General features: G+C 37.8%; 3 protein-coding genes, 1 long non-coding RNA gene and 1 pseudogene across 6 annotated transcripts; 2 read left to right on the top strand and 3 right to left on the bottom strand.

Moving 5' to 3' along the window:
• The first annotated feature begins 1096 nt into the window (after positions 1–1096).
• On the top strand, positions 1097–5568 carry LOC104586030 (GDSL esterase/lipase 7-like). 2 transcript variants are annotated; one of them, XM_088902760.1, is made up of 5 exons: positions 1097–1453; positions 3547–3677; positions 3872–4059; positions 4674–4846; positions 4968–5568. In XM_088902760.1, the coding sequence occupies exons 1-5, from the start codon at positions 1219–1221 to the stop codon at positions 5177–5179; spliced, it is 939 nt and encodes a 312-aa protein (XP_088758886.1). In that variant the 5' UTR covers positions 1097–1218; the 3' UTR covers positions 5180–5568. The 2 variants fall into 2 exon arrangements, with proteins under 2 accessions (XP_088758886.1, XP_088758883.1); XM_088902757.1 differs by having other exon boundaries at positions 3872–4117; positions 4594–4846.
• Positions 5569–16293: 10725 nt separating this feature from the next.
• LOC104586033 (xyloglucan endotransglucosylase/hydrolase protein 2-like) lies at positions 16294–20237 on the top strand. The gene is made up of 4 exons (XM_010243123.2): positions 16294–16616; positions 18485–18585; positions 19010–19203; positions 19699–20237. Exons 1-4 carry the CDS (start codon positions 16439–16441, stop codon positions 20081–20083), a joined length of 858 nt encoding a protein of 285 aa, XP_010241425.1. The 5' UTR covers positions 16294–16438; the 3' UTR covers positions 20084–20237.
• Positions 20238–55336: 35099 nt separating this feature from the next.
• On the bottom strand, positions 55337–96814 carry LOC104586020 (ubiquitin-associated (UBA)/TS-N domain-containing protein). Of its 2 annotated transcripts, none has more exons than XM_088896814.1 (12): positions 96330–96814; positions 96059–96206; positions 94693–94788; positions 93540–93616; positions 73671–73759; positions 72516–72576; positions 66217–66284; positions 65987–66068; positions 63434–63517; positions 63261–63338; positions 56822–56941; positions 55337–55847 (listed from the first exon to the last, which is right to left on the bottom strand). In XM_088896814.1, exons 1-12 carry the CDS (start codon positions 96495–96497, stop codon positions 55671–55673), a joined length of 1248 nt encoding a protein of 415 aa, XP_088752940.1. In that variant the 5' UTR covers positions 96498–96814; the 3' UTR covers positions 55337–55670. The 2 variants fall into 2 exon arrangements, with proteins under 2 accessions (XP_088752940.1, XP_010241415.1); XM_010243113.3 differs by having other exon boundaries at positions 73671–73750.
• Positions 96815–102547: 5733 nt separating this feature from the next.
• Positions 102548–108703, bottom strand: LOC148803285 (uncharacterized). Its single transcript, XR_016074622.1, has 3 exons — positions 108189–108703; positions 106644–106757; positions 102548–102911 (listed from the first exon to the last, which is right to left on the bottom strand). It is a non-coding gene; the product is annotated as an uncharacterized LOC148803285 (long non-coding RNA).
• LOC148803286 (G-type lectin S-receptor-like serine/threonine-protein kinase SD3-1 pseudogene) lies at positions 102918–105718 on the bottom strand (annotated as a pseudogene).
• Positions 108704–144179: the final 35476 nt, after the last annotated feature.

Raw genomic sequence — 144179 nt, 5'->3', positions numbered from 1 at the left:
CTTAACATTACCTCTTTTCAACTCAATTAATATCAATAACCGATTACCCTATCTGTCCTTATTTTTTATCAATAAATTTAAATATGGAGGGGTAACTTTTGTCCTTAAAAAATTGTAGAAATATTCTTGAGGCTATTCGTGTTTTTTAAAGTAGTATAGATAATATACATATAAATATAGATATAGATATATACATAGGTATATAGAGATTAATAAAATCAAGTATATAGAGATTAATAAAATCAAATAAAATATATTTTCATTATCCTACATTTTTATTATATATCATTAGGAAAATAATATTTAACTAACTTCTCACAAGATCCATAGACAAAACACTCAACCCAACCTGACCCTAGCCAAGTTGCACCCTTATCAAACGTATAGCAATTTTCTTGTTTATCTTATACAGGTAACACTACAACAATGAATGTTAATGTTTATATTAAATATATGTCAATTATCCATGCCTACACATGGAAGTGTTATTTGAGGTCCAGTTCACATCTTCTTAATCAGATTAAAATCCCAAATTGGACCACTATCCAATCAATTTTGTGAATGCTTCAAAACTCCACAACCTGGTGGAATATTTCCACTGCATTAATTGCATTAATGTATGGGCGATTTCCTACGTGCATTTCTAAATTTATATTCATAATGAAGCCATATAATTTAATAAAAGTTCTTTCAAATGGTGTATTTTGAAAACTTGAAAGAAAATGAAGGACAAAATAGTCACAAATGCTTATTAGAGAAAAAGACTATCAAACCTCCAATATAAAATAACTGCTTAATTAAAAAAAAAAACACTTGAAAAGTTGGGTGCCAAATACAAATAAGTGATTATTCGAATAAACACTTGTTTTTAAGCACTTATTTTTAACTTAAGCACTCCCTAACATGGCCTTAGACATATTGAAGCCACTAGCTAGCTTTCCAATAATTAGCTACAAAAGAATTAAAATTCATTCCATCTGTATGGTCAAAATTATCCCGCGAAAGGCTTCCACAAGACTTAAAAAAAAAAGATAAATACTAAATATAGTGAATTAGTTAAAAGTTAATTCAAGAACGAGAGAACACGGTGAGAGAAGCAGAGAGCAATAGATCTATGTCCTTACAAAGACAGAAAGCAGAAACTATCTACACAACTCCTCTATATATCCAACTCGATCGGAGGCATATCTCTTTAAGGCAATTGATCTCTTGCAGAAGATGAAGCCTTGCATTTATCTTCACATATTTTGTTTTCTGCTTCAATTCATCCATGCCAAATCCAATCAACCACTTGTTGCCGCCATTTACGTGTTTGGAGACTCCCTGATCGACAGTGGCAACAATAATTATCTACCTACCAAAGCCAAAGCAAATTATCCACCTTATGGAGTAAATTTTCCTACGGGACCCACTGGCCGGTTTACCAATGGCAGAACTTCCGTTGATTTCATTGGTGAGCCATAAAAGTTTATCATCATGATTATTGTAGCTCTGCATGCGTTTTTTGCAACAAAAGGCCCCATGAACCAAGGAGTGGGGCCTGTTTGGTTTGCAGGAATAGGGGTCTCGAATCATAATTAGAATGAATTATTTCGATTCTAATTGTTTGGTTGAGCAGAATCGAAATCTCATTTGTTAGAATGTTATTCCCCCATTTGACGGAATGGTCATTCCCTGCCCTTCCTTCGAGAATGAAATCTCATTCTTACTGATTTTAATTCTTATTTTTATTCATATCTAAATCAAACACCGGAAATGGACCATTCCGATACCAAATCTGACTGCGAACCAGACAGACCCTGAGATCTCTATTTACTTATTAGACCCATTTTATGATTCCCATTTTATTAGTCCATCTGGTCCCAACAAAGGAAAGATGTTCCTGATGTGAGACTGTAGTGGCTTATTTCCTTAATGGAAACAGATCCAAACTCATTGGTCGAATGTGGTTTACGGGAGTTTGGATGAGATGACACGTATTAACTAATAATAATGTCCCAAGTCGGCCATATGCTCCACGTAACTCCAATCGCCCATTTCATGTGCATGGCTAACGTGGGGGCATTATTATTGGTTAAACAACACGCTGATCAAGTGCAGCTCATCTGATCTTGATTTAAGGGTCTTTTTGTGGCCAAATAATTTTGGGAGAATGATGGTTCAGTCCAGGGCTAAAACTTTTAGGCCTAAAGTACAGTTGGGGTGAATGAACATTGATGTATAAAGTGAGGGTTTTGACATTTTGAATGTTTATTGCTCTACAGTGAAATTTAAAAATTTGCATTGAGCCTGTCCATATTTTTTTTTGAATAATTTTCACTTTGTGAAGATCCTTTTGAGCACTCTATTGATGGATAGGTAATCAATATTTCACTACGTGTCCGTCAATGAAATGTTTGGAAGGACACTGGATCTTTCATTGTTCAAACCCTTTTCTTGAGGCATTTTCTTTTTTAGTTTTCTTTTTTTTTTCCTTTTTATTTTTGAAGGTTGTACATTCTTCAAAATTCAGTAGAGAAAATTGGTCTCTCTTAATTTTCATGTTTAGGGGCTATTCATAGAATTATGGTTTTGAAAACCGGATCAGAGCAGATGGTTGGACGGGTTGACCTGAGAACCAGTTAGGGAATTGTTTTCATTTTACCCTAAAACCGTTTCTGGGCCAAAAACTGTTGATTCATTGGTCAATGATCTATTGACCCAAGTGATCAAATCATCAACCCATTGACCCAATAAATGATTTTTGGCTTTTTATTTTTTTATTTTTAATCAGAATTGGCGGTCCGTTCAAACTGGATAATTGGACCATTTGACCTGAAAACTGATAGTCAAAATGGATCTGTGTCCAATCTGGTTTTTAAAACCTTGCTCAAAACCGAGATAGCTTTTGAAATTCTGGGGTTGTTATTGAAGTGATTTCTAGAGAGATAGTTACATGGTTTTGTAGTCCTTTTTAACTTTTCTTATTCTAGAGGCTGCACATTCGGAAAATGCTTGGCTCCTATCCTGTCTGATGACATGCATCCAACTAAAGGCATTTTTATACAATAAATTTAAGGTTTAGAGTTAGGATTTAGGGGTTTAGAGATTTAGGCTTTAAAATTATTAAAGGTTTCTTTAGAATTTAGATTTTAGAGTTTAAGGTTTAGGGTTTAGGGTTTAGTCATTTTTAAATTTAAACTTTAAGGTTATTTATGGGTTTAGATTTTAGATTATTGGGTTTAAGGTTTAGAGTTAGGGCTTTTAAACCAGATTTAAAGGTTCAGAGCTTAGATTTTAGGGTTTGGGGTTTAAGTCTGAAGAAGTGGTAGAGAGTTCACATCTGCGCCCCACAAGGAACACCCCACAATGCCCCCACAGCACATCTCCACCTTGTATTGGAACATCTCCCGATAACAATTACGGGATACAAGGTGGAGGAGATGTACTGTGGGGCGCAGATGTGAACTCGTGGTAAGATGCATGTCCTCCAACGGGTAGAAGAAAGTATTGCTCCATTTTTTTTTTCACTACACGACCTTGATTACCTATTGATTTTGGTTGCAGCCGAAGCCCTGGGGCTTCCACTGGTCCCTCCATATCTGGGTCTTTCAGAGAAAGAGCGGCAAGAGATTCGAACTGGCATTAATTATGGATCGGGGTCAGCAGGCATTCTCCCAGAAACAGGAACAATTTTGGTAAGAAACATTCTTTGTTATTTGTATCTGCATTAAAAGATAGCCTGAAAGAAGTTGAATTTGATTCAGTGACTTAGACAAACTACGTACAATGACAATTGTGAATTGTTCTAATCAAATCAAACTACAAACTTGTCAACTATGGTACGTGATTGGATGTAATATTGACCATTTTGTGGTCGATCGTTGTACAGGGACCCAACTTGAGCCTGGACACACAGCTCAAATTGTTCACAGAAACTGTGCAAAAGTACTTGAGTAACACTTTTAAGGGTCCAAATGAGCTTTCTGATCACTTCTCCAAGTCTATTTTCTACATTAACATTGGGAGCAATGACTTCATCTATACCTACTTAAATGAACCTGATCTCTCCAATCCCAGGTACAAGCCTACAGTCCTCTCTAACGATCTCACAGAAAGATTATCACAAAATTTGCAGGTAATAATCATTTTCAGCTTCTCAAAACTACTTTCTGATTTATTTTACCATGTCTGTTTTTTTATTGGTTTTTGTTGCTTAGGCTGTGTTTGGTTGCAATGCAAATTTATTTGTATTAATGCAAATTAATTTATTTTTATTTCAATTTTTACTTTATTTTGTTTGATTACAGTAAAAATGAAGTAAAAATAAGACCTGAAGCAGAATAGAGAAAAACCCAAAACAAAATTAAACCAGAATTTTCAATCTTTTTATTTATACTCCCATGCATTTGTACAAGTGCAAATAAAATTGCACTGCAGCCTTACCCTCAGTTTGGAAAGAATACAAATGCATGCAAAATACAAGGTTTTGCACTTACTCATTCCAAAACTAATTAAGCCAATAGTGACATTATCAGAGCCAAATTAGGTTTGGTAATTGAAATGTAGGAGTACTTAGATGAACTGTTCTGATTAGGGTTTTGTCTTTGGTAGGCACTGTATATGCTTGGGGCTAGGAAGTTCGTAGTAGCTAATCTCGGTCTAATTGGGTGCATTCCTTATATCGTTAACAGAAGAAAGCCCAAAGGAGTATGTGTTGAAGAACTGAATCAGTTTGTGGAAGTTTATAACAGTAAGCTTATTGAGCTACTGAAAGGGCAGAGTTCCACCCTCCCTGGTTCAACCTTCGTGACTCTAAAATCTTATGAATTGTCTACATTAATGGCATCGGAGGTGACAAAAAGTGGTGAGATATATATATATATATATATATATAGTAGTACAAGAATCGACCCATTTGATCAGGAATTCAGGATTTCATTTTGTACTAATCTATCAATATATATCATGAATGTTTTCCCTGACAGGAATCAATGACCCAAGGCCCTGTTGTGTTGATGCTGGCAATGGATCCTTGCCATGCACCCCCAACGTAGCACCCTGCAAAACCCCAAACACACACTACTTTTTTGATATATATCATCCAACAGAAGGGATCAATTCTATAGCGGCGAGACATTTCTTCAGCGACTCCTCTGTATCAGTTCCATTAACAATTGAACAGCTTGCTCAAGCATAACTTTAGTGATGTGATATATCCCATCTCAAAATCAGTGGATGTTTCATTCATATATAGGATGGAGCAAATCCTTGGCTTTGGCATACCCTTGGACGTTTTTAAAACTCTTACACCTGTGTTCAAATAGTGAATGCAGAAACAGGAAATATAATTCTGAATAGTTGACATCAGGATGGGTGGTGATGATTGATGACCTCCATTGACGATCATCAATGCAGAGCAGAACAAGTATAACCAGTTTATTAATTTTGTATCATATTTATGTATACATGTGACCCTCACATAGGTCACAACCTTTTAATTTATTTTCTTGGACGATACACTCATGTAACTTATTGGTTGAAATAAAGAATCACAAGAAAATATAAGGCCTTATTTATCCGGGTAAATGTAGTTATCTGGGTAAGTGCATTTACCCATGTTCTTTTATTTCTCATGTAAATAAGGCAACAACTATTTTAACCATAAAAATCCATTATTAAAACGGGTATTTCAGTTTCATTCAAGTGTTGACAATTTTCACTCTATGCGGAAAAGTTATTTATGCACCTATAGGAGATAGTTATTACTTACTCGGGTAAATAAACTTTCCCTAGTCCCCACATTAATCTGAGAAAAGAACATAGGATTTTTGGTCAATGAAACTAAAATCCCATTGACCAACTTTCCCCCCTCTCAAAATCCAAAAACAGAAGGCCCACTAAGGTTTTATGTTGGCAAAATGAACCCGACCCCAACCACTTTGTTCTTGAATCTTCTCATCCATCTGAAGCTACTGTTATGAGGCTTTTACAAGTCAATTAGTTGTTTAAGTATAATTTAGCGCTAATAGGTGTGAAACTAGGGGTGATCATGGGCCGGGCCGGGCTTTGCACTTATGATAAGGGCTATAGTTTAGGCCCGGGCCTGGCCCGGCCCAGGGTTCCAGGCCTGAAACATAAGCCCTAACCTAGGTCTATACGGGCCCGAGCCAGGCCGAGCCTGATTCCGGGCCAATGTCACTTATATATAAAACATTACATATCTATATATTAAATGTCATAACATGCATATAAACTTATTTTATACATTATATTATATAAAATATTACATATATATATAATATGAATTATGCATGCCATGTTATAATATTTATATATAAAATATATAATATAATGTAAAATAACATATATGCATATTTATACATTATACACAAAATGTGTAAGTTTAAATATATTCAGGTCAAGCCGGGCTTGAAGTATTAAACCCAAGCCCAGACCTAAAATTTACGGGCCTGATGTGGGCCCGGGCCTGAGTTGGGCCTGAACACAAAACCCAGGCCCAAGCCCAGAATTTCTGGACCAGGCCGAAATGATCACCCCTATGTGAAACCCTAGAGAAGATAATGCCTAGTTTTTTTTTAGGCTACAGAGATCATACGATCTTCCTGCAAAATGGAGGATGAGAAGGAGTAGGCTGTCAATAAGCCACGGACATGGCGACGATTGCGCAAGAAATGTTTGAGACTTTGAGTAATGAATCCAGATCCGGGGGCTCCATTGCAGCGATATTCGACCGAAGGAGTAGTCTGTATGCATCGTTTACACTCGCAGAGAACAATGCACAGACGTCGCGGGAGAGTTTTTAATTTCTTGATTTCGAAATGGCCATTCCCTCCGAAGCTTTTACGAGATCGATGTTCTTGAGCTTATGGTCATTATGGAGAGACGAGAAGGATCATCATGCAGCAGGGAAGTTCTTTAATTCCTTCTACTCCTGTAGTGTTTTTTGTTTAATTTGCTAGCTTTTTGTTTTTTAAATTGTCTTTTCCTTCATATTTCTTTCTTCGTGACTACCTTTGATTACTAACTCTGTTAAAGTCTGACTCTGTGGTTTATGTTCTTGCGCTTTGTTGTGAGCCCCAGCACCATTTATGGGAATCAAAGGTTTGAAAAAAAAAAAAAGAAAACTTCTGAAAGAAAAGATAAGAGCCGGCCACCCACAAAAATGGAGAGATTAATCGGAAATCATTCTCTCCGGTGGCTTAAAGAAGCTGGTATGGGGGGAAGTGTTGCATGACAAAACAGCCTGGCAGCCACGTCAGCAGCCACATAGAGGAATCGGCGAACATTCTCGAGATCATTAGGATTATTATCAATGATGGTTGCAACCGCCTTCCAATCATTATAAATGTACAGCCTATCATTCATTTTGTCTGGTTTTTCTCTTCGAGAGAATACCCCCTCCCGGCCTCCCCTATGAGCGGTGACCATTCACTATAGCTCGGAGAAATCCTTCACTCTCTTCTCGCAACCAGACTACGAGAGGATGTGCGCAACATATTGGTATCAGAGCCTACATTATGTCTCCCAGTTGCAATCGTATGGTGCAGGTGGTGACGTCAGTATTGCACTGTTCAGTGAGACTAGGTCGACTAGTGCAAAGCCAACCTGCGTGGGCACTAGGGTTGCGGAGCATGGTAGAATGTTACGATCCATTTGTCCCATATTGATAGTATAGGATGTTAATACAAAGTATCTTACATTGATAGTATGGGATGCTGTTGTGGGGTATATATGTGCTTGGGTTCCCTCCCTCTAATAGCTAGCTTTTAGGGGTGAGTTCTCCTGAGACACATAAAATATGGTATCAGAGCAGGAAGACTCCTCGGAAAAGATGGCGGAGATGGAGGAGAAGATGGGTAACATAGAGAGGCCCCAGGAGGTGATCCAGGCTCGGCTGATAGAAATACTGGAGTGACTCAATCGGCTTTTGCCCTAAAGATCTCCATGGGCCGAAGGTAGTCGAAAGGGCCCAGCTTTCAGGGCGAGTCCACAGGTGATGGAATTGGCGATGACATCCGATGGTATGGCAGGAGGAATACGAAGGTATGCCAAGCTGGATCTTCCCCGATTCAACAGTAACAATCTTAACGATTGGTTACTATTGATTAAGCAATTCTTCGATCTTCACGAAGCTCCCAGGGAAAACTGGGTGGCAACGACAAGTTTGGGATTCGACGTTTGGGTGGTTGAGTGGTATAGTTGGTTCCGTGAGTACCAACCTCGACCCTCATGGGAGTAGTTTGTGGAGGCCCTCGAATGCATAGATACATAGTAGTTCATATATATGCATATAATAGTTTAATATGTACTATACAATGTTTATAATATACTAGTAAATGTGCACGTTTTTGCATGTGGCAATTCTAGATGATGATAATGACAGTGATAATGTATCCAAAATTTTCTACAAACTTTATGTATTTTATATATTTTATGTTTTTTCCTTATTAATCGAATGCAGATTGCAAAATCCAAACTTGCTTACATAAACATCTCATCCAAATATGTGATAATCAGATCAAGTTGTGAAGTTTCAAGTATCATTGACAGGCCTACATACTTGTCCAGACTCTTTTTTATAATGTTTTATCTTTTTTTATTCATTTTTCAAAAAAAAAATGTAAGATTTAAATAGAGAGAATTGAATGAGGTGAAAGGTAGAAGTTCAATTTATGATTTAGACCTCACAATTAAATAGGGACTAAATTTAAAAATGAGTATTTTAGTAAAAAAAGAGTTCCATAATCTTGTCCATGCTATCAATATTAGTGTAAGTATAGAATTATAGATGTATTCAATTTTTCTATAATTTGTTTTGTATTTCTGTGCGCAAAAATAATTTAGATATATCACACTTACTTTTTGTTTAATATGATAAATATATGACATTATACATGTGCCTAAATGTTTTTTTTTGCAAAATTTATGTATTTTTTTATTTTTGTACTTCTATATTTTATTAAGTTTTATTATTTATTTATGGCATTTAAGGTTAACAAATTTGACCCAAAAGTTGAACTATTGATCTTTCTCAAACAGTAAAATAATTTCATTCTTGGTCAGTTATAAATTATATATTTCATTTTTATTATCAATAAAAATATTCTTGTTTACTACACTTATTTTTTTTAATTTGATTAATAAAAATATCATAAATGTGTCTATTTTTTCTAAATTTTGGTAATTTTCTATATTTATTTATATTTTAAAAATTTTATTACCTAATTATGATTTCATAGGTTGATCAATTTGATTCAGATGGTTGAATTGCTTAGCCACCACTTGGATAAAGAATGGTTTTCTTTTTGAGTTAGTTTTAAAATATATGGGTTTACATTGTTAAAAATAATGGCATATATCTAATTAATAATACTTATTAGTGAAAAATAACTTAAATATATGATTTAATAAGAGAAAATGAGATTTAATACCTTAAGTATAAGACTTAATGAGAGGGGATTCAATGAGGTGGAAAGTAATAACTGAAGTTACATTCTCAACCCTTACAATTAAAAATGGACTAATTACACAAATATGAACATTTTAGATTTTTTGTAGTCATTAAAGCTGGAATTAAAGATATTATACAATGACTTTTATACCCTTTCTCAAATAAAGAAATAGAGAGTAATTTTAGTCCAAAAAAAAAAACTTTCACTCTGCATCCATACTTCTATATATAGTATAGATAATGTATGAAATATGCATAAATATTGTAGTATATAATAGTTACAAAGTAGTTTATATTATATATTAATATAATAAAGGGAAAATCTATGGTTCTAGATAAACCTTGACCTACCAAAACCAATTAGTAGTTATGTATGATATCTACATTCATTTGCTCATTCAGTTTAGGTTTTTAATATCTAAACTCATTTCTACTATTCTACTTTTCTAATTCAAGCTTCATACAACCTAATTCAAAGCAAATTTTCAAATTTTATATGATCAATACAAACCCATAAGTTGTATTTGTCACACTTAAAACAACTGAAAAAGGGTTAACTTTGCCATCAAATCTTAGTTTCCAAGCAAATGACAGTTAATTATGCTCAAATTAACTAATCCACTATTGCGTAGGACAACACCCATGTTTAGCAATTATGGTTATTGGGGTGTGACTAAGCCGGTTAGGGCCCATGTCACAATTCCACCAACCCAACCAACTAGTCCAGTCCAGTTTTCTAAATACTAGTCCTACATTCTTCTAACTCTGTCTTGTCCAATTCTATTATTGACTATCTTATGTTACCTTCTATTGGGCCTAAATCTTTAATCCTAAAATTATTTAAAAAAGAACAAAAGTCAAGAAGTAGAGGTAAGGATTGAGGCTTAATTGCCTATACCTTTAAGTTGATTTGGTACCAACCAACAATCCAAGCAAAACATTAAACATGTGGTATAGAGGTAAGGATTGAGGCTTAATTGCCTATACCTTTAAGTTGGTTTGGTACCAACCAAACCTTGAAAATAAAGCCACTAAATCAAGCAAAACATTAAACATGTGGTATAGTGGGCAGTTGAAGATAATAGTTTTGAAGCAAATTTCATACGGGCTCTGATCTGCTACCCACTACCCACGGGACATAATAGCTGTGCATTGGGAATATCTCCTTTTTCATTCATGGGGAGATGTTCCAATACACGGCGGTAGTGTTCCATGGTTATAGATGTGGGAACAAGTAGTTGGTAGCAGATCCAAAGGCTTTACATACATTTTCAATGATCTAATGGGTGTGCAACCTACAAAAAATCAAGAGTTTTCTTGCTCACCTTTCAGACTACTTAGTTACCTACACACCTAGACTTTGCAATTTGGGTGGCGTTCAATAAAGTGTATGTATCGTGGACGGGACCGTTTTGGTCCTGTCCATGGTATGATCTAGCGTTCTGCTACGTGTGGATGGTCCCTGTCCACAAAATAGCGTTGAAAGGGACAGGCCACGCCCTAATTTATCGTCTACAATATTTTCTCGTGGATGGTCCATACTATGGTGTGGACAATTTGTGGGAAGGTTTTAGTGTAACACACATGCATTACATTAATCTAACTACTCTCATTTTATTTAATCTTTTAATAATTTTTAAATTTTAAATTTTTAATATTTTATCAATAAAATAATAATTTTTAATGTTAATTCTAGAACAAGTCCGATAGTTCTCCTTCTCAATTCTTTTTTCATTATTTAAATATTTTCTTTAATTTTTATCAATAAAATATTATTTTTTATTTTTAATATTTACAATAATATGTTTTAATTATTTAAAAAATGCAATTGTTGTCTACATATTTATGCATTTTTTTTAATTTATTTATCATATAAAATGCAAAAATTAGACATTTATGATAGACTGTGTAGATCTCCCATAAAATGTATATGAGATACATGGTATCAAAAAGTGTGGTACAAAACGCCACCGTGGGTGTGGACTGGTCCGATCTACACAATCTATCCACAATTCAGAACAACTGTGGACTATGGTGTGGTGTGGATTGGTCCCTGCCATAGGGTGTGGTGTGGACCAATCCACACCCACCAATTTCTCATCCACACTACAGAACACCCCCTTGGTGGCTAACCGAACTACTAAACCTGCTCTTTCTTCATTCACACCTTATATTTGGTCCTTACCACCTAATTTCTTGATTCTTGTTTTGGAATCCGATGTAAGTGAGTAATTGTTGAATGGATTAGCCTAAGGGATTTCTTAAAAAACAAAGTAATAATAATAATAATAATAATAATAATAATAATAATAATAATAATAATAATAATAATAATAATAATAAGAAGAAGAAGAAGAAGAAGAAGAAGAAGAAGAAGAAGAAGAAAAGTAAAATGCTTTTTGTACATAGAAATCAATTCCTAAAATCGGTTACATGCAAGTTCTATAGTCTCTTAACAATGCAAGTAGTTTATGAGTTATCTATCTTTTATTTGTCCATCTTAGTTGTGAAATATTAAAATTATTATGTCATTGTTTTCTAGTCTAAGTGATGATTTCAACATTTAGCATGATAGTTGAATTCCTATTTCCTTCTATAATTATTGGTAGATTTTGTCAATGGGTCGGGTCTATTAGACATAACACATTAAACTAATGTGTTCCACGTCAAAGGGCTTATTTCCTATTTCCTTCTATAAAGCAACGTGGTTCACGTCAAAGGGCCTCTCCTTGCTCCAAAGTCCCTTCCTAATTTCTAGTTTTTATGAATTTTTTATTTTTTAATTCCACCTAATTGCCCATTAAACTAATACGGAAACAACTTAGGCAATAATCCCCTTGTCTTATTCTTAAAATCTCTCTCTCTCTCTCTCTCTCTCTCTCTCACACACACACACACACACACACACACACACACACTCCTTCCCAGTCAACTAAATCATCTCCTCTCCTAAATTATCTCTCCCACCTAAAACACCTCCTAACCTATCTCACAATAAACAACCTAATTCCAATGCCTCTTTCCCAACCCCTTATTTTTCTTTCTCTATCTAAACTACTAATAAGATGAGTAAAAAATATCTAAAATACTAATAAGAATAAAATAAATAATACAATAAGGCAAATAATAAAAGTAATAAAATTTAATAATTAAAAAATTATTATAATTATGCATAATATTTTCCATATCATCATTGAAAATTTAATAATTAATTATAATAATTTATATCAAACAGTAACAATTTTAATTTAAAAATGATTAATGTAATAAAAATTTAAAATAAATTACTATTTTTTATTTTTAACAGTAATAATTATTAAAATTAATTACAATAATATTATACTTAATTTATAACAACAAATTCTAATATGAATAAAAAAATTATACAGTAATATATTGAGCATAATATCATAACTAGGGGTGAGCAAAAAAACCGAAAAACCGAACTGAATGAAACCGGTTTCGGTTCGATGTTTTTAAAAAACTGAAGGTACCGGTACAGTTTTGATTAACCAATATAAAAAACCGGTGATTAACCGAACCGACTGGCATACATAAATTTTATATATTTTATATATATTTATGTATATTATATATATTTATATATTTTATAAATTAATAAATATGCACTATATAGATAAATATATATTTATAATATATGATACCTTATTTATTATTTAAAATATAATATCTTATATATATTTACATTTTTTATATATTTTTATAATATATATTATAAAAATTAAAAAACCAAAAAATTGACGAACTAAATCGACAGTTAACTGATTGACTTTGGTTTGGTTTTGGTTACCGGCTTTCCAAAAACCATTAGTACTAGTTCGATTACAAAAAAAAGGCCCACAGTTTGGTTAACTGAACCGTGAGCACCCCTAATCATAACTTAAATTACACATCAATAACAATTTAGTAAATAAATTAAAATTTAATAAAATTAAAAATTATTAATTTAAACTCTACTTAAATTTAATTTTATAATAATGAAAAATGAGCACAACAAGCTGAGTTCAATACGGGCTTACCTTCACCCTTCTCAGGCCCCTCATTTTGCCACATCATCCGGTTCTTAGCCTCTCGCCATGTCACCCTACCTCCCATTTGAACACTATAACAAAGTTGGAAATTTCTCAAACATTAAACATATAAGATAATTAAAATAATGAAAATATCAATTTATTTTGATATTTCAGTAATTAATTATTCATAAAATACATAAATGTTTGAAAATTAATTTATTCATATCAATAATCAAACTTTAATATTTAAATATGAATTTATTATTATATGAAATTAATTATATATTAGTATTATCAGAAATTGATAATTATTACATGAAATTTTCAGTAATTTACAGATAAGTATTTATTTTTATAATTTAAAAAAAAAGTAATTTTCAGAAATTTTCAGGTAATTTCAGAATAATGTTTAATTTAGAAATTAATTTTTGTAATAAATTTATTTATTGAATTTTCAACAATTATATTGGTTTTTGGCAATTGTAAAATATCAAATTGGAAAACTATTGCGAAATCTTAACTATATTTATAATTTTCATAACTATTTAGAAACTTTAATATTTCGTGAAAATTATTAAATTGGAAATGTTAATAATTTCCATAATTAATTATTAGTAATTTACATTGGTTTTTGGTAATTATTAAATTGAAAAATTATTAGGGAATTTAAATATTGATAATTTATATTTGGTAATTATTAATGATTTCTAAAATTATCATAATTGACATTTATTTTTGGTATTTATTGGGAATTTTTAATTTAGTTATTTTGATAAACTAAATTTATTGTTTTTGGTATTTTAATTTAGTGAAAGTTAATTTAAAAAAAATCTAAATTACTGAAATTTTTATACTTTCAATAATTAATTATTCATAAATTCAAATTTTTTTGACAATTAATTTATTCATATCAATTTGGAAATTTATTCATAAGTTTTTGAAAAGTAATTTATTTATATCAATATCTGTATTAAGGATTTTTAAGATTTTCAAATTTTTCTTTCTATATTTTATTTTCTTATGTACAAACAACAATAAATTATAAATAGATATTTGTATTAATTTAGTTTTGACATCCAATGCCAAAATTGGTTAGTGAGAATGGTCTCGTATTTGTTGTAGCAGAGACTTTCAAACAAATCCAGCTTGCACTAGAATTGGGTGGTTTAATGTGTTTGGGGATGATCCCCCCCCCCGGTTGTGTAGCTCCATGGAGAAACAATTCTTAAGCCTTCCCTATATTTTAACCTCTCCCAAAAATGAAAAATCCCTTGTATCTTTCAAATTATATGATTTTCCCGTGCGTCGTATGTGCCCCTATTAATAGTAATTAATAATATGTCTAAAAGGGTAAATGTCATAGAGGATAATTTTGGTTAAAATCACTTGTTTTATCAACATATAAATAATTTTCTATTTTACTGTCATTTTTATTAAGGTCAGGTCTGAATACTATCTCGATTAATAATTGGTTTGGTTCTCAGTCTATCTTATGAAACTGATTAATAATTAGGGAAAATTCCCAATTAGTATCATGTACTTTGTGCCTAGTATAACTTTGGCCCCCCGAACTTTAAAATGCGATAATTCAGTATCTGAACTTTCAAAATGTAGCAATCTAGTACTTGTTGTTAATTAGCTGTTAATTAGCCGTTAAGTGACATTTTAAAAGGACACAAATGCCCTTTGAGTGTCATTTATTTTTCTTCATCAACCATCTAAACATTGACAAAATATTAAAAGTGTCAAATCCTTGCTTCTTCCATTCAAGAAAGCTGGGGTAATGCTTGAGTGGGCATTCTGGTGATCCCAACTTTTTTGAATGGAAGAAGCAAAGATTTGGGATTATTATTTTTTTTTTTTGTCAATGTTTACATAATTGATAAAGAAAATTAGGTGACACTCAAAGGGCATTTGTGCCTTTTTAAAATATCACTTCACGGCTGATTAACAGCTAGTTAACGATAGATACTGGATTGTCATATTTTGAAAGTCCAATGCTGAATTGTAGCATTTTAAAGTTCGGGGACCAAAGTGACACTAGACCCAAAGTAAAGGGTACTAATCGAGAATTTTCCCTAATAATTAGTTAAGGACTAGTAGTCCACCATGTCCCAAACCATACCTGACCCATTATTAACAGCTCGATATGTTAGTTTCATGAATTACTCGTCTTAATTTTCTAAATAATAAGATGTTTTGTTATAGGTTTCTCTCAAGCCTGCCTGTCATAATTTGTACTAAGTTTAATAGCTTGTAATGGATTAATCGTCATTTCCTTAGAAGCTCATATCTATAGAAAAAACTTGTTTGATGCACGTTCTTCAAAAGGTATATATGTTACTCAAATTTTCATGCTGGTGATGATATAGGAAGCCAGGTTAATTAGTATATAGTCACAAGTATTGATATCATTGTTTTCCCCAAGGAGAAATCTATTTTTTTTTTTCTTTTTGACCAAGTTATCAGTGGTTTGTGGCTAAACAGTTAGACCTCAACTATTATATGAATGGCAAATGCTAAAATTTAGGAACTTCAGCTTTGAGTGCTCAACTGTTCAAAGAATTGTTGAAACTTCAAGTTCAGATCCAAGACTGGTTAGTGGAAGAGATCCGGTTCTAAGGGGTTGATAAACAACTAACCCAAATAGAGTTTGAAGCGCTCACAACTTCTATATCATTTGTCATCTAAGTGTCCCTACTATAGATATATGTTTTTAACCTACCAGGAAAGCAAGTACTTGCTTGCATCCTAAGTTTAAGGAGACAATACATAAACTCCTTGCCAAGTGCGTAGAGGAATGGTAGAGGGAGTTATGGTCACAGAATAGTTGCATGTTCTTGAGTCTTCTTAACTGATCAGAAAGTCTGATGATGCACGCTTTATTAAGAGACAGTTACTAGGGATAAGCCTACACTACTTTCTCTTTGTGAATTCAACTTTTCATACAATGAGGTCTTTCTTGTTGGGCTTGTCTGTATTCCTCTTGGTTGGTGGGGCACTTGCTGGAAAAAAGATAGCCATTCCCTCCAGCTTTGATAAGAATTACTACGTTGCATGGGCACAAGATCATGTCCAGTTCCTACACCAAGGAAAAGAAGTCCAGATCTCCATGGACAAAGCCTCTGGTTAAATCCTCTACATTTCACCTTTCTTTTTGTTTCTTATTTCTACTTTATTTGAAGTTGTTAGATAGATACAGATAGTCATTGATTAGTTCTGAGTTCTGTATATTTCTGCTTCAAATTTCTATACTTTTTCCTCATGCATGCTTTGTTTTATATAACTTATCTCTGAGTTGGAATATTACCAGGCATCCTACCGCCATTTATTTGAGGAATAGAGTAAACCCATTTAAAGATTTGATTTGAAATCACACCTTTGAAGCTTAGTGCTTAATCAGACCTCATGAAAATACTGCATGTAAAAGTCACCTAGCACACAAGGTCCTACTACAGTATTTTCTGCAAGTACTTGAGATGTCCTTCTTAGGCCTCTTTCATGGAGGTTTCTGTATATTCTCTTTCTCCTTCTTCTTTCTTTAATAAAATTTTATTTATTTTTCAAAAAAAAGAACTTTTGAGATACCCACAAGGAGATCAAAGCTTCACATCATTAATAAAGTTTTTTGTTTTGTTATTGATAAGAAAAAAGTATGAGAAAAAGGGTTCTAGCCTGAGAATAGCCACTTTGTGCAAAAATATAATACCAAAGGTTAGGTCTGTATCCAATTACCCCTCCCAAGACCCCAGATAGCTGGGACCAACCGGCCGGACATCCAATATTTGGCTTTATTTTTTTCTTTTAATTTGATTGTATCAAGTGTCCAAACTGTAGTTTTCATCTCTGCCTTCTCTCTTGCCTTCAATTCCGAGACCAGAGGTTGGTTTTTTATTATTTTGGGTTTCTTTGTTCTGTATGCTTTTGTAGGTTCTATTCACTCACAAAAGTTGTCTTATGTGGTTTCACAGTATATATGGGTAGTAATGATAAACCCGATTAGGTCATTGGCCCAACCAATCGAGTAATTTTTTTTTCTGTTTTGAAGCCTCAAATAATCTTTTCTTACTTTTGGCCTTTTGGGTTGGTTTCTTAGCCTCACAAACTCTTATTCTTGCCTTAGTTGTTTACTAACCCCTTAGAACTGGTTTCCTCTCAACTACCCAGTCTTGGATCTAAACTTGAAGTTTCCACAATTCTTGGTTCAACTGTTGAGCAGTCAAAGCTGAAATTTCTAATTTTTAGCAATTACAATTAATTAATAATTTAAATTAGTAGTTAGACTCTGTCTAGCCACAAACCACCAATAACTTAGTCAAAGAAGAGATTTCTTTAGGGCAAACAATGAGTGGCTTATGAAATTATAACTACTAACCTACATATATCACCATCCACCAGTATGAAGATTTCTCTTGGTTGGTGGGTTACTTGCTGGAACACCGAACGAATACCTCCCGATTTGATGAAAACTATTATATTCCATGGACACAACACCATGTTCAGTTTCTATACAAAGAAAGAGAGGTCCAGTTCTCCATGAATGAATCCTCTCGTAAATTAAATACCCTTATATTTCATTCTTTACTTTGTTTCTTATTTCTACTTCCCTTCCATGTAGCCACGTGGCAGCCCTTTCTTCTACACTAGAGTGCCACTTCAATTATCTCTTTCATGTTCTAAATCATTTAGCCAACTCCCTCCTAAAATTCTTTCTAAAACACCTCTTAATCTATATTTCCACGTGACAGCCCTCTCTTCTTCACTAAGTACCTTGTTATGTTAAGTATTACCATTTAGAGACGATGGACAAACTTGAAATTGTGTTGATTCCTAGCTTAGAACAGAGTTTGGTGAACTAATTAATTTTCTGTGGTCAAATTGTAATAGTTCTTGAAACTGAATGATTACCATAGGAAAGACTAATATTAACTTCATTATTAAGGATTTGGGCTGTAATTGAAAATTTCTTCTATCCATTTCTTTTTATTGAATATAGGATCTGCTATAGCATCAAAAATGGTCTATGCATCTGGGTTCTTTAATATGAGGATCAAGGTACCAGTTGGGGACTCTGCCGGCGTTGTTACAGCATTCTATGTAAGAAGCTTTGCTCATTATTTCTTAATATAATGGTTGGAAAGACCTCCATTGATTCATGCTTAAACCTCCACTATATTTTGACCTCCATGAAAACCTCCCTTAATGTTTCAGCACATGAAAACTTTATTGTGATTAAGATTTTATTAGTGCATGCATTTGCATATTTAGTTTAAATGTAAAAGGATGTTTTTGCAGAGGCCAAAGTACAGGGGTGATTTAAGTATTTGTTAGGATACACATTGGAAAGTTGAAGTGATTTCCCCTTGTTCTCTTTTGGTAGTAATTCTGCTTGGATATCCTATAATTTTCTTAAATCCTAGTAGATGTGAAGAACTGAATGAGAGAAGTATCAGAGCTGTTCTTAATTTTTAGTCCATGTTTAGTTTAGGAATGAAAAGTTATTGACTCTAAAGATGTGCAGCTGACCTCACACTCGGATATTCATGATGAGCTGGATTTTGAGTTCCTGGGAAACAAAGAAGGGAAGCCTCACTACCTCCAAACAAATGTCTATACAAATGGTGTAGGGAATAGAGAGCAGAGATTTCTTCTATGGTTTGATCCCTCTGCACGTTTCCATACTTACAGAGTACTCTGGAACACACATCAAATAGTGTAAGTAGAATTGGAGAAAGTAGAAATATAACTCTCTCTCTCTCTCTACCATAAAAATATTATATAAAATCCGGAAATTTATGATGCGGGAAAGACATGGTATCCGAAGAGTTCTGATCAATCAAAACCCACCCATGAATTTTGATAAATAACACTTGATTGATTATCACATGTATGATTCCAATCGATTGGTCAGAAGTTTTTTGGATATCATATCTTTTCTATGTCATAGTTGAACCCAAAATAAGAAAATCTACTCAGTTCATCATACATATACAGTGTCTATTTGGAATCCAAAGTCTCATATGGTAACATTAAGAGTGCCTGTTTGGGAGGGCTAAAGTACATTGGCTTCTAGTTTTTTGAGGTCAGCCCCACATGAACACCCTATAAGCTATGTTTGGTGAAAAATCCATAGAGCTCAAATCAAATGGGCTATCCATCAATCATTTTAAGGGCCGTCTCTGTCCTATTCTCATTGTGGGCATTGTGCAGGTTTTTCGTGGACGATACTCCCATTAGGGTTTTCAGGAACAAAGCAAAGATAGGAGTCCATTACCCATCACAACCAATGCAAGTAGTAGGAAGCATATGGGATGGAGACAGTTGGGCAACAGATGGAGGTCAAACAAAGGTTAACTGGACTGTAGCACCATTCAAGACCTACTTTCGGAATTTTGATATTGATGCTTGCCCTTCTTCTAAATTGCCTCAGCTTTGCTATTCTCCCAAGTTTTGGTGGAACAGAGACAAGTATTCGAATCTAAACTCCACTCAGCAGAAACGATATCTCTATGTCAGGAAGAATTACATGGTCTATGACTACTGTTCCGACAAAACTAGGTACCCCGTGCCCCCTCCAGAATGTGATGCAACATGAATCAACTCGGCCTTCATCCAGGACTACTGCCATCATCAACAATTAATAAAAATCTCGAACTCTTGTCATAAGGGATTAATTAGAATATGTATGACTACCCTGTTAGTCTTATTTTTCTAAATTCCTGCTGCAATTTAATCAAAATTTTGCCAAATACTCATCAAGATCATCACAAATTCCAGTTTACCTCGTTTACAACTGTGAAAACAAATATTCACTTTCCCAAGCATAATTATCACATTTTGTTGAGAATTGTAAGGAAGTGCTGTAACCATGGTTGCAGTAGGGTTTGAGGGGGAGTGGATACAGACATAATCTTTTCCATTTTTTTTTTTTGTTGTAAAATAGCTGCTTTCAGATTCAAACCAATCATGGCTTATATATAATAGGGGATGGATTTCAATGCTCTTAGGGATACCTGTACGGCTGTACCACCCCACCAGATATTAGATTATCTACGGTACGATTCTGGATCTCATTATCTACACTACGATTCCGGATCTCCTACCCATGAGAATTCTGTTCACGTCTACCCACAACACAACACCTCGTGAATTGGAAACATCTTTTCTTGCATAATACTATGTAGGAGGATGAGATGTTCTCCTTGTATGACTACAATGTTATGTGGGTAGACGTGAACAGAGATTTTGTGAGTAGGAGATCTAGACTCATACATACACTTCATTAATAATCACAACTTGCTGGGCCTTGACTTTCAAGGCCCTTTCTCACATGGACAGTGGACAGATAATCAGCAAGGCCTTGCTAATGTTAGAGAACAATTTGATAGAGCCATCTCTAATCTCCAATCAAGGTTTTTAAAACCGACCCAGACAATGAACCAGTTAGGGGTCCGGTTCCCGGGTCGAATGGTCGGCCCTTCTAACAAAAAAAAACGGTCAAAACCGCTGAATGGTTTGAACGGTTCAACTGTCTGAGTCAGCAGTTTGCTGACCAAATCAACGTTTTTTAACAAAAATCTGGTTTTGGGGAAAAACAAAACCGGTCACCTGACCAGTTTCCGGTTCTTCCGGTCCGATCCAATTTGAAAAACCATGCCTCCAATGGCTATACATCTTCCCAAACACCAAGATTTCCCCTACTTCCTCAATCAACTCGGATCACTGCATGCCCCATTTTACTTGACACCTAACCACCTCACTCATTCCATAGGAGTCATTTTCACTTCCTCTCCTTTGGGGGGGAGGATGAGGACTGTCATTATCTCATTTCCACACCTTGGGACACTAATATCCATGACCTTGCAGATGGTTGTATAGTATCTAAGTTACTAACCCTAAGCCTATGTTTGGTTTGAAGGAAAAGGTAGGGAAAGGAAAGGAAAGGCCGCAGGCCAGGAAACCTGTGTAGACCTTATATGGGTTTCCCTATCTTTCCCTTCCTTTTCCTACCTTTTCTTTCAAACCAAACACAGCTGAAGAAGAAGCCTATCCCGTTGGAATAAAAAACATTTTGGAGACATCAAGTGTAGGTTACAGCAAATTGAAACCTAGCTCAATTCTCTGAAATTGCACGAGGATAACCCTAATTATATGGTGAGGATCAAGAAGCTTGAGATAAAATATAGCATTTGGCTAGATAGGGAAGAGTAGCTGTGGTAGCTCAGATCTGGGGAACTATGGAGGTCTCAATACAAAGTTCTTCAATAATATAATTCAATAAGGCTTTGAAGATGAAGAAATTCTACAAATTGGCTCCTATTTGAGGATGGTCGGGAACTATAGCACGAGGAGCAAATCAGCAAGGAGCTCAAAACGGAATATAATTGTTGAAAGCAAGTGGCAAAGATGAAATGGATGAATGTCTTCTTAGTGATTTATCCTTACCCACACTAAGGGAGGAGAGGATGTGATCGCTCTACTTGCTGAACCTATAATGAAGAAGTAAAGCAAGCAATGTTTCAAATGCATCTACATAAAACCCCGGGTAAGGATGGTTTCACTAGTTTTTTCTATCAAAGGTACTGGGATGTGGTAGGCTCCGATATCTTAAGGATTGTCAAAGACCTACCCATTACAGACCCATTAATCTTTGTAATGTTTCTTACAAAATTGTGTCAAAGGTGTTTGCAAACCAGCTCCAGCTCCTGATGCCAAAGTTAATTGTGCCAAACCAAGCAAGTTTTGTGAAGGGCAGGTAGATATCTGATAATATCATCTTGGCATGTGAAATTCTCAAGTACATGAGAAAAAAAAATGAAAGAAGTGATGGTTATCTATAAAAGTTGATATGTTTAATGCCTTTGATCGCATGGGTGACTTTCTTAACCTCTGTTATGAGGAAAATGAATTTCCCTCCGATTTGGTATGACATGATACACCAATGCATTTTAATTTTTTCAAACTCATTCTCAATGACTTTAAATGGAGGGTATTTTGGTAATTTTATCATAAAATGTGGACACAGGCAAGGCGAACCGCTATCACCTTACCTTTTCATTATTGGGATGCAAGCACTCTCACAGTTATTAGAAATTGAACTATAGCACAAGAAACTCTAAAAGAAATTAAAATAGTTAGGCGAGCTCCAGCTATTTCTCACCAATTTTTGTTGATGACTGTTTTATCTTTTGTCGGGCTAAGACAAACCAATTGCAGAGGCTGCATGATGTACTAGGCATTAACCTAGTGAACGTGAATGACAAACACTTTGGGAGCTAGGCTTTGGGTTGGGAGAAACAAAATTGTTGTCGCCAATGAAATTTTGGACAAGGTGAAAGCTAATTAAACTAGAATTGGAAAGCACAACTTTTATTACAAGCAGGTTGAGTTACCCTTGTACAAGTCGCTGCACATGCTTATGAGCACACTTCTATTATTGCATGGATAGATTGCTAAAATGGAAAGATTATATTAACATGGAGTTTCATATGGAAACAAGATTCTAATAAGTGCACCCTAGTCCCCCTTGCTTACGAGAAAAGTAATTAGCCCAAACAATTTGGAGGCCTAGGTTTGCGGAGACTAAAGGAAATGAACAGCACTTTTTTCTCTAAGCAAATCTGGAGGCTACTAAAGGTCTTGTTCGTTTACTGGTTAGGAAAGTTGGTCAATGGGTATCTTTTTCCCATTCACCCATTTTATAATGTGTTTTTTTGCATTTACGAATTGGTCCCATAATAAAATAAGCTCCACTTTCCTTGATAAAATTTACCCATCTTGAGGAAACTTTTATAAAGCATAATAAGATAAATTTACCCATTTTTTATGAGTAAAAATGTCATTATGTTACTTGAGAATCCTGTAAATCAAAAAAACATGAGTAAATGCACTTACCCAGATAAATGTTGCCCAGGAAACATTTACCTGGATAAATACACTTACATGGATAAGTTACAAAGATGCAAACTAGCGAGGCTAAAAGATAGGAATTCACTTTGTGCTAGAGTTATCCAAGCAAAATATTATGATGGTAGGAGCCTTTGGCAGGTAAAAGTCAATAATGGTGCCTCTTATCGGTGGAAGCAAGTTATCATAATCCATGGCTCTCTCAAGCCTAATATTTTGTAGCTTATTAAAGATGGCAGGAATGATTTTAGCTTGGGGTTTTTAGACTGCACTCCACCTCAGAAGTCCTATATCCACCGTACAGTTGGAGGTAGGTGCCAGCTCGGAATTGATGCCAATTCACGGGTTGGTATGAGTGCTATAGGTGGAGCTGTTTAAAATTTTGAATTGTTGTAGGTCTGCAGTTCAAATCAGATTTCTAAGGTGGAGTGCAGTCTAAAAATCCCTTTTAACTTTCCATGACCCTTGGGTTCTGTCAATCATTGGAGGGTCCCCTCAGACTCTCTCCTTTCTACTTATGACATGGATTGAACTAGAATATATGACTTGATGGATTTGAATGGCTCATGGAGACAAGACATGGTTTTCATTCTATTCAATAGCCCCGAGGTGTCCCTACCATGTCAATAGCGGTGAAAACGAACCGAGCTTTTCACGAGCCTAGCCGAGCCTATGTGTAAATGAGAATATATATATATTTATATTTGTGTGTGTATAATATTTATTATACATATTATGCCTCTAGAAAAAATCTTATTGGTGGGGAATACAGATGTATGGTGGCCCCATTCACACTCTAAAGAAAGCAATTACCAAACAAAAAAAAAGAGGGAAAATGAAAAATCAATCAAACAAGCAAGCATTGAGCGAAGAAAACCCTTATTTCAACTTTCAACCCTCCCTCTCCCTACGCTGCGAGCTGCGAGCTGCGAGTCTGCGACTGCAAGGCTGCAACTCTGCAACTGTGAACTGGCAGTACTCTTCATTAGCTGATTCCTGACGGACCGGCGGTACTCACAGCTCTCAGTCAAATCTCATCTCTTACCTTCTCAGTCTCTCACTGCCGACGCTTGACGGTATTATCACCTCTCACTCTCTTAGTCTTAGTCTCTCTTCTTCTTCTTCTTCTTCTTCTTCTTCTTCTTTTTGATTTTGGGTTTTTCTTTGTCCTTTGTACAGCTCTGAGAGTTTGAAGTTAGAACTTGGAAGGACTGATTGGCTCCTATCAACAACAATGTAACCAGTCATCCAACATTCAAAGGTAACAATCAATCAATTCAATCCCAAAACCACAAAGACCACCGCACCATCCAATCGTCCATGCTAACTCTTGTTGCAATATTTGTAAATCCACAGAACTCAATAAAATGGCAGATCATGTTCATATGATGCTTCCAACCTAAATAAGGGGTTGGCATGTCCATGATTAATTGTGGGGTTGTAGCTAATGGTTTCCAATATTTTTTTATGAATAGCTAATGGTTTCCAGTTCGGTGAATTTAAATCTAAATCAATTTAATTTTTACTATAGCATACCAAGATCTATGAGGAAAAGAACCGTAGAAAGAGAAAAGCTTAATTGTTTTGATGTATTACTAGAGTAAAAAATTTCATTACCTACTATTACTAGAGTAAAAAAACTAGATTATATCCTCTTGCTACTCAAATTTTTTATTGCTTCTCCTTACACACTAATACTATGACACTAACCTTATAATATCTATCAACCATACATTGGGAATTTATAATTCAGTTAAGAGTACCAAGGAGATTAGGACTGCATTTGCTTTGTGAATATATTATTTTATGGGATTATTGTCTTTTGCTTGGACAAGTTTGTTAATTTGTGATTTGGTTAGGACTTAGGAGAAAACAATTTCTTGTGTCACAGCTGTAGGATCAGAATTTTCTATGCACTGCAATCCTTGATTTAATTCTTCATTAGCTGAAGAAGAGAAGATAAGTTTAAGGGTTTTCATTTTGAGGGGTGAGAGGTAAATATTGGGTCCATTGTTAACTTAAGGGTTTTCATTTTGACTAGTTTGTAAATTATTTTTTCCCATTTTGGTCAACACTTTGCACTTGTCATTAAACTTCTCATGGCTTTTCAATGATGCACTGAGTTGATCCAAAAGAAGTTATTGGCCTGTACACATTATAAGATTTCACTAGGATTTAGGAAGGATATGTCCTATTATTTTTATTCTTTCTTTTTTCAATTTGTTAATTATTTATGTAATTAGGTATAACTTATAACTGTTGATTGATTTATATATGTAATTAGGTATAACTTATATGTCCTAGTCTACTCCTTATCCAAGCATGTTGATTGATTTATATTAACGATCAAAATGATCAAGTGGTAACTAACCAATTTGAAATGTAGGAATGCCATCATCCCCCATTCATGATCACAATCTTTCAACAAATATTCTCTCAACCTCTATAGGACTCTCACTCTCTCATTCTGTGCCTAGTCCATCCCCTGTCACCATGATTGACACTATCGATGATTCCTCACCAAATGAGACAAGTTAGATAGCAAATAATGCAAACAATCCCATTGCAAGTGCTCCTTTAGGTGGTATTCAAACTAGATGTCAGAGTCCTATTGAAGTTGATAAAGATGGTCCAATATCGAAGTAAAAAATGCAGAAAACTTCAGGTGTATGGTTGGAGTTCAAAGAGGTAAAAATTGCTGATGGAACAAAGAATGCCTAGTGTATCCATTGCAAGAGTAAATTACCTATACAATCTACGGGAGCTACAAGTCATATGGGCCGGCATTCGAAGTCATGGATACCAATAAAAGTGGCTTTGAAAGCTGAGAAACAATGTAAGCAGCAAATGACCTTGAATTTTCAACCAATAGATTCCAATGTTGATGTAGAAATTGTGGGTCCTCCTCTCTTAGATCCTACTGTTGCCACAAAGTATGACATTCCAAAATGAGAGAGGCAATTGCTCATTGAGTTCTTATGCATGAGCATCCATTTACTATAATGGAAGATGAAGGTTTTATTTTCATGATGAAGATGTGTAATCCATCTTTTGAGAAGATTTCTCAGAAGACACTAAAGAACGACTGTATAGTTGTGTATAAGGATCAAAAGAATAAGTTGAAAAATATTTTAAAGGGTATTTCGAAGATTAGCATAACCACAGACCTTTGGAAGTCACAAAACCAATGGATTGAGTACATGGTGATAATTGGTCATTTCATAGATGCCAATTGGAGGTTACAGAAGCGTATTCTCAGCTTTGTTCATGTTCCTCCGCCTCGTCGAGGTGTCGGTATTGTAGATGCAATTTACAAGTGTTTAAAGGAGTGGGGCCTCAAGAATAAGGTGTTTACAGTTTCTATTAATAATGCATCATATAATGATTCATGTTTGAGGTTTTTGAGAGAAATCTTCTCTAGGAATAGGAAATTGCTTTGTGATAGAAAATTGTTTCATGTGCGATGTTGTGCACATATTTTGAATTTGTTGGTTCAAGATGGTTTTAGTGAAATTGGTCACATCATAGAAAATGTGTGTGAGAGTGTCAAATACATTAACCAGTCTAAGGGTAGAAAACAAAATTTTTCTAAAATTGTACAACAGTTACAACTAAGTACAAAGAAGTTGGTTATTTATTGTCCTACCCATTGGAATTCAACTTTTGATATGTTATCATGTGCTTTGAAATTCAGATATGTGTTTCCAAGATTTCAAGAAAGGGAGCCCAATTATGATTACTTGCCAACTCTTGAAGAATGGGAAAAAGTGGAGAAAGTATGTGAGGTATTTGAAGTGTTCAGGGTAGTTATCAACATTATTTCTGGTAGTGACTATCCTACTTCTAATTTGTAAGTCAGTGAAATCTGTAGGGTAAAAGAAATTTTGAACTTAAAGTCAATGGATGAAAATGATTTCATTCGAAGGATGGTTGGGAAGATGAAAGAGAAGTTGGATAAGTATTGGGGTGAATGTAATCTATTAATGGCAGTGGCTTCCATCTTGGATCCGAGGTGCTGGTTGAGATGTGTTCCGGAAATATATTCAGAAGTTGAAGCTAGAAGAAACATTGAGCAGGTCCGAGGGGCTTTATACCAACTTTATGATGAATATGTAGCTACTTATAATGCTTCTAGCAGTGACCAATCATCCACTAAAGGGAATAGTAGCAATAAGTCTTCTGCAAGTTCTAATTCTAGCTCTTAGACATCAACAAATTCGGGATGGACAAAATTGATGAGTTATGTAAAGAGAGTTGAGACCATTCCCTCACCAAAATCAGAGTTGGATATGTACCTTGAGGAGGGTGTTTATATTTGTGAGGAAGAAATGTCACGTTATGAGTTTAATGCTTTGGAATGGTGGAGGGCAAACAATTTGAAATATCGGGTATTGTCAAAGATGGAAGCTGAGATTCTTGCTATTCCAATATCCACAGTAGCTTCAGAAGCTACATTCAGTGCTAGTGGTAGGGTAATTGATTCTTATCGTGCATCTTTGGCTGTAGAGACTGTTCAAGCTTTGATTTGTGGAGGGGAATGGATGGGGTGAAGAAAAAACAAAATGTATTTTATACTTAATTTATACTTTTTATTGCTTATTGGCACATTATTTATTTATTTTTTTCTTTGGTTTATTGTTCATCAATTATTAAACTTGTCATTTTTCATGTTTGTAGGTGGACAAGAAACCTATTGAGATAGTTCTACCTGTTTCTTAATGATGCCTTCAACATTGAATAAATTGTTTGGATGCTCTAGGATTAGGACTCAGGAGATGTGACCATGTCAATCAGTGGCTATTTAACTTTTGGATTTTTCTAGTTGCTTTATGGTTATGGACCTTATGGTTAGAAAATTATAATAGATATTTAACATTTGAGCAAAAATAAATGGCACAAGTAATTTATATTTGATGGTTTTGTTTAACTCTTAATGGCACTAGCATCTTACATCTGAACAAAGCTTACTAATTTTGTTAAACCTATTTTTTTTTTCTATTCACCTTCTCTAAATTGGAAACAAGGCATACTGGTGTTGCTTTGACAGAATTGTTAAACTTGGGAAAATTGGGGTTATTGGCCCTGCTGAATACTGATCAGACTGTAGTGGTTAGTAGTTAGCACTGCTAATGGGGTAAAGTTCACACAGTCCAAGATTGATTACCACTCAAAGGAGATTGCAGACATGGCTTACAGTTGTAGTTATGCTAACCCACGTTTGGTCCCTGATTTCTTTTTGTTGGTATTAATTTCCTTTATTCTCTTTGCTGCTGCCTTGGTTAGATGCATGCTCTTTCCATTGAATCAGTCAGACTAACCTCTTGACCTGCTCCTTATGCAGTACGCTTTTAATGTGTTCTCACACAATGCACTTCTCTCAAATGGATAGATACTAATGAAGAGGAAATGAAAATGGTGAAGGAGATGAGAAAAAATTGGGTAAGCATTGGGTTGAATCTTCTCATTCTTCTGATTTGGTCATCTATATAACTCTTCCTTGGAGTTCCATTGATGATAGAAGCCGTAAACCATCGAATCTACTTTTCACTGCTGCTAGCTTGCATGAAAATAAGAATAAAGAGTTTCATGAATGCTTGATTTTTGCTTAGAAAGAGTGTAGTCCCCTGTTTAGGAAATAATGAACTCAGTATTGCATGGACATTTTCACTCTTGTTGTGACATGATTTACAGATAAGACAATCACTATATTAATACGTGTGAGTAGTTACTCTAACACGCAAGTCACTAATTTGTATATGCACATCAAGATTTGAAACTCAGTGTTTTTTGTTTGGAAAAGAGGAAATAAAAGATCCTTTTGTTTGTAAAAAAGGGAAATAGAAGACGGAAAAGACAGAAACTTCAAGGGAATAATAACAACTTCTGGGTAGCCTTCACTCTCTGTCTTTGTCTTCCTGGAAGCCTCCTATGCATATCTTAACCTCAGATTTGGATCAAAGTTTGGGACAAGAGTTGTTACAATCCAAGGTCTCTAGGGTGAATTATTGAAATCCTTCTTGAGTTGGCTGTTGTAGCTGTTTAAGATAATTCATATTCTAATTCTCCCTTGGATTTTTAGTAATTTTTTAGGAAATAATAGTAAGGAAGGCTTTAGAGGGAGTGGGTAGACACTCAGGTGGCCAGAAATCTTTTCTGAAGAAAGAAATTTTCAAATCCTGGGGTCAGAATGTTTAGGAAAAATTTTGTTGACAATCTTGAGTTCGGCCGACCTTCCTCTCAACTGTTATGGTTGATTGTGAAGTGGGTCCCTCTAAGGAAGGTCAGTTAAGACACTGGCTCGTAGCTGGTTGCCTCTCTTGACTTAAGGTGCTGCCCTTGGATAGTTCAAAATCGGTAGATAAGATCCTTAATTAATTGCAAATTTGTCTAACAAGGGTAGTCCAAAATAAGGCATGAGAGATTTGTGGTTTTCCCAATTACTGAGCTTGACCATTTCGTAGGGTGTGTTACCTAGCATGTTCTATGCCAGATAGCTAGGGTTAATTGACCATATTTCTCTGCAACAACAAAACCACAACCTCTCAGGATTCACCTTGCATATCTCTGTGTCTTGCTATAAGTCATGACAGACCCGGTATTTGAAGCCTTTCTAACCTAATATCAGGTTTTTGCTGTCCATAAGATCTTTATTGGGTATTTTATCTGTAGTGTAGCAACTAGCAAGTAACAAGATGGGACTGGAATCGTGTAAGCCTAGTTTGAAAGTCTAGGATTAATGACAAAATCTGTTTTACTTTTATCCATGGGAATTAGGTTGATCTCTACTAGGAAGACAAATGGCAAATTGAAATTCGGTGAAGCTAGCAGAGCTAAGATCTATTTCGAGACACATCTTGCAGAAACTACTATTAGTTACCCAATTGACCTTAAGTTTTTGTACTAGGCATGACTTCCCAATAATGCGTGTAGCTGAAACTTGTGTCATGTGTGGCCCACTTGCCTCTTTAGAGCTTCATTAGCTAGGCTTGTCTTAGCTATTGCATTTGATTTGCATAATTCAGTTCACGGTTAAGGGTTTCCTTCGGTAATAATACACCAACCTCGGCTAGAGTGAACCTCCAAAAGCTGAGATGGAGTATTGGGATGGACCACCATTTTGGGTTTAGTTCATATGTGTGATCCCTTTTAGAGTTGGCATTCAGTTTGGGTAAGTTACAGGGTTACAGTTGGGCCTAGTTGGGCCTAGCTTGCCACTTTGCCAGGAGTTGTCCAGACCAACTGTCTCCAATTCTGAGATGCCACAAGTTGCAGCAGTCTTATTTTTTTTTCTTAAATAGAGCTTGAACTGTGCGTCTTGCCATCTTCTACAGATTCATTAAAGTTCGAGCTCAAGCTCAAATAGGCTCAGATCATTATTGAGTTCGAGTCGAATCAAGCTCGAATATATAGTTTTTTCATTCGAGCTTGTATTTTCAGTTCGAACTGAATTCGAGCCCGAGGTCGAGACTTGTAATTTTATACCAAGTTGAGCTTGAATATCTAAATATTTGGTTCAGATCGGCTCGAATCCACCCCTACATGTCAACCAAGTTCTTGTTCTGACTAGTGACACACTGCAGGTAACGTTATCTTCTTTGTTCACTCTACCTACATGTCCTTTTGTAATACTCTCCTGGAGTAAGGTTCTAAAAATCGATCGGCTTGTATTGATGCTTTTTTAATATTTTATTTATTTTTTTCAAAACTGGTTCAAAGAGGTCGGTTTAAGTCCCAGTTACCCTCTGAATTATGGCCTGACCCGATACAATCCCTGTAGGAACATATTGGAAAGGCCCCAATGCGATACATATCGACCAATACAAGCCGATATATAACGAAATTTTGATCCTTAGACTCTCTCTTCAGTTCAAGCATGAACAAGGTGTGGAGTGGATATGGAAGCAATGCATACCCCCATCGGGTGCAATTTTTTTTGGGGGGGTTTTATGATTCAGTCCACCCTAGGTGGAGCTAAGATTTCCTAGGGGTGGACTGAATCCTGCCTGTGGATTGATGCCAAATTCATGGACAGGATATAGTTTATAGGGGGGCTACTAATAGATTAGGAGGGGACTGCAAGATTTCTGAAGGGGATTGCAGTCTAAAAATTCCTTTTTACTTTATGGAAATTCCAATCGAAAGCTCTCCCCACCAGATCCAAGCTCCCTACTAAAAGAATTACCACAAAAACGGCATGCCCTCATGTTCAACCCAGGATGAGAATCTCGTACATATTCTTCAAGTGCAGTTTCATGAGAACCATATATGGCTCCATCAACAAATGGGCATCAAGCCAGATCATCTCAACCAGTGCTCAATCCCTCACACACCTTATAGAAGATTGGTGGCCAGAATACACTCCATGAGGTGGATAGCTGCAAAAGGTTGATCTTTTGCCCAGTTAGCGGGTACCTTATACAGCATTTGGTATGAGAGGAATATGGTGGTCTTTGAGCACAAAGCTTCCTAGATTCTCAGTTTCTTAATGAGGAAGCAAAGCCTAGTCCATTTAACACTTTCAACCCAATACGCACCACATGCAACATGCACGTCCGCATGAACTCTTGCATGATTTACATTACGTGTTCGTTGATGGCTCCAATCGGAACATGTATGATGCTTCTTTCGGTTATGGTTTTCCTAACTTAAACAAAGCCTTTGTTGCAGCAATAGGAGAGCCTTGTATGGCTTAGCAGCCAATCCAAGGAAAATGGACAACAATCTTGAAAAGCCTTGGAACAGGCTACTAATAATGTAGTACGCGATTCGGCTCAACTTACTAAACAATTACTAAGGCCCCATTTGGCATGTCTTTTCATGTAGGATGTTGGTTGTTTAGAAGCTTAGTAGCCCGTATTTTCGTTTTTTTTTTTTTTTTCCATTTGGTTGGGGGAAGATCTAACCACCAAAATATGCAAGAACCCTGTTTTTTTTTCATCTCATCTTTGCATGGAAAGATGTGCAGAAAAACGCACCTCCAACCAAATGGTCTATGGGTTGTCAAGATCTTTATGTAAAAGCTCACTATGTCTTTTGACTGTTAGGTCTTCTAAAAGATCTTTCAAAAAAAATTTGTCAAATGTCACCTAAGTTGGCTTAGACAACCCATCTTAGTTCATTTTTACAAGTTAGTGCCACTACAGAATTTCTATCTTGGTTCGTTTTTATCAAGTTAGTGTTACAGTAGGATTTCCGAATTTGTATTCAATTAGGATTTTCTATTTTAAAGAGATATGTTAGGATTATAATAAGGATTGTTTTATTAGATTAGAAAACTTCCTTGTAGGAGGCATAAAGACGTAAAGAAATTTATATAAAGAGTAGATAAGGCAAAGTTAGGGGAGTTTTTATTGATTTTCTCTTAAGTATTTAGTAAAAATTTGTTCCTTTTCTTGTTTTTCAGCTTTGGTTCTTTTCTTTGAAGCTTCTATGAACATGATTTGTTTCTAAATTGCACTATTTAATATTAGTGTTCAAGTTTGATCCTTCTTTGGATTATGGCTCCTAAGAAGAAACAAGTGGCTCACATCATGGAGCAAGAACTCAATAACAGAACACAAGAAGAGATAACAAAATTGGGAAGACATTTCGATGCACTTGGTTAGGAGTTGAAATTGCTGCATTTTCATTTGGAAACAAGGGACAACGACTCTGATGCAAGTATCTCCACTCATTCATTTCATCATCAAGGCAAGCATTTAGCTTAGTTGTAGTTGTGGGTGGTGACCAGAAATAATGGGAAATGAGTTCCAACATTGAGATCCAAACGTTTCATGGAAATTTTTCTACTCAACAATTAAGCCACTAAATTGGTTGTAGTTGCTAGTGGTGAACAGAAGCAATGGGAAACAGATCTCTAGTTTGAGTTCCAGAGTTTCATGGAGGTATAGCCCAAATAAATTTTTGGAATGGAGTTCCATGGAGGAGATATCAAGTTCAAAGTTTGAAGGTAAAATTAAATTTTATGGCTTTGTTGATTTCTTTAATATTGTTAAGAATTGTAACAAAAATATTGTGTGGGCATTCTCTATAATATCTATTGAAAAGAAACTTGTTGATTAGAACAAACCTCTAATCTTTGATGAAGAACCAATTGCTAAGGAGGAATCTTCCATCATTCACAATGAATTCCAAAATGATGGAGATGATACTTATTATCTTGGGGATTATGATCACATTGTTTATATACATGTCCAACAAAGATCCTTATTCACAATAATTTTTGCAATGTCAAACAAGGTCAATAAAGGAAAAATTAAGTTATTTGAAGATCAAGAAAATGTTTCAGAAGTTAAGAGATATAATGAAGATATTTCAATTTATATTGGAGGATTACACCACTAATTACCCATGAGAAAGATAGAGAAGCACAATAAAAGTGCAACACCATATATTAGGGGCCTCTCAAATGGAAACATGAATCTAGGGTCAGATTCTCTCTAACCCAGGGAGGATGGTGCAGTAAGGGATTCGACCCAATTGAGTAAACAATTACTAAGTTGGCTTCGACATACCAATTCTCTATTTATATTAATATTTATATAGAAAAGTTTCATAAAAATGGTAACCAATGAGCAAAATTCACTAGGGGCCCAGGGAGGGAGGTGTGAGTGGTCAAAGTTGCATCCAATTCAATTTTGAATCTCTTTAATTGTAACTGTTATTTTCACTCCTACCTAATACAAAATTTGTATTTTTTTATCTCATCTATACGTGCTATCAATGTAAATTTTGCATCTCAAAACTTATGCAAAATGTGTATCACCTTCCTCCTGCCTTAACTTCTGTCATAAAGTGAGAACTGCATCATCTAAGCTTCCAACCTCACTCTCAAACAAATAAACCCCTCCCATATATCTTCATTCTCTTGTATTTATTTCCTATTTTACTTCTCACAAACAAATAAGAGAGTCAAATTTAAAGCAAAAACAAATCAGAATTTACCCTCAACCTTTTGCACTTAGGCTCATTCATTTATGCTAATACGAATGAAATTTGCACTGCAACCAAACTGAACCTTTTGGCTCAATTTGAAAAGTGTATAAATATAAATATGTACGGTGCAAATACAAGATTTAGAAATACAATCAATTTACAAGGTTTTACACTTACATATTAGTATTTGTACTCTTCCCTTGGTATAAATTGCTAAAATTAATGACATCAAAGCAAACCAAAACATAAAAACAACAATACTACTTTCTATACTTGAGAAATTTTGATATAATTGTGCTTTAGATGCAATATATGTTTTTCTTTAGTCGGTAGACTCGGTACAAGAAGTGAAGAATAGGGATTTTCAGATTTCCAACATAAATATATGGAGTACACTAATGTTTGAACCTTTACTGATCTCAAAACCTGTAAATATAGTCTAACAGGATTAGTGTAGAAATTAACATACAATTCCCTCATGCCCAGCCAAGATCATGTACTTATCTTTCCTACACTAAGTTTGGTGCATTCAAACTCTAAAGCCTCTCCGATGATCTCTTTCTGGACTTGATTCCCCACTTTAAAACTCAACTTTTGACCAATTCCGTAGGTGTGTGCCCCTAGTATCTTGTAGCCAAGAAAGCACTGCAGCTAGGATAAGAATTCAAGAGGAAGAAAGTTCGGTCTGACCATTTAAACCCACTTGTTGTTGCTCCAAAGTAAAGAGTTCAAGAAAATTGAATATAATATGCACTAGGTTAGTCGGCCTAGGCTCCAAGTATTTATGAATCATCATACAATGAAAACTTTACATTTTGAGAAACCAAGATTAAAGAAAATAGAATAAATAAATAGAAATAATAACAAAGGAAATAAAAGACAAAACAAGAAATAATTTCAACTAAGAAACATGTTGAAGGTTGAGTGTAATTTCCTTGTTAGATGCTGTTACATTTAATGTGATAAAAAGTTAAATTATTTTATGTTTATTTTGTCTTCTTCTATAGCATGTAAAAGGTAACTTTAGTTGGGTCCTTTCTCACTTTCTGTTAGCCTAGGTTATTTGTAAGAAGTGTATAGAAGAAGCTTCTATTTGACTTGCTCAAAAAGCCATCTTCTTGTATTACTCTTTGTAAGAAACCAAAATGCGTAAGAAGAAGAAGATTTCAGCCTTTCTCTTACTCTGTTTTGCTCTCTATCTTAATTTAATCTGCTACATGTAAATCCTCTATTCTAGAATATATTCTCCACTTTGCATGCACCCACAGTTAGCTAAAACTACAACCAATACCTAACAAGTGGTATCAAGAGCTGCAATGTCCGTTGGAACAAGTTTAGGTGCAACAAAAGTTAAAGAAAATTGATTGTGGAGAAAACAAATCATGGCCAAAATTTTAATTAGTTTGCTTGAGAAATTTGATCCTATTGCAGTTGTCATTAAAGAAACAAAAGATTTTACTAAATTAAGTGTTTGAGAATTGTTGGCGTCACTAAAATCATATGAGCAAAGATTGGCACATCACTCAAAAATTCAATAGAGAGTGCATTCCAATTCAAGTTCAATGTTAGTTCCAAAAGTTATGATGGGACATCCTCGACTCATGAATATGGAAAAGGAGACTCTTATAGATGAGGTAGATATGCAAGAGACAGAGGAAGAGATAGAAACCAAGAGAAAGAGGCAAAGGTAATTTTAATAGAAAATCTAGTGATGAAGGGTCATCATAACAGTATTCTTTTTTTTTTTTTTTGCAAAAGAAGTAGCCATGTTGACAAAGATTGTTGGTTTAAAGAAAACCACAATGTCATTATTGCAAAAAGTTTGGGCACCTACAAAAAGGATTGTAGACTAAAAATAATCGATCAACAAGCAAACTTTTCAGAAGAAAAGGAAGACGAAGGAAATTTATTTTATGCATGTCAAAGTGCCAATAAGGAAAATAATGATGTGTGGTTCTTGTACCACGGGTGTACCAATCATATGACAGGGCGCCCAAATTTGTTGGCATTGAGACATCATTTAGCTCAAAAGTAAAATTGGAAAATGGAGAAACTGTTGAAGTAAAAGGAAAAGGCACAATTGGTGTTGAAACAAAGAAAGAAATAAAGTTTATACATGATGTGTTATTTGTACCTGAGTTGAATGAGAATCTTCTCAGTGTTGAATAGCTTTTGGTATAGGTTATTCACTCCATTTTGAAGATCTTGGTTGTATTATTTATGATCATGAGAAACATATGATGAAAATGTGAAAATGAAGACAAATAGAAATTTTTCGCACTAGTGTTTAATTGTGCAAAAAATGTTGCTATAAATGTCAAGGAGGTTGATGAATCATGGCCATGGCATAGAAAATTTGGCTACCTAAATTTCAAGGGGCTGAAATTGTTATCACAAAAGGAGATGGTTCAAGGGCTTTCCAAACATTGAAGAAAAGCATGAAGTTTGTGAAGGTTGTGTGTTTGGAAAAGCATCACCGATAACCATTTCTAAAAGGAATTGCATGGAGAGCCAACAAAGTGTTGGAATTAGTTCATACCAATGTGTATGGACCCATGAGGACTCCCTCTTATTCCCAAAACATATACTTCATTCTTTTTATTGATGATTATACTCACATGACTTGGGTTTATTTTATGAGGGTAAAATCTAATGTGCTTACTATTTTTAAGAAATTTAATGTCTTGTTAAGAAAGAAAGGGGTTGTTACATTAAAAATTTAAGAAGTGATCATGGCAAAGAGTACACTTTAAATGAATTTGATAAATTTTGTGAATATGAAGGCATAGAAAGGCAACTTACAGTCCATTATACTCCTCAACAAAATAAAGTATCGGAGAGAAGGAATCAAACTATGATGGAGATGGCTAAATCCATGCTATATGAGAAGAAACTTCCTAAAAGTTTTTTGGATTGAGGCTGTTAACACAGTTGTGTATTTTATGAATCAATGTTCCACTGTTGCTATTAAAATAATGGCTCCATTAGAAGCTTTGAGTGGAAAGAAACCAACGACTAGACATTGGAAAGTGTTTGGTAGTGTATGTTATGCCCAAATTCCAAAAGAAAAGAGATCAAAACTTGATGAAACAAGTGAAAATGTATTTTTGTTGGCTATAACTCTATGTCAAAAGGTTATATTTTGTACATTTTGAAAAGAAACAAAATGATTATTAGTAGAAATGTATTATTTGATGAGAAAGTTGTTTGAAATTGAGAGTAAGAAAAAATTGAAGAATATGTTTTCATGTCTAGTTTGGAAGATAATACAACTCAAAATGGTGAAAGAACTTCTCAATCATCTCCAATTTCAAACTCATCTTCATCTATCTCAACTCCAAGAAAAATGAAAAGTTTGAGTGATGTTTATGCAATGTGTAATTTTTGTGTTATGGAACCAGAAAGTTTTGAAGAAACTATTAAGGAAGAAGCTTGGAAAAAAGTATAGAAGAGGAAATTTTCATCATAGAAAAGAATAAAACTTAAGAATCGGTTGATAGACTAATCAACAAAAAAGTGATTAGTGTTAAATGGGTCTATAAAGTGAAGCATAATTCTGATGGTTTTGTGCAAAGAAACAAAGAAATGTTGGTTGCTAAGGGTTATGCACAATAGCCCAATGTTGATTACTTTGAAACCTTTGCTCCCATAGCATTATTGTATACTATTAGAGATCTCGTTGCACTTGATGCTCACAAGGGTTGGTTATTTTGGCAACTTGATCTTAAATTATGCTTCCTTGAATGGAGAATTAAAAGAATATGTGTATATAGAACAACCACAAGGCTTTGTGATTCAAAGCAAGGTATACAAGTTGAAGAAGGCCCTATATGGGTTAAAACAAGCACCAAGAGTTGATGCCTATTTTTTTGAGAAAGGATTCATGAAAAGCAAGAGTTAGCTTACTTTGTATGTGAAGAAACAAGGTATGCATGATATTCTCGTTGTTGCTCTTTATGTTGATGATTTGGTTTTACTAGAAATAATATGAAAATGATTGAAGATTTCATAAATGAAATGATGGGAATATATGAAATGAGTGAAATGGGGCTGTTACATCACTTTCTTGGTATTGAAATTTCTCAAGGTTATGATGGTGTATTCATTTGTCAAAGTAAATACATTGAAAAAGTTCTCAAAAAATTCAGAATATTTAGATTCAAATCTATAACTATTCCACTGGTTACCAATGAAAAATTAATGAAAGAAAATGGAGGTAAGAAGGTGGATGAAACCTTGTATAAAAGCTTGGCTGGAAACTTGTTCTATCTAACTACTACTAGAAAGTTAAACTATTTTATGTTTATTTTGTCTTCTTCTACAGCATGTAAAAGGTAACTTTAGTTGGGCCCTTTTTCACTTTTTATTAACCTGGGTTAGTTGTAAGAAGTGTATAGAAGAAGCTTCTATTTGGCTTGCTCAAGAAGCCATCTTCTTGTATTAATCTTTGCAAAAGACCAAAATATGTAAGATAAAGAAGATTTCTGCCCTTCTCTTGCTCTATTTTTCTCTCTACCTTACTTTAATCTACTACATGTAAATCCTCTATTCTAGAATACTTTTTCCACTTTGCATGCACCCATAGTTAGCTGAAACTATAGCCAACACTTAATAGATGCAATCAAAGATTCTGGAGAAGTGGAAAGTTGACTAGCGAGGGAACCTTCCTTGTTTTGGTGGTAGCTAGTCGAACAAGAGAGTTCTCCAATAGCCCCCCCTCAAATGGACTAGGTCAAAGACCAAGTTCATTTTGGCTTTCAAGAAGAAAAACTAATCAAGGGAAAGGGGTTTAGTAAAAATGTCAACAATCTAATCCCGAGAGGAGAAAAATTGAACAAGAGAGATTTTTTGGACACTTGTTCATGGATAATGTGAAAATCAATTTCAATGTTCTTTGTTCATGCATAAAAAACCAGGTTGGTGGTGAGCTAAGTGGCGCCCAAATTATCACACCATAAGATAGTCAGTTTCGGTAGTAAGAAACCTATCTCAGAGAAAAGAGAGTATAGCCAAATTTCAGTATATGCCATGGAGATACTCCTATTTTCCCTTTTAGTGTTGGACAGAGAGACGGTAGTCTGCTTCTTAGAGGACCAAGATTTTATTATTTCCAAGAAAAATGCAATAACCACCCTGATAGCAATGGTCAGAAAATGAGAAAACTTGGAATTTCAATTTAAGAAAGAAATAAAGCACAAGCCCATAATCAATGGTGGGATTCAAATAGTGCAAGATGCATTTGACAACCATCCAATGTTAAGTGGTAGGGCAATGAATTAACCCACCATCACACACGAGCTTTGCACAATAAATCCACAATATATATTGAAAGAGAAAGAGAGTTGGGTCAGTATGATGAGCCTTAATGCCATGAAAATAATGAAAATAGCCTAGATTTTTAACAACAAAATGGCATTTCATATCAGTGATAAGATTATGAACCACAAAAGCATGAGAACCTGTAACAATAATATATCATCAACATAAATTAAATTAAAAAGAGAAGAGCCATTCTTTATGCAAATAAAGAGAGAGGAATCACTTTTGGTGGCATGAAAATCTTGATCTAACAAGAATGGAATATGTTTCTCATGCCATGCACAGAGAGTTTATGCTTAAATCCATAAATAGACTTCTTGAGATGACATACATGATCTAAATATACATAATGCGCAAATCCCAATGGTTGGTGCACGTGAACTGTTTCTATCAAAGAACCATTAAGAAAGTCATTCTATATGTCATGCTGAATAACCTAATCATGAGAAATAGCAATAATGAGAAGCATCAATGGGGTATCTGGTTTAACAACCAAACTGAATGTTTTAGCATAATCAACACCTAGGTGTTGATGAAACCCCTTAGCAACAAATTGCGTCTTGTAACGATTAATAGAACCATAGGGCTTGAATTTTAGTTGAAAACCAACTTATAGCCCACCAAATTCATGGATTTGTCAAAAGGAACTAATTCTCTCAAGTGTTGTTGTAAAGGAGAGCATTCATCTAAATATGATGACCCTTCATTGCTTCAGAATAGCAACTCGGTTCAATATGATCAAGAGGGTGAGTGGATGCGGTGCAGGTTTAAGGTTTGAAAATACCACTCTTATATTTTGTAATCATAGGTAAGTATAGGTGGAAGGAGGGGGTAAGGGTTGCGTTCATGGAGAAGAAGGAGAGGATGATGTTATAGTAGGAGAACTAGGGGGAGAGAGAGAGAGAGAGAGAGAGAGTATAGAAGTGGTTGTGGGACTTGGAGAGAGAGGTGGTGAAGAGGGTAGAGGGCAAGGTGAACTCAAACCTGGAAAGGAAGCCATTTGCAACTAACCAACAAGGGTGGTAATAGAAGATATGTGGGTGGCAATAATGACAGAGACAAATGGAAAATCATGCTCATTGAATTGAACATGGCAACATATGTAAACTTGACTAATTGCATGGTGAAGACAATTGTAGCCCTCGAAATCATTAAGATAACCAATAAAAACACATTTAAGAGACCAAAATTGCAATTTGTTAGTGCTTGATGAACATACAATTTATCTATAATTTATGAGTTCTTTGCATGAATTTTTATGCTGTTTTTATTTAATTTTGCCCTAATTTAACTTAATGCTAAGAAAAAATTTCAGGGGTAATTAATCCAAGAAATTAATCCAAGAAAAAGAATGCAAAAGGTAAGAAAAGAATGTCCAAAAAGACCAAATTCAGCCCAGCCCAGTTATGGAAGCAAGAGAGCACACTTCGGCCCAAGAAGTATAAGTTGATTCCTTGAGAAAACCCAAGAAAATAAAGCCTAACAAAAAGTAAATTTGGCCTAGCAAAGAAGGCCCATTCTCAACCCAAAAGAGTAGCCTAGAGTGTACCTATCATGTGTTAAGAGGGAGCCTAAGTGCAACCCAAATAGCAGCCCAAAGAGCTAAGAGTGGCAACCCTTAGAAGGCTTTCAAGAGAACTCTAGAAAGTTCAAGAAGGGTGTAATACACCTCATTCTAGAGGCTTCAAGAAGGGGCAAGAGCCTCCTTAAAAATCTATATAAGGAGGCCTCTAGAAGGGGGGAAGGTGTTCAATTGCTTGAGTTCAAGGCTCTCCCATCCCTTGGGGTTCGAACACTTTAAAGAGAAGAAGAGAGAAAAAGAGCTAGGCGCAAGAAGGAGAAGGAGAAGGGCTGAAGGAGTTCAAGCTAGCAAGAAGAGAAGAATGTGAGTTTGAATTTGGGGAATTTTGATTCAGAGATCTTATATAATAATTCCTTTTAGTTTCATCTTTCTTTGGTTCGAATTCAGCTTCTTTTGATGTAAATTTTTCTCTCTCCCTCTTCCATTCTTTCTTATTGAATTTAAGGCTGTAAAATTTTAGATTAAGTAATCAATTTCTTTCTCATTCGAATGGATCTGATTTGTTCTTGATGTTTCTTGAATAGAGGGTGATTCTAGATCAAATTAGCCAATTTATCTTTCAAAACTCAGATCTGAAATCTCAGATCTGAGATTTGTAAGATCTGAAATCTCAGATCTGAGATTTGTAAGATCTGAATTGCTTGAAAGAGAATTCAGATCTTCAATTTTCAGGTTGGCCAATTTGATCTAATGCTTGGAATTCTTAGAGTGCTTGAGAAAGACTCTAGGAATTCAGACAGCTGGTGATCAATTCAGATTTGAATTGATGCCTTAGATGTGTTTGAAAAAATGCATGCATGAATGATTAGATTCTTGCTAGAGATAGAAGAAACGTCACTCATGCATAGGATGAATATGCACTTGAGAGAGGCTGTTCATGACCTTGGGGTTATACCAAACCAAGGCTTAATCATGGCCTATTCGAATGATTCAAGTTGATTGGTTGCTGAATCTTAAAATTGGGTTTTATTGCTTACTCTTCTAACCTGATTGAAGGCAATTGGGCCAATAATTTAGATAGATTTTAGTTTAGGATTTTTAACTTTTGAATAAAGTTTTGATTTATTGTTGATAAGATAAGAAGTGCCCAATTTAGTACTGGTAATTGTTTCCTAAATTCTCATGGGAACGATACTTTATTCACTACTTTACTACTTGAACGGCTATTGCATTTGCTAGTGTTACAATGAGCCACATCAGTATTGTACAGCCTCAAGAAGGGATAGCAAGAACATCCAAAGACTTTCAATTGCTCATACTAGGGCTTTGTTTGATATAATACTTACCAAGGTGACTTCATGTTGAGAACTTGGGAAGGTAGCCTATTAGAAAGATAGGAAATAGCGCAAAACGCCTCCCACCAATAGGAAGGAAGTATAGAGGAAGTAGCCAAGAGAGTGAGCCCAGTCTCAAGAATTTATCTATGGTGCCTTTCTGCAGCTTCATTCTACTCTTATCTGTGAGGATAGGAGAAATTTTGATAAATACAATTAGGTTCTAAATAGTACTTGAAAGTCTTGTATTCTCCTCCATCAAACCGAAAATTTTTAATTTTATGTCCAAGAGAGTTCTGACATAAGTCTTAAATTTATAGGTTGGCAAAGCATCAAACTTGTGAAACAAAGGATAAATCTATTGAAATTTAGAGAAAGCATCAACAAATATTATATAATAACAAAATCCATTAACAGAAATCTCAGGGCAAGTCTCCAAATATTAGAAAACACATACAAGGTGCAAAGGATAGTCATAAACTGTAGTGCTATCATTAAAAGGTAACTAACTTGTGTGACTTGCCCATTAGGCTATTATGACAAAAGTAAGACATCTATTATAAGATAAAGGTAAATTTCAAGAAAAAACAATTACACAAACAATCTTGGGTGTTGGATGACCAAGTTGTTCATGCCATTTGTCAATGGACACCCATTCTCCATTGTAAGCTAAATGAGACAAAAATGTAGAGGATTTAGGTTTATTGCTTTCCTGAAACTTGAAGTGATAATGCCCTCCCTTATTCACACCCTAAAGTAGAATTTCATTTGTCTATGAAAGATTTTTGTGAATATGAGATACATGGAGCAAATCATTGAGAAACAATTTATGAGAATTACTAATAAAAGAAGAAGATCCAATGTGTTTAATGTGTAGACCCACACCATTGTCAATGGTGTGATTGTGACCCTAATGTATATTCGGACTGTTAGACAGTGTATGCCCTTATCTCCAATCATATTGATGTATATTAGACATTTATTGTAAATGAATAAAAGTACATAATTGATTCATATTATACTTGGTGTGTTTCTGTGTAATTACCCTTAAATTAGACACTTATGATACTCATGTTAGTTTAGAATGTCCACAGCCGCTGGATAGACTTGGGGAAATTTATTTTGCCAACGCTGACACTAATATGCTGCCAAGTCGGTTGGGGTAACTTGTCTCAGCTGATAGGGTGAGACCCGAAGCACATGTACTATGTGTTTACTTGAAATACCAAACCCGGACCATTTTCCAGTTACACCCTAGACCTTGGAGACAGGTGGGCAAAACTGGAAAGTTACACCTAACCCCTAGACTCGATTATGGTACTACATTGGGTGTTAGATTGGACTGTCTTTGATATGCCAATCAATGAGATCCTTAGCGGGGGTCAAAACTTGGGTATGTTGGGGTAGTCTGAGAATTCACTCGAGTGGGTAATCATAATGACAGGATCAGTCCCTTTGTCAGATAAAGTGAATGATCAGGGACTACGCTCTCTCTGATAGAAACCAAAACTACCAGCAATCGATTTCAACTATGTTTGAAATTTGTTTTGCAAAAATATATTTAAATGAAAATATATATATATATTATGTTTTATGAAAAGGTTTGCAAAAGGTTTTAATTCCTAGGATTCATCCGAGTAGAGAGTGCAACACTGTACCTTGCAGCCGAGGGAGAGGTCCTCTCTTGTCGGGCAGTGTTTGATCATTATGGCCTGAGAGGTTACGTGCAAGACCATTTAGGGCTTTTATACATGATGGGATAAATTCACTTAAGAACCATAGTCCTTGGACCTTCATAAGGTGGTTGGACTTAAGAACCATTTAGTGTAAATGTTAGGCCCATTAAGAGCCCATACTGATGGACTCAAGGGTTCACTGTGTACAACAGCAAATTCGACCAGGCCTTGTAACAGAGGCTAGGCTGAACCCATATGGCTTTTGTGAGATCAATGTTAGGGCCCCACACCATACAAAGAGAGCCAAGTTAACTAACAATTAAAAGGGGAGGTGAACCCACTTACTTAATGGGCCTAGGGCCCAAGATTAATATGATTAATCAATGTGTCACATAACAGCTTAAACAGTCATGTGACATGGGGTGAATATGGGTATGGATCAGTAGATAAGATAAGGGATAAGCCTTATCACTTAAGGAGTCCAGATTCAAATAAAGATTTGGATTAGGAGAAGCTAATCCTTAAGGCTTATAAATAAAGGGGGCAGATTGCTTCAGTTTCACCTTTTTTTCTGCTCTAAGTTCTCTCCCTCTGTTCTTGCCGCCTTACCCTATTCGATCTCCAATTTCTTGGACTGATCAAGATTGGATCTTGATTCTGATTTTTGCAAGAAAAAATAGATTTAATTCATGCTCACCATCCCTTGCTTGATCCTTACTGAAGGATTGCAATTCTTGCTAAAGGACTACATTGTTGAACCTGCTTTATCTCAAATTGTGCCATCTTTAGTGGAAGCGGGTTTTGGTACCCTCTTTGGGCGTGAGCACAAATGTTGGGAGCTACACGTGTGGATTCCATATCAAGTATTGCTCCCATTCTTTTGGTTTCAGATCTGGTTCAGTTTGTTTCAAGAATGATCCTTGAAAAATGCAGTTTTTCTAAAACTGGGAATACGATTCCCGGGAGGGAGAAGAAATTTTTGAAATTTTGCTCAGCCACCTTGGATGGTTCGGCCATCCATATGATGGATCTCCCTTCCCTTCATAGACTGTATCTACAAGTTCTGAATAATAGGCATCATGTGATGGCTGGCTCCAGAATTCCATTACAAGCTATTACCGACAATGTATGACCTTGCAGTGGCTGAATATGCTATAGGAGATTGTCTTTAGCTTAAAACAGGTTGGGTTTCTTGCCTTTATTCATTTCTTGTGATTTGCTTTTAGTGTTTCTACTGTCAAATTTAACACTCTTGTTCTTCATCTTACTATGAAAAGCCATGTTAGAAATAGTTTGGAATCCATCAAAAAGAAGCTTAGTATGTTCAGCTCTGATTTCATGATTCACAAGCAAAGGTGTAATCTTTTGGTTAAACAACAATCATTGTGACCAATGATTCACAATCAGGTCCAAGACCACTATGAACATACTGTGTAAGTTCATAATCAGAAATAATTTCACAAATAGCTGCTAAGTTATCACAAATTAACCTATATTTTTGAATTTAATCAACCATATCTTTGTTTTCTTTCTTCAAGTGAATAATTCAAACCTTAGTTGCATGATTCTAGGACATGGCTTGGAAGCAAAAAGCTAAGCCAATGTGTCCCATGCGGATTTGGAGGTGTGACACCTTATGACCTGTGAGCACTCCTTTAGTAAGAGAAGAAAGTATCTATAAAATCGCAGAGTTGCGATGAGAAAAGAAGACACAGCTCAGCGTAATCTACGATGAAGCAATAGTGGGTGAGCAATGCTCACAGCAACTTGTGATGAAGTGATGGTAGTTTGTGATAAGGCGACAAAATGACAATAACCTCAGGAGATAAAGGGAAACCTTTTTCATTTAGCTTCTTAGTGGTATGCAATGGTATTTATAAATACAATTTGATGGTTGTCAGTTTGCCAAGCAAGTGGCAAGAAACCAAGATCATGAAGGCGCTAGTTGGAATGCCAGTTGGGGAAGTTGAGTAGCACATGTAGCACGTGTTCTTGATGTCTTGATGTCGTAATACTCCCCCTCAAGTTTGAACAGGAGGTTGAATGCCCAACTTGGATAAGAGAAACGCAAACTGGTCATGCCCCAAAGCTTTGGTAAACAGATCAACTGGTTGCGACTTAGAGGGAATGTGGATTATCGCAATGGTGTGGGCTTGAAGATGGGAACGGACAAAATGACAATCAATTTCTATATGTTTTGTCCATTCATGAAAAACTGGATTGGCAACAACGTGTAAAGCAGCTTGATTGTCACAAAAGAGCTGCATGGGTTGTGGATGTTGCAGCCCAAGATCAGCAAATAGGAGTTTAAGCCAGAGTAACTCACCTGTAGCTGCCGCCATTGATCTGTGTTCAGCTTCAACAGAAGAGTGAGAAACGGTTGGTTGTTTCTTAGATTTCCATGATAGAGGGGAGGAACCCAAAGTAGTAAGGTAAACAATTGTTGACCGTCTTGTTGATGGGCAACTTGCCCAATCTAAATCACAGTATCCATGTATGACGAGATCAGATTTAGAAGAGAGAAACATCCCATGCTCAGGCGAAGACTTGAGATATCAAAGAACATGCATAGCAGCACCCAGGTGTTGTTGTCGTGGGTCACTCATGAACTGACTAAGGATATGTACTGCATAGGTGATTTCTGGTCTAGTGATGGTGAGGTATATTTGGCGCCCAATCAATCGTCTATATTGATCAAGGTGTGGTATGGGGGGACTAGAATCTGGGCCAAGATGGTGTTGCTACTCCATAGGAAAAGCACTTGGACGACATCCAAGCATTCATGTTTCCTTGAGAATGTTGAGCGTGTATTTACGTTGGTTCAGAAAGATGCCAGAAGGAGACCGAGAGATCTCAATGCCCAGAAAGTATCGGAGTAGACCCAAGTCTTTGATGGGAAAGCAGTGACTAAGGTACCTTTCAAGTGACTCAATGCTGGCTGGATCATCCCCAGCTATGATAAAACATCCACATAAGCTAACACAATCAAAGTCCCTCCAGTTTTGTGAAGTGCAAGTAGAGTATAATCTACAGAAGACTGAGAGAACCCTCTTTGCTTGAGTGCCTGGGTTAGAGTTTCAAACCAATTTCTAGATGCTTGCTTCAGCCCGTAAATTGACTTGTTCAGTTTACAAACACAGTTGTCACCTGGAGGAAGGAGGCCCGGAGGGGGCTGCATATATACTTCTTCATGTAGAGTATCGTGAAGGAAAGCATTGTTCACATCCATCTGATGTAAGTGCCAATCCTGTGCAACTGTTAAGGCTAATAGACAATGGACAGTGATGAGCTTAGCAAGTGGTGCATAGGTTTCTGTGTAGTCCATGCCCTTAGTTTGGGTGTAGCCCTTGGCTACAAAACGCGCTTTGTAGTGCTCTATACCACCATCAGGATTGATCTTAATTTTGTAGACCCATTTACAGCCAATAGGCTTTTTTCTAGGAGGAAGATATATTAGGGACCAGGTTTTGGTGGTTTCAAGAGCTTTAAGTTCAGCTGCCATGGCATTGGGTCAACATGGATGTTGGTTGGCTTGTTGATAGGTGGTGGGTTCAGGGGGTATGCCAAATGGTGTAAAGCTTGAATTAAGATTGGTAAGAAAGTTACAGATTTGATGACTTGTGCTACATGTTGTTGGTCCATGTTTGATAGTGGGGCAAATGAAGTCCTTCAGTTTGGTGGCTGCTTGACGCATTCTGATGGGCCTAGAGTTGGATTGGGTATTCTCATTGGTATGAGTAGATCCAACAGGTCCATCACATGGTTGTGATTGTGATGGCTCTGCAACCTCGATCTAATTTGTGGGGTCTGCATACAGTTCTTGTGATGGGATCATGCTTATACCACCAACTTGATGAAGTGGGCTTTGAGATGAATCTAGATTGAGCCCATCCCCATTGATTGTTCCCAATGAAGAGACGACATACATCACATGGTTGTTATTGTGATGGCTCTGATGGCTCTGCAACCTCAATCTAATTTGTAGGGTTTGCATACAGTTCTTGTGATGGGATCGTGCTTGTACCACCAACTTGATGAAGTGGGCTTTGAGAAGAATCCAGATTGAGCCCATCCCCATTGATTGTTCCCAATGAAGAGACGGCATCCTCAGCGATTGGAACAGGAACCACTGTAGTAAGGGAAGTACCAACATTGCTGCGATCCGTGGTCTTGAATGGAAATTGGTCTTCATAGAACTTTACATCCCAAGAGACTAATACTTGCTTCGTTTCAAGATTAAAAACACGGTAACCTTTCTAGCCATGAGGGTACCCAATGAATATGCATTGTTGTGATCATGGACTGAATTTATCCCTACCACGTTTAAGTGTTGTGGCATAGAAAAGGCATCCAAATGTGCAGAGATGATCATAGGCAGGTGACTTCTAAAACAACATTTCATACGGGGTTTTACCAAATAGGTTCGAGGTGGGTAAATAATTGATCAGATATGCAACTGTAAGAACACACTCCCCAAAACTAGATTAGCAAACCTGCTTGGAACCATAGCGCTCTAGCTACCTCAAGAATGTGACCGTGTTTTCGTTCCACCACTCCATTTTGTTGTGGAGTTTCAACACATAAACGTTGATGGAGTATGCCATTCTCATTAAAGTATGTCTGCATAGGGCCCGACAGGAATTCCAACCCATTATCGGATCGGACACATTTTACCCATATGCTAAGTTGAGTTTGAACCATGACATAAGCAAGTAATAATAAGCATCAGATTTGCCTTGCATCAAAAAAACCCATGTAGCTTGCGAATAATCATCCACAATAGTAAGAAAATATCTAGCCCTTGTAAGTGATGGAGTGTGGTATCCACCCCAGATATCTATATGTATCAAATCAAAACATTTTGTAGAATGCGTATTACTAATGGAAAAACAATGACGAGCCTGTTTTGCCTTCATACAAATGTCACAGCAAGTGTTATTAGGTACAGAGACATATAAATCAGGAATCAATGCAATGTTTTGATAGGAAGCATGTCCAAGTCTCGAATGCCATAGTCTCAATTCAGCATCATGTACAACGTGAAGGGCCATTAATGGTGTGCTAGGCAGAAGATAATACAGGCCACCATGCATCAGACCAAGTCCAATCACCTTCTTGGAGCTCAGTACTATATCACACAGAAATTTGAAAAAAATAGGACAACACAATTAAGCTTTGAGGTCAGTTTACTGATGGATAGTAACTTGCATTTGAACTCTAGAACGAATAAAACATCCCGTAGGAACATATCCAGGGATAGTGCCAAATTGGCCTGTGATTGCACTGGCATTACAAATCCGTTTGGCAAATGGATAGGCTTGTCATGTGTAGAGACAATAACATTATCTAAACTCATGGTTGAGGGTGCCATGTGGTCTAATGCACCATTGTCCAGTAACCAAGGTCCTGACTCAAATAGCCAATGAAAGCTAGAGGCCTTACTAGCAAAATTTGAGGAAATTACTAGGTTATCAGTCTTGAGAAGATTTAGCAGTTGCTGGTACTGTTCCATTATAAGACTTGCTACCGATGTAGAATCTGAAGCATTTGAAGCATGTGAGCTTGGCCTCAGAGTATAGGTGTTATCCTTTTCTTGATAACGGGTTTTCTTCATGCCCGATTTTCCTTTCACATCCCAACCAAGAGGATAACCAACAAGTTCATAATAGCGATCTTTGCTTTGTCCTGTCTTTTTGCAGTGATCACAACGAAGCTTTGGCCAATCTTTGGCATTCTTGGAACTATCCTTGGCTTGATCAGTCACATGGAAAGTTGTTGCTTCAATCATAAGATTTCATTGCCAATAACCAACTAATGTTTCTCCTCTTGTGTAATTAAGGCATATGCCTTGCTCACAGATGGAAGTGGCTCCATTCCAAGAATGTTGGAGCGAATAGTGCTAAAGCGGTCATTAAGACCCATGAGAAACTAGTAGACGCAATCTTTCTTGTGTTCTGCTACTAGACCTTTCATCACACCACATGTACAGCAAGTGCACACAGGCACTGGGATATAATTTGAGAGTTCATCCCAGATTGCCTTCATCTTCATGTAATACATTGAAGTAGAGAGGTTGTCTTGTCTGAGCAGAGCTAATTCTTGTTTCAAGTGAAATACGTGGGGAACATTTCCCTGTGAGAATCTTTCTTCAAGATCCAACCAGATTGTGCAGGAACCATCCAGGTAAGCAACGCTGTCATGTAACTCTCTGGCCAAGGCATTGTAAATCTAAGATATGACCATTGAATTACATTTCTTCCAAGCAAAGAGCTCTACTGGTCTTGTCTGATCCGGATTCAATATTGTGCTATCAACAAAACTGATCTTGCTCTTTGCCCATAGAGCATTGGTCATTGCTCTTTTCCAAGTCGGATAGTTGTCACCGTTCAAAAGAGTGGTGACTAGCACCATGTCGGGGTTGTCTAAGGTGCCAAGATAGTATGGAGATGTAGGACCAGAGAAGTTTGTGTCTCTAATGTCAACGTCTCTACACCCGCTACTTCTAACCACCATTTTCTTGTGATCTGATGAAGAACAGAGTTGTCGGCGTCACTGAGGAACCCAAGATGCAGCGATTGATCAGACTATTTGCTCTGATACCATGTAAAATCGTAGAGTTGCGATGGGGAAAGAAGATGCAGCTTAGCATAACTTGTGATGAAGCGACAGCAAGTGAGCAATGGTCACAACAACTTGTGATGAAGCGACGGTAGTTTGCGATAAGGCGACAAAATGATAGTAACCTTAGGAGATAAAGGGAAACCTTTTTCATTCAGCTTCTTAGTGGTACGCAATGGTATTTATAAATACAATTTGATGGCTATCAGATTGTCGAGCAAGTGGCAAGAAACCAAGATCAAGGAGGCGCCAGCTGGAATGCTAGTTGGGGAAGTTGAGTAGCACATGTAGCACATGCTCTTGATGTCTTGATATCATAATAGTATCCAACTCAATATGAATTGGTCTTATTCCCAGAGAGCAAATTCTAGGTTAACAGATTATCCAGTATCACCTTTAGCAATATGGTCTTGATTGGTCGACCAGTTGTGCCATCAATGAAACCTATGGCACAAAACCCTCCAAAATGAGTATAAATTGTGATCTCCACATCAAATAGTTGTGGTGATCAAGTTAGACATTGATCAAACCGGCAATGGTAGTAGGAAGATTAAGATTGGGTATAGTAACAACTCCATTAATTATTGTTGCTACTGCAAGAGAGCTTTGAGTTTAAGAGGAAGCAGAGGAAGTCCAAATGATGAAAAACTCAGTTCTCTACCTTTGGCTAACGGGTTGTGCGCCCGTGCAAAGTGTGGGTTGTGTCATGCTGGCCCATGGGCCATCCTGTGCCGTGTCGTGGGCCTGGGCCATGCCGCCAGGCTTTGGCCATGGGCCGAATTGGGTCAAACTGGTTATTTTTAACATTTTTTATTTTTTTATTTCTTTGTTAAGTAAAACTAAAACATTTAACTTTCCTTTGGGAACTATTTGAAAAAATAATAAATCTAACAAAGAAATGAAAAAAAAAATACTTAACCAAATAAGAAGTCAAAGAGACAAAGACTTAAAGTGAATAACAAGTTAGAAGAAAAATGGGAATTTTATTTCATTTAAATTTGAATGATATAAAGCATATAATGGTTGGATGAATGAAATATGAAAATTGGAAAATAGAATAAATTAATAAAATATAAACAAATACAATATAGTTACAAATTGAAAATAAAAAATCATGTTATTAAAAATATCTAATAAATTAAATAAAATTAAAATTAAATTTACAATAATTTGAAAAAATGCTATACAACTATTGAGTATAAAAAATATTGACTTCATTATTTTCTCCTATTATTCTTGACTTTGATCATTATAGGAATTGAAAATGGTAGAGGATAGGACCATTTATAGGAATTGTTGAATTGGTGTGATGAGAATGGTAGAGGATATGGCCATTTATATGAATTGAAAATAATTCAATTGCCCAAAATACCCTAAAAACTAGCCATTTTTTAGTTGTTTGGAGGGGTATTTTGGTCATTATAAAGTTATTTATCACTTTACCAAAATTTGCTCTCCCCTCAAAGTAGTTGTTATATAGTTGTTGGGGGGAATTTGTGTCATTCTTTCTCCCTCCCCCAAAAAAAAAACCAAAATACATAAATACCCCCCTATATAGTTGTTTATAGCTGCTAGGAGGGTTTTTCTATAAAAAAAACCAAAAAGCTGAAATTAGCCATTGGGGATCCCCAATGGCTAGTTCATCGAGTGGGCTGAGCGCGGCTCGTAGGCCATTGCATGCTGGCCTATGACAGGTCGTGCCAGCCTATGGACCTGGAACCCCAGGCCCAACACGGCCCAAACCATCATGTCAGGCCTGACATGACCCACATGCCATCATAACGATCGATCCAAATTCAGGTCATAGGTGGCATGGCCTGATTTACACCTCTAGACTAATATTATAGAGTTCAAGAAAATTGAATAAGATGCACTAGGTCAATCGGCCTAGGCTCCAATTATTAATTAAGAGAGTGAATCATACAATGAAAACTTTACATTTTCATATAACAAATCTAAAGAAAAATAAAAGGAAAAAAAAGCCAAAACAATAAGTAATATCGACTAGGAAACATGTTGAAGATTGTGTGGAACCTTCCTTGTTTTGATGACAGCCGGTTGAGTGAGAGAATTCTCCAATACAAAGAACAAGCTAACACACACGTCAATGGCCACAAGAACAAATAGGGAGAATGACGGTTCAGCCCAGGGTCAGAATTTTTAGGCCAAAGTACAGCTGCGGTAGGTGCCAGTTCGGAATTGATGCCAATTCAAGGGTGGGCATTGATGTATAGAGTGAGGATTTTTGACATTTTGAATGTTTATAGGTCTGCAGTGGAATTCAGAGATCTGCATTGGGCCTGTCCGTAAGAAAATATGGCTCTCTATATGGGTAATCCCTTCAGGACAAACAATAACCTTGACTCAATAGCATATCCATCATCTCTTCATCTTTCTCTCTGTCTCTCTGTCTCTCTTTAGTTGGGCAGTTCTAATTTGTGCAAAATAGCTCAATTGCTTTACTAATGCTATATGTGACAGCAGTGACAAGTCTGTTAAGGACAAGAGAAACATAGAGTGGGTCAAGAAGAGTCCTATGGTTGGATACCTAGAGGACCCCCTTTGGCTTTCTTGGCTTGTGACATTTTTTCAATTTGAGGCAGTAGTGCTATGCAGGATTTGGGTTTTAATAGCCTGGTTCCCATCTAGAGGTGTAAATCAGGCCATGTCAAGCCTGGCACAATGGTTCGTGCCGTGCTGGGCCAGGGGTTCGTAGTCCATGGGTTGGCACAACCCAGCTCATGGCAGGGCCTATAGCGGGCCGAGCGCGGCCTGTCAAAAAACTAGTCGTTGCCCCCCCCCCCCCCCCCCAAGCCCCAAGTCCCCCCAACGGCTAGATGGCTAGTTTTAGCTTTTTGGGGGGTTTTTTACATAAATACCCCCTAACAGTTGTAAACAGCTATATAGTGGGGTATTTATGTATTTTGCTTATAGAGGGGAGGAAAATGAAACAAATGCCCCCAGCAACTATATTACAACTAGTTTAGGGGAGCTACCACTATACCAGGGTTGGTTAGATGTAGTCATGCAGAATATAGATCACAACTTTACAATTACAAGATAAATGAGGGCATGATACTACTATATACATCGGATATTTCACTTGAAGCAAATGATGAAAGTCATGATTCATGAACAATAGTTGAATAGTTGTATAGAATTTTTTATTTTTTCAAATTATTATAAATTTTGTTTTAATATATTTACTATTATTGTAATTTTATATTTTCAATTTGTAACTATATTGTATTTTTTATATTTTATTAATTTATTCCATTTTCATATTTCATTCATCCAAGTATGAAGTATGAAGTATCCAACCATTGTATATTTCAAAATTTGTATGCTTTGTAATTTGTTATTTGTATCATTATTCATTCAAATTAAATGAAATAAAATTCCTATTTGAAATGTTATTTGTTTTATTTATTTATTTTTTGGGTAATCGCAGTCCATTCAGTCTAGCCCGGTTCAGCCCAGGCCCAAGGCCCGCCCTGTGACCCAGTCCGGCATGGCCTGCAGCCCTGCTCAGCCCAGATTTGAATTCAAATTCAATCCGATTATGGATGATCCAAATGTTGTATAATTGTATCTATTAGTAAAATTGATTTGAATATTGTGTTTTTACTAAATTTTTCATATGTTCAAGTTTCATATAAATAATTTTCAATTAATCTTGTTCAGAAAATATAAACGGTCATTTTTAATTCATTTTATTAATACTATACAATATTTTGTTCATAAAACACACAGCCAATCAATTGGCATGAGATGACCAATTAAGTGGTATTAATCAAATTTCACAGGTACTTTGATTAGTCAAAACTCTTCCCATGTCTTTTGGTTATTTGATTTTCCCTCTTTATAATATTCAATATCTGGTTATAATCTGAATCTAACCCAAGCCACTAGCTATTCCATGTCGTTGATTACGACACTGTTGTACCAAAAGTGAACTCTTTGACACGTGGCAGTCAACAGGGACTCTATTTGGAACACCATTAGACATCCATGATCCAACCATGCATGCAGCACAGACATTTTTTTTCGAAGTATGAATTTGCCCAATGCAGATTTCTAATTTACACTGCAGAGTATAAACATTCAAAATGATCACAACCCACATTCCATGCACCAACGCCCGCCCGTGAATTGACATCAATTCCGATCTGACACCTACCCCAATAGTACTTTGAGCCTACAAATTCTGATCCTGGGCTGATCGGTCATTCTTCCTCTATTTTTTTTTTTTTTGTATATAATGTTAGAATTCACAAGTTACAACTCACATGGCAGTGTCCATGCAATACAAATGTGAACCAAGCGTCATGCCAGGTGAGTCTTGCAGACAGCCCGGGCAGTCAAACTAGGACAGCCAAAATCTTCCACAATTTTAACATATGGCAAAATGGATGATGGAAGAACTTTGCAAATCGCAATCCACGCAAAATATCCGGAAGCAAACCTGACAGTTTATGCTGGTTGATGACAGTGAATTCTAAAAATAAACAGGCTGGCATGGACGTTATCTGAGTAGGTTTTGAAAAAGCAAAACCAGAAACCTGTCAATAGATTACAGCATCAACCCTTTTCAAATTCAGCTAGAAAGCCAGACAGAGAGAGAGATCAACTTGAAGTGCCAAGAGTAGGCAACTGTCTATAATCAAAGGCAACGACCAAATGCAACATGAACTAATTTCAAAAAAAAAAACATGAACTAATTTAAGTTTCTGGCATTTTTTTGATAGGTCCATTTTTCTAATACCCACCCATCCATCCATTCACAACAGTTGCTTTAGAATTTTCTTGCTGGAGTTCATTATGCCAATACAACACAAGAACCCTCTATAAATAATTATGCTACCTTATTATTCAGAGAACTCCAAAAAAGGGATTTACTATAGCAGAGTTCAGCTCAGAGCCAGCAGAGTTCAGCACTGCCATGTCAACCTTGTCCCTTGCAAGGAACAAAAACTCGCCCCCTTCAATTTTCTCGAATCCGCACAGCTCGAGAAACTCAATGCCTCCTTTCAAACTACCAACTCTATCCTGTTAACCATACACAGAACAGTTGAAGGTTACAGAGTCCATGAATAAAAGAGAGAAAAAGATAATGTGTTTGTGTGAATCTGAGAGGATTAACTGGGGGAACTTCAATCAATATCACCCTTTGGAGCAGTCAATAGACCTGATATGTAACACCATCAACTCAAAAGAGCACAATTATTCAGACAAAACAGTCCAATCAGTGTTTTCAACCCACCATTGACCCAACCACTCAAACTGTCACCCGGCCACGATTCCTAGTCTATTTTGGTCAAAACCCAGGATTTGCTTAAAAGCTGCTGAACTTGGTCAAAAACCAGTCAGCCCAGATGGTTGAACCGTTGACCCATTCGACTTGGTCACTGGGTCACAGGTTGCACACTCAATGCATGTGCAAGCTTCGGGATGCCATAACTTTGTGCTCTGATGTCTGATTAGCGTGATTTTTTTTTATTTTGAGTAACTTTTCAAGATCTGTGTCCAAAGGTGCCTTGCCTCGTTATTTTTGCCAAAATAAAACCTTCTTTGGCCTCATATTGCAATTTTTAGCATTTTTTACAAATAAAAAATTAAAAAATATATAAATTAAATATAAAATTATGCATATATGCATGTATGTATGTATGTTTGTGTGTATTAAATTTGCTGATGTGGCACGGTCTGACCCATTTGACCCGGAGGCAAAAACAGTTAGACCTCTAGGTCAGTTTTTAAAACATTGGGTCCAATCAGTGCAGTTTTAAGGCAACAACCAATACAAGAGTTCCCCATCAACTGGCACATTGGATCATTGAGATACTGATACTAATTACAAGAACCCGAATAAAATCATTCTCCACTCATCTATAAGTATTAATACATTTAAACTAATAAAAACCATTTAAATGTTTATAATTTACAAAGAGGATTATAAAGAAAAAAAAAAGACTTGAGTTAAAGGGCTTAAACATGACATATTATGTAAGGGAAGTTCTTACCTGGAAGGACGGGTTACTAAGTCGAATCTTCCTGAATTTCTCCTCATTGGGATTCTTTGCAACATTCCCTACATATGTCATTAGAGTTTGGAATGCCCTCTTCACTTTGGCATCATCATCCTTCCCAAGCAGAACATAAACTAGGGTGAGATTAATGAATGCAACAATTCTATGGAAAACCCAGAATTTTAACATATATAGAAGAAGTACTAGTTCTCATACTAAAAACGGAAAATGCATCCTTCTTCTCATAGATGCATTTGATAAATGAAGGAACAGTGTCCATAAATTTATCTTAGCTCTGCTCTGTAAAGCCAGACTCTTCTACACATTCTTAAGTTTGGAACATAACAGGTTTACAGAACCAGAAGAATTGAACCTTGCAATCTTGAACTTATCTCTTCAGACCATATCAAAAGTTATGGATATGTACCTAGTGTATGGAACATGTATAATATTGTATCGGCAATTTCTTATCCATAATATAACTGCACATTTTAAACATACTACAGGAAGGTTGAGTTATATAAGATGAGAATATTTATCATATATGCATACACTAGCATCAAATATTCTTGTACAATGCAAAATTTAAACAACAAAATTAGGCCCTTGTTTGGTGGTACCTTCGAAAGTGCTTTTCATACTTTCAAAAGTATGAAAGTATGAAAAGTATCGGAACGTGTTTGTTTGGGGTGTTTTTTACTTTTAAAAAACACAAAGTAAAAGCACAAAAAAACACGAAAATCACGAAGCCAGCTTTTGATACTTCGTGCTTTTTGGCTCTTTAACATACTTTATACTTTCTAAAATGTGTGCATCAACCACACTTGTAATACTTATACACCCCACCACGTAGTAGCATATATAAATGCTATGTGGAATTATGGAAACATTAACGTATTCAATGACACGTGGCATACAGTGTTGTTGACTTACCTTCAGGTGCCACATGCCATTCATCTATTTTGCCCCATGGCATCATGTCATTAATCCAACATTTAGATGCCACGTGGCATCCATATATATTGCCATGTGACACTTATGGATGCCACAAGTCATCTGAACATAATTCGTGACGATTATATGCCACATGGCATTCATCTATGCTGCCACATAACATGTAATATCTAGTGTTTTAAAAGGCGTGGGAGGCGTACGCCTGGAGGCACTAGGGCACCCCCCCTCCAAATGCCCAAAGGCATATGCCAGAGGCATTGACACCTATGAGGCGTGGCCTCAAGTGCAAGAGGCATACGCCTCGCTTTTTTCATGGGGCATATGCCTCATGCACACCTCATATAAAAAGGACAAAAAAGAAAAAAGTAAAGGAAAAGAAAGAAAGAAGGAAAAAAAAAGAGAAAAAGAAAGAAAAGAAAAGGAAAGGAAAGGGAAGGGAATAAAAGAAAAGGGAAAGAAAGTGGGCCAAGGGCTCTACCCCGAACCCCCATGGTTAGGGGGGTTCATATTGGACAATTTTGTATGCCCTTAGCTTCAATCAGAATGATGTACTTTATGAGTTTATTGTAAATGAATAAAAGTGCATATTTGATTCATGTTCCCTTGGTATATTTCTATGTAATACCCTTAAACTGGACACTTAATGAGACTCGTGTTAGTTTAGAATGTTCACAGCCAGTGGGTCGGTCTGGGGAGACCTATCCTGATAAGGCTGACACTGTTGTGCCACCAAGTCGGTTGGGGTGGCCTGTCTCAGCTGTCAGGGTGAGACCCTAGGCACATACAGTGTAGGATTAATTGAATCTTTGAACTGGACCAGATTTCCAATATTGCCCAGGACCTTGGAGATTGATGGGCAAAACTGGAAAGTTACACCCGACCCCTAGACTCGATTATGATACTGCACTAGGTGTCGGATTGGGCTGTCTTTGATGTACCAATCAGTGAGATCCTTAGCGGGGGTCAAAACCTGGGTATGTTGGGACAGTCTGAGAATTCATCTGAGTGGGTGATCATAGTGACAAGATCAGCCCCTTTGTCAGACAAAGGAAATGATCGGAGATGCACTCTCACTGATGGAAACCAAGACTACCGACAGCCAATTTCAATCGTTGAGATTTGTTTTGCAAAGTATATTTTATATGAAATATAAAAGCATATATATTATGGTTTCTAAAATGTTTGCAAAAAGGTTTTAATTCCCGGGATCCATATAAGTAGAGAGTGCAACACTGTTCCTTGCAGCCGAAGGAGAGGTCCTCTCTTGTCGGGCAATGTATGATCATTATGAGTTGAGAGGTTAAGTATAAGACCATTGAGGGTAATACCTGATGGGCTAATCTTGCGTCTGCCCACAGTCCCTAGGTATTACAAGGTGGCTTGGCCCAGGGACCACTTAGGGTAAGTGTTGGGCCCATAGAGCCCATTTGATGAGTTTCAGGGGGTGCACTGTCCATAGCAGTGTATTCGACCAGGCCTTGTGACAAAGGCTGGGCTGAACCCATGTGGCTGATGTGTAGATCAATGCTTGGGTCCCACGCCATACAAGGAAGCCCAACTGGGCAGCAGTTAAGAAGGTTAAGTGAGCACATAAGCTTAATGGGCCTAAAGCCCACTTCGAACTAGACTTATTTAATAAATTAAATATGGGCGAATTCTGAGATGGATCAAGCAGATAGGATAGGGCCTTAACCCTATCCACTCAGAGAGTCCAGATCTAAATGTGATTTGGATCTGAAAACCTCCTAATAAGATTAGGAGAATGTTGATCCAATTTGCAGATAAGGGTTTATCCTTATCACCTAAAGAGATGTTTTGATCCAAATAAGATTTGGATCAGCAACTCCTAATTGGATTAGGAGCTGATCCTTTGGGGTTACAAGGAAGGAAGGGGGCGGCAGCCTTTAGAGAAGATATACTCACACCCTCTTCAGAGCTGAAAACACAGAAGAAAGATTTCTGCAATCCCTGCAAAGATCTTTCTTGCCGCCTCCTTCATGCAACCGCCAGACATCCAGTTCGATCTCCAGTTGTGGGGGAAGTCAAGATTCGATCTTGACATCAGTTCTTTGAGAAAGAATTGATAGGAAGCTGTACTCACGTGACATCCTGTTGTTTCTTGCGAAGGACAGAATTCTTGGAGAATAATACTGTTGATTCTGCTCCATCCTGCACTACGTCATCTTCAGTGGGAGCAGTCTTTGGATCCTTCCTTGGGCGTGAACACCTTCGTTAGGAGATACTTTTTCTCCGTATCAAGTATAATCCTCTCCTACTTTTTTGTTCAGATCTGGTTCAGTTTATGGTTTAAGATTGATCCTTGAAAATATGATTTTCTAAATAGGGAATACAATTCCCAGTTGAAAGGGAGAAAAAAATTTTTGAAATTCGCCCCTTTATTCCACAAGATTTTAGCATCCATACGATGGATCTCTCATCCCTTCAGTTCACCCCCCCTAGCCCCCCTTTTTAATGCAACTCAATTTGGTTATTTTGTGTTAGGGGGGGTTGGGGGGCTTCGCCAAGACCCCCCTTTCAACTAGTATTATGCATCTTCATTCTTCTTAATATAAAAGATTTTTATTAAAAATAAAGAAAAATGAGATCCTCCCTCTTCTTCCTCCTCCCCTTCCTTCTCCTTCCTCTTCATCCCACCCCCCCTCCTCTTAAGGAGGCTTACGCCTCTTACGTTCTAAACTACACCTCAAGCCTCTAGGTAGTGGAACATCTCGCGTCACACCTCCGTGTTTAAAAAAACATTGGTAATATCATTGACTTACTTTCAAATGCCACATAGCATTCATATATGATGCCACATGACATCCACATATTATTGACTTACATTTAAATGCCACATACATATCATTGACTTACATTCAAATGCCATATGGCATCCATAGATGATGCCACATGGCAAACGTAAGTATAAAACATTTTGTTGTATCCAAACACCATCATTTACTTTTACTTTGAAAAACATTTTTTTGAAAAATTTCCATCAAAACGGTTTTTGAAATAAAAGTACAAAATCAAAACTATACCACATACTTTGTACTTTTGTGCTATTGAAAGTACAAAAGCACGAAGTACCACCAAACAAGGCCTTAGTTTTGTATCTTATGATAATTTTATGTTCTTATATGGTACAAATAGTCCAAACACTAGCAGACAAATGACCTGCTTAGTGGGTCCTACCTTTCCTAGTATTACATTTGGCATGCACTTATCGCATTGGATAAAATATAAAAACCTCCCCTATAGTTTCACTTTAGCAAAAACCTCCCCTCTATTTTTGAAAAATTCAACAAATACCTCCATTCCATCAATGACCTTAACGAAAAACGTTAAAGATATGATATTTTTTAAAAATACCTATTTTACCCTTTATGAATTAATGTACATCTACTATAAAAATAGTCGTCTCAGCAACTCCATAATCTACTTGCACTGTTCATCTTCTTCCTCATGACGCACAGCGCAGAATGTCCGAAACCGAGATTCCAAAAATATCACGTTTCACCAACATTTAAGACCATACATCGGAGACGTCACCTTTTAAAAGAGAAATATTCAAATAATAGTTCCTCCTCAAATTTGCGTTCGTTTTGTCGTGAAGGAGCACGATGTTTTTACACAGAGATTTCCGTTCTACATCTCTGCAAGACTGTAACCGAAGCCACAAAAAGTTGTCTATTACGTCTTTTAGTCGGAAAAGGAGAACCCTGGAAGTCTGTAACTCATTGAAATCCTTCTTTGATAAGCCTTCGATAGGGAGGTATTTCGCCTGAGGGCCTTCAGTCTTTTTAGGGTTTTTTATTTTTGTTCTTATGTTAAAAGGATGACCTCAAGAAAAAAGTTCTAGGTCCTATGAAATAATATTTCCTCGTTCGCAGGTCTATAGGTACAGACAAAAGGAAAAAACATAGAAAGAACAGAAAATAAGCCATGGGCATTGCGGAAGAGAAACTAAACAGAGATGATAACATCACCATTAGTGGAAAAAGTGAGGAAAGACATTTTGAGGGAGAAACTAGTGAAGAACCATATTTGGAACATGGGACCGAAAGTGTATGTAGTGCAAGCAATGAGATAAAGCAGTCAGGTATTCGTGGTTTATAGTATGGACTATAGAACTCTATATGTACTTGTGTTAGAAATTTTGGTTTATTAGATTTAGGGAGAGGGTTCTCGCGCTGAAAGTCAGCCCTCCGATGCATGGCCTTAATGGAGAGGTCTATCGATGCAACCTTCTGGAGGGAGAGTGCACTGCCACCGTTGTGCATCGGGAGGAAGAAGATGAACATTAGAGCAGATTATGGAGTTGCTGAGACAAAGTTATTTTAATAGATATACATTAATTTGTAAAAGGGTAAAATAGGTATTTTTAAAAAAAAAATATCATCTATTTAACATTTTCCATCTTGGTCATTGATGAAAGGGAGGTATTTGTTGAATTTTTCAAAAATAGAGGGGAAGTTTTTGCTAAAATAAAACTATAGGGGAGGTTTTTATGATTGTCAGAAACTTTAGGGGAGGTTTTTGTATTTTACCCTATTGCATTCCCTCTCAGCTTCTTGCTACACATTTGTTTCACTAACAATAATCAAGAGGATTTATTTACAAGGAAAAATAATAGAAACCCTACATTGAAAATTGGCCCAAATGGAGGGAATACTCAACATGAAGCCATCACAACTAAGTATAACAAAATGTAAGTACAGCAAAAGGAAGAAAAACTAAAGTCAGTGTTTTAAAAGCACAAGGTGCAAAAGAAAAATGCACAAGAAGCATTTTGTGCCCAAGGCACAAGGCAAGTGCACACCTTTTCAAAGCAAGGAACAAAAATACAAAAAAAAATCAAAAATTAATAAATAATAAAAAATAAAAATAATAAACATAATATTAATTAAAAGTATACTTTAAATTTCAATATAAATGTTTAAAAAAAAGCTATTATCTAAAACCAAAACACATAAACATAACATGTAAAACAAATTCAAATGAAAATTTAAAAATAAAATCAAACATACAAAACATATTCAAGCATGTAAAACCCCCAATCTCTTTTTTTTTTTATCAATAACCATTTTTTATCAATTGCATTACTTCAAATAGCTATTGTGATGTAAAACATTTTGCATTCCTGATTCTACAAGCCACCTTTGTACCAAGCCCCTTGAGGCAAGCCCAAACAAGTCCATGTTAGGGTCTTAAATTCTTAATTCCTACACACAAAGAAATGATTTTATAATTTTATTTGCCTTCTAAGAAAATATTTTATCATGAAAAAACAATAAAAACATGGAATTTATTGATGAAATTTTATAAATTGTTAAGGGGTCTTTGGTTCACTACAGATAAGTAACTTTTAGTGACCATCAATAGAAGACTAAAATAGTAGATATTGATTCCCATCCCAAGTTCATTTTCAATAATGTGATTCAAAAAAAAAAGTTCATTTTCAATATTTAGTATTTACCTTGTGATTCTGCTTCAGAGATCGTAGACAGTCTCTCATTCGCTCTGCTTTTGTAGCAGGCTTAACAGGTAAGAAACTCTGTCATTTAAATACAATAGTTTGTGTCAAAACAAATGTCAAGCTAAATATTGCATAATAAGGAAGAATATTTAATTGATGGAAATTATTCAGACCTTTTTTTCCTCCACAACAGGTGTTGCAGGTTTAGCATCTACTGGGTCTTCTGGTGGCAATCCAAGCTTACGCCTTCTTTCTGCCTGTAAATGCATAGAAATACAATTAGATAAAAACTGCAATCAAAGTCCTAACAAATCAAAAAAAAAATGTATCTGAACTCAAAAAGGTGAAACTGAATTCCAACTAAAAATTATACCTATACACAAGAAAATGCAAAAAGATGTAAAAGAAAAACAACTCTTCTTGTTTAAAAAGTTAACTACATATGAGCATATGAATTTACCTTTCCCAAAAGGAAAACAACAAAATATTAGGGACTTGAAAAAGATACAATTAAATCTTTGCATAAGCTATAAAAGCTCGGAAATATCAAAGAATTTGAGGGATATTACTACTCCCCATGGATACCATATCAAACCCAGCCATGCAGAAAGGTAAATTTAAAATTGACTGGATTGTTGAGCATCCTGATATTTTGAAAAAAAAAAAAAAACATTTTAAAATGAAGTTCCTTGACAAAAGCTTCAAGGCTTCAAGTGTAACTAATCTATTTGTGTTCTAGTGGTTTTTTATTGGAAATGGTAACTTTAATTAATAAAATAGAAGTAGAACCAGCCACCCCAACAGGAAGGCAATTTTTTGTACACTCCCTAAATTCCTTAGGTTTGTAAGGTATGATGTATGCTCTATAAATTCAGTCCTCTTTTGGGAAGATGTTTGGGTGGGCACTCAACCTCTAAAAGAATGATTCCCTTCGCTTTATTCTATTTCCCTCTTTAAAAAGAAATTTCTCAAGGTTCCTCTCCCCCCCCCCACCCAGCTCTCCCATTGACTTTAAATTGGGACTTTGGGTTTTATAGAGGTTTAAGGGATGATGAATCTGCTTGTGTTTTTGAGCTTTTGCTTCTTTTAGACTCTATGTGTTTGGACCCCACCTAGACCTGATAAAAGGATTTGGACTTTGACTCAGAGTGGCTCCTTCACTTGTGCCTCTTTTTTTAAATCCTTATGTTCCACCCCTTCCTCTTAGGTGTTCCCTATTAAAGAAATCTGGTCAAGGCCAATTCCTCCTAAAATATTTGTTTTCTGTTGGTAACCCTATTATGGTAAGATCAATACTTTGGAAAACATGCAAAAGAGGAAACCTTATTTGTGTTTGTCCCCAAACTGGTGTATCTTGTGTAAAGTGAAGGGTGAAGACTGTCATCATTTGCTGATATCTTGTTCTTTTGCTGCCAATATTTAGAATTGGGTTTTAATGTTATTTGGGTGTAGGTGGAACTTTCCTTCTGAAGTACAGCTGCTTTTTGAGCCATTTGCCTTTGGAGTTTGGGCAGCTGACAAAAGGAGGGAATTTAATGTGGAAGTGTATTAGGGTAACTAGTTTGTGGACAATTTGGGAGGAGAGGAATGCTAGAATATTCCAAGAAAAGGAAAGAAGCCTTGATGAGGTAAAAGAGTGTATCATGACAAGGACAACCTTTTGGTTGAAAACTTCAGACCTGTTTGTGAATAATTCTTTTGATGATTTAAGGAGAAATTGGGCAGCAATGGCATCTGCACCCTCCACAAAGAACAGTCTACAAGCAGAATGGAAGCCTCCTCTGGAAAGAGTGGTAAAACTGAATTTTGAGAGATAAAGATAGCAACATCATATCTTTATTCTTAGGACCAGTGGAAATTGGTGACCCTACAAGGGATGAGATACTAGCAGTGTACAAGGAATACAAGTTGCTAATCAAATTGGAGTGGAGAACTTGTTAGTTGAAGGGGACTCCAAGGTGGTAGTGGGCTGGCTGTCGAACACAGAAACAGTCTTTTGGGGTACAGGGATCTTCTGAAGAAAGTTAATTGGCTTACAAGGAATATGTCAGTTTTTATTGGGTCAGCAGATCAACAAATGCCATGGCTGATTCTTTGGCTAAACAAGGGGTATCAAGGGGTGATCTGTTTGGGCTACCTTATAATTGTAATTCAGGCAAGAGTGTGCTTATTTCCTTAATTCTAAGGGGAGGTAACATTGTGTGCCTCCTCTGAGGCTGATTATACACTTCTTCTATGCTTAACAAAATATTACTCATTTATCAAAAAAAGGGTGTTGGCCATGTACTCAGAACCTACGGGAGTGGGACTCTCTGAAAGCTGAATTGATGGCCCTACTACAAGGTGTAAGACTAGAAAAGCACTCTGGTTTCAATTTCTTTGAAGTAGACAGGGACTCAAAGCTGATAACACTTGGGCAAAAGGCTTGTGCAAAGTCCCTTGGATTTATAGGCATGTTTGCAGGGAAATAGAATGTCTCAAGGGAGTTGAATACCTCCTATAATTAGGTTAGAAGAACAGCTAATGGGGTCATGGATTCTTTAGCAAAACAAGGGGTTAATAGATATCAACTTTTTTAAGCTTAGTGTAAAGCTATTGTACTAAACTTTCCTCGTATTTTAACAAACTTTTCTTTTTCTGATAAAAAAAGCTACTACCAATCAAAATGCATATCATTTGATGACTGCAATTTCAACATAGAATTGGTGGAAAAATTAAATAGTGACCTTATCTTCCTCAAGCTTCTGACGGATTTTCTCCCTTGCTCTCTTCTCTTCCTCTTTCTCTGCTTTTCGCAAGGCCAACATGCTACAAGAGCAAAGGATGAATATTCCATTCAAAGGGAGAAGTTTGCAAACTAAAATAACAGGGTTACAGGAGTAAATGTTGAAACTGAAAACAAGGAATGGGAAAGATCAAAAAGTAATGCAAATAAAAGTATCTTCCAAAGGCAAACCGTTTTCTTTCATTTTCTTCCTCAATTCTCTTTGCCTCGAGGAGCTCCTTACCAACTCGAATCCTCTCCTATGACAATGCAACAACTAGGTTACACAGGTATATGAATGAATGCTTAGCCAAATTCATGATATAGATACAGGATATCATTATATACAGAAAATTACTGTATCTGCATTTAACCATAAAACCAGAGTAGGTAAAGAAAAGTATATCTGATAGAATCTCCTCAAATAAAGACCATGTAAAGAACAATGTTAAACTTTGAAGTGTTAACTTCTCAATAGGTAAAACCAAGATAGCAAGTTGTTTTATCTGTGTTTATCTATCACTATTCCATTCTTTTAACTTCAATGCATCATGAAAAATTAGCATTAGGTTAAAAGGTATCAAAGCTATTCATTATTAGACATATTTAAGGTGGCAAAGATAAAGCTTCAGGCTGGGAGTTTTTAAGATGTTAATAAGGGAAGAAAAGGAAAAAGAAAGAACAACCTATTATCTACTCCTGGTCAACTTTCAAGGTCTAGGAGTTTTTAAGTTGTTAATATTAGTTGTCAAGTCTTTCATATGCAAAATGTGTATAATTATCAAGAATAGTTGGACCAATAAGAAAATGTCATGGGAAATTTTATGAAAACTTTCAAAATAGCATAAAAATTTTTCAGTAAAAGAAGATTCCGTAAATGCAAAAGATTAAAAAAAAAGGTTTCCCTTTGTTTCGAATGCAGCTACAGTAACCCGAACCAGGAGAGAAGGAAGAAGAAGATGAAGAAGAAAAAAAGAGAAAGAGAGAACAGGAGGGTTTAGTCGAAACTGATTAATTCACTATTCATTCGACCCCCTAATGTATATTAGGTTCTAATAACATTTACAAAGACTAAACTGCCCTTACTTAAGTGTGGGGCAGAGTATCTCTAATAAAACTACCACATAAGCAAGGTACTTAACAAACATGAGATGACTAAACTACCCCTATTTGGCTCACTTTAACACTCCCCCTCAAGCTAGAGAACATATGTCATATAATCCCAGCTTATTACATAGATAGTTCACTTTCCCTGAGCTTAGAGCTTCTGTAAACAAATCTGCCCATTGATCATTCGAGCCCACATGTTTTGTGTTTATCTCTCCAGCAAGGACCTTCTCCCTCACAAAGTGGCAATCAACCTCTATGTGCTTTATTCTCTCATGAAATACAGGATTGGATGAGATATGGAGTGCAGCTTGGTTGTCACAATACAGTCTCATAGGTTTATCCATGTGAAACCCAATTTCTTGGAGAAGATTCCTCAACCACACTAACTCACAGGTAGTATGTGCCATGGCCCTATACTCAGCTTCAGCACTACTTCTAGCCACAACTATCTGCTTTTTACTCTTCCACGTCACAAGATTTCCTCCAAGGAATGTGCAATAGCCTGTAGTAGATCTTCTATCATTCACTGAGCCTGCCCAGTCTGCATCTGTATACCCCACTAGTTCAAGTTTTCCTCCTGGTTTATACAATAGTCCGTGGCCTGGAGCTCCTTTCAGATACCTTACAATTCTAAGAACTGCATCCCAATGAGGTATACGAGGGTTCTGCATGAATTGGCTCACCACACTGACTGCAAAGGATATGTCAGGTCTCGTGATAGTCAGATAGTTCAGCTTCCCCACTAGTCGTCTATATCTTCCAGGATCTTCAAATACTTCTCCTGTATCACTGCTCAACTTAACATTTGGTTCCATAGGGGTCTCAGCCGATTTTGCACCTAACAATCTTGTTTCTTCCAATAGATCAAGAACATATTTTCTTTGGCACAGATTTACACCTTGTTTTGACCTGGCAACTTCAATTCCCAAGAAATACTTTAATGTTCCAAGATCTTTTGTTTGGAAATGATTTTGCAGAAATACCTTTAGTTTGCCAATCCCCAATTTATCACTGCCAGTAATGACAATATCATCCACATAGACCACTAATAGGATCTTCCCAGCTTCTGAGTCATAGTTGAACACTGAGTGATCAACCTGGCATTGCTTCATTCCAAAACTCTTCACCACTTCACTGAACTTCCCGAACCAAGCACGCGGTGATTGTTTCAACCCATAAATTGCCTTATTCAATCTGGCATACCTTACCATCCCCCCCCTGAGTAGCAAACCCAGGTGGTTGCTCCATATATACCTCCTCCACAAGATCACCATGGAAGAAGGCATTCTTTATATCAAGCTAAAATAGAGGCCAATCATACATAACTGCTAGGGAAATTAGTACACGAACAGAACCAATCTTAGCCACCGGAGAGAATGTCTCCATGTAGTCCACTCTATACAACTGTGAGTAACCTTTAGCAACAAGTCTGGCCTTCAAACGCTCCACATTACCATCTGGCAAGTATTTCACAGTATACACCCATTTATAGCCCACAGCATGCTTACCAGGTGGGAGAGTAGTAAGTTCCCACGTTTGAGTATGTTGAAGAGCAGAAAGTTCCTCCTCCATTGCCCGCCGCCACCCAGGTGAACTAAGAGCTTCTTGAACATTGTTAGGTATGGAAATAGAGAACAAAAGTGAAACAAACTGGCGATGTGAGGTAGAAAGACGAGATAATGAAACAAAATTGGAAATGGAATGGAGGGTAGAACTGCGTTTACCTTTCCGTAAGGCAATGGGCAGGTCAAGGTCTGAAGGTTCAACAATAGGAGCCATGAGAGGATCCGCAAATGAGGTAGAAGCTGAAGGAGGGGCTGGTGTCGTTCGACGTGTATACACTTGCCGGATCGGTGGTCGTTCGGTGGTGATCTGCACTGGATGAGGTGATGAGTCTACTCCAACAATAGCATCTGGAACAGGATCACTGACAAGAAGAGGAAGAGGAAGTACGGGTGGAGACGAAGGTGCTTCAAGACTTGAGAAGAAGGGGACATACTCAAAAAAGGTGACATCAGGGCAATAGCACTTTCGGGTAATGGGATTATAACACTTGTACCCTTTTTGAGTCCGTGAGTAGCCAAGGAAGATACATTTAATTGAGCGTGCATCTAGCTTGTCTATTCCAGGACTCAGATTGTGGACAAAGCACACACAACCAAAAACACGAGTTAATGGGAATGGAGATAAAGTGGGAAACAAGATAGAGAAGGGGGACCGACCATGAAGGATGAAAGAGGGCATTCGATTAATGAGAAAACATGCAATGAGTACAGCATCACTCCAAAACCGTTTAGGAACATTCATGTGATGAAGAATAGACCGAGCAGTTTCAAGAAGCTGACAGTTCTTCCGTTCAGCTACCCCATTTTGTTGAGGGGTGAATGCACATGAGGTCTGATGAATAATGCCATGCTGTTCTAAATACTGTTGAAATGAAGTAAGAAAGTATTCACGACCATTATCTGAAAGTAGAATTTTGATTGGAACACCAAATTGTGTGCGTATTTCAGCATGTAATTTTTGAAAATTTGAAAACAATTCACTTCTTTCTTTCATTAAGTAAATCCATGTCATTCTTAGACAATCATCAATAAAGGAGACAAAATACTTGTACCCATTATAAGACTCTATTTTGACTAGACTCTAAACATCTGAATGAACCAAAAAAATAGGACTCAACATACGACTCTCAACTCTTGGACTGAAGGACACACGACGATGTTTCCCAAACTGACATGACTCACATTGCAAAACTGGCAAATGACTCAATGACGGGACCAAAATCTTGAGAGCCTTGAGAGATGGATGTCCCATTCGGCAATGCCATTGTAGAGGAGAGTGAAGTCTGAAGAGCAATTGAAGATCCACCATCGTCAAGATAATAAAATCCACCAACTTCATGCCCCCCACCAATCTTCTTCCCCGTCTTGAGATCCTGAAAAACACAAGTGGAAGGAAAGAAGGTAACAGAATAGTTAAGAGCTTTGGTTATTTTACTAGCAGACATAAGATTGAATGGAAACTTAGGTACATATAAAACAGATGATAAGGGCACAGAAGCCATGTCAACATTACCAACACCACAGATGGGAGATGAGGATCCATTGGCAAGTGTAACAGTTTGTGATGTGGAGGTTTCAGAAGGAGAAGAGAACACACCTGGAGTCCCGGTCATATGATCTAAGGCTCCAGAGTCAATAATTCAGGGAGGGGTTTTAGATGACATGCAAGCAATACCTGATTGGGCAAGTGTGGCAGTGGAATGCTGTGAAGTAGTTTGAAGGAACCCTTCATACTCATCACGCGGTACACTCACCATCTCCCTCCCAGAAGTAGATGTAGATGTGGGAGGAGTTCGGTCTGCCTGTTTATTGTCACTGATATCAACCTCACCGGCTACAGCATGATTAGCCCATTTAGAGGGAGGGCCATGTAGGTCATAACAGAAATTCACTGTGTGTCCTTCCCTACCACAATGAGTACACTTCCTTGTAGAGTTATTCTTCCCTTTGTCACGGCCTCCTCGGGGAGCATGACCTCCCCCTCTTGTACTATGTCCACCTCCTCTAGCTGTCACAAGTGCTGATCTATCAGACTGTGTGGAGTTCTCAGTCTGTCCCAAAGAAATTCTATGAAGCCTTAAGAAAACTTCCTCAAGTGTAGGAAGAGAAGAGCCCCCTAATATTTGGGCTCTAACTGATTCATACTCCGACTTCAGCCCCACTAAAAATCTTGTAACATCTAGTTGTTCCCTTTGCTGTTGTTGAACCTTAATATCTAAAGTGAGGGGATGATAGACATTGAGTTCATTCCTTATAATCTTCATGTAGGCATAGTACTCTTCTAGTGTTTTGATTCCTTGTTGTAAATCAAAGTAATCCTAATAAAGCTGATATACTCTTGTTGTATTATCTTGTCCAGAATATAGCTTCTTAGCATGCTCCCATATATCCTTAGCTGTATCAAGGAACATGAAGTTGGCACTAATTTTGGGCTCCATACTATTCCACAACCATGATTTGAGCATCTTCTTGTTCCCAATCATCAAACCCTGGAGAGTCAGCCGGTGGCTTCTCATCTTTTACATGCTTCACTTTCCTCTTTGCCTTGAGAAAAACTTCCACAGATTTAGCCCATGGAACGTAGTTTTCCCCATTCAGTTTAATTGAGGTCATCTGTACCCCTAGGTAGTCGGGGGAAACCACCACACTAGGCTTCTGATCATTGTACCCATCTCCTATTGTTGCCATTGTACTCTTTCACAGTTGCCTCTAACCTGACTTCTCAACTACAAGCTGACTGATGTTATTCACAGTTTGATATTTTAGCACCTATTGCAACCCCTAAACACAATAGTGAGAGCCCACGCCTTGTTCTTATTCACACTACTGCTGACTTCACAAACCCACGAACCACATAAGCATCAATTTAGCACTCACTAGTCACATGTAGGCCCTCTTACAACCACTCAATAAAAGTTGTGCACCACAAGCACCATAACACAGTCAAATCTGCTACACCCAGTTCAGACTTGTTTAACACATTTAAGAGGGCATTACACAACCACAAAGAACTCGACTAGGTCACTGCATTACACCTTACACCACTCGGCCACCTGCAGCAGCCCTAACCCACTCAACCACTTACAGCAGCCCCTACACCAGTCGGCTACTGTACACAGCCCGTTCTAGGGCAACAATGAACCTAGTTCTCTAGGTTCTAATCAATACTAACTGATTCTTGAAGGGTTTCTACCCAGAAATACCAGCAACACAAAAGGACTAGATAACCAACCTTCCTTTGAGAGTATGAACCAACCATTCACTATGGAAATCACTTTTCTTGATGAAGAAGATTATGCACAGTAGAGAGAAACGAGCTGTGATGTCTCAGACCTAGGGTGAACCAGTTCTCTCCATTAACTAACCAGAAACGAAGAAGAAGGTGTCACGAACACAGCTGAGATGCTTTACAAACTGAAGCAGATCAGGAACCTCGCTCTGATACCATGTTTCGAATGCAGCTACAGTAACCCGAACCAGGAGAGAAGGAAGAAGAAGATGAAGAAGAAGAAAAGAGAAAGAGAGAACAGGAGGGTTTAGTCAAAACTGATTAATTCACTATTCATTTGACCCCCTAATGTATATTAGGTTCTAATAACATTTACAAAGACTAAATTGCCCTTACTTAAGTGTGGGGCAGAGTATCTCTAATAAAACTGCCACATAAGCAAGGTACTTAACAAACATGAGATGACTAAACTACCCCTATTCGGCTCACTTTAACACCCTTGATGAATGACAGAAAATCTAGGAGAGGTATAACAGGAATTGGTAGAGGTATAACAGAAGACTGAAAACAAGTACATTCGGCATTACCTTCTCTCTTTCTCTTTCCATTCTCTTTTCTTCCTCTTCTTTCTTCTTCCGAGCACGTTCTCTGAATGTATGAAAAATCATATATAAGAATAACAACAATAACATCAAGGAAGTATGAAATAAAATTAAACTAGTGGTATAAGCAATATACAACTATCTTTTTTTTTAATCAATAGCAATGTACAAGTTTCATGAACCAAACATAAAGGCAATGGTGAAAGTAGATAAAGTGAACCAACAAAAACAAAAAGGTCAAGAACAAGGAGAAAGAATCTAAGAATAACTACACATGATGCACTGAAATAAAAATTGAATCTGGAATAAATTTCAAATGAATTTCACTAATAGAGAAAGAGGAGAAAAGGCAAAGCATGCAGCTTTCCCCTGTAGACAAAAAGAACAACCTGTACAAGAAACACAAAGTATAAACATTCATGAGATGGTGCATAAAACAAAAGCAAAAGTTCTACATAAAACCCTCTAGAACCGCCAACTCTTTTCCTGAAATTTCAAATGTAGGGCATTGAACAAACAAAGACAAGGCACAAAAAACATAAGGCCTCTAACTTTTAATGGCTGAGATCTCCAAGGAAAATTGTTTCCCATTCCAAAAGCATTCACAAACAGAAAAAGGAGAGATGCAGCAACAAGATGCCACTTTATTGGGCTAAGATTTTCAGAGATCCAACATGGAACAGATCAAAAAGGTTTCCAGGACTTATCAATTAAATCATGATGGGAATACATGTGCTGTCATACTCTCTTTGAGAAGGGAAAACGAATGAGTCGATACATAAGAAACAAATATTCAAAGTCACCACCCTGGCTAAACAAGTGATTCATTGTGAATTTCTGCTAACATAAGGAACAAGATTTTCTAGGAATAGAAGTGTTCCAGAGTAGTTTTCCAAGGGACTAAGGGAGATTCAGAAAGGGAAAAAAAGAGATTAATACTACCAGAATATATCAGTGGAAGGAGAGTGCTTTCTAGACAATAAAGTAATATGGTGAAAATAAATAAATAAATTCAACCTCCCTGTATTGGACCTCCATGATATTTTGTTTACCAAGAATTGCAAATAATGCCAACCCAGGGTGGCTAAGTGGTAATAAAATGAAACACCAGAGAAGGCATAAAGACTGTCAGAATACTACCTTAATTCTTGTGCTTTCGTCTTCATTTCCTCTGGAGTAAGAGCTGGTTTGGGAGGCTCAACTTTTTTATTGGCAGGAACCTGTTTGCACTTAAAAGCATATGAAATGGTTAATAGCTGAGAAGCTATTTTCTAAACTTATGTAAATCCAATGCACCAACAAAATGAAATTTGAGAAGCATTGTCATGTTTATGTGCCATCAGTTCTTTTATGCAAATAAGAAGAAACAGTTGTATAATAAAACTGAAGGCCTTGGGTTGAAATCACAAAAATAGCATTCTATTAACATGCCTAGGATCCAAATGAATGCAGCACTTGTTCCCAAATGGTAATCAAGATAGACAAGCAGTTCTTGAAAGCAGGGAACCCTTTTTATTTGATAAATAATCTTGATTACATGTCAAAGCTTACAAAGAAATAAAGAACAAGTACCTCAAGAACTTTACAATACCACAGTTATTGTGCATAAAAACAGCCCTAAGCTAAAGTTAAAGGAGTTTTGTGTATAAATGCTTGTGACCCTCTACGCTCTGGCTAGTCTCAGAGACAACTAGAAACATGGTTAGAAGCCAAGGAAGAGCCTTCGACAAACAATCAGAATTTTATTAGAATGTTAAAAGAATATTTTGCAAACGTTTTAAAGTCTAGAACAGTTGAGTAGAGTCAGTAGACTGGACAATCAGAACCAGATCATATACAGTTTCATCTTGATTTAAAGGGATTCTCGAATTTGGATGATATAATAATGGTTCAGACTTAAACAGAAAACAAAAAATAGAGAGAAGAGAGACCAAAAGAGAACATAGGCAGAAAAAAGCCTTGAACTCTTATCCTGTTTGGTGAAGACTGTAATTGAGTCCAGTGTTTCAAAAGCGCAAGGTGCAAAAAAAAAACGCAAAGGGATTTTTGCACCTGAGGTGCACACACGCCTTTTTGAAGCAAAGCACAAATTTAAAAAAAAAAATAACAATGCAAAGCATGTAAAAATTCAAAATAAACCAAGTATTAAAAATAGCATTAATTAAAAAATGCAAACTTTAATTTTTTGATAAATAATGCAAACTTTAATTTTAAATTAAATGTTTTTAAAAGCTTATTAGTTCAAATTAAAAGGGTAAATTTCAAATAGGTACCCTGTACTTTGGGGGAAAGAGACACTTAGGGCCTAAACTTTTAATTGCAACAGTTTAGTACGTTAAACTTTAAGAAATGTACACTTAATTTCAACTCCGTTAAAACTGACATTAAGATAAGGATAAAATTATGAAAATGCCCATGTTCAGATTCTCTTTTTCATCTTCTTCTACCTTTTGACGGAAACAATGGCAGCAAAAATTTTGGTGGGCGGTGCATTTGTATGGGTACAGAAACCTACATGAAAGCATTGCTCAATATTCATCCATCCTCGTCATCTGGAGGCTTCACTAGAGAACTCAAATGTTCTTGCTTGTTTCTGGATGCTTTTATTTAGGTGCAAACTTTATCTGCTTTGTTATTCTGTGAATTGACCTTTTCTTTGTGCCGCCACTAGATTGCATTTGAAGGTTGCAAGAGAGGAAAAATAAAAAAGGAGAATCTGAACATGGGCAATTTAGTAATTTTCACCCTAACTGTAAAACCGGCTTAACGGAGTTAGACTTAAGTGTATCTTTTTGAAAGTTCAAGATACTAAAATGTCGCACTTGAAACTTCAAACCCTTAAGTGTCACTACCTCAAAAGTACAGGATATGGGGTACCTATCTGTAATACATAAGCATACCATATAAAACATATTAAAGCACTCAACAATCCAAACATGTCATACTACTTTCAATCTCTTTATTTCTTTCCCAATCACATTATTTCAAATAGCTAATATAATGTTAAGGATCTTTCATTCTTGATTCTACAAGCCACATTTGTGCCAAGCCCCTTAAGGCAAGCCCAAACAAGTCCATGTTAGGGTCTTAAATTCTTAATCTGTACAAAAAAAATGGCTTTATAATTTTAATTATGGTTCTGTCTTTTAAGAAATGTCTTGTATTAAAAAGAACGAATGAACAACATTAGCAAAAGGAGGTTGTATGGATTAAGAATTTAAGACCCTAATATGGACTTGTTTGGGCTTGCCTCAAAGGGCTTGGTCAAGGTCTGAGGATGGAGCCCCTGACCCAGTCACTATGCTTCAAAAAGCGCAAAATTTAACCAAGGCACACGCTTGAGCTGAGGCACAAGGTGCACCAAGCACACATCTAGGCGTATTAGGCACGTGCCTTCTCAAAGGGGCTGTATCTTGGCCTAGGCAAGGCACAGACCTTGAAATGTACCCTGCTTGTGTGCCTAGGCACACCTTTTAAATCCTTGATTGAGTCCCCACCTAGAGGCATGTGATATGTAGAGTATAAAATAGAGAGAATTACAAATCCACCCCTACTTAAGTTACAAAAGGGGTCAAACAAGAGAACCCTTATTTAAAGATGAAAAATGTCCAAACTCCAAAATGCTCATATCCACACACGCCAAACTAATCATAAACTCTAACAGAATAAGCATACAATCACATATTTAACTCATTGAACTGGTTAACCTAAAAGGACTAACCACTTCAACCCAAGCAATCAAAAGAGACTGACAGAGAAATAGGGAGTCTTCCTACTTGCCACATGGCAAGAGAGAATAACGTTACTAGCAGCCATCACTTCCTGAGTAATCATTGTCACCATGCTTTGCCATCACCGTAATTTTATCTTTCCTTTTTTCCTTTGAATTGCAATTGTCATTGCGACAATGCACATATATTTTATAGTTTATAGGGTATTCACTTCAAATAAATATTCACAAATATAGAAATTTCAAACAAGTAGATCCATTCTTTTGCTCCTAAGTTTGCCAATTATCCAAAGAAAACCACAAAAAAAAATGAAATTTGGATGCTTGGAGGTTTTTCTGTTCTTGAAGGCAAAATGAATGGCTTAAATCATGCATTCTCTCTTTCAATTGATATTAGGTAACTTTATAACGTAAAGTTTCCAACTTCACGTGAAATTTCCCTAAACGTTATTATGAGGTATTTCAACCAAAATATTGTCAATACTTGTCAAAATTATGAAATTCTGCAAACTCCTTCAACTGATATTTGAAGACCCCTTAAAGTGGCAAATTATGGCAAATTTCAGGAAAATTACAACCCATGATTGTCAAGAATGGGAGTATAAGAGTAGCAGTTGGGGGATGGAAAGTATAGGAGAGTAAGACAAGGTGAGGACTAGGTTGGTAGGGGAGGGGATCAGATTTATCTTGACTATAATGTGGTATTTCTCAGTGTGGGATAACAGGATCTCATGGTGTTTTTTCATTTGATTATTTCTTCACCACTGCTGCAGTGAGGTCAAGATGGACATTAGTAGGTGCATTTTCCTGTCTTTTCCGGTGTTTGTTTTGGTGGGATTGGAGGATCTGGAGCTGGGTTTGGCTTACCACAAGCTTTGTGATCTCTAAGGTTTGTGTTTTACCCTGCAGAATTGTGTTTTTTTTGTATCCTAGCCTGAGATTAGGTGTTGGCTCATCACTGAGGAACTCAATTGCTTTGTGGATGCTTTTTTTATTGGAAACAGTAACTTCATTAAGCAAATTAAGAGATATCGTGCACAACTGTCAGCCCCTGAAAAGGGTGCTAAGCCCCAAAAATCCTTATTACAATTATGCCCAGACTAGATTCTCCTTCATTGTCCCCTGTTTAGCAAAGGTATCAGCCAGTCCATTAGCTGAACTTCTAGTCCACTTGAAAGAGGCCCCAGTCTCCTTTGTTATGTTGGTGATCTCCCTTATGGCATGTCTATAAATCCAAGCTCCCAAACTTCCCGATTTCAACCAATCAATGAGCATTTTAGAGTCTCCTTCAATCTCTATTTGGTTTAGCCCCATCTGTTTGGCAAATCTCACACTTTGAAGTAAAGCCATTACCTCCACCCTCAAAGAGTCACCTACTCCTATAGGCCCTGAATACATAGCAACAATTTTACCATCTCCATCTCTGAATACTCGCCCAATTCCTGACAGCCCTGGGTTGCCTCTAGAGCTCCCATCAAAGTTTAGTTTTGTATTGTGTTGTGTTGGTGGGGACCATAGTTCCTGCACTTTAGGCCTAAAGAAAGATGTAGCTGCAATCTCTCTCCAGTTTCTGTAAATGTCCTCAGCTAAGAAATCCTTAAACAAGTCAATTGATTTCAACTAATGTATGACCCTGATGAAAATTCTTTCAACAGTTTCTTTGATGTACCAGCTCAGTTCTAGTCCTTAGAGAATGTTGAATGGTCTTCTTGATCAGATTTTTATGGCTGTCAATGGCTGTAATGGATTCTGAAAGGAATAAGAGAGAAAATAGGGAGAGAAAGAAGAGAGAAAATACATAGAATCTGATAGAACCCAGGTAGGTAATCCGCCATCGGGTCACCAGGCCCAGGCCCATGCAGGTCGTGAGGCACATGCAGCAGCAGGAGCGGCACATGCAAAGCATTGCAAGCCCCCCCTGCGATTCGTTTACAACCGCAGCCCACGTCTTAACCACCCACCTGCATAAACGTGTGGTCATGATGAGCTGATTAGGGGAAAGCCTATATAAGGCCTACAGGTAGAACTGAATGAGCAGAAAAAGCATAACCAATTTCGTTTCTCTTCTTCTTCGTCTTCTCTCTCTCTCTCTCTCTCTCTCTCTCTCTCTCTCTCTCTCTCTCGTAACTCTGTTTTTGGAGGAAGGAGCTCCCTCGAAGAAGCTTCATCACTGAGAATCCATCAACTGGTATCAGAGCCCCCAATCCGCCATGCCCACAACTCGCAACCAGTCACAAGAAGACAGGATTGGCCGGATGGAGGGTGAACTGAGAAGCATGAAGGACGCCCTCTCTGCGGTAGTATCTCAGCTCGAGTGAATGTCATCCCGGCCGAATAAGGAGGCAGACCAGGAGGGATCAAGCAGGGGTGCTCTTCAGCCGAGCAGCACTTTCAACCTCCGCAGCCCCAAACTGGTATTTTCCACGTATTCAGGTGACGATCCTTCTCCTTGGATCTATCACGCATAACGATATTTTGATTTTCATGAAATTCCGGCCGGTCAGAGAATTCAGATTGCCTCCATCCATCTTGATGGAGGGGCTAGTCTCTAGTACCAATGGTACCGCCGTTCACACCCACAGTTGTCTTGGTTAGACTTCGTGGAGGCCTTGCAAATACGGTTTGGTCCTTCCAGCTTCAAAAATTTTGACGAAGCTTTATCTAGAGTAAAACAAACTAGCTCCATTCAAGAATATCAAGTTGAATTTCGAACGGCTAGCCATGAGAGTGCATGGATGGCCGGAACATGCTCTCGCCAACTGCTTTATTGGAGGCTTGAGGGAAGACATTAGACTGGAAGTGAAAGCCCTGCAACCCCCTACTATGCTGGTTGCAGTGAACCTAGCCCGTCTGCATGAAGACAAATTGAACCGGGCTCGAAGGAACCCACGGCCGGGAATTCTCAGGCCGGCTCCCAAACCCTTGACATCTAAAACCAAGCTAACCCTGGCTCGACCAAACCCCCCGAAGGCCCCCACTGTGAGAAAACTCACCTGGGCCGAGGTGCAGGCCCGTCGGGAAAAAGGCTTATGCTACAACTGTGAGGAGAAATTTCTCTGGGACACAAGTGCAAGGCCCAGCAGATGTTCCTTCTTCAAATTATTGACAGCCCGGATGAGAATGAAGATGTGGATACCAGACCCATGGTCCCTGACAAGGCGGAAGATTCCGTCAAAGAAAACCCAGAGATCTCACTCCATGCCCTAACTGGGCTCCACTCCACTGAGACTATGAGAGTGCATGGTGTTCTTAAGGGTAGAAAAGTGTGCATCTTAATTGATAGTGGGAGTTCTCTTAACTTTATCACTTCGGACCTAGCTCGACAAATGGGCCTAGAGGTACAGGCAGTTACTCCCTTTGCTGTTAAGTCAGCTAATGGACAATACATACCTTGTGGTGGGCTATGCAAGGCGATGGGCCTAGAATTCAAGGCCATGTGTTCAGCGTGGACCTGTATCCCTTAGATTTCAGTGGGGCTAACTTAGTCTTAGGGATCCAATGGCTTAAACTCCCCGAGCCAACAATATGTGATTGGACCCTCCTGACTATGGATTTCTGGATGAATGGGAAGCAATGTCATTTAAAAGGGATTGGACCAACCGAACCAGAAGCCAACTCAGCCCGGCATGTTGTCAATTATAACAACCGACCCAGCAACCCTGGTCTATCTGGGTTCGTTGAGCGTAGGGCCCAATGTTTATTGTGACAACGGAACCCACAAAGTGATAGAAGACCCCATTTTACAACAGCTCCTAGCAGCATATCAAGATGTCTTTGGAGAACCAAACGGCCTACCACCTGTACGCACTCAAGATCACCATATTCCTATTCAGCCTAGGGCCCAACCCACCAATGTCAGGCCTTACAGATACCCACATGTTCAGCAGGATAAAATTGACAAAATAGTCACAAAATTGTTGACCAAGCAACTGATACAACCGAGCCACAGTCCCTATTCTTCTCCAGTCCTTCTCGTCAAGAAGGATGGAAGGTGGCGTTTCTGTGTTGATAATCGGGCCCTCAATAGCATCACTGTGAAGGACAAATTTCCCATTCCATTAATAGATGAGCTATTTGATGAGTTGAAGCACGCTGTTTATTTTTCCATATTGGACTTACGATCCGGCTACCATCAGATCCGGGTCCATCTAGAAGATATCCACAAAGTTGCCTTCAGAACCCATGACGGCCACTATGAATTTCTGGTCATGCCTTTTGGGTTGACTAATGCACCCTCCACTTTTCAGAGCCTCATGAATGACATCTTCCAGCCCTACTTCAGGCGCTTTATCTTGGTGTTCTTTGATGACATCTTGGTCTATAGTAGTGATTGGGCTTCTCATTTAGAACATTTGGAGCCGGCGACACCAATTATTCGCCAAGCCTTCCAAGTGCACCTTCGGCCAAACACAGATTCAGTATTTGGGGCACTTAATTTCGCGTGGGATTGTAATAACTGATCCTAAGAAAATTGTGGCAATGACACAGTGGGCCCGACCCAAGACCATCAAGAGTTTGCAGGGTTTTCTAGGTCTCACCGGCTACTACAGAAGGTTCATAAAAGGTTATGCCTCCCTAGTCGCCCCTCTCACAGCTTTGCTAAAGAAGGACGCCTTTACTGGTCAGAACAAGCGGAGGTGGCATTTGAATCCCTCAAGAAGGTAGTGGTGATGACACCACCTACCCTGGCCTTACCTGACTTTTCTAAGCCCATTTGTGGTGGAGTGTGATGCATCGGGCAGAGGAATTGGTGAAGTCTTGATGCAAGAGGGACACCCTATTGCTTATTTTAGTAAGTTCTTATCAGCCCAAGCCCAATTAAAGTCTACTTATGACAAAGAGTTGATGGCCTTGGTGCTCTCGGTGTACAAGTGGAGAGCTTATTTGTTGGGGCGAAAATTCAGTCAGGACTGATCAGAGGAGTCTCAAACATTTGATGGAACAAAGGATTCTTAACCTTGAACAACAGAAGTGGGCCAGCAAGTTAATGGGCTTTGATTTTACCATTGAATACAAACCTGGCCCATCCAATGCAGCAGCTGATGCTCTATCCAGAAGAGAAGAAATGAACTCTTTGACAGTTTACAGACCTCTCCACCCCTTGCTTGATCACATCAAGGAAACTCAACAAGATGATGAATTAAAACTGATTCGAGAACAGTTGGAATCAGGGGCAAGCCGAGTGGCAGGGTACTCCCTAGTGGGTTCAGACTTGTTCTACAAAGGGCAGATAGTGATAGCACCCAAATCGGCTTTTCATACAGATCTCTTGAAGTTGTTCCATGAGACAGCAGAGGGAGGTCATTCTGGGATGATCAGAACTTATAAGCGCATAGCAGCACACTTCTACTGGCGGGGTTGCTACAGCCCTTACCCATTCCAAATCAGGTGTGGGACGAGGTAACTATGGATTTTATCACGGGATTGCCTAAGTCTGGAGGGAAATCTGTTATACTGGTTGGTGTGGATAGATTGAGCAAGTCTGCGCACTTTTCTGCGCTTTCCCACCCCTACACGGCATCTCAAGTAGCTCAAGTCTACATTCGAGAAGTGGCTAAGCTCCATGGTACTCCAACAACTATTATCACAGATCGGGACCCAACCTTTGTGAGCCAATTCTGGGAAGAATACTTTCGGGCACAGGGTACTCACACTTACCATTCCACCAGCAACCACCCGCAGACTGACGGGCAAATAGGAAGTGGTTAACCGCTGTCTAGAGACCTACCTCAGGTGTTTCACGGGAGAAAAGCCTACCCAGTGGCTAAAATGGTTCCCATGGGCTGAATTCTGGTATAATACCACTTACCATGTTTCTACTGGGACCACCCCATTCAAGATCTTGTATGGAAGGGACCCACCCTCCGTGTTACCCTATGAGAAGGGCACATCATCAGTTGCAGAGGTTGAACAACAACTCGAAGCCAGGGACGAAGCACTTCAATCACTCAAGAACCACCTACTCAAAGCCCAGAATTACATGAAGATGCAGTATGATAAGAAACATCGCGATGTGGAGTACCAGGTGGGGGACTTGGTCTACCTGAAGCTACAACCTTACAGGCAGTCATCTCTGGCAAAACAAGCATGGCAGAAGTTCTCACCTCGCTTCTTTGGCCCCTTTCGCATCTCAGGGAGAGTGGGAGCAGTAGCTTACAAATTAGACTTGCCGAGTATTGCCCAGCTTCACCCAGTATTTCATGTCTCACTCCTCAAGCCATGTCCAACATATGCAGCCTTGGTGAAGCCACTATTACCTGAGTTTACTAGTGAAAGGCAGTTGATTGTTGAGCCCAATGTCATCTCAGATATCCGCTGGATAAAGGTTGGTCGCAAAGTGGTGAAGCAAGCCCTTATTAAGTGGACGAACCTGCCCACAGAGGATGCCGCTTGGGAAGACTTCAGTAAGTTGCAGGAGCAGTTTCCCCATCTTGACCTTGAGGCCAAGGTCATTCTTAAGGGTGGGGGAGATGATAGAACCCAGGTAGGTAATCAGCCATCGGGTCACCAGGCCCAGGCCCATGCAGGTCGTGAGGCACATGCAGCAGCAAGAACGGCACATGCAAAGCATTGCAAGCCCCCCTGCAATTCGTTTACAACCACAGGCCACGTCTTAACCACCCACCTGCATAAGCGCGTGGTCATGATGAGCTGATTAGGGGAAAGCCTATATAAGGCCTACAGGTAGAACTGAATGAGCAGAAAAAGCATAACCAATTTCATTTCTCTCTTCTTCTTCGTCTTCTCTCTCTCTCTCTCTCTCTCGTAACTCTATTTTTGGAGGAAGGAGCTCCCTCGAAGAAGCTTCTGAAGGGATGAGAGATCCATCCCATGGACGCCCAAAGATTGCGGAATAAGGGGCGAATTTCAAAAAATTTATCTCTCCCTTCAACTGGGAATCGTATTCCCTATTTAGAAAATCATATTTTCAAAGATCAATCTTGAACCATAAACTGAACCAGATCTGAACCAAAAGGAGTGGGAGAGAATTATACCTGATACGGAGAAATACTATCTCCCAATGGAGGTGTTCACGCCCAAGGAAGGATCCAAAATCTGCTCCCACTGAAGATGGCGCAGTGAAGGATGGAGCAGAATCAACAATGTTCTTCAAAAGAACTTGACCCTTCGCAAGAATCAACTGGACGGTCTGTGAGTACAGCTCCAACCAATCTTTTCCCAAAAGATTGAGATCAAGATCAAATCTTGATTGCTCCCAAGAACTAGAGATCGAACTAAAAGAATGGCAATGGCAGGAAGGAGGCGGCAGGAGAGAATTCGCAGTATGTAGGAAATCTCTCAATCTCTCTTTCTTCAAAGAGAAGAATGTTGTTGATCATGTAAAAGGCTGCCGTTTCCTTCCCCTTTTATAATCTCAAAGGGATCAGCTCCTAATCAGATTAGGAGTTGCTAATCCAAATCATATTTGGGTTAGAAGTCCCTTACTGATAAGGGATAATCCTTATCTTATCTGCAGATCAGATCAGCTATCTCCTAATATAATTAGGAGGTTTCCAGATCTAAATCTCATTTAGATCTTGGACTCTCTGAGTGGATAGGGTCTAAGCCCAATCCTTTTAGCTGACCCACTTCAGAATTCGCCCCCTTTAAATGACTGATCAAATCAGCCTATTTCGAAATGGGCTTAACGCCCATTTAAGGTTATGTACTCAAAAAGCCTTCCAAACTGCTGCCCAGTTGGGCTTCCTTGTATGGCGTGGGACCCAAGCATTGATCTACACATCAGCCACATGGGTTTAGCCCAGCCTTTGTTACAAGGCCTGGCCGAATGCACTGCTGAAGACAGTGTACCCCCTGAAACCCATCAAATGGGCTCTATGGGCCCAACACTTACACTAAGTGGTCCCTAGGCCAAGCCACCTTGTAACACCCAGGGACTGTGGGCAGATGCAAGATTAGCCCATCAGGTGTTATCCTCAATGGTCTTACACTTAACCTCTCAGCCCATAATAATCATACACTGCCCGACAAGAGAGGACCTCTCCCTCGGCTGCAAGGAACAGTGTTGCACTCTCCACTCAAATGGATCCCGGGAATTTAAACCTTCTTGCAAACATTTTAGAAACCATAATATATATACTTTTATATCTTATATAAAATATATTTTGCAAAACAAATCTCAACGATTGAAATCGGCTGCCGGCAGTCTTGGTTTCCATCAGTGAGAGTGCATCCCCGATCATTACCTTTGTCCGACAAAGGGTCTGATCCTGTCACTATGATCACCCACTCAGATGAATTCTCGGACTGTCCCAACATACCCAGGTTTTGACCCCGCCAAGGATCTCACTGATTGGTACATCAAAGATAGCCCAATCCGACACCTAGTGCAGTATCATAATCGAGTCTAGGGGTCGGGTGTAACTTTCCAGTTTTGCCCATCAATCTCCAAGGTCCAGGGCAATACTGGAAATCTGGTCCAATTCAAAGATTCAATTAATCCTACAATGTATGTGCCTAGGGTCTCACCCTGGCAGCTGAGACAGGCCACCCCAACCGACTTGGTGGCACCACAGTGTCAGCCTTGTCAGGATAGGTCTCCCAGACCGACCCACTGGCTGTGAACATTCTAAACTAACACGAGTCTCATTAAGTGTCCAGTTTAAGGGTATTACACAGAAACATACCAAGGGAACATGAATCAAATATGTATCTTTATTCATTTACAATAAACTCATAAAGTACATCATTCTGATTGAAGCTAAGGGCATACAAAACTGTCTAACAACTCCCACTTGCACTTAGGTCCAATCAGGTACTAGCCGGAGTCTCATGCTTTTCACGTGTTTCTCAAACACTTTCTGTGATAGTGGCTTTGTCAATGGGTCTGCTACATTTTCCGCTGACGCTACCTTCTGAATCAGGGCGTCCCCCCTACCAACAATCTCCCGCAGTACGTGGTACTTCCTCTCGATGTGCTTCGACTTCGAGTGGGCTCGTGGCTCCTTAGCCTGAGCAATGGTTCCATTGTTGTCACACAACAATGGGACAGATGATGTGCTGGACGGAACAACTCCCAACTCGTGAACGAACTTCTTCATCCACACAGCTTCTTTGGCAGCCTCACTTGCAGCAATGTATTCAGCCTCGGTCGTGAAGTCTGCAGTGGACCCCTGTTTGCTGCTTTTCCAACAAACAGCACATGATCCTATCGTGAAAACATATCCAAATGTAGACTTTCTATCATTTGGGTCTAACTGGAAATCGGCATCTGTAAACCCCTGGATCTGTAGTGAGCTACCGTCGAACACCAGACAAAACTCTTTTGTCCTTCGAAGGTACTTAAGTATGTTTTTCACAGCAGTCCAATGCTCCTGCCCTGGGTTGGCCTGAAATCTGCTTACTACACTCACTGCCTGAGCAATGTCAGGACGAGTGCACAGCATGGCATACATGATGCTCCCTATGGCAGAGGCATAGGGAACGTCTTTCATGCCATCAATCTCCTCAAAAGTCTTGGGAGACATCTTCTTGGAGAGAGTGACTCCGTGCCTGAAAGGAACATTTCCTTTCTTGGAGTTTCCATGCTGTATCTCTTGACTATTTTATCAATGTAAGCAGATTGGGATAATCCTATTATCCGCTTCGATCTATCTCTATAGAGTCGAAGACCCAGTATATAGGAGGCTTCTCCAAGATCTTTCATGGAGAATTGCTGTGAAAGCCATACTTTCACCGTAGTTAGCATTCCTACATCATTCCCAATGAGTAGAATGTCATCTACATATAGAACCAAGAAAGTAACCTTATCTCCACTGAACTTCCAGTAGACACAGGGTTCATCTGGATTCTGCTCGAAGTCAAACGATTTGACAGCAGAGTCAAAACGAATGTTCCAACTTCTGGAAGCTTGCTTAAGTCCATAAATGGATCTATTAAGTTTACATACCATGTTTTCCTGACCTACAGCAATGAAGCCTTGCGGCGGCTGCATATAAATATCTTCAGTAAGATCTCCATTCAGGAATGCAGTTTTGACATCCATCTGCCAAATCTCATAATCACGGTATGCTGCTACAGCTAGCAGGATCCTAATGGATTTAAGCATTGCCACAGGCGAAAAAGTTTCCTCATAATCGATGCCTTCTTTCTAAGTGTACCCTTTCGTCACTAGACGAGCCTTGAAGGTCTCAATCCTGCCATCGGGGCCCTTCTTCCTCTTGTAAATCCATTTGCAACCGATTGCTTTTACCCCGGAGGGTGGATCTACTAGAGTCTAGACTCCATTGGCCTCCATTGAGTCCATCTCTGCTCTCATGGCCTCCACCCACTTCTGGGAATCTATGTCCAACATAGCTTCCGCGTAAGTCACGGGATCCTCCTCACTAGTCAAGGTTTCCACCAGGTAACTATCCTGATCATAACCATAACGGACTGGTGGCCTGGATGCCCGAGTGGATCTTCTAAGTTGGTCACTACCTAGAACTTGTGGGACATCTCCCACTGATCCTGAGTTCTCCTCATCAAGAACAACTTCCTGACGATGGGTGTCCAGGATATAGTCGGTTTCCAAGAATTGCGCATTTCGACTGCAGAACACTTTCTGCTCACTTGGGTCATAGAAAAAGTAACCTACAGAGCCTTTTGGGTAGCCTACAAATAGGCAACGGCTGGTCTTAGATTCCAACTTGTCTGCACTCGTTCTTTTAACGTGTGCTGGACAACCCCAAATCTTCAAGTGTCTGACACTTGGTTTCTTTCTGGTCCAAAGTTCATATGGAGTATTCGGAACCGATTTGGTTGGAACCCGATTCAGCACGTAAATCGCAGTCTCTAATGCGTGACCCCAAAAGGATGTGGGTAACTCTGAGTGTATGAAAAGCGACCGGACCATATCTAATAAGGTCCTATTCCTCCTCTCTGAAACACCGTTAAGTTGTGGTGTAGCAGGAGGAGCTAATTGTGATACTATCCCATTGTCCTTTAAGTAGTCCCTGAATTCGTCAGAGAGATATTCGCCACCTCGATCTGATCGAAGGGCTTTAATTTCTCTCCCTAACTGTTTCTCGACCTCTTGTCTAAACTCTTTGAACTTTTCAAAGGATTCAGACTTGTGTCTCATTAGGTACACGTAACCATATCGTGAAAAATCATCTGTGAAGGTGATGAAATACACGTGTTGATTTCGTGTCCTAACACTCAGGGGACCACATACATCAGTATGTATTAGGTCAAGTGTGCCCGTACATCTTTCAGGCTTACCGTTAAATGGCCGTTTCGTCATCTTGCCTTGTAGGCAAGGCTCACAAGTGGGAAGATCTTCTACAGTTAGAAAATCTAAAGGACCATCCTTTACCAATCTTGTGATTCGGTCAACACCGATGTGGCCAAGTCGGTAATGCCATAGACACGTGGGATTAACTGTATCACGGGCTCTCTTCTTGGGGTTTTCAGCCGACGTAGTTTCGGTTATGTTAGTTTCTAGAGAAAGATGTAGAACATAGAGACCGTTCTCCAGTTCCCCGTATGCGATGAATCTGTTGTTTCTTTTAATAGTAATCGTATTACTAAAGAAGACAGAATAACCATCTGCAAATAGTTTTGAGACAAATCAAATTTTTTCTTAAATTTTGTACATAAAGACAATCTTTCAATACAATTATTCCTTCTCTAAAATATAATTCCACGGTTCCTATGGCCGCGGCTGCAACAGTTGCAGTAGTCCCCAAGTAGAGTGTGACTTCTCCTTCACTCAGCCTTCTGCTTACCTTGAACCCCTACAGTGAGTTACATGCATGAGTTGAAGCCCCGGAGTCAATACACCAGGACGCAGAAGCTACCAACAAATTGGTTTCTATAACACAAGTTTCGAAGTTACCTTTCTTGGATTCTAGGTACGCAGGACAATTCCTTTTCCAGTGGCCGGTCTTCTTGCAAAAATGACAGGCATCTGATGCCTTGTCCTTCCTCTGTTTCTTGGGTTTGGCAGCCTTTTTCTGGGACTTTCTTTTTGCCTTCCTTTTCTTGCCCGATTTGCCAGTTTCAACAAGCATGGCAATGGGCTCATCCTTTTTAATCAATTCCTCGGCCCTCTGCAACATATTGCTGAGTTCCTGCAAGCTGACGTTCAGCTTGTTCATGTTGTAGTTCATGATGAATGGATTAAAGGATGGAGGCAGAGAGTTGAGAATAGCATCGATCTGAGTTACCAGATCCAGCCCGGATCCAAGAGCCTCTAGTTCGTTGATATAGCCCATCATCCGGAGACAATGGTCGTGAACTTGTTGGCCCTTGGACATCTGCGTGGTCATGAACTGTTTCAAGACCTTCTGCCGAGTATAACGATTCTGCTCTTCGTACATTGTCCTAAGACTGTCCAATACGTCTTTAGCAAGTTCGATCTGATCGAACTGCCTCTGAATTGGATTGTCCAAGGAGGCAATGATATAGCAGCGGGCAAGGGAGTTTTTCTCCTCCCATTCTTGGTATTCTCTTCTTCGGGCCTCAGAAGCCCTATCTCCCGGACGATCCGGGGCAGGATTCTTTGCTACCTTGTCCAATTTCTCAGAGGTTAAGACCAGCATAAGGTTGCTGTACCAATCAGCATAGTTTGGGCCTTTCAACTTGTTGTCATCAAGTAGCTTTGCAAATGATCCGTTTGCCATTTTCTGATAAAAGAGCAAACATCAGTCCACAGCCTAATTTGATTCATGTTCATTTCATAGATATGGATTTTAATCTACGATCCATTTCCATTTATTCGTCTCTGAGATTTCCCTCCTTTCTCAGTGACAGAGACTACGGGTTGTCTCTGAAAATGTGGGAAATCACATAGGGTGCATGAAGCCAACTGTTTCAGCTACATAACCCCACCACCATTCTGTGAAGGATCATATCCACTCATCATATGAGTTTTCCCTTTGGCCTCTGTCAGATAAGGTTCAGAGCCGTTTTCAGGTAAACCTTTCTGTCCAGTGAGTGCTTACCCATCATATTCGTGAACGCCAAGGTACCGTGAGAGAGTTCCCATTTTCTGGTGAAGCCCCTCCCACATCGGTCTATGACGCCCCTATCATCTTATGAAACACTTAGACAAGCCCAACAGCAAATGGATAGCCCATTTTCTGGTGCGTTTCCTCATTACTGAAGGACCAATCCTCGTGCTAATGATGGAAGGCCTTTAGAGAGTTCATCATATGAATCTCCCTATCACATGCACTCATATTATCTGGAGGGAACAGATAATTACGCCCTAGTTCTATCTTTAGGTCAAACCAAAGTGGCTCCCACTGACTTTCATAAAGCCAGATTTTGGTGGGCCTAAATCGGCTAGGGTTCCGCACGAGACCTCATGAAAAGGTGTGGGGCCCACCACTGAGGGAGGTCATCCAATGACCAAAAGGGACACCATGGCAATGATGTGCATTCAGCCATGGCAATGATGTGCATTCAGCCATGGTGTGCGAAAGAGCCACTGTCGATTGAGCATGGGCCAAGTACTTATGGCCCATGTACGTAGCACATCACACATCCATACATCACATGCAGGGATAAATTGATCCAATCAATTAATTATCTGTAAAGCCCATTTGAAGCCCATTTTAAATCCATAATATTAACCATTAATATTATCTAGGTATATGGGCCGAATGGTTCAACCCATATAGCTTTAAGGGTTAAGTGGGCTTTTAGCAGTTTTAACTGTTTAAAACTGGGCCTTTACAGGTTGGGCCGAATTAACCATTTAATTAAATATCAATCCTTAGGCCCACTAGTGGGAAAATTAGGGTTGACTTTCAGCCTTGAATACACCCTAGATTCGGTCCAAACAGTTTGAACCAATCTTGGTTCGAATGGGTCTAGGGTTTGATCTTTAATTAAATATTTAATTCAAGAAAATAATCTGAAATTAATTACTGATAAAAGAAAATCAAGAATCAGTCAAACAGGGCTGTTCGCACAATCCATCCTGCAAAACAGAGGTTAGATTACAGAATGCAGTTTCACAAACTGCAAATCGCAGATAGCGATTCTCCCATCTGCGAAATCTCCCTTTCTGCGCCGCCATCTTCGATCCAAAATTAAAATAAATAGAAATCCTATTTCTATTAACAATTACATCAGATCGAATACCTATACATTGAGTCTAGAAAATAAAAAAAAATATTTACAGACCAAATGTAATAAATAAATCAAGAAACTGCAAATCTTGCAGGTTCCTTGCGCAAACCAAGATTTCGATCTCCTCTTGTACGAACAGCCCATAAATCAAGAAAATCATAAAGAACAATTCTAAATAATAATCAGATTTATATAAAATTAATTTCAGATTATTCGCCCATTAATTTTGGGAACAAAACTTCCCAAAACCCATATCTACGCAAATCGGGTAGAACACCTTCTGCCCATTTGCGCGGGTTCAGATCTGAAACTAGATGGTTCAAGATTTGAACCATGGCTCTGATACAACTGAAGGGATGAGAGATCCATCCTATGGACGCCCAAAGATTGCGGAATAAGGGGCGAATTTCAAAAAATTTATCTCTCCCCTCAACTGGGAATCGTATTCCCTATTTAGAAAATCATATTTTCAATGATCAATCTTGAACCATAAACTGAACCAGATCTGAACCAAAAGGAGTGGGAGAGGATTATACCTGATACGGAGAAATACTATCTCCCAATGGAGGTGTTCACACCCAATGAAGGATCCAAAATCTGCTCCCACTGAAGATGGCGTAGTGAAGGATGGAGCAGAATCAACAATGTTCTTCAAAAGAACTTGACCCTTCGCAAGAATCAACTGGACGGTCTGTGAGTACAGCTCCAACCAATCTTCTCCCAAAAGATTGAGATCAAGATCAAATCTTGATTGCTCCCAAGAACTGGAGATCGAATTGAAGGAATGGCAATGGCAGGAAGGTGGCGGCAGGAGAGAATTCGCAGTATGCAGGAAATCTCTCAATCTCTCTTTCTTCAAAGAGAAGAATGTTGTTGATCATGTAAAAGGCTGTCGTTTCCTTCCCCTTTTATAATCTCAAAGGGATCAGCTCCTAATCAGATTAGGAGTTGCTAATCCAAATCATATTTGGGTTAGAAGTCCCTTACTGATAAGGGATAATCCTTATCTTATCTGCAGATCAGATCAGCTATCTCTTAATATAATTAGGAGGTTTCCAGATTTAAATCTCATTTAGATCTTGGACTCTCTGAGTGGATAGGGTCTAAGCCCAATCCTTTTAGCTAACCCACTTCAGAATTCGCCCCCTTTAAATGACTGATCAAATCAGCCTATTTCGAAATGGGCTTAAGGCCCATTTAAGGTTATGTACTCAAAAAGCCTTCCAAACTGCTGCCCAGTTGGGCTTCCTTGTATGGCGTGGGACCCAAGCATTGATCTACACATCAGCCACATGGGTTCAGCCCAGCCTTTGTTACAAGGCCTGGCCGAATGCACTGCTGAAGACAGTGTACCCCCTGAAACCCATCAAATGGGCTCTATGGGCCCAACACTTACACTAAGTGGTCCCTGGGCCAAACCACCTTGTAACACACAGGGACTGTGGGCAGATGCAAGATTAGCCCATCAGGTGTTATCCTCAATGGTCTTACACTTAACCTCTCAGCCCATAATGATCATACACTGCCCGACAAGAGAGGACCTCTCCCTCGGCTGCAAGGAACAGTGTTGCACTCTCCACTCATATGGATCCCGGGAATTTAAACCTTCTTGCATACATTTTAGAAACCATAATATATATACTTTTATATCTTATATAAAATATATTTTGCAAAACAAATCTCAACGATTGAAATCGGCTGCCGACAGTCTTGGTTTCCATCAGTGAGAGTGCATCCCGATCATTACCTTTGTCCGACAAAGGGGCTGATCCTGTCACTATGATCACCCACTCGGATGAATTCTCGGACTGTCCCAACATACCCAGGTTTTGACCCTCGCCAAGGATCTCACTGATTGGTACATCAAAGATAGCCCAATCCAACACCTAGTGCAGTATCATAATCGAGTCTAGGGGTCGGGTGTAACTTTCCAGTTTTGCCCATCAATCTCCAAGGTCCAGGGCAATACTAGCAATCTGGTCCAGTTCAAAGATTCAATTAATCCTATACTATATGTGCCTAGGGTCTCACCCTGGCAGTTGAGACAGGCCACCCCAACCGACTTGGTGGCACCACAGTGTCAGCCTTGTCAGGATAGGTCTCCCCAGACCGACCCACTGGCTGTGAACATTTCTAAACTAACACGAGTTTCATTAAATGTCCAGTTTAAGGGTATTACACAGAAACATACCAAGGGAACATGAATCAAATATGTATCTTTATTCATTTACAATAAACTCATAAAGTGCATCATTCTGATTGAAGCTAAGGGCATACAAAACTGTCTAACAGCTTCATCACTGAGAATCCATCAGAATCACTCACGGGGTGCCTAGAATCACTCTAGGGCATGGGAATCACTCACCATAGCAAGCATAAGCTGAAAACTCAATATGATTCATTGCCTTTGTGTTAAACATCCATACATATTTATTGACTCTAAACTCATAATAATCCTAGGAGTCCAACTGTTAGACTCAAAATAGTCTTAGGAGTCAAACTGCTAGACTCAATAATCCTAGTAGGACTCAAACTAAGCTGTCATATCCTATTTCAATTCAAAGAAAACTTAATAACTCTAATCCTACTTATGCAATGACTCTGAAATTTTAAACATAAACAAACTATAACTAAAAAATTTAAACCCTACCATTGGACCCCACAGAAAATTACAAAAATGACAAAAATACCCCTACTGTCCAAAAATACAGAAATACATAAAATATCATAAAATTCCAATTTTGACTCTTCAGCTCCTGCACCATTCTTCCTTTGATTTCTCCACTCCATTGAAGATCCTCTTATTCCTTTCTTCCCAAACGGACTAGAGAACAGCTGCTCTTAACCTCCCTTACCCTTTTTTCTTTCTTTAACAAATTATTAGTTATACATCCCCCCCCCAAAAAAAAAAACATGAAAACAAAATATTCAAGCATTAGAAATAAGTCAAGGAACAATGTAGCGATTAAGGAAGCAATCATACCAGGGGCATCTCATCAATGTCCGGGTCATTCTCATGTTCAACAACCCAGTTTACAGCTGCTTCGACACTAGTTACACATCCTTACCCTTTTTTCTTTCTTTAACAAATTATTAGTTACACATCCCCCCCCAAAAAAAAACAAAAATGAAAACAAAATATGCAAGCATTAGAAATAAGTCAAGGAACAATGTAACGATTAAGGAAGCAATCATACCAGGGGCATCTCATCAATGTCCAGGTCATTCTCATGTTCAACAACCCAGTTTACAGCTGCTTCAACACTAACATTACCTGCATGAAAGAAAAATGCAACATCAAATAAATGAAAGAAAACTGAATAGTGCACTGAAATTAGATTAAACTGATATTTCAATATTTTTCATAAAATAAAGATTCATAAACTAGTTATCAAGAAACACTTGGATTTTCAGCAGTAAAAATTACCCCAAAAACTGAAGAAAAACCTGAAGAAAAGAGGCTGAAAGCAAGAAAGATAAGAGAGAAGCGAAGAAGAGAGAAGAGAAGAAGTTGGGAGAGAACAATCAGTCGTGGGGGTTAGGATATCCCCCAACATCTTTGTATAATTCAGCCACTACTGAATTTTGTACAATTACAGGTTCGCCCCTGTTTAAGTTGAAGTAAAATAAAGATAAAAAAACAGCCCATTATGGTAAGTGCTCTGTAAAAACAAATTTTTACCTCAAAAAAAAGCATAGTATCCAGAAAAATTACTATAAGAGTCCAACAATATGCAAAGAGCATCAATCTACTGGTTTAAAATTTAATAGCAATGTCTGTCAGGTTCTGGTAACATTAGCAACATGCAGAGGAATGAGAGCACCATTCAAGGTTTCCACCTTAATTATAATACAAAAGAGAAGAAAGAAATGAAAACAAATATTCAATATTAACCATTTGTTATATTAAATTCAGAAACCCCATCATTCAGATGGTTAGAATAGACAAATTAGGACAGATTTTTTATCCAGAACAGTCAAGGTGGGATTGGCCAAATGACAGGTCAAATTCCTGGTGTATGTTCAATCTAGCTGTCATCATACTGAGTTTAATACCACCCAGTCCCCCCTTTCAATCATTTAGCAGTTTAGTAGCCTATTGGCCGATAGAAGTTCACAAAAGGCAATGAATTTAAATGCATAAAATATAATTTTTCAAAATAAAAGCACCTGAAAATTCAATCTAAAAAATTATTTGCTCGCAAGGATTTAATAATTAGACAAATTCAACCATCAAAACATCAAAAACAGAATTAACTAGGCATATATAAGCAGGATTACACTGTTACTATGTTATAAGAAATAAGTATTCATAATAAAAAAGTGTTTTGGAATTAAAAATGGCCTCACCACAATAATGCAGTGCACGTGTTGCTCGGGCTTTTGAGAATCCCATTGCTTCAAGTTCCTCAAGCAATTTTGCATCAACTTCTGGAACAACCATTTCTGGATGAAGGAAAAGAGATTATTTAATAAAAAAGAAATCATAAATTAGTAAGTAAAAGCAAATACCAATCAAATATATAAAAAAAAAATGTAGACAACAATCTATGAAATCATAAATTAGTAAGTGAAAGCAAATACCAATCAAATATATAAAAAAATGTAGACAACAATCTATCTTTCAATTCAGAAACCATGAACATTAATTTATTGTACAGAGAAAGTTGTTAAGATTATCCAGAAAAGAAAGGTGAGGCTCAAACTATAGCAAATTAAAAACAAAAGACAACTCCCATTACCGGCAGCATGAAACTAGTAAATCTGGACCTTACCAAAAAATACATAAATTAGCAAAATAAAACTTGCAATCAATAATCCATAGGTACAAAAGAAGTGAAGAAGCTTAACTAACAAGAACCCCACATTATACAATACTACCAATAATAAAAAGAAAAGTTATAACTAATGGCACACAAATTTGGTATATTCAACTTGCAAAAGAAAGAAAGATAGTGATACATACATACCAAAGCATATTGGCATATTCAACTTGCAGAAAACCACAGAAAAGTAAAAAAGAAAAAGAAAAAGAAAAATAGTTGAACTCATTCATAGTTTTTTTTTTGATAATTTAAACTCATTCATAGTATCAACAAACAACAGAAAAAAATTAGCACCAACTTTCCCACAAATATACAGCTATGGTCATGGGTACCCAAACCAATAAACCTGGAGAGGCAAACAAATATGACATCCAAGAAAACGGTGAAGTTAGCAGACAAATTAATCAACATAACGGGTAAAATTATCAAAAAATATATAAACAGCAAAACCAATTAAAATAAACAGCACCAAACCAAAAGGGGGAAAGGTCTAATAACTCATCTCCCAACTGTGACTTCAATCAAATTGAATAACACAACAGAAATAAAATGCAGAAAACCAAAACTAGAACTTGCAGTGATTACTCTCAAGGAACCTTCAACCTAAAAGATTAAGCTGTCAGGTGAGGTCCTTGAATAAGTTTTTATTCTCTGACATGCCCCTCACGCGAAAGCCTATCGGCTTGAAGGTGGATAAACACAGGCCCACCCATGCCTTGTGCTGAAATATAATTAATCATAATGGGGGAGAGGAGAATCGAACACTAGACCACTTGGTCAAACAGGTTCTGATACCACCATCTCAAGGAACCTGAACGGTGAGGTTCTCTAACAATTACAACCTACAACATCGGAAAACAAAAAACAAAAACATAAGAAATGAATATAACCTTCAGGCTGACTGGTTTCACCAGCAACAACACTCTCTTCTAGATCAGCAGAAGGTTTCGGAACCTCTAAAGAGATCTGCTTTGCTGCCTCCGAAGTCTTATCAGAAAAGTCAGTGTGTCCAGTTCTTTTCGTATGCAAATCAGTTTCCTTCAAAATATAAAACACAAAATACCAACAACCATAAACACACCAAGATGTACTAAAAAAAGTTCCAGAGCAAAATTAAAGCAAAATTACCCACAATTACATCAAAGTTAACAAAGATCATACAGTTTTGGATCGGCAGGGCTTTCCGCAAGTAGTGCAGACGAGATTTAGGACTGCTTCCGTCGATTCGGAGAAATTTGAGTGAGAAGTGAGCTCTGCGTGTTCTTGAGCTTCTTCTACAGACTTGAGAAGGGTCCCACATTCTCCACATTTGAGGGATAGGCCCGCCATTGGAGAGCTTCGAATGATGATTCTCCACAGAACCGAAGAGAACCCTAAACCCCTTTCGATTCGATGCTCGTTTCTCTGACCCCTCGACCTTTATTCAAAATTCTGATTCCCTTATTTATAGTTTTCGTTGCCCTGCCGGTGAGAAAGAATCTAGCCTTTCCGTGGAGAGAAGTCACTGTTGGGTGATGGAATGGAGTCGATCTACACCCAGAACCATTGGATAGGAATCTTTTATAGTGGAACAATTTCGTTTGTCTTCGATGGTGTGAGACCTTTCTCTTCTACTGCCTATTGTGCCTAATCTATAATCCCGATCTGTTCCATTCCGTTGCATTGCAGTGTTTTAAAAACCGACCCTGAGGATGAACCGTTTTCCTCTAGGTCGCGGGTCATCGGTTCATCACCGTTGGACAAGTGATATTTGAAATAAATAATATATAGTTAGTGGGAACCCGTGCGATGCAGGAGAAAAATGTAATATGCAATTTGTTGATAAAAAGTATCAAAATGAAATATTAATTGTTAATGTGGTGACTCGTGATGCATGGGATTTGTCATGGGATTTGTCAAGGGAAGTTAAAACAATAAAAACGAATAAATATTATAAGGAATGATATATTGTTTAAAATAGTTAATCTTTATTTTAATAATCTGTTATACAAATAATTTAGTAATGTAGTAATTTGGATTAATTATTCAAATTTTTAACAAAAATAAAAAATTATTGATAATTATTTAATAAATAATTAGTTTTTACATATTATTTGTTAGTGCTATATTTCATGATAAAAAAGGTCAAAAGGATATCTCGATTGTTAGCAGCCACTGGAAAATTAATTTCAACAAATCTTGATTCCTTTTAAGTATGTTTTTTAATAGTTTTCTATTAATTTTCAGAAATATTTTGCATTTTTGGTATTTCTAGTATTTTTTTCATTGATTTGCAGATATTTTCAATAATTTTTAGTAATTTTAGCATTTTCAATAGTTTTTCAACAATTTTCAGTTATTTTTCAATAATAAAATTGTGCACTTTCATAATTACTATGGGTTTTCAGTAATTTTTTCATTATGCTTCAGCATTTATTTCATTAATTTTAAGAAAAAATGAATTTATGAGTAAATTTTCACTAATTTCTAGTTGATTTTTAATAAATTTCACCAAAAAAATAATTTCAGCAAAAAGTAATTTATTAATGCATTTTCGGTATTTTAATTAATTCTCAATATTTTTTCAATAATTTTTGGTAACTTCTATTAATTTTTACTAATCTTTCAATAATTTTCAGTTGATTTTCAATAAATTTTCACCTGAAAATTAACTGTTTATTGCCTTTTTCAATATTTTCTTAATGATTTTCAATTATTTTTATAAATATTTTGCATTTTTGGTATTTTCAATCCTTTTTCATTAATTTTCTGTATTTTTTTCATTAATTTTCTGTATTTTTTCATTAATTGTTAGTCATTTTTGAAATTTCACTAAAAACAATTTTCAATTAATTTTCAATAATTTCAGTTTATTTTCAATAATTACAAACAAAATTAATTGTATTATTTTCACTGTTTTTAGTATTTTCTAATTAAATTATAGATTTTCAGCATTTTTTTAGTATTTTTTCACTATTCTCATTTGGGTAAGGCTAGTTCCAATCCAATCCAAATAATATTGTTAAATTAACAGATTTAATAATATTGGTGTAATTAGTATAAATTTAAATTGGTTGTAGATATAGATAAATGACTTGTACTATACACATGTCATGGTGAACCTATACAGTACACGGGTTAGGACATATAGTCCGACTTTTCAAATTCGGGTTTATTGAACCCATTTCGATCGTCTTCTTCATCCAAACGGTAAAATGGTCACACGCCGACCCGATTAGTTTTCTTCTCTATTTTTAATGTTTTTAGTTGTTTTTTCAAATTTCCATTTTTCAATATTCTATACATCTATTCACAACAAAAAGGGGCTTGGCCTCCTACCAGAAATTTTGGAAGTGTCTAAAATTTGGATGACAATTTGAGTCGCACAAACATCACCAACTACAACTACAGTTGGTACAATTAAGGACCCGTTTGGTTTGTAGTTAGAATCGGAATCAAAATCCTCCGGAATCAAAATCGGATCGATCCATTCCCATAGTCTATTTGTTCAAATAGTAATGGGAATGGGAATTGGAATTAGCAAGAATGGGATTTCATTCCCAAGGGAGGGGTAGAGAATGGCCGTTTCCTCAAATGGGGGAATGTCATTTTAGCAGGAATGGGAATGTGATTCCAATTCTGCCCAACCAAACAGTTGGAATCGGAATAGCCCATTCTGATTCCAATTCCATACCCTTATTCCTGTGAACCAAACAGGGCCTAAATGTTTGTAACCTCGAATAATTTGAAACTTATAACGTTTTGAAACTTTTAAGAGTTTGAATCTAATAAACTTAAAAAAAAAATACCTTGAAGATTGAAAACCTATAACCGGAGACATTTAAAACCTGGAATGAAGCCTTTGGTCTCCTAAATGTGTGAGAGTATGAGAAGTTGTGAGAGTTGGGTTTGAAAATGTCGGTTTTTGAGAGGTTGTGAGAATTGGGTTTGAGACATTTAAAAAGGGAGAATTTGAGAGGTTGTGAGTTTGGTTTTGAGAATAATGCATGCTTTTTAGATGCTTGGTCTCCCAAAAGTGTTTTGGGAATCCAAATGTAATGGCATCCAACTTTAGTCATATTTTTTGAAACATAAATAAATAAAACCTCAAAAAAATAAGAACAAAACATAATGGATTCTCAAAACAACCAAAGAGCAACAAAGTGTGCTCTTAAGTTAACTACATTGCGGTTTAATATATAGATATAGATTATATATTCAACATATATAATTACTTATATATATATATATATATATATGGTGAAATAAGATAGTATTATATATCTAACAGAAAACTTACAAAGCCTCCATTGGGAGTATCAATCATATCTTCCCATAAAAAAAAAAGACATTACATAAAACATCAGCTAGAAGATTAGTAAGATATCTACAACAGAAAGATCTAGAGAAAGATATGTTAGGCGTCATTTGGTACGTCTTTTTGCACGGTCTTTCGGCTACTTATAAGCAGGGAAGACCGAAAATCGGTCTATTCCTATTTGTCACGCAAAAGATCTATTTGCCAAAAGACGCACGAAGCCTATTTTGGGCTAATTTCGGGAAGCTCCAAATGAAGCTTCTCGCGCCTTTCATGTTTTAATCTCCCAAGGAAAGACCTGAAATAACACATGGAAAGATGCGTGTCTGCCAAATGGTCTTCGGGCTGCCCAGATCTTATGTCAAAAACTCAATGTGTCTATTGGCTGTCAGAGCTACAAGAAGATCTTCTCAAAAAGATTTGCCAAATGGGCCATAGTTAAATCATCTGCTCATCGGTTTGTTTTTTTAAACTTACATTTTTCAATATTCTATACATCTATTCACAACAAAAAGGGAGTTGGCCTCCTACCTGATGTTTAGAAGTGGTTAAAATTTGGATGACAATTTGAGTCGCACAAACGTCACCAACTACAACTACAGCCTACAGTTGGTACAACCAAGGTTCAAAGTATCGACACATATCGACCTGTATCGGCCGATACATATCGTTCCGAGACCCCTCCGATACGCCCCTACAGTGGGTGTATCGGATGTCTGACTGATTCAGGGGGTAGAGGAGACCTAAACCGGCCCCCCTGAACCGGTTGCAAAAAAAATAAAAAAAAAACAACCAAAATGTGTATCAATTTGCTCGATACGCCCCTACCGACATACCAGGCGTATCGATATTTTGAACCTTGGGTACAACTAAATGTTTGCAACCAAGAAGAGTTTTAAACTTAGAATGTTTTGAAACTTTTAAGAGTTTGAATCTACTAAACTAAAAAAAAAATATATATCTTGAAGGTTGAAAACCTACAATTGAAGACATTTAAAAACTGCAATGATGTCTTTGATCTCCTCAATGTGTGGGAGTATGAGAAGTTGTGAAAATTGGGTTTGAAACGTTTGAAAATGTCGGTTTTGAGAGGTTGTGAGAGTTGGGTTTGAGATAATTGAAAAGGGAGAATTTGAGAGACTGAGTTTGGTTTTAAGAATCTAATGCATGATTTTTGAGACGCTTGGTCTCCCAAAAGTGTTTTGGAAATCCAAATGTAATGGCATCCAACTTTAATAATATTTTTTGAAAAATAAATAAATAAAATCTCAAAAAAAAAAAAAAACGCAACAAAATGGATTCTCAAAACAACCAAAGAGAAACAAAGTACTCTCTCAAGTTAACTACATTGCAGCAATGTGCCAATTCAACACAATGCGGTTTTATATTATACATATAGATTATATATTCGACATATATAATTATATATATATATATATTTATATGTGGTGGAATAGGATAGTATTATATATCTAATAGAAAACTTACAAAACCTCCCTTGGGAGTATCAACATATTTTCCCATAAAAAAAGACAAAACATCAGCTAGAAGACTAGTAAGATATCTACAACAGAAAGATAGGTTAGGTAAACCATCTGCACATCGCTTTGCTTCTTGGACACAGTGGACCAAGGTAACATTGGAGCTTTGGTGAAGTGGTTACGCAGTTGATTGGAATAGCAGCACAAAATGCTAATTGGTTCATTCAAAGGATCTTTCTTTTTCAGTGAGAAGTTGTAGATGGTTCATTCAAAGGACATTGAAAATTTGATTTCTAAAAGAGACATTTGTTTTTTTTAATGCTTCCAATATAGTTGTAGTAGATATTTTGAAAGCATTAGAGAGGATATTGTTGTAGTAGATATTTTGAAACAAAGGTTACATTTTTTTGGAGTGCAAATGCAAATTTGTATGCTGCAATAAAGTTGTGTTCCCAGTTTATTGGCCGCTTCAGCAACTCATCATCAGACCACATGTTGTTGGCCCATGCAAAACTCATGCATGAGAACTCTACAACTCAACCTTTCTAGCTTATCTTCTTATTTTATCTTTATTTTTTGTACAATCCTAATCAAACATTAACTCTCTAGTGTTTTAATGAAAATGCAATGTTCTTTTTATTCCCAACACTCGGTTTTTATCGTGGTATTAGAGCGTTAAGCTGAGTTCAATTATGGCCTCAAAAAATGGTTTCCAATTAAACCGTTACAATTGCTGAGGATGTGAATAGTCCTTATTTTGTTCATCACTCAAATAGCCCTAGTGCAACATTGGTTACCACGCCCCCATAGGAGAGAACTATGCAACATGGTCACAAGTCATGGCAATGGCTTTATCAACCAAAAACAAACTCAGGTTTGTTGATGGTGCGCAGGATTAATAAACCTAATCTCTCAGATCCTCTCTAGAACTCCTAGTTATAATCCAACAATATGGTATTATCTTGGATTCACTGCAACAAAAAATGACTATAGCGGCATTTTTTGTTGCCGCTATATATCAGTTTATACGCCACTCTATATACTTTTGGTGGCGTATTTGTGGCATATCATTTTACGCCGCTAAAAATTATGTTGGTATAAGAAATAGCGGCATTTAGAGAAACACCGCAGGAAACAATTCTATAGTAGCGTTTAATCCATCAATGGCAGCATATGGATATGCCACTATAAGTCTAAAAAAGTAATTTATATGTCTTTTGCGGCACATATAATTGCCGCTATAAATATAACATCTATAGTGGCATTTTATAAACGCCATGATAGCAATAACTAATTGGGCCTATCATGGCGTTTATAAACGCCACAATAGATCTATTTTAGTGAACGTGTTGTGGCATTTGTAACTGTTGCTATAGATCTATTTGATTGAACCTGTACTAGTGTTTATAACCGCTGCAATAGGTTTGTTTGGTTGAACCTATAGTGGTGTTTATAACTGCCACTATAAATAATTAAAACATGTTTTATCAGCTATCATATTCAATATTATAATCATTAAAAACCTGTAATTTTAAAACAAAATTCAGCAAAATAAATACTCATTTCAAATAGAATTCATACATTTACATCTTAAAAGAATATTTACACAAAAAAAAGGTATATTATAAATGTTAAATGAATTGTTCTAATACATATGAAACTTCAAAAAACATATCAAAATATTAATCAAAAGTCTTCATCCATCCATTGATCACTATTGCTCCTTGTGTAGTATGTAATATCAACCTACAAAAAAAATGCAAACTTTTGAGAGTCCACAGAATATGTATGTTACATCCAGCCATTTGAATTCAGCACCCAACTCTCATGCAGTCCTTTCTATTTCCTTGTAAGCATTCTTGAGAGTCTACAGAATATGTCTCGTCTAGCCCAAGAGATGATTACTTTTGAGTCCCCTTCCACCTCCATTTGACTGAATCCCAATTGCTTAGCTAACCTAAGACCCTGCAGTTATGTCAACAATTCAGCTTTTATAAATGGCAATCATTGTGTGTACTAACTATTCAATTATGTCAAATATGCAGGTAGATAAAGGAAAATGTTTTGTTGAAGTTTCTATTAGGAATGCATACAGTGTTGGAATCAGAAGTAGATACTTCATCCACTTAGAACATTCCATGTAACACTGGTTGAAACCCCTTTTCATAAGTGGGTCTAAGCTTTTTCCAGTTTTTCGTATCATGGAAAACTTGGCATACTACCTCAACTGTGTATAAGATTTAAACTAAGTAAGCAATATATAAGGACATGAATAAACTATACAATTCCACTTACAAGGGTACAACCTGTACCCATTCCTTACCATACCCTACTATTTCATTCTACTGTGAAAAACTGGCATAGTATTAAAAACATATTGAAAGTGACTTAGAAAGCTTTAGCTCCTAAGGCGTTTTAGTTGTAATGCTTATTATCAGGGGGACTCAAGGTGTGATAAGATCCAATGACAAAAAGTCTTCCATTTATAGTCCCTTGATGGGGATAAGGTTCTAGTAAGATATTTGGACTAAAAAAGGAGCACTTGCTTCTGGTTATCATTGTTAGAACAACCTCCCTTCCTAAAAGAAACAAAGATAGGTTCATTTATTCATTCATTTGTTATTTGGACTCTCATGGAATCTGACCATTTTCCAGGAACTTCAAGAAGATGAAACCAATCAAATTACTAATCTTATTGAGCACTCCTATTATGCATGGATCTCTCCCTCATAATATAATAATAATCTCTAGTCACTGTGGCTTGCATAGTACTTTTTCTTATAAATGACCTATTCTTTGAAGCTTTGTAAAAAAACGAAAAAGCCTCTCCAATTTTAATAAAAAGGCTTTCTGAAGTTGCAAGCTATCCCAGTAACACATCTAATTCAGTAATCAAGATCAAAAAGAATGAAAACTATGGCAATACATGTCAAATATGCAACTTTGTGGATTTACTTTTTTTAAAAAAAAGTACTTAAAATATATTCAGACACGTGGCAAAGACCAAGGAGTCAAGGACTTTAGGGCTGATATTAATTTGCAGCATGAATAAAGGGGGATGAGTGAAAGTGAAAGTTCTTAGAAACCATCTTATGCAACATTGTATCATTTCAATTGGGTCCCCTCAACCCCAACTATATTTTAATGGTGTATCTTATGGATTTCACTGCCTCAATATCTATTGGAAAAGTGGGTCCCATGTTGATCCATGTCAATAGGCTGGTGACAGTGCTGTCTATGTTGGGCTCACCAACCTTATCCATATAACATGGGTAGAGGGAGTCACGTGAATTAGGTGTGGCTATCTACCCATAATGCAACAGGCACCTAGAATCTTGAGATATAATATGTTAGTTCTCTCTCTCTCTCTCTCTCTCTCGGCAGAGCAGACATGATACGGATTTCTTCAAATCCCATTAGAGAGCATTCTGGGTAGCTATTAATGTTTCATGACTGTTCTGATGTAGCATGTAGTTCTTGGGTTTCATCATCATGTAGGAAAGAGAAGCTCGTGAAGCTCCTCCCCCATTGCTTTTGTCTCCCTTCATAACTCTATTATTAATGTATTAAGATACAATAAAACAAAGAACAAATCTAGACAACCAAAGCCCACTGCTCATATAGAGAGAGAGAAACATGTGAACTCATTCTAGCAAAGCTAGACAGGTATTGAAGTAGAGGGACGGTTATCATAACTACTAAATAAAATATAGTAGGGACAACTGTAGTAGAACACTATCTTGGCTGAATCTGGAGTAAAAGATAAGACTCAAAGGGAGAGTGCGTTCAGAATATCTAGTGGAGGGGCTGCAGAAGATGTAGTGGTGGTGGGGCATCAGTTACCTTAGCCTCCAATTCAGCATCCAAAACCACATTCTCCCACTTCAAATTCCCATGACTTACAAACTCCCTACACCCAGTGTGCAAATAGGATATGGCCCTTGCCACACCAATACAAATCTCCATTCTCTTCTTCCAAGTCAGCCTCTTATATCTGAGACTAGCTTCCTCTATCCACTTATCCACTAAACCATTCTTTGCAAACTCATTGACCAAAAACTTTTGGCCTCGCTCACAACAATAACCCTCCAGCTTCACCAGGTTTTTATGGTACACGAATGGTACTTATAATTGACACAGTGCTGCCTGAATTGCTTCTCTGATACAGCTGCCTTCAAGTCCTTGATTGCAACTGCTTGGTTGCTTGGAAGCACACCCTTGAACCTCTTTGGCCCAAGACAATGCTTAAAGTTCCTAGTTAGATCCTTAATTTCTCTATAGGATAAAATGATCAAGCCTCTGAAATTAGGATCCATGTGAGATAAAGTTGTGGTGTTCTTGATGGATTTCCTTCTGTGGATACAGAGGCCAATTCCAATCTGAATTATAACCAATGCTAAAAGTGTGCCCATGGTTGCCCCAATAAGACATGGAATGCAGAACTGGTGTGACCATTTGAGCAGTGATAATGGTGATGGAGATGCAGAGGATGTAGGCCGGTGTTTGGGCAAGAAATCAACTGGATCTAAACACATTTTGACAATGGATATTGACTTTATTGAGGGATGTGCATAACCAGTAATATGTGGAGTTAGCTTTGTAAGGCATTGTGTAGTACCATCATTTACTACAGTCACGGATGTGCATGGGTCCTCCAAGCATGAGCTTTTACATTGTTCTAAACTAGTTCTGGTGACTGTGTCATTGTGTGGATAGATCCCATATAGGAATGTATGCTCAAGTGTGAGCATGGTGACACCGGGTTCACATTTTTGTTTTCCATTTCAGTTTCAACTTACCTGATGCATCAAAAGAAAGACTAGTAGCTTGATACTGAGTTTCTGCTAGCAGCTCAGAGTTTTTGACCAACATTAAGATTCTGGTCTAGGATAAGTGTGTCTGGTGGAGTGCTGAAACTTTGCCAAACAACAGCTTGATCTCCACTCTGGAGGATAAGGTTGCCACTGTCAAGAAGAAATGCCAAAGAAACAGACAAGTGGCTAGTGTTACTGGTCCAAACAATGGTTCCCTTTGAAGAATCAAATAGAACAAGATCCAGCTTAGGTAAGCTGGAGATATGAATGACATCCTACAGAAACATAAGCCCCTACAACCCAAACTACAGTTTGTTTGTCAATTGGTATAGAGTTTGAATTGAAATGGATACCAACGCTGTACAGGTTAGGCTGGTTAGAGCTGTTGAAGAACCTAGTGGAGACCACGACAGCCTTGAGTATAAAGATTCCAACTTGTTTCTGGTCCTATCAGAAAACCTATACCTATTTTGACAAATCCACTACCAAGAATTGACGAATAACAGAAAATTAATGAAACCTTTGCACCTAAACAATTAAAAGTCATATTCAAATGAAGAAAAATGAAAAACTTAAGGTCACAAAACAAAGCAGATATGCAATTGAAACTTCTATTAAACTTATACCTATTCTGGCCAAGACTGATCACATTCAAACTTCAAAGGCGAGGCTAACAGCCAAATAAGGTAATCAGGTAAACAACAGAATAAGACAAAAGAATAAAAGAAAATAGTATAAAAATTCAAACTTGATACAGAACTAACAACCAAATAAATTCCAAATTGAAACTGGAAAAGAAAAAAACTAAAACAAATTAATCCTTAAAAAAATGACTCTCGATATCTTGCACGAGCAAATATAGACGAAGAGGGAAAGAGCATACCTGAATGGAGAGCACCAAAGAGAATGGGCAGATGATGAAAAAGCTCTTGGTGTTCTTTCACGAGCAACAACTTCTAGTATCTAGCACGAGCAGTGAAGGAGATGTGCGCGGTTTCTAGCAAGAACAAAGGGAAACGAGTTTAGGGAGAGACGAAGGAGATGCGTGCAGTTTCTAGCAAGAACAGAGGGAGACGAGATTAAGGAAAGACGAAGGATATGCTTGCCATTTCTAGCAAGAACAGAGGGAAACGAAAAGGGAGACGAGGTTTGGGAGAGATGAAGGAGATGTGCGCGGGAACGAAAGCTATTTTTCTTTTAGTATTCTCTTCAAGTTACTAATAATTTCTAACCATTGATTTCAGTTGAAATCAATGGTTGAAATAAACCACAAATGTAGCGGCGTTTAATATTGTATTTTAAAGACACATGCATTATAATAAAATGCAATGAGTGGCATTTTTAAAATGATTTAGCGACAATTTAATATCTACCACTTAAAATGTACATATAACAGCATTTATTGGTGGCATTTTCAAAATATGCCACAAAAGATGAAATTTGAATGTTATACATCGAGATATTGCCCGTAAAAAATGCCACCATAAAAAATGCCGTTAGAGATGAAATTTGTTGTAGTGATTTTGAATGTTATACATCGAGATATTGCCCGTAGTGTTCACTTAATTATTACTATAATTAAGAATAAACGAATTTCTCATGGAGTTAAATGATATATACTCATATTGCCCGTAGTGTTCACTTAATTATTACTATAATTAAGAATAAACGAATTTCTCATGGAGTTAAATGATATATACTCTAATATGCAACCTTAAATACTCTTAGTGGATCTGCTTCCTACTATCAGAGAAAGCATACTCTTTGGTATTGCAAGATGAAGTTCACTGCCAATTACATTCTCATTAGATTTTTCATCATGAGAATGCAACCCTTGTCTCTCAATCCAATGAGACTGATTCCCATGGCGTAGCCAACATTGCCAGCTGTGAACGTCCGAAAAATCCTTCCCATGGCGTAGCCAACATTGCCAGCTGTGAACGTCCGAAAAATCCCCCCGACAGTTCACTTCATGGCTGAATAAATGGAGTTGCCACCCATCATAATACATAAAATATTTTGGGGTTAATAGTGACTCCATACCATCGGACAAGATAATCCCTTTCCCCTCTCTCTCTTGGCAGTGTGAATACCAGATTTCCCTTTTTCTCTCGGAGTCAATGTGAGAATCTAGGTTCACCCTAATGTGAGAGGACTTGAAAGCTTCTCTCCTTTCCTCTAGACCAACCCCCTTTTGGACATAGGGGTCTGAGCAAAAGGGTGAATTCTCACTCCTTTTCTATCAGACCCCCATCTTCGGACTCAGCCGATTGGTCTAAAGAGAGCAAAGAAATGCTTCAACTTCTCAGTCACTAAGGGAAGCACCAATTTTCACATCCAAACTTAACACACAAAAACTAGCTGGCAGAAAGAACTAAAAAAAAAAAAAAATAGATAAGGATCAAGGAGATGAGGTAAAACATTTTACCTCATGTAACCTAAAACAATTGAAAATTGTTGGTTTGGGAACTTTGACTGGCTTGGACAGTCGCTGAATGGATACCTACGAAGATCTGAGAAAGTTGATGATGCAATGGGATTAATACGGCAACAACAATAGGCAAAATGGCATCTCCGACAACTAGGAATAGAATAGGAAGATTAGGTCAGCCTCTCTCTCTCTCTCTTGCTCGTTATCCATCTCCCTCTCTAGCTTAAACCCTCTTTCTCTCTCAAATTGTCTTTACCCTCTATCTCCGCTTTTCTCTCTTTCTCAACTCGATCACCCCTTTCCTCTTCTCTCTACCTTCCTTTCTTAGTTTTCTCTCTTTCGATTCTCAGAAAAATGGGATATCTCTCTCTCGCCTCGTTCTTCCTCTCTCTCTATCTCTCTGCTCTCTCTCTCTCTCTCTCTCTCAAAACTTTCTACTCTCACCCTCTCTCTTTCTCTTGAAATTTTCTGCTATTGTCTGACCCCTTACTCCTCCCCTTCGACCTCTTACCGACCCCCTTTTCTTGAGAAGGGAGCTTCCTATTTATAATAGGAAGGAGGGGAAGGTTGTGCCAACTCTCAAGATGGAGGGGTTTTCAGTAAAAGGTTTAAAAGGGTTTTGGGGTCCAAAGGGTATTTTCATAATTTTTGGGATAAATTGATAATTTGGTGTGAGGGGTATTTTAGGAATTTGGAAAAGGGTATTTTGGTAATTTTGGGTAAGGGGATTTTGGTAACTTTTGGAAGAAGGGGTAATTTGGGAATTGATCCTAGGGGTAATTTGGGTAAACTGGTTTAGGGTATTTTGATAATTTGGAAAGAGGGTAATTTGGGAATTAGGTTAGGGGTATCTTGGTAATTTGGCCTAGGGCATTTTGGGAATTGAGAATTTAGGGTATGAGGGAAGTTTTGGTGGTAGTTTTGGATATTTGAAATGAAGGTTATTTTGGTTAAGGGAGGTATTTTAGGAATTTGGCCAAGGGGGGTATTTTGGTAATTAGTCCAAGCAGTATTTTTGGAATTTTATGCAAGGGGTAATTTGGGAATTTGATGTGGGGGAATTTATTTAGGAGGGATTTTGGTAATTAGTCCAAGGGGTATTTTAGGAAGTTGGTGCAAGGGGTAATTTGGGAATTTGATTAAGGGGTACTTTGGTAGTTTTGAGGAAATGGGTCAAACTGGGTCTTGTGGTTCAATGGTGGGGATTTTTGGGCCATCAAATGGAGGGTTGAGATGGGTTTGACCATGGAGTAGGGTCGAAAATGAATCTTTGCTTAATGGGTGGGTGAATAGAGGAATTTTGAGTTCAAATTTCATGGGTATGTGTTTTGGGAGATGTTGTGTCTAATCTAATGGTTGAGGTGTAAGTGGGGGTTGATCAGGGCCATTGGATAGGTATCGGGTAGGTTTAATGGTGGATCTAAGGGATCTTGGGGTGAAATTTGGGATTTTTGTATTTTTGGGTGTTTCGGAGAGATTGGAAGTGTTTGAGGTAAATTGGAGGTTCAAGCGGTGGACCGAGCAAAAATTGGGTGTTGATAGTTGCCCCTCTTTGTTGTGAGGTAGGAAACTACGAGGGCCTTTGGTGCTATAAAGGGCTTTGATGCCGTAATGGATTTTAATGCCACAAGGGACTTTGATGCCGCGAGGGACTTTGATACCGATATGATTCAAATGAGATTCACATAACTTCTATGTGCGTTAAGCCGCGAAACATTGATACTCTGCCGCATGGGACTTTAGTGCCATGAAGGGCTTTGAGGTCGTAACGGACTTTAATGCCACATAGGACTTTGACCGCCGTGAAGGACTTTGATACTGATATAATTCAAATGAGATTTTCATGATTTAAATAGATAAATTCTATGTGCATTAAGCCATGAAACATTAATACTCTACCGTGAGGGACTTTAGTGCCATTAAGGGCTTTGGCGCTGTAATGGACTTTAATGCCACAAGGGACTTTGATACAAATATAATTGAAATGAGATTTTTATGATTTGAATAGATAAATTCTATGTGCGTTAAGCCGTAAAACATTAACATTCTGCCGTGAGGGACTTTGGTGCCATGAAGGGCTTTGGTACCGTAATGAACTTTAATGCTACAAGGGACTTTAACGTCGCAAGGGACTTTGATACTGATATAATTCAAATGAGGTTTTCATGATTTGAACAGATAAATTCTATAGGAAGGTTGGGTGAAATTTCAAAAATTTCATTCGCTCATATTCGGGAATCGTATTCCCTAATTTAGAAAACTGCATTTTTAAGGTTCATTCTTGAATCCAAAATCGGACCAAATCTGAAACCAATAGGAAGTGAGGGATATACTTGATACGAAGTAGCAGTAACTCCCAATGCAGGTGTTCACACCCAAAGAAAATACCAAAACCCGCTTCCACTGAAAATGACACAGTGTGTAATGAAACAGGATCAGCAGGATGGTTCTTCAGCAAGAACCTGAATTCTTCAACAAGAATTGGGTAAGTGCTGGTGAGCATGACTTCAGATTGCTTCTTCTACCAAGAAGTAGTATCAAGAACACTTCTTGATTAGATCCACAAGTGGAGATCAAACTAGGTAAGGGCGGCAATAACTGGGGAAGAATTCTACAATTTGTTGTTGTGTGTTTAATCTAAAGAATTCACCCCTATTTATGGCCTTCTCTGGATCAACCTGCTATTCTAATTAGGAGAGAGATTCCTAATCCAAATATTATATTTGGATCTGGACTCTTAAATGGATAAGACTTATCTTACCCTTCAGCTAATCCTAATCAGTTTAAAACTGAATTTGCCCCCTTTTAATTAACTAACTTAAGCCCAGTTCGAATTGGGCCTTAGGCCCATTAATTTGTATGGCGTGGGACCCTAACATTGTTCTACACATCAGCCACATGGGTTCAGCCCAGCCTTTGTTACAAGGACTGGCTGAATTCACTATAGGAGACAGTGAACCCCTGAGTCCATAACCATGGGCTCTTAGTGAGTCCAACATTTATACTAAATGGTTCTTGGATCCAGCCACCATTTAAAACCCAAGAACTTTGGGCAGATGCAAGATTAGCCCATCAGGTATTACCCTCAATGGTCTTACACTTAACATTTCAGCCCATAATGATCAAACACTATCCGACAAGAGAGGATCTCTCCCTCGGCTACAAGGTATAGTGCTGCACTCTCTACTCACATAGATCCCAAAATTTAAACATTTTGCAAACATTTTGAAACCATAATATACATGTATGTATATCTCTATATAAATATATTTTGCAAAAACAAATTTCAACGTTTGTAATCAACTACCGACAGTTTAGGTTTCCATCAAAGAGAGTGCATTAACCGATCATTCACTTTGTCCGACAAAGGGGCTAATCCTGTCACTATGATCATCCACTCAAGTGAATTCTCGGACTGCCCCAACATACCCAAGTTTTGACCCGGTCAAGGATCTCACTGATTGGCATATCAATGGCAACCCAATCCGGCACCTAGTGTAGTACCATAATCGAGTCTAGAGTTTAGGCATAGCATTCCAGTTTTGCCCATCTGTCTCCAAGGTCTAGGGCAATATTGGAATTTGGTCTGGTTCAGGGTTTTAAGAAAAACCCACACTGCATGTACCTCAGGTCTCACCTTGGCAATTGAGACAAGCCACCCCAACCAACTTGGCGGCACATCAATTGTTAGTGTATGCACTTAGCTCTAATCACATTGATGTACTTGATGACATTTATTGTAAATGAATAAAAGTACATAATTGATTCATGTGTTTTGGCATGTTTTTGTGTAATACCCTTAAACTGGACACTTATGAGACTCGTGTTAGTTTAGAATCTTCACAGCCGTTAGATAGATTTGGGGAGATTTATCCTGCCAAGGGTGACACTGATGTGGTGCCAAATTGGTTGGGGTGGCTTGTCTCAGCTGCCAAGGTGAGACCTGAGGTATATGCAGTGTGGATTTTCTTGAAACCCTGAACCTGACCAAAATTCCAATATTGCCCTAGACCTTGGAGATAGATGGGCAAAACTAGAATGTTACACCTGACCCCTACACTCGATTATGATACTGCACTAGGTGTCGGATTGGACTATCTTTGATATGCTAATCAGTGAGATCCTTAGAGGGGGTCAAAACCTAGGTATGTTGGAACAGTCTGAGAATTCACTTGAATGGGTGATCATAGAGACAGGATTAGCCCCTTTGTCGGACAAAGTGAATGATCGGGGAATGTACTCTCTCTAATGGAAACCTAAACTGCCGGCACTTGATTTCAACCATTGAAATTTGTTTTGCAAAATATATTTATATAGAGATATACATACATATATTATGGTTTCAAAATGTTTGCAAAAGGTTTTAATTCACGGGATCCATGTAAGTAGAGAGTGCAGCACTGTTCCTTGTAGCCGAGGGAGAGGTTCTCTCTTGTCGGGTAGTGTTTGATCATTATGGGTTGAGAGGTCCATAGTGATGGACTCAGGGGTTCACTGTCTCCTACAGTGAATTCGGCCAGGCCTTGTAACAAAGGCTGGGCTGAACCCATGTGGATGATGTGTAGATCAATGTTTAGGTCCCACGCCATACAAAGAGAACCAACTGGGCAGCAGGTTAAGAGGTTAAGTGAGCATATAAACTTAATGGGCGTAAAGCCCAATTCGAACTGGGCTTAAGTCAGTTAATTAAAAGGAGACAAGATAGGATTTATAATCTGATTAGGATTAGATGAAGGATAAGATAAGTCTTATCCATTCAAGAGTCCAGATCTAAATATTAGATTTGAGTTAAGGAACCCTCTCCTAATTAGATTAGGAGGCTGATCCTGAGAAGGTTATAAATAAAGGGGGCAAATTCCTCAGTTATACATCACATCAATCTGAAGAGTTCTTCCCTATTCTTGCCGCCCCTACCTAGTTCGATCTCCACTTGTGGGAGTGATCAAGAATTGTTCTTGATATTGCTTCTTGGTAGAATAAGCAAATCTGAAGTCGTGCTCACTAGCCCTCTACTTCATTCTTGTTGAAGAATTCAGTTCTTGCTGAAGAACTGTCCTGCTGATCCTGCTTCACTACACATTGTGTCATCTTCAGTGGAAGTGGGTTTTGGTTTTCTCTTTGGGCGTGAACACCTTCATTGGGAGTTACTTCTACTTCGTATTAGGTATATCCCTCTTCTCCCTTTTGGTTTCAGATTTGGTCTGGTTTTGGTTCAAGATTGATCATTGAAAATGCTGTTTTCTAAAATAGAGAATGCGATTCCCAAATGGGAGAGAGAGAAATTTTTGAAATTTCACCTAACCATCTTGCAGGGTTCGGCCATCCATATGATGGATCTCTCATCCCTTCAGTGGTATCAGAGCTAGGTTCAAATCTTGAACCGAATTAAACTAGATCTGGATCTGTGCAAATGGGTAGAAGGCATTCTACCCGATTTGCGCAATTAGCATTTTTCCTGGGAAATCGGTTCCTAGTTTTGGGCGATTGGTCTGAAGTTAAATCTTTTATTTTCTGTAATATATTTAGAATTTTTCTATTTATATTTCTTAAAATTCGGGCTATTCATATGGTGGAGATCGAATTCTTTTATTGGCACAAGAAATCTACACACCTATTGATTTATTCTATTAATTCTTGGTTTGTAAGTAATTTTTTTATTTTTTAGACGGGATATATAAGATTTGATTATGATGTAATATTAATAGAAAAATTAGGTTTTTTTCTATTTTATTTCATGGAAGACGAAGCTGGTTCGCGTGGGAGAGAAAACTTGCACAGATAAGAAATTTGCGATCTACGAATTGCAGTAATGGAAACTGCAATCTGTGAACTAATTTTTGTTTTATAGGATTACAGCCTTGCGAACAGCCCCCTTTTGTGTTTGTTCGCTGATTCTTGAATGTCATTTATCAGTTATTTAATTTCAGATCATCTTCTTGAATTGAATCTTGAATTAAACATTAAACCCTAGAGCCATTCGAACCAGATTGGACCAAACTGGTTGGACCGAATCTGTGGTTTGATGAGGGCTGTTTCAGCCCTAAAGTTTCCTTCATAGGGCGAGGGATTGATGGTTAGTTGCAAGATGCAATTCGGTTCATATCTGTAAAACCTAATTTTAATCTGTTTAAACTGTTTTAGCCCAATTCAACATAAATGCTATATGGGCCGAACTGCTTTTTGCAGTTCAGCCTATATACCTAGATAATATTAATTGGTAATATTATGGAATTAAATGGGCTTTATTTATGGGTTTTGATAGCTATAATTATAACTCTAGCAAGTGCACTAGTTATCAAGTAGTATAAAAATATCGTTTCCACGATGATTTAACAAAATAAGTATTAGAACTACAACCTTCCTTAATTATTTGGACAATCGAATTTCAGATCCAATAATAAGAACTTCTGAAAAATAGAGAAAGAAAACAAAAGCAAGAGTAACCAATACTGAATATGCAACGATTGATTGAATTCGCTAGGACCTTTGGTCCGCCTAACCATTCCAATGAATATTAATGGATGAGATTACCCAAGATAATTTGTCATTCCCATAAGTTGAAGTTTTTCCAATTTTATTTAATATTCTTTCTCAAGATATATCAAATCTACTTCTATCAGGTAACCCTTCGATCTCTCGACTATATACCATTCAATTCACACCATGAATTATTTGGTCTGCTATATGAATTCCTCTCTCGATTTATTCACATAAACCTAATCAATTAAGAGATGGTCACTCCTAATCGCATTAAGCAAGATAATTCATGGACTATATGAAAGTCATGATCTTGGATAAATCAGAATAAAAATGTATTCATTGTTATGGTTAGGCTTTCCACAGCCCTAGCTACAAATAAATTAGCTCATACTAGAGGAAATAAAGCAAACAAGAGGAAAGAAAGAACTCATGGTATCGCCCTTGGAGCTAAGATCTCCTCTTCTCTTTGCCGCCACCTCCTTTTTGAAGTCTTCTTGCTTGATAGATTGATTGATCCTCTGCTTTTTTTTCATTGATCTCACTAGTCCGCCCCCCATCCCTTTATATAGCTTTAGGGGGAGGGGGCGGTCTCCAACTCCTTCTTGAAGTTTATCTTTCAAAAATAGAAAGTCCTAATCTAATCATACTCTTATCTCTTATCTAGTAATCTCAATCTCTTTATCTTTCTAGGATTACATCAGAAATTTAAATCTGATAGGACTCTTCTCAGTTTCTTGTTCTTGCATTCGTATTAGGCTTCCTTTGCGAATTGGGCTGCTGCAAGGCTTCTCTGTAAGTTGGGCTTCTGCTACGAATTGGGCTTTCCTACGAATTTGCTCCGACTTTGGGCCCGGGTTTGGCCTTGATGCAGGCCGAATCTGTGAAAGCCCAAAACATCAAAGTTGTATCTTTCTCTCTTATCTTTCCAGTGAGTCTTGAATCAACCCAATCAGAGCTCGGATACAAGAGTTAGGTATAGATTACTTAACGGTGCCGAAACTGTGAAAAACCATCCGATTTGCCTTGCTTTTCTCCTGATGCCTTCTTTCATGCCCTAAACCGAAATACAAGAATAATGATTCCAATTAAGTACTAATTCAGTATAAAGGACTGAATATTTAGGGATAAAAATATGATAATTTTTATTCTCATCAGGTTTTACAGTTATTTAATTGATTGGATTAGTTATGGTTTTCATGCATGTGATGTATGGATGTGTGGTGTGCTACATTCACGGGCCATAAGCACTTGGCCCATGTTGATTCGATCGTGGCTCTTTCGCACACCATGGCTGAATGCACATCATTGCCATGGTGTCCTTAAGATCATTGGATGATCTCCTTGCATGGTGGGCCCGACATCAGCTTCTTCTCCAAGAGGAACCGTGCGGAACCCTAGCCGTTTAGGGTCCATCTAAATCTGGCTTTATGAAAGTCAGTGGGAGCCACTTTGGTTTGACCTGAACAAATCTAGGGCATAATTATTCATTCCCTCATCGAAATATAAGTGTATGTGATAGGGAGATTCATATGATGAACTCTCTAAAGGCCTTCCATCATTAGCATGAAAATGGGTCATTCAGTAATGAGGAGATGCACCATAAAATTGGGCTACCCATTTGCTGTTGGATTTATTGGATTGTTTCATAAGATGATAAGGGCGTTATAGACTGATGTGAGAGGGGTCTATCCTAAAATGGAAGACTTTCTCACAGTACCTTGGCGTTTACGAATATGATGGGTGAGCACTTACTAGACAGAAAGGTTTAACCTAAAATGACAATGAACCTTGTCTGATAGAGGGCAAAGGGAAAGCTCATTAGATGAGTGGATATGATCATTCAAAGAAGGTGGTGGGGTTATGTAGCTGAAACAGTTGGCTCCATGCACTGTATGTGGTTTCCCACATTTTCAGAGACAGTTCGCAATTTCCGTCACTGAGATAGGAGGGAAATCTCAAAGGAGAATAAATGAAAATGGAACATAGATTAAACGCCATATCTATGTAGTAAACATGAATCAATTCAAGTTGTGAACTAATAAATATGCCTTGCCTTTACCAGAAATGGCAAACGAAAACTTCACCAAATTATTGGATAATAACAAACTCAAGGTCCCTAATTATACTAACTGGTTCCGAAACCTTATGTTGGTTCTAACATCTGAGAAATTGGACAAAGTTGCTAAGAATCCTGCCTTGGACGTCCGGGTGATAGGGCTTCTGAGGCTTGAAGAAGAGAGTATCAAGATTGAGAAGAGAAAAACTCTCTTGCCCGGTGTTACATTATAGCCTCTTTAGACAATCCGATACAATGACAAAAGGTCTGAAGACTATGTATTGGATAGTCTGAAGACTATGTATGAAGAGCAGAACCGTTCTACTCGACAAAAGGTCTTAAAATTGTTTATGACCGCACAGATGACCGAGAATCAATAGGTTCATGATCATTGTCTAAAGATGATGGGTTATATCTATGAACTAGAGGCTCTCGGGTCAGGGCTAGATCATGACACCAAAATTGATGTTGTCCTCAATTCCTTACTTCTGTCCTTCAATCAGTTTATCATGAATTACAACATGAATAAATTAAACATTAGCCTTCAGGAACTCAACAATATGTTACAGAGGGTTAAAGAACTGAGAAGGATAGTCCAATAGCCATGCTTGTTGAAGGTGGCAAATTGGACAAGAAAAAGCATAAGGCTAAAAGGAAGGCTCAGAAGAAGGGTAGCAAAACTAAAAAGCAGAAAAAAGATAAGGCATCAGATGCCTGTCACTTCTGCAAGCAGACCAGCCATTGGAAGAGGAATTGTCCTCAATATTTGGAGACTAAGAAATAAGGTAATTTCAAATCTTTTATCATAGGGACCAATTTGTTGGTCACTTCTACTTCCTAGTGTATTGAATTCGGGGCTTCAACTCATGTGTATAACTCACTACAGGGGTTCAAGATAATCAGAAGACTGAGTGACAGAGAAGTGACGCTCTACTTGGGGACTTTTGCAATAGTTGCAGCTATAGCCATAGGAACTGTAGAACTAGTTTTAAGAGAATGAACAATTGTACTTAAAGATTGTCTTTTTGTACCTAATTTAAGAAGAAATTTGATTTCTGTCTCAAAATTGTGCATGTATGGTTATTCTATCTTATTTAATAATGTGATTACTATTAAACGGAATAATAAATTCCTCGCATATGGATAACTTGAGAATAGTCTCTATGTTCTCAATCATTCTTTGGAAACAAACATTATCGAAACTACGTCGGAAATAATCTCCAAGAAGAGAACTCGTGATACAATTAATCCTACGTGCCCGTGGCATTACCGACTTGGCCACATCAACATAGATCGTATCACAAGGTTTGTAAATGATGGTCCTTTGCATTTTCTAACTGTAGAAGATCTTCCAACCTGTGAACTTTGCCTTCAGGGTAAGATGACGAAGCAACCATTTACAGGGAAGCCCGAAAGATCTACAAGCACACTTGACTTGATACATACTAATGTATGTGGTCCCTTGAATGTTAGGACATGTAACTAGCATGTTTATTTCATAACCTTTACCAATGACTATTCACGGTGTGTTTACGTGTACCTAATGAGACATAAGTTTTAATCTTTTGAAAAGTTCAAAGAATTTAGACAAGAAGTCAAGAAATAGTTAGGGAGAGAAATTAAGACCCTTCGATCAGATCGGGGCAACGAGTATCTCTCTGACGAATTTAGGAACTACTTAAAGGAAAATGGGATTGTATCACAACTTGCTCCTCCTGCTACACCACAATTAAACAATGTGTTAGAGAGGAGAAATTGGACTTTATTAGATATGGTCTGATCACTTCTCGTCCACTCTGAGTTATCTACATCCTTTTGGGGTTTCGCATTAGAGACTGTGATTTACGTGCTAAACCGGGTTCCAACCAAATCCGTTCATAAGACTCCATATGAGCTATGAACCGGTAAGAAACCAAGTGTAAGACACTTGAAAATTTGGGCTTGTTCAGCACATGTTAAAAGAACTAGTGCTAACAAATTGGAATTCAAGACCAACCGTTGCCTATTTGAAGGTTACCCCAAAAGCTCTCTAGGTTACTTGTTCTATGATCCAAAAGAGCAAAAGGTGTTTTGCAGTTAAAATGCCCACTTCCTAGAGGAAGATTACACCCTGGATAATCTTCATCAGGAAGTTGTTCTTGATGAGGAGAGCCCAAGTGTCACGGGGGTAGTTCTACAGCGGAAGAAACCCGTGTGGCGTCTAGGCCAAGGTAGGCCAGGATAAGCCTTTGTGTGCTTAGAGGCTAGGAGTTGCCCAATGAGATGGCTCCACCAAGGTCAGTAGCACTGGATCATGACCTCAAGTCGCATGGCCGGGGCACTCTGCTAGCTCTGGCCGGTCCATGGGAGGTGCCACTTACGTTGTAAAGGGGGACGAGCATGATGTGAGGCGACTGTGCACCGAAGAGGTGACTTGGCACCAATGTGATGGGTCTCCTCTATGCCCATGATGATGGGCACCTGTGTGCCATGTTGAGAGGCAACCGCTTGGGCCAGAACACACCTGTGCGCTAGAGGCAATGGGATAGCTCAATCAGCTTGGGGAAGGGGCTGGCAAGGTAAAGGGTTATGCTTGAGCCAAGCCCGCATGCCAAGCCTCCCATGAGTGTCGGCAGCGCAGTGCCGGTCCATGCACTGTCCCCATGAGCATGTGTGCGCCCATGAGGAACCCTGGTAGCCATGCTAGCCATTAACTAGGGCTGCCTCGCAAGGGAAGTTGGTTTATGAGTGCCAAGGTTAGGCACCCAAGGAGGTTGACCGCCCCTCCTCAAAGAGTATGTTAAGCTTTAGGTGATCTGCCTGAAGATGACATCAGTTCTCCCAAAAATCTTATAGGCGAAAATGATGGTGGGGTCCCTTAATGTAAGACTGCCAAGCGTAGGCAAGGCTAAGCTTGTGTCAGACCGTGACAGACTCCCCCACTCAATCCATTGTTGTCTCGACAATGGTCTTCACATGAATGGGTGTCTGTGTCCTGTGCCATCCACTTGTTTGCCAGTTCCTAGGCTCGCCTGGCCAACCCGGGTCTTTGCCTATATTGGTGTCCATTTATGGGGACGAAACCATTTCACCATGCCGGCCTGCCTGGACTTCACCCCCTGTGTCGAGGTTACTCAAACTGCGCAATGGCTATGTCGTTGAATTGTGTGAGAAGGGCCCTCGAAGAAATTGGATGTGTGCTTTGCAGAGGTCCGCCCCATGTATCATCTTACCCCAAAGCAAGACCGTCTTCTTGGTAGATTTTCGGTGGTGCTACCGAACATGCTGATAAGTCTACTCCTCTTGTTGGCGATGTGTCCTAGGTACCCTTTCACCATGTTGGCCTGTAGGCTTCAACTCGCCATGTGTGGGTTACTCAATCCTAGCCATGGCTTATGCTCTCTTGGCCCTCGAAACTACACTTCACCATGCCGACTTGGGCTACCTCTTCGCTCTGAGGGGGCCCCACTGCTACTGCCTCAAGGAGACCTGACCGCTTTGAGTGCGAGTGTGGCAACTTTTACCCTTGATGTTGCCGAACATGCACTCACCTTGTGTTGAGAGTTGTTGCTGCGAATGTTCCGCCTCGTTGAACTGAGCATGTCCACTAGATGCATTGCTGGTGTAGGGCTGTCATGCTCCAACGGCCAGTGTACCCACATTTCTATCAAGACTCACGTGTCTGCCCCCATCTGAGTACAGCAACCAATGCGTCTGCTCCCACAAGGGAAGCTGTTTTCAGGGTCATTGGCATGGGGACACGAACAAAGAATGGCCTCTTGCCAGGCTTGATCTGAAATCTGCTCGATCCTGGGTGGGAGTGCCTAAGGACCACACCCCACAATGCTGCTTGTCATGATTACCACTTCAATTAACTTTGGGCTAATCTGCTTGACACCAACTGTGGCATCAATTGGCTAGATCGCTCTGATACCAACTGTCACGAGGTAGTTCTACAGCGGAAGAAACCCGTGCGGCGTCCAGGACAAGCCTTTGTGTGCTTAGAGGCTAGGAGTTGCCCGATGAGATGGCCCCACCAAGGTCAGTAGCACTGGATCATGACCTCATGTCGCATGGCCGAGGCACTCTGCTGGCTCTGGCCGGTCCATGGGAGGCGCCACTTACATGCTAAAGGGGGACGGGCATGATGTGATGCGACTGTGCGCCGAAGAGGTGACTTGGCACCGATGTGATGGGTCTCCTGTATGCCGATGATGATGGGCACCTGTGTGCCATGTTGAGAGGCAACTGCTTGGGCCGGAACACACCCGTGCGCTAGAGGCAACGGGATAGCTCAATTAGCTTGGGCAAGGGGCCGACAAGGTAAAGGGTCATGCTTGAGCCAGGCCCGCAAGCCTCCCTTGAGTGTCAGCAACGCAGTGCCGGTCCATGCACTGTCCCCATGAGCTTGTGTGCGCCCATGAGGAACCCTGGTAGCCATGCTAGCCATTAACCAGGGCCGCCCTGCAAGGGAAGTTGGTCTAGGAGTGCCAAGGTTTGGCACCCAAGGAGGTTGACCACCCTTCCTCAAAAAGTACGTTAAGCTTTTGGTGATCTGCCTGAAGATGACATCAGTTCTCCCAAAAATCTTACAGGCAAAAAGGACGGTGGTGTCCCTTAACGTAAGCCTGCCAAGCGTAGGCATGGCTAAGCCTATGTTAGACCGTGACACAGGGGTAGTGGGAGATGTCCCACTAGGTCTAGAAAATATCCAACCTAGAAGATCTACCCGAGTTTCCAGTCCTCTAGTTCATTACGGCTATGACCAAGAAAGTTACTTGGTGGAAGCCACGACCAGTGAGGAGGATCCCGTGACTTATTCGGAAGCTATGTTGGACATAGATTCCTTGAAGTGGGTAGATGCCATGAGAGCTGAGATGGACTGAATGGAGACTAATGGAGTCTGGGTTCTAGTAGATCTGCCCCCTGAGGTAAAGGCAATTGGTTGCAAATGGATCTATAAGAGGAAGAAGGGCCCTGATGGTAAAGTTGAGACCTACAAGGCTCGTCTTGTGGCGAAAGGGTACACTCAGAAAGAGGGAATCGATTATGAGGAAACCTTTTCGCCTATGGGCATGCTTAAATTCATTAGGATCCTGTAAGTTGTAGCAGCGTACCATGACTACGAGATTTGGGAAATGGATATCAAAACCACGTTCCTAAATGGAGATCTTACTGAAGATATCTATATGCATCAACCATAAGGTTTCATAGCTACAGTTTAGGAACACATGGTATGTAAAATCAACCATTCCATATATGGACTTAAACAAGTTTCTACGAGTTGGCACATCCGTTTTGACTCTACCGTCAAACAATTTAACTTTGAGCAAAATCCGGATGAGCCCTGTGTTTATAGGAAGATCAGTGTTGATAAGTTATGTTCTTGGTTCTGTATATAGATGATATTCTACTCATTGGGAATGATGTAGGAATGTTAATTAGGTGAAAGTGTGGCTTTCATTGCAATTTTTCATAGAAGACCTTGGAGAACCCACCTACATATTGGGTCTTCAACTCTATAGAGATAGATCGAAGATGATAATAGGATTATCACAATCTGCTTACATTGACAAGATTGTCAAAAGATATAGTATGGAGAACTCCAAGAAAGGAAATGTTCCTTTCAGACACGGAGTCACTCTCTCCAAGGGTATGCCTCCCAAGACTCCCGAAGAGATTGAGGGCATGAAAGAGATTCCCTATGCCTCAGCCATAGGGAGCATCATGTATGCCATGCTGTGCACTTGTCCTGACATTTCTCAAGCAGTGAATGTGGTAAGTAGATACCAATCTAACCCAGGGCAGGAGCATTGGCCCATTGTAAAAAACATACTAAACCTTCGAAGGACAAAAGAGTTTTGTTTGGTATTCGGTGGTAGTTCACTACAGATCCATGGGTATATTGATGCCGATTTCCAGTCGGATCCAGATGATAGAAAGTCTACATCTGGTTATATCTTCACGATAGGATCGTGTACTGTTAGCTGAAAATGCAGCAAACAGGGGTCCACCGCAGATTCCACAACCGAGGCTGAGTACATTGCTACAAGTGAAGCTACCAAGGAAGTTGTTTGGATAAAGAAGTTCATTCAGGAATTTAGAGTAGTTCCATCTAGCACACCACCCATTCCATTGTTGTGTGACAACACTTGAGCCATTGCTCAGGATAAGGAGCCACGAGCCCACTCAAAGTCAAAGAACATCGAGAGGAAGTACCATGTACTGTAGGAGATAGTTGGAAGATGGGACATCCTGATTCAGAAGGTAGCATCAACAGAAAATGTTGCAGACCCATTAACTAAGCCACTAACACAGAAAGTGTTTGAGAAACACGTGAAAAGTATGGACTCTGTCTTATAACCGATTAGACCTAAGTGCAAGTGGGAACTGTTAGACAGTGTATGCCCTTAGCTCCAATCAGATTGATGTATGTGATGACATTTATTGTAAATGAATAAAAGTACATAATTGATTCATGTGTTTTGGTGTGTGTCTGTGTAATACCCTTAAACTGGACACTTATGAGATTTTTGTTAGTTAAGAATCTTCACAGCCGTTGGATAGATCTGAGGAGATTTATCCTACCAAGGCTGACACTAATGTGCTGCCAAGTTGGTTGGGGTGGCTTGTCTCAGCTGCTTGGGTAAGACCCGAGGTACATGAAGTGTGGGTTTTCTTGAAACCCTAAACCAGACCAAAATTCCAGTATTGCCCTAGACCTTGGAGATAGATGGACAAAACTGGAATGTTACACCTTACCCCTAGACACGATTATGGTACTGCACTAGGTGCCGAATTGGACTGTCTTTGATATGCCAATAAGTGAGATCCTTAGAGGGGGTTGATGAGAATGAAAATTATCATATTTTTATTCCTTAATATTCAGTCTTTTATACTTATTTAGTGCCTAATTGGACTCACTATTCTTGTATTTCGATTTAGGGCACGAAAGAAGGCGTTAGGTGAAAGACAAGGCTAATTGGGTAATTTTGCACAGTTTCGGCGCCGTGTGGTAATTTGGGCATAACTCTCCCATCCAAACTCCGGCTGATATGATTCAAGATGCATTGAAAAGATAAGGAAAAACTCTACAACTTTCATGTTTTCAGTTTTGATAGATTCGGATTGCATCGAGTTAAATCGAGCCCGAAGCCTAAGCAAATTCATAGAGAAGCCCAGTTCGCAGTGAAGCCCAATTCACAAAGAAGCCTTGTAGCGGCCCAATTTGTTGAGAAAGCCCAATACGAATTTAGCATTCAAGAATAAGAATCATCAAAGAGTCCTATCAGATTCAATTTTCTGTTGTATTTCTAGAAAGATAAGAGAGATTAAAATTACCAGTTAAGAGATTGGAGTAGATTAGATCTAATCTAGGCATTATTTATTAGAGAAACTCCCAATGGAGAAAGAACTCCTAAGAGGAGCAGGAGACATCTCCCTCATAAGCCTATATAAAGGGGTCGGACTAGCACCCAAGGGCATCATTAAATCCTCCAAGAGAGCTTCAGAATTCGAAAAGAGCAATCAACAACCAAGGAGGAAGAAGCAGAGTTCGCTCCCTCTCATCTAGAAGTTGCGATTTCATCATGAAGTGTCTGTAAGGTTTTATTTTCTGGTTAAAGGGTTAGGGAAGCTTTGATTCTATAACATTGTGAGATCTAATTGATTTTTATTTTAGTTCATTGTTTATGGGTATTCGTATGTTTTCTATGATTTCCTGTTAATATTATTTTTATTGATTAAGCAAGAAGGGCCCCTTGCTCATTCAATGAGAATAATCTATGGCCGATTGCACCTCCAATTTCATATATGATTGGTAGGTTTAATCAGGGTGGGGATTAACATAAATTGATTGCAAAAAAGTTTTCGATCTATGTTAGAGTATGATCTGGTTTAAGCGGTCCAAGCTTGTGAGATCGTTGACCAGAATTGGGTCTCTCCCCTCTTAATGCTATTAATAGATCAAATCCTAAGAGCTTGTTTAGGACAGTCTATTAATAAGATAAGCAATCAAAGAGCTGGTTTTAGTTGTTGAATAATACGAGTAGAGGCTGGCTGTTAGAGTTTGTTCATGGCTATAACCAATTTATTCGTAAACATATGAATTTATCCTTGCATCGAGGATCAATGATAAGAATCAAAGCTAAACTTGTCCCTTCAACTAGAATCTATCGCCCATCGATTTGATCTTTTCTTTATGTTATTTTCTTTTATTTCATCTTATTTTCCTTATCTTCACAACCTCCTACTTCGTTTACATGGAAATAAATCCACCCAATCCCTGTGGAGACGACCTTGCTCATCACTATATACAAAATATTTAATTCGAGCAAGACTTTTTATCTTTGGTTGAATTCGACACCCACCAAATTTTGGTGCCGTTGCCGGGGATTGGTGTCCTAAGTAGATTTATTTATTTTTGCTTGGTTTATGCCTCGTTCTTCTCATGTAGGTGAACTCCAATACGATCCCGAGATCGAAAACATGGTTGCCAATGCACAACAGTTCGGCAATAGACAAGAATCCATACCGAGGAGAGTCAATGAGGTAAGTACTTCCTCCATTGATCAACGATTAGATACTCTTACCTCTCTTGTGGAAAAATTGGTGGTAGGTCATGTACAACAAGGAAAGACTTGTGGCATTTGTTCCACTACGGGTCATCCAACCGACATGTGTCCTACACTTCAAGATGAACCCTATGAACAAGCCCATGCTATTGGAGGATTCCCACAAAGGAGGTACGATCCCTACTCAAATACTTACAATGCAGGATGGGGGGATCATCCTAATCTTAGCAATGGAGCCAAGCCCTTCGGTTTCCAACAATATCAAGCTAGACAACTAGCTCCACAATATTCGTCTTCTAAACCAGGTATGTCTTTAGATGAAATTGTTAAAGCACTTGTAATTGACACCCAACAATTTCAACAGGAGACGAGGACCAGCATCCAAATCCTAGAGAATTAAGTGAACTAGTTGGCAACTGCTGTGAGTCGATTAGAATCTCAAAGATCAAGTGAACTACCCTCACAGACCATGGTCGACCCTAAGCAGAATGCTAGTGCAATCACTTTAAGAAGTGGGAGGGAGCTGAATAGGCCTAGTAAGGAAGTGCCTAAGAATACAATTGAAGAAGAAATGGGAAAGGAAGCACCTCCACCCCAAACTCAAGATCCAAGCAGTGAACAACCCCAAGCCATAGTGACAACTCCACCCTTTCCTAGCCGCTTTGCAAAATCCAAGAAGGAGGAGCAATAGAAGGAGGAAGTTTTTGATCTTGGTGGGAAGGAGGGATTCAGAATTTCCATTACTAAGCATCCTGAAAAAGAGGAGTCAACCTTGAATTCTAAATTGCAGGAAACTATTGCAACATTGAATGATTCTCCGGAGTTACAGCAGTCAGATAACGTTCCTTATATTACGTTACAAATTTCTAATGAGAGACCTTTACCCTTTATTTTTCAGGCCCTATTCCAGATTTGAACCCACCCATCATGGATGAAAGGGGAAAACACTAGAAGTTGCAACTACAAAAGTTAGAGGATCCGGTTTATGATGATTTAAAATAGGGAAGTTTGTTTTTCTTTTTTCTTGTTTTTGCATTTATAGTTTAGTTATTTCCACATTTTCTTTGCATTTCACCTTACATTGGGGACAATGTAAGTTTTAAGTGTGGGGGAGTATAGGATTTAGGATAAATAGTATTTTATTTCAATTCAAAAAAAAAAAACTCAAACTCTTTTGAAATCAATTGAAACAATATTCTAGGAAAATTCTTGTGGACCTAGTAATGAGGTACAATTAAGAAGTACACGACCTATCAGAAGCCATTTCCTTTTATGTAAATAGGGTAAATATTTTACCATTCCTACAATTGGTAGGATGGAGCATAAAATGCACCTACCAGTCAAGTAATCCGATGGAAGGATGGAGTATAAAATGCACCTACTAGCCAAGTCATCTGATAGTAGGATGGAGCATAAAATGCACCTACTAGCCGAGTAATCCTAAAGTGAGATGGAGCATAAAATGCACTCACTTCCACCAATGAGAGAAAAAGAAAAAAGAGAAAGAAGATAAAAATGTTTTCCTTAGTTTACTACCTGATTTGTAGTAGCAAAAATTGGATTGACTAATGGATGAGTCATGTATGACTTGGTTGTGTTGATTTAATGGCTTGTAATAATTAACTTAAAATATTTGTGAAGAACGATGAAGGGGATTTGAGTTTAAAAATCGGTAGGATAGTTAGTTTGTTTTTGTTTTATTTTTGCTTGAATTTTGTTTTGCCCGAGGACGGGCAAGGTCTAAGTGTGGGGGGATTTGATGAGAATGAAAATTATCATATTTTTATCCCTTAATATTCAGTCTTTTATACTTATTTAGTTCCTAATTGGACTCACTATTCTTGTATTTTGATTTAGGGCATGAAAGAAGGCGTTAGGTGAAAGATAAGGCTAATCGAGTAATTTTGCACAGTTTCAGCGCTGTGTGGTAATTTGGGAATAACTCTCCCATTCAGACTCCGACTGAGATGATTCAAGATGCATTGGAAAGATAAGGAAAAACTCTACAACTTTCATGTTTTGCATTTTGATATATTCGGACTGCATCGAGGTCAAATCAGGCCCGAAGTCTAAGAAAATTCGTAGAGAAGCCCAGTTCGCAGCAGAAGACTAGTTCACAGAGAAGCCTTGCAGCGGCCCAATTCGTTGAGGAAGCTCAATACGAATTTAACATGCAAGAATAAGAATCATCAAAGAGTCCTATCAGATTCAATTTTCTACTGTATTTCTAGAAAGATAAGAGAGATTAAAATTACTTGTTAAGAGATAGGAGTAGATTAGATCTAATGTAGGCATTATCTATTAGAGAACTGAACTCCCAATGGAGAAAGAACTCCTAAGAGGAGCAGGAGACATCTCCCTCCTAAGTCTATGTAAAGGGGGCGGATTAGCACCCAAGGGCATCATCAAATCCTCCAAGAGAGCTTCAGTCTTCGAAAAGAGCAATCAACCAAGGAGGAAGAAGCAGAGTTCGCCCCCTCTCATCTGGAAGCTGCGATTTCATCATGAAGTGTCTGTAAGGTTTTATTTTCTGGTTGAAGGGTTAGGGAAGCTTTGATTCTATAACATTGTGAGATCTAATTGATTTTTATTTTAGTTCATTGTTTATGGGTATTCGTATGTTTTCTACGATTTACTGTTAAGATTATTTTTATTGATTAAGCAAGAAGGGCCCCTTGCTCATTCAATGAGAATAATCTATGGCCGATTGAACCTCCAATTTCATATATAATTGGTAGGTTTAATCAGGGTGGCAACTAACATAAATTGATTGCAAAAAAGTTTTTGATCTATGTTAGAGAAATATATGATCTGGTTTAAACGGTTCGAGCTTGTGAAATCATTGACCAGAATTGGGTCTCTCCCCTCTTAATGCTATTAATAGATTAAATCCTAAGAGCTTGTTTAGGACAGTCTATTAATAAGAGAAGCAATCAAAGAGCTGGTTTTGGTTGTTGAATAGTACGAGTAGAGGCTGGGTATTAGAGTTTGTTCATGGGTATAACCAATTTATTCGTAAACATATGAATTTATCCTTGCATCGAGGATCAATGATAAGAATCAAAACTGAACTTGTCCCTTCAACTAGAATCTATCGCCCATCAATTTGATCTTTTCTTTACTACAGTCTGTGTCATTTTTAGTGGAAGTGCGTTTTGGATTTTTTCTTGGGCGTGAACACATTTTTGGGAGTTACTAGTACTTTGTATCAAGTATATCCTTCTCCTCCCTTTTGGTTTCAGAGCTGGTCCGGTTTTGGTTCAAGATTGATCATTGAAAATGCAGTTTTATAAAATATGGAATGCGATTCTCAGATGGGAGAGAGAAAAATTTTTAAAATTTCGCCCAACCTTCCTGCAGGGTTCGGCCTCTATATGATGGATCTCTCATCCCTTCATCAATGTCAACCTTGGTTGGATAAATCTCCTCAGATCTATCCATTGGCTGTAAGATTCTAAACTAACATGAGTCTCATAATTGTCCAATTTAAGGGTATTACAAAGAAACACCACAATGACATGAATCAATTATGTACTTTATTCATTTATAATAAATGTCAAAAGATGCATCAATCTAATTGGAGCTAAGGGCATAATTATCTAACAAAAACTTGTTGAGATTCACATGCATAATTGAACGTATGACATCCACATCCTTAGAGGGTTTATTTGAAGGAGTGATTTCTACAAAGGCTCAAAGGGATAACTAGCAAAATAAAGAGGGTTTGAAAAAAAGTGGATAAAGCAATTAATCAAAAGAGGGCCTCTCATCATTTCTCCATCGAATGCATAACCAATTGGAATGAATTATATGTCGAGCACGCTTTAAGCTCCACTGACTCAGGGGTAGTTATGTCATTTGACATCTTCCAGACTTGAATGCTCTAAGATTACTCGAATGGGAGTGATTCTTTTTCCTTTCTTTTTTCTCCTCTCTTTTTTTCTTTCTTCAAATATATATATATATATATATATATATATATATATATATATTCTCTCTTTTTTTTTCTAAATTTTTTCCTAGCCCTTAGGAAAGAAGCATCCTAGGAATTTGATGGGCTTAACAAAGAAGAAAGTCTAATAAAATTAGCTCAACAGGCTAACTAGTGGTATTGATAGTGGTAAGGGGTTTGAAGTAAACAAAAACAACTAATAATGGCCTCCAGTCATTTTCTAGATTCTTCAACAATGCATGCACTAGATTAATATATGCCTTCATTCTGTGCTAGCTCTAGGAGCAAGACAAAGGAGTGCATATCTCACCACCATGACTTCAACCTTATGGCTGCCCCATTTTGAGCTATCAATGATGGGCTTATTTGTGGACATGGTTGAAAATGGATATTGTTACTTTGAATTGATAGGATTACCATCCCTTTCCTTAAGACATTTCTATTGATGGACCCTTAATTAACCATCACTTTTCACAAAGTTATGCCCTTGAGATCTACTCAAGCATTCCTCTCAAAGGGAAGTGGTGGCTTTATCTCTTTCCAAACTTGGGGAGTTCCCTCCTTATTAAAACTTATTTCTTTAAAAACAAAATGATGAAAAAAGGAGCCTCTAAGCAATACCCAAAGCATAAAACCAAGGAAACTGAATTTATTATGCAAATTGTGGAAAAAAACGAAGACATTATTATAGGGCAATGACAACATGTCCAGGACCTTTGGGTTAGGTTTATCGTTTCTTGTTCCTTTGACATTTTTTCTCCCTTCTTTGGAGCTTCGGACTTTGAATATTGAATAAAGTATGCATGCGATAGAATAATGGAAAAAAAAAACCAAAAGTGCATGTGCATATGCGTGCCATTGGTGGCATGAATTAAATGCGAGAAAACGATGCAATGAACGTGTGGCCAAGGTGGGACGAAACCTATAAGGGAGGCAATGTAAGGTTGTTCAGTAGGTAAGGAGGAGTCCAAGATTGGAAAAGATTATTTGAAAGAAATGATGATTGATCCTGAAATTCACATGATTATGAAACTATTTTTATTTTATTATCTTGGTCGAACCCAAGCGCCATTGCCCAGGTTGCCTACGTGCCCCTCGTGAGGGATCAGGCCGAGCGTAGTTCGGGTTATTTACAACTTTAACTATAGAACAACAAGAAAGAGCAGAAAACCAAGATACCAGAAATAGCAATATGCCGCTAAGGTAGAGAAGCTCCACTGTCAACAAGATTTTGTATTATGAGTCAAGGAGGAAGACATTGATCAATAGGAGGTCTTGACATCTTATAACAATCACGAAATATATTTTATTTGAATTCTCAAGGAAGCCAATTTGGAATGGTCTAGGTCAAAGTGGATCTGCAACTCTCTAGGGTTGTTTGACTTTGAAGGTATGATACTCTCTAAGTCCAATTTCTTCTTAACCTTTTTGGAACTGGATGTGATGGTCCTAAGGAAACCCTTATGGTTCAGAAAGGTGACCAAGATGGGATGACATAAAATAGATAGGAGCTATGTGGTAGGAGACTTGCTTTAAGACAACTAAGATGGGATGATGCAAAATGCATGTGAAAACCATGCAATGACAACAAAATATCGAGAAAACATCGATAAAATCAGCTTGCCCCTAGTTCAGAACCAGATGCGGTGAACACCCGGGCATATAAAGAAATAAGCATGAAGCTGGGAGTGGGACGACCGCCTATGAAGAGGGTAGGCGGCTATGAGCTGGCTATCTATTCACTGAAGTCAAGGGTAGTGATGGAAGGATGAGAGCTAAGGAACTGAGTTGACAAGTTGATTTATTAAACTCTAATTAGGGGTAGCAAGTGAGGGCAATTCAAGAAGACAACTTGAGCTTGCTGGATGATTGGAAAAGCTGCTAAATGCTGCTATAGTTGACTAGGCTGAATGAATGCAAAATGCAATGTGATGCAAACAAAGTGGACGTTTGTCGTGAAAACACAAAAGAAGCACCCATTTTCGAAATATACCAAAATTGAGGAAAAAACCCAGATTTATTTAGGTTATCACAAGCTTAAGACTTCTCACCATATGAAATTTAAGAGGAGCAACAAACACACCAACTTCAATCAAGATAATCATAACTAAAGTATTATGCAAAGAGATCTGATTCTTTATTATTGTTTTATTGTTTTTTTTTTCTTTTTTTATCATTTTTCTTCTTGTTTTATTATTTTCTCATATTTCTTGTTTTCCTTTTGATTTTTTGATATTTTTTTTTATGATCCTTTCTCATGGTTTTTGTCTACCATTATTTATTTATTTTTAATTCCCACTAGTTGGTATTTTTATTTTTTTATTGATTCCAGTTTTCCATACTTTTCTCTTTTTTTTGAATTTTCCTTTCTTTCTCTCTCTCTCTCTCTCTCTCTCTCTCTCTCTCTCTCTCTCTCTCTTTATTTTGTCCTTTCCCTTCTTTTTTGTTTTGGATTTTTTTGCATCTTCCTTTTTTGTACTTTTTCTTTAGAATTTGAATTTTTCCATTTTTTGTATTTTAACTTTTCTCTTTTTTATTTGTATTTTTATTTTTCCCCTTTTTTAGGATTTTTTTACACATTGGATTTTCCCCCTTTCTTTTTTGAATTTATGATTTTTTTTTGCATTTTGAATTCTCCCTTTTTTGGATTTTATATTTCCCCTTTTTTGTATTTTCCGGATTTTGGACTTTCCCATTTTTATAGTTTGGATTCTTTTTCTTTCTTTTGTTTTATTTCCTATTTTGGATCTTCCCTCTTTTGTATTTTGTATTTTTTACTTTTTTTATTTCTCATTTTGGAATTTTCTTTTCTTTTTTGTTCTAATTTTTGAATTTTCCATTCTTTATCTTTTGGATTTTCTTCCACTCTATTTTTTATTTCAGATTTCCCGATTTTTTGGATTTTTGGATTTTCCTATTTACCCCCTTTTTTGAATTTCTTCTTTTCTGTTTTTTCTTTTTTTCCTCCTTTTTTCTATTTTTCTATGTTTTTTGTTTTTTTTATATTTTGTATTTTTTTTTGAATTCACCTCGTTTTGATGATTTTTTTTTTGTTTTGAATTTTTCTATTTTTATTATTATATATATTTTTGAATTTTAGATTTTTTGGATTTACCTTTTTGATTTTTTTCCTTTTTTTTTTTTTTTTTTTTTAATATAGGACCCTCTAAAATTTATCATGTAAATGTATCACACACAAGGTGGCTGACCCTTTAATCTAGGTTAGCACACAAATGATGCGCATGAGCTTGGGGTGTGACATCTAAATTCATGGCCAAGGTCATTAGTCTTCAAACCTCCACCCATATGGGCTTCTCAGGTTGGTGACTGGCTAAGAGCTTTCCTCCGACCTCATCGGGTGCCAAGTCCTGATGGCCCAAGTGTACCGGACTCTCTCCTAATAGGACGATGGGCTCCTAGGTATCTAGAGATGCTATGAAATATGCAAATGCTCATACACGTGACAATTTTAACAAGAATAGTAATATAACCAATTCAAAACCTATGCTTAAACACATTCTTAGCATATGCATGATAAGAAAGTAGAACATTACATTGTTATCAAGCGTGAACCAGCCCCACTAATTCCAATGTTACTTTAGAAAATAATTGCTCAATTACTTACTCAAAGCAATACTTCAACCGGCATATGCACCCACCCTCTTGTACCACGTAAATTGCCCCTTTCTTATTATTGAAAACAAATATTCCACAGAATAGGATCAAGATTCTCAACCCTCATTGTGATTTGAATCACTTTATTTATTGGTTCTTATTTTATGCAACCCCTTTTGGAAAACAGGATTTAGACCACTGGGTCACATGGGTCATGGCTCTAGCAAGGATGCAGCCAGGAAGCTGATAAGAATTTGTATGCAATCTGGTGTTAGAGGAAGGTCAAAGAGAACACAAACAAACACCTAAGCCACTTACATCACAGGTTTAGTTTCCTCAAGCCTCACCCTGAAGCTTAGAGACAAGCTGAGTTGTGCTTACAGAAACTCAGAAAAAGCCTACAGCTAGCAACTGACTATTCACGCATAAGCCAACCCAAAAACAGTTAGACAAACTCCAGAAATATTGATGTTATTCGACCCTCTACGACTCCCACCCAAGTTGCAACTACCAGACCAAGATTATTTGAACTTGATTAGTGGACAAGATGATATTTCCATTGATAGGTCACGCGACAAGAGGGAATTTAAGTCCTAGTAAACAAGAAGGAAATGTAACCTCAATCCGGTACAAAACATGCACAGCAGTTGTTCAGTGAATTCACACTACATGTAGCAATATTTTCTTACTAATATGGCAATTGAGGAAACCAAAAATCTAGCATCAATTTGGATGACACATAAACTCAGATGATAAACTGAGATTAAATAAGTGGTAAGAATCAATGTGGATTTATGCCGAACTTACCAACTCAGAATGAAAGACTGAACCAAACATTAGATCCTAAGCCAAAATAAAAAAACAACTAAAGCCACCTCAATATTATGTGCCCCAAGCAGACAAAGTGAATCTTTGTTACAAGAAGAAGATTGGTGTTTTTCTAAAAACTCAAAGCACTAAAAACAGGATTTATTCAGATGGATCCAAGAACAACACACTAAAAATAATACTCAGTAATGCTATTATTTAGGCCTAGACGACTCCTTGAACATCAAACTAAAAAAAAAAAAAAAACTGCTTGAAGGGCCTAAGTAGACAAGGTTATTCATAACTGAGAAAGGTAAGAAAGAACTATCCTTTAACTGACGGTCACGCCCTAGATCATAACCTACAGAGGCCCAAACCATGCTAAGGGTAAGATCCTTTTGTTCTAGCCGCCCCAGGTTGTGTTTGTGGGGAGCTTCCAATACGATAGAGGCCCTACTTCTAGATCGATGTCATGCCAAAATTGAGCCTAGCCACTCACCTATTTACAACTGGGCTCTTCCCATGTCTTAGGGAAAGGTTCAAGATCACTGTGAAAGTACATTCAGACCTGAGGTCAACACTATCTTAACCTGAAAGCAACTTTTGGACAATCTGAGATGTAGGTGAGAGATTATTATTCAATGATTTCAGAAAAATGAGCCTCAACCTGAGGTAATTCAAATGCAATTTCAGCTCTTATAGAACCATTGAACACTCCAACCATGACTTCATTTACAATAACCGGGGAGAAACAAGACAAGGCTGAAATCTGGAAATCATGTAGCAAACCACTCACATCCTTCCTCTGTTTATTTAATTATTTATTTATTTTTAAAGAAAAAGCAAGGCCAGGGCTTAAGAAACCATGTGGTTGCGAATAATAAGAAAGACACCTGTCTAACCTTTCCAAGGGATAGAACACACAATGATATCCTTGCATTCAGATTATTCAACAGATTCAGAACATGACATGGTCTTTGCATTTAGCCTAATTAAAACAAGGTTTATAGGATTATGTCACATCATCTTTATTCATCACCTTAACTTCAAGATGCAAAGTTTGAACAGCACAAGCATATCTCTTCTTGTCATTCCACCAATGCAAACCTCACTATCACCCAAGCACCCAAGGTATTTCAAATTCTAAACTGCATGTCCAACAGCTGAAAACAGTCCCTTGGCCTTCTTCCCTCCTAGGTCTTTCTCCTACAGTTATGATCCCCTGAGGATCAAAGGCCAACTAAGAGACAAAACTCAACAATGGGATTCTCCCTTAACTAGCCACAGGTGAGGATTGAAACAAAAGAGATGATGATGTATCTCCAAAGCTCATGCAGTGGGATGGTGAAAAAAGAACCCAGTATGATACTACTCAGAGCTGAGCAAATTTAGACATAATTAATGCAACTACTTTATTTTTAGAAATTCAGAAAAAGTGACAGAACTAAGGACAACACATAAGAGATTATGCTTTTGAAGATCCAAGACATCCAAAGGGAAGTATCCAAGACAAAGCAAACACTCTCATTATCTCCAAAAACAGAATTCATCTAAAAATTTAGAAATGAAATGTAATGGATTTCTTCGATTTTTGTTATTCTCGTTCTCTCTCTCTCTTTTTTTTTTATTTTTTATTTTTTACACATTACAACAATATTCTGCACATCATTCTGCATTAGATGGGATGGAGGGTTCTCAAGTACCTGTTGGCCGAGTTGAAGGTTTTCAACTAGCCACCAACCTGAGAAGCCCACTTGTTTGATGAGATGGAGGTTTGAAGGCTGGCAACCTTGTTGGAGCCATTTGAGTCTAAGTGTCAACCCTCCCCTCATGCATTAGTCCACGTGTTAGCCTAATCATTTAGGATGTCAACCACCCAGCTTAGTTTCCTTGGATACCCCTTATGGGGTCCACATAAAAATAATAATATAAAATAAAAATATAAAAATATAAAAAACAAAAAATAGATAAAACATCAAGTCTAATAAAACTAAAAAAACATGAAATAAAAATTAAAAAAAAAGAAAAAAAATTGAAATAAAAAAGGGGTAGGAGGGTTAGTTAAGCACAAATACACAGACAAGTGAAAAAAATTTCAAAAAACCAAAATAAAAAAAATGAGAAATAGAAAAATAGAAAAAAGGGAAAAGAGAAAAGAGAAAAAGAAAAAAATAAAAAGAAAGAAGAAAAAGGTAAAAAAATATATATAAAATAATCAGATTCCCAAAAATTAACAATCAAATAAAAAGTCAAAAATAATAACAAATCCAAAAAAAATCAAAAGAAAGAAAAACTAAAGGGGACGTTTTTAAAGAAGATAAAAAAGAACAAGAAAAGAAAAATATATAAAAAATGTGAAGAAAACAAAAGTAAAAAAATCCAAAAATAAAGTGAAGTGTCAAAAAAAAAGAAAAAGCAAAAAATTTATAATATATCAATTGAAAATAAAAATTACAAATATATGCAAAATAAAAAAAAAACAATCAAATAAGAAATTAAAAGAATCAGGAAAAATTAAAATACAAAAAAAAGGAAAAGAATAGAAATGGAAGAAAGGAGAAAAGAAAAGAAAAGAAAAAAAATCAAAATTCAAAAATTATAGCACAAAAAACATCAATAAGACCATAAATAAGTAAAAATGAAACAAGATCATAAATAAAAAAATTCAAAAGAAAAAATGAAATAAAAAAAATCAGCTCAGATCAATCAAAGAGTAAAAAATCCCAAAAAAGATCAAAATGAATAATAATTACATAGTAAAAATTATAAATAAAAAAATCCAAAAGTAAAAAAATAATAAAAAATGATGAAAGAGAAGAAAGAAAAACAAGAAGAAGAAAGTTGAAACATATAAACATTAAAAGGGGGAATAAAAAAAGGATAACAAAGGAAAGAAAAAGAGAGGAAAAGAAAAGAAGAAAAAAATTAAAAAATAGAGTAAGAGAAGGGGAATATTAAGGAAATAATAATAAAATAAAATAAGATAAAGGATAAAAATAAGAATAAACAAAAAATCAAGTTTAAAAGTGTAAAGTCCTAAAGAAAATAAAAATAAAAATAAAAAAAATCAAAATTTAAAAAAAATGATAAAAATCAAAGAGAAAGAATGTGTGAGTGAGTGAGAAAAGAATAAAGAAAGAACCAGTTGCTAACTATGTTATGTTGACAAGAGAGCACCATTGGGAATCCTAAACCTCCGACTCATTGTATTATAACCAGATCAGCCAAGTGAGCCATGGCACAGGACTCTTCCCAGAATAATCCTATGATCACCTCCTCATCTGTATGCTTACCTACTTCATTAAATCCCAAGATACCAACCTCGGTCTCATATAAGCTAGAAGAAGTGATAACCCAATTTGCAGCCTTTCACGAGGAGCATGCTTGGCCAGAACCATTTCCTCCTTCCCTATCAAATGAAGGCATCCAACCCCCAGCATTGAGATCTTCTCCCACCCTCACACCTCCGAACACAACAATAGCTTTCCCGCCTTTTGCATCCTCTTCATTCTCAACATCCACCCCACCCGATAATACCTTTACACCCCCTTCCCTTCGTGTTCATTGCTTCATCGCACCAGTCCCCATCCCAACCAAACTTTATCTTTCTAGAGCAGTCCTACTACCAGCCACTCCGACCCTATTCGGTGAGGACGATCCCATGTTTACTACTACACCATCCCCGCCTATGGACCAAACTCCATGGAAGGATGATTTGGAAAAATTAAAAGAAAAAATGAGACAAGTGAAGGGAGTGCAAAATTTGGGGAATCATTGACTTCAAGGAATTATGCTTGTACCAGATGCCAAGTTGCCCTAGAAGTCCACGATACCAGATTTTGAGAAATATGACGGAAAAGGTTGTTTGTAGACTCACTTAAAAGTCTTTTGTGGTGATATATTTTAGTATGGTTCTGATGAGAAGCTTTTAATCCAGATGTTTCAAAAAATCTTGACTAGGAGTGCTAAAATGTGGTTTGCCAATCTTGATGAAGAGAAAAGGAAATCATGGAAATGAGTATCTGAAGCCTTCTTAGACCATTTTTCTTATAACGTGGAATTAGTACAGGATCGAGTAGATCTTGAGTCCATGACTTAGAATCTTGGATAATCTTTCCTAGATTATGCCTATAGGTGGTGGGAAATGGCATCCAAATTGCGTCACTCCATGCCCAAGGAAGAAATGGATAGGCTTTTTGTCAAGACCTTGAAAGATCCCTACCATACTCTGTTGGTTGCACAACCACTTAAGGTGCTGTCAAAATTGAAGAATCTCTTAGGCATGGCTGGATTAACCCATTGATGATTGGAGTAGGGGCAACCACCTCTGATCCAAAGAAGCCTAGAACCAAGTATCAAGGAGAGAGTGAAATATAATTCATATCTAGCTACCCAGCTAGCTTTGCAGCTACAACTCCATCTAATCCTTCTTTTAGGGTCCCTACTCCAATGCGTCCATAATCACATTAACAGAAGTGCACCCCAAGGGTGCAACAAGCTCCCCAAACAGAAAAAGAATTGGCCTCACTTCCTTGTCCACACTCTCAGTTGTTACCTACCTTGGTTAAAGATAGATAACTGGAGTTGCCTGAAGGGAGGCCTTCACTGGTGCATAAACCAAAACATTATGATGAAAATGCTTATTGTGACTACCATAGAAGCTCGGGGAATATAACTAACAATTACCATCAACTCAAGATTACAGTTTAGAAGTTAATTGATCAGGGTCTCATTGCATTTCCGGAGCCTCAAGAACCATCTTTGAACTAACTCATTCGTTCATCTCTTCAACATATTCTCATGTCGCCTTTGGTTTGTTTTGGGTATTATCTATTGTGTTAAGCCAACTGTTTGAATTTGAATGTAATATTTGAGACAAGGGGTCAATGCTTTCTACCTTGCCTCTAGCCATAGAGAGTCTTCTTTCGTTATTGCATTTAGTTTGCTATCCTCTCTTTTTTGTCATTGTAGGACATTTTAAACTACGTCCGGCCTGATCCCTTTGAAAGGGGTACATAGAGAAGCCCATCTCATGGGTCCGGACACTTCTATAAATAAAATATTATTTCCTCCATTTCTCTTTCCCTTTCTTGAGATGCTTACTTATAAGAGAGTGATTAGTTTACACAGTGCTATCTACTTGTAGAAGAAGGTAGAGTTTGCCCCTCTCAGAGTCCTAAGTGCATGCTTGAGGAAAGTTAGTTGTTAGTCAAGAGCTCTATAGTTGAACTTCCTTTTGACCTTCCAACCTATAATAAAGCCATCATCTTTGTCCAAACTAGGGCAGAATTATAGCTGCCAAACCATAGTACATTCCCTTTAATAATGCCTAAGACGGTATAGAACAAAGTCACCATCCTAACCTAGTCCTCTATTGATTAATAAAAGAAAGGACCAGAGGCCATCCTTGGTTGTTTTTGATTCCTTATGACCTTATGAATTGTCAAAATTCGCTTGTTAGCCAATTGAGATGATGCACTAGGCATTATGTTTTGGCGAATTAGCCAAATCCATGGGATGCACCTCAGGGATCACCAAAGGGATAAAAAATGAAAAAAAGAGAAAAAATAAAAAGAGAAAAAAATAAAAAAAAAAGAAAAAGAAAAGAGAGAAGAATGAGAATTTCTACGTAAACTTGCTTCGCTAAAGGAATCTTAACCATATCTAGATTGAGGAGGTAATAAACTAGGCATAGGCTATACTCAACATGTGCTTCTTCAATATGCAATGTGCAGTCGGTGATGGAATGAAGAGAGGCCTTCCATTGTCACTTGTTTGACCTTGTGCATACAATCCTGATGATATGATGTAAAGTCCCCAAGTTAGCCCTTTGAACCTTTCTGTCAACCTTTTTTTCACAATGAACACTTCCTAGTGATGGGTATCAAAACAAGTAGAATGCAATTAGGATAATTGAGCAAGAGCTCAAAGAAAAGGTGAAAAAAAATAAGAAAAGGAGAAAAATGAAAATGAAAGAAAGAAAAGTGCAAAAAAGGGTAAGAATAAAAGAAAAAAGAGAATGAAGAAAAGGAAAATGAATGAACTTTTGGTAGTTTTGTTGAGAATGAAATGATCGGGGAAATTTGGGCAATTATCAAGGAAGATCAATGCAATAGTTAATTGGCACAAGGAGAATCAAGAAATAGTTAAAAGAAATTAGGGCAGTTAAGATGATTTTATCATAATGGGATTTTTCATGATGACATCCGCTTGCTGATCTTGATCTCTCTTACCTATTTACATTTTGTCCCAAAATAAAGTCCTCTCTGATCAATAAGAAGACATGATTCATGCTGATGAAGAATATGAAAAGCAATCTCCATCCATATGGATATGAAGAGAGTCTTGATAAAAAATAAAAAAAAAAGAGAGAGATAGAGATAGAGAGAGAGAGGAAAGAGAAGAAAAAGAGGATGAAAATATGATGATGAGAGTAGAACTTGAACTAAATCCCTAAAGAGATGATCTAATCATCCAATGCTTATGTTAATTTTTATTTGGGACTTTTAACCCATCATGTGTATCCTCCATCCCATGCCACGTTTCATCCTAAAGAGCATGACCTCTTCGTTCTTTAAGAAATTGGAAAATCAGCACTAGATAAACCTATTTGGCTAACAATGAAGGGCCTTCTCTCCATTGATGTCTTAGCTTCATAACCCACCATTTATGTTAGCCAAAAAAAAAAAAAAAAAAAAAACTGGGGCAGACCCATATGATAAAGGCATTTCCAATGGTGAATTCATTGTTCAACACCTTACAATTCTATTGTGCATGCTTTTCAAGTCAATGAGTTTTAAGTGATGATCCTGAAGAAAGAATACACACTCTCATCTGATGCAAACTGGATATAGCCCATTTGGACATAATTACTCTCATATGACTTGAGATTGAAGGCACTTTTCCCTTGAGTTTTAAAGCTTTCTTTGTTACCATTCCCATATTTCATGTCCTCGTGCATTGCTTGAATATTGAATACTTGTACCACAATTTAAGGAGATGTTTTAACCTTTTCATTCCATACTCAACTTCTATTTTGGTTCTACCATCATACCATATCCTTTTCCTTACTTATATGTTGGTTCTTCTGAGCTCTTTCGTGCAAAACATTGCCCTATTTTCCAAAAATCCCTTTGGGTGTTTATCTCACACTTCGGTGTTTTGCTTTTTGAGTACATGATTTGATTAATGGTTTTTCGATTAGAGTATCAAAATCCCAATTTCATTGATAATATTCACATTGGCTTTCTGTTGGTCATGTCAGCCTTTATGCTTTGACCTGTGTCAGAAATTCTGCTGGTCATGTTAGCCTCTATGCTTTGACATGCGTTAGAAATCCCGTCGGCCATGCAAGCCTCTATGCATTGACCGACGTCAGAAATCCTGTTGGTCATGTTAGCCTCTTTGCCTTGACCCATGTCTGTCTTTTGTTGGTCACATCAACCTTTATACTTTGACTCGTGTAGCATATTCCATTGATCATGTCAGTCTCTATGCTTTGACCTATGTCAAAAATCCCGTTAGTAATGTTAGCTTCTAGGCTTTAACACGCCGGAAATCCCGTTGGTCATGTTAGTTTTTATGCTTTGACCTATGTCAAAAATCCCATTGGTCATGTTAGCTTCTATGATTTGACCCACGTTAGAAATCCCATTGGTCATGTTAACCTCTATGATTTGACCTATGCTAGAAAATCAATTGGTCATATTAGCCTCTGTGCTTTGACCCATTTCAAAAATTCCATTGGTCATGTTAGCCTTTATCCTTTAAGTCATGTCAGAAATCTCATTGGTCATGTCAGCTTCTATGCTTTGACTCACCTCAGAAATCCCGTCAATCATGTCAGCCTCTATGCCTTGACCCACGCATGTTCTCTCGTTGGTCATATCAACCTCTACGCCTTGACCCACGTCTGTCCTCTCTTGGTCATGCCAGCCTCTATGCTTTGACTTGCGTAAGAAATCCCATTAGTCATGTTAACCTCTACTCTTTGACCCACACCATTATTTTGATTGGGTAAATGGAGATAATATAAATGATAATAAATAAAATTATTATTAATTGATTAAAAAACGAGAGAGAAAAAGAGCAAAAAAAAAGAAGAAAGAGAGAGAGAATGAAGGAATGAAGGATAAATAATGTGTGAAACTTTGTAACAATTATCTCACGTTGAGCAATTATGGTATGTCAATTTCAAGACCTTTGTTAAATCTTGAAATATACTATTAAAATCTTTCAAAAAAACTAAAGAATATTTGTTAGTTTGTGATTGTGCTTTGCAAGAAGTTTGAACATTTTGTTATGCCAACTCTTAATATTTAATTGGTTGTTTTTTATATGTTTTTTCTGAAGGGATGAGAGATCCATCCTATGGACGCCCAAAGATTGCGGAATAAGGGGCGAATTTCAAAAATTTTATCTCTCCCTTCAACTGGGAATCGTATTCCCTATTTAGAAAATCATATTTTCAAGGATCAATCTTGAACCATAAACTGAACTAGATCTGAACCAAAAGGAGTGGGAGAGGATTATACCTGATACGGAGAAATACTATCTCCCAATGGAGGTGTTCACGCCCAAGGAAGGATCCAAAATCTGCTCCCACTGAAGATGGCGTAGTGAAGGATGGAGCAGAATCAACAATGTTCTTCAAAAGAACTTGACCCTTCACAAGAATCAACTGGACGGTTTGTGAGTACAGCTCCAATCAATCTTTTCCCAAAAGATTGAAATCAAGATCCAATCTTGATTGCTCCCAAGAACTGGAGATCGAACTGAAGGAATGGCAATGGCAGGAAGGTGGCGGCAGAAGAGAATTCGCAGTATGCAGGAAATCTCTCAATCTCTCTTTCTTTAAAGAGAAGAATGCTATTGATGTTATTGTGTTCTTCAAGGCTGCCGCCCCCTTCCCCTTTTATAACCTTAAAGGGATCAACTCCTAATCAGATTAGGAGTTGCTAATCCAAATCATATTTGGGTTAGAAGTCCCTTAGTGATAAGGGATAATCCTTATCTTATCTGCAGATCAGATCAGTTGTTTCCTAATCTAATTAGGAGGTTTCCAGATCTAAATCTTATTTAGATCTTGGACTCTCTGAGTGGATAGGGTCTAAGCCCAATCCTTTTAGCTGACCCACTTCAGAATTCGCCCCCTTTAAATGACTGATCAAATCAGCCCAGTTCGAAATGGGCTTAAGGCCCATTAAGGTTATGTACTCAAAAAACCTTCCAAATTGCTGCCCAGTTGGGCTTCCTTGTATGGCGTGGGACCCAAGCATTGATCTACACATCAGCCACATGGGTTCAGCCCATCCTTTGTTACAAGGCCTGGCCAAATGCACTACTGAAGACAGTGTACCCCCTGAAACCCATCAGATGAGCTCTATGGGCCCAACACTTACACTAAGTGGTCCCTGAGTCAAGCCACCTTGTAACACCCAGGGACTGTGGGCAGATGCAAGATTAGCCCATCAGGCATTATCCTCAATGGTCTTTACACTTAACCTCTCAGCCCATAATGATCATACACTGCCCGACAAGAGAGGACCTCTCCCTCGGCTGCAAGGAACAGTGTTGCACTCTCCACTCATATGGATCCCGGGAATTAAAACCTTCTTGCAAACAATTTAGAAACCATATATATATATACTTTTATATCTTATATAAAATATATTTTGCAAAACAAATCTCAACGGTTGAAATCGGCTGCCGGCAGTCTTGTTTTCCATCAGTGAGAGTGCATCCCCGATCATTACCTTTGTCCGACAAAGGGGCTGATCCTGTCACTATGATCACCCACTCAGATGAATTCTCGGACTGTCCCAACATACCCAGGTTTTGACCCCCGCTAAGGATCTCACTGATTGGTACATCAAAGATAGCCCAATTCGACACCTAGTGCAGTGTCATAATCGAGTCTAGGGGTCGGGTGTAACTTTCCAGTTTTGCCCATCAATCTCTAAGGTCCAGGGCAATATTGGAAATCTGGTCCAGTTCAAAGATTCAATTAATCCTACACTGTATGTGCCTAGGGTCTCACCCTGACAGCTGAGACAGGCCACCCCAACCGACTTGGTGGCACCACAGTGTCAGCCTTGTCAGGATAGGTCTCCCCAGACCGACCCACTAGCTGTGAACATTCTAAACTAACACGAGTCTCATTAAGTGTCCAGTTTAAGGGTATTACACAGAAACATACCAAGGGAACATGAATCAAATATGTATCTTTATTCATTTACAATAAACTCATAAAGCACATCATTCTGATTGAAGCTAAGGGCATACAAAACTGTCTAACATTTTCTTTGTGCAAATGTACCCTGATTCCGTAAGGTTTATGATACCTAAGAGGGGTTGATTTTCCAAAAAAAGATAAACAGTTGTCACATTATGAGTTGTTTTTAATAAGGTTCACTTAGTAATAAGTCTACCTTGATTACATAAGGTTCACTTGATAAGGTTCACATTATGAGTTGTTTCTGATACCTAGGAGGAGTCGTTTTTCCAAAAAAGAAAGAAAAAAAAAA

The sequence above is a fragment of the Nelumbo nucifera genome, chromosome 1, assembly GCF_055504915.1.
Source record: "Nelumbo nucifera cultivar China Antique chromosome 1, China Antique-T2T, whole genome shotgun sequence".
Classification (NCBI taxonomy): Eukaryota; Viridiplantae; Streptophyta; class Magnoliopsida; order Proteales; family Nelumbonaceae; genus Nelumbo; species Nelumbo nucifera.
The sequence above is the reverse complement of the archived record's forward strand: the minus strand, read 5'-3'. Positions and strand labels throughout refer to the sequence as shown.

Excerpts from the sequence above, each read along its gene's own strand:
- LOC104586020 (XM_088896814.1), bottom strand. The coding sequence starts at position 96,497 with ATGGCGGGCCTATCCCTCAAATGTGGAGAATGTGGGACCCTTCTCAAG. Across the intron at positions 96,207-96,329 it reads AGCCCTGCCGATCCAAAACT|GAAACTGATTTGCATACGAA; the intron begins GTATGATCTTTG and ends TATATTTTGAAG. Across the intron at positions 63,518-65,986 it reads AGAAGCTTGAGGAAGATAAG|GCAGAAAGAAGGCGTAAGCT; the intron begins GTCACTATTTAA and ends ATGCATTTACAG.
- LOC104586033 (XM_010243123.2), top strand. The coding sequence starts at position 16,439 with ATGAGGTCTTTCTTGTTGGGCTTGTCTGTATTCCTCTTGGTTGGTGGG. Across the intron at positions 18,586-19,009 it reads GCGTTGTTACAGCATTCTAT|CTGACCTCACACTCGGATAT; the intron begins GTAAGAAGCTTT and ends AAAGATGTGCAG. Across the intron at positions 19,204-19,698 it reads TGGAACACACATCAAATAGT|GTTTTTCGTGGACGATACTC; the intron begins GTAAGTAGAATT and ends GGCATTGTGCAG.
- LOC104586030 (XM_088902757.1), top strand. The coding sequence starts at position 1,219 with ATGAAGCCTTGCATTTATCTTCACATATTTTGTTTTCTGCTTCAATTC. Across the intron at positions 3,678-3,871 it reads CAGAAACAGGAACAATTTTG|GGACCCAACTTGAGCCTGGA; the intron begins GTAAGAAACATT and ends ATCGTTGTACAG. Across the intron at positions 4,118-4,593 it reads GATTATCACAAAATTTGCAG|GCACTGTATATGCTTGGGGC; the intron begins GTAATAATCATT and ends TGTCTTTGGTAG.